Source organism: Manis pentadactyla, chromosome 10, assembly GCF_030020395.1.
Source record: "Manis pentadactyla isolate mManPen7 chromosome 10, mManPen7.hap1, whole genome shotgun sequence".
Lineage (NCBI taxonomy): Eukaryota > Metazoa > Chordata > Mammalia > Pholidota > Manidae > Manis > Manis pentadactyla.
The window spans coordinates 63,420,412-63,563,064 of record NC_080028.1 but is presented as its reverse complement, the minus strand read 5'-3'; the positions used below and the strand labels follow the sequence as shown (position 1 = coordinate 63,563,064).

General features: G+C 37.2%; 3 protein-coding genes across 3 annotated transcripts; 1 reads left to right on the top strand and 2 right to left on the bottom strand.

The window, feature by feature from the left end:
* Positions 1–28,687: 28,687 nt before the first annotated feature.
* On the bottom strand, positions 28,688–84,367 carry TMEM19 (transmembrane protein 19). Its single transcript, XM_036917627.2, has 7 exons — positions 84,239–84,367; positions 62,749–63,659; positions 60,859–60,972; positions 47,167–47,304; positions 46,693–46,947; positions 32,575–32,784; positions 28,688–31,202 (listed from the first exon to the last, which is right to left on the bottom strand). Exons 2-7 carry the CDS (start codon positions 62,876–62,878, stop codon positions 31,039–31,041), a joined length of 1,011 nt encoding a protein of 336 aa, XP_036773522.1. The 5' UTR covers positions 62,879–63,659; positions 84,239–84,367; the 3' UTR covers positions 28,688–31,038.
* Positions 68,991–84,369, bottom strand: THAP2 (THAP domain containing 2). The gene is made up of 3 exons (XM_036917628.2): positions 84,239–84,369; positions 72,900–73,095; positions 68,991–71,182 (listed from the first exon to the last, which is right to left on the bottom strand). The coding sequence occupies exons 1-3, from the start codon at positions 84,307–84,309 to the stop codon at positions 70,793–70,795; spliced, it is 657 nt and encodes a 218-aa protein (XP_036773523.2). The 5' UTR covers positions 84,310–84,369; the 3' UTR covers positions 68,991–70,792.
* A 639-nt stretch (positions 84,370–85,008) lies between these two features.
* ZFC3H1 (zinc finger C3H1-type containing) lies at positions 85,009–131,297 on the top strand. Its single transcript, XM_036917625.2, has 35 exons — positions 85,009–85,781; positions 90,063–90,476; positions 98,003–98,064; positions 99,229–99,427; positions 99,682–99,905; positions 101,131–101,251; positions 103,154–103,251; positions 104,617–104,826; positions 105,019–105,183; positions 106,124–106,261; positions 106,844–106,965; positions 107,368–107,517; positions 108,896–109,070; positions 109,335–109,466; positions 109,827–110,369; positions 110,452–110,561; positions 111,380–111,511; positions 111,623–111,744; positions 112,698–112,799; positions 113,027–113,146; positions 115,108–115,291; positions 116,625–116,811; positions 118,158–118,346; positions 118,984–119,221; positions 121,530–121,635; positions 121,721–121,919; positions 122,357–122,451; positions 125,678–125,788; positions 126,056–126,160; positions 126,291–126,456; positions 127,578–127,678; positions 129,178–129,279; positions 129,896–129,935; positions 130,223–130,285; positions 130,414–131,297. Exons 1-35 carry the CDS (start codon positions 85,190–85,192, stop codon positions 130,549–130,551), a joined length of 5,955 nt encoding a protein of 1,984 aa, XP_036773520.2. The 5' UTR covers positions 85,009–85,189; the 3' UTR covers positions 130,552–131,297.
* Positions 131,298–142,653: the final 11,356 nt, after the last annotated feature.

The window sequence follows — 142,653 nt, the reverse complement described above, 5'->3', positions numbered from 1 at the left end:
AACCAGGTTAAGAAAATAATTAACAGCTGGCTTGATTATTTGCACAAGTGCAGCAAGAAGAGCAATTGATTACACAGGCTCTTTTAAATAGGCTTTGCTGGAACTTTTTGCAAGGAACCTCAGATTGAACCTTTAAAGGCCTCTTGAGGCTAGACAGCCAAGCCAGACCTGCCATCAGGCTTTGCCTGCAGTACCTGTAGATTTGGATGAATTCCTCTCTTCTCGAGGTCTCTGCACCTGCCAGGAAGCGACCTTCTTTACTCACCTGGTAAGGCTGCTGGGAACTCTGCAAGCAAGGTACTAGGCTAGTTCTTCCAAGGGGCTTTGTTGGCTCTATAAAGTCAATCTTAGTTCCTTAAAGTTGTTCACATCTGAGTCCATGCACATGTCTCCCAGGTGTGACATTTCAGCCAAAGCCCTGGCAGTATAACCAGTGTTCTTAATTAGTCTTCTCACAAGGAAAGCAGATTCTTACTAAACTCGTGCAAATAAACATACTGCCATGGAATACAAAAAGAGTCACCGAAAGTTTTTAAACTCTGTATTGATCAGGTAGAGAGAAGGATGTCTCAATTCTGCTTATAAAGACAGCCATCTACTAAACTGTTGTCAGCTTAAGAGAACAAGCTCAAAACACTCTATCAGCAACATTCGAAACAAAAAGACACAAAACCATTTTCTTTAGTTTATGTAATCTTATGTAACTAATACCTGTTCTGCTGAAATCCAGTTCTTTACCAGTCCAGGAACAACAAAACAGTGACTATAAATGACAAAAAACTTACAAATGACAATGGTCAAAGATCCGACGAGAGCTCACTGTAAGACAGTTGACATAAGGAAATTCTGATATTTCTGTAATACAAAACATTCAGTAACAAAGTTTAGCATTATTCTCTTTGACAGTGCTTTCTTGGTAAATATATATATATATCAGATAAATAAGCCAAATTAGTCAAATACTTTCTCTAATAAGAAAAAATTCTTCTGACATGTTCCAGGGGCCCTCTGGAAAATATCAGAGTTAACTAGAGGTAAAAGCACTTTTTTGCATTTAATTCTTTTAGAACTGTCTATCATTACACATTTATTGTCTATATACCCAGCACAGTAAACGAGATATCTTAAAAAGGTGGGGCAGCAGGGGAGACTGCTGCTGTCAGTTTTTAAAGACAATATATACAAAGTCAAAATAATCTAGGTTACCAAGCATTCTTGAGAGAATGGTAGCAGATGGTAGATTTTTCTGCTTTCATCTTCAGGAGGGGAAAAAAGCTACAATAAGAATTCACATTTAGCTGAAAGAACTGTCCAAACTCAAGGCAGATTATAATATCACCAGGCATACAAAAGACCTGTTAGAGATACATACAAAGAATGAATATGGCTATAGTCAAATTCAACTTAAAAGTTTAAGCAGAATCTCAAATTTAAATGTCTCTTCCTTTCACACAGATATTCAGATTTGACCAGAAATATGCTTTGAGATGAAAGAGATCAGGCATTTTACCTCTTCATTTAGGGATTGAGAAATGATGACCTTTGGCTTTCTAACCAGCTATTTCATTCATGGCGTCAATAGTGGGTTGTGGTGACATGGAAATGTATGCTGGATATTTGGATGGTTTAAAGATTATATACAATCAATAGCTTACAAACAGTGAAAATAATAAGAACATAACTCAGCATAAGTGTCAAAGACCAGATACAAAAAAGCAGAGAAAGTGCTTAAGTCTACAGGTCTTCCCTGAAAGCTTCAAGAATGTTTTACTCTTTAATAGTAGATAGAGCTTTTAATAGAATTTGCATAGCAGCTTATAAGAACATTTGCATTAAAAAATATGGAGAGTCCTCCATGTTTTTTAAAACATACAAACATATCTACAGCATATAAATTAAACAAGAAGACCTGGTGGTTCTCAAAAAAATCTATTACAACCTTTCTCAAAAGTGGTCACACGTTTGTCCATCTAAACCTTTACAGTGAAACCTGTTTTTCTGGGAGAAACATAATCCTGTCCAGATTCTACACAATTTAATTTTTAAGAATAAATTTTGGTTTGTTAACTAAGTGCATATAATCAGCTAAAAAAAAGCTTTGTTACTATTCTGCTTAGGAGGATGAATTAAGAAAACAAATAATCAGTAACAACTTTAATCATTTGTTGGTTAGAGAGATTTTTCTACTTGTAAAAATATAAGGAATAAATAATTCAATTTCTCATGCCATGCAATCGTTTTCAATAACAAAATATTTCAAAGGCAAATAAAGGTTACACAGTTGTTAACAAACTTTAGCTTTTAGTCTTTTTAATATTAAGATTTCATTAAAAAATATTCTGGCAACTCACTGAGACTTTAAGCATGAGAAACTGCTTTGATAAAACAATTAGAGAACTCTTTGCAATCTTTCAACATTAAGAGCAGACTAACAGTTAAAGAAAACTGTTTTTTATTGTTTTTTTTTACCTGGAAACAAAATTCTAATTTTGCTGTGCACTTGATATCAAGACTCACTTGCTTTAATTTCACATAGCATGACTATATCTGTAAGAATATAGTAATTTATTCTTCATTTGCCCCATGGTCTCAAGCACATAAACGGGTGAGAATTATGCCTGGGCTTGCCTGGGTTTGTCCCGCCTTATCTCTAAACATCTTGACCTTCCTCCAAAGCAACAGGCTGAGCGGATCCGCTACAACAAAAGGCACCACGCTGCTGCACCACACTGCTCTCTCTTTGTCTCTGTCTCTCTGTCTCTCTCTAACAAACAGCTGCACTTTAGAACAAAGCCACTTTCTTTTCTCAAAAAACACATTCTTTAGCATGCAGACGAGTTTCCATTCTTTATACCTTCTCTTATTAAAACATACATCTTTTAGCATAGAGAAATGTTTTCCTTATTTAAGTAGTTTTCATTAGAACTTAAAATCATTTGATACTTTAACTTTCAGTGAACACTGAAAAACAGGCCACTGTAAACTGTTACACTAGCATTCTTCATCTATGAACATATATTATCATTTTTGGAAATGTGCTTTACAACACAATTTCTCATTAGGCACAAAATATGTCTATATAACTTAGCAAACTTTAAAAATGTTACCACAAAAATTCTCAAGCTGTTTGCATACATACACACTGTTATACATTAATACAGTATTATTATTAAGATGTTTATTTGCTACACTTGTTTACTTATTTTTAGCAACTATGCCAGATTACTTAGAAAACTTTTACTAAACATTAGACGAAGTCAAGCTTTTCTTCAAGCATTTTCTTGAAATGTTTAACTGGTAACATCAACTTAAATGACTTTAAGTAAACTTTGGCAGCTGATAACCACAATGACATGCCCTCCTCATGCAAACCCAAATTAGCATTAATGCTTAACATTTTCCATCAGATTTTCTGGAAGTTTTAGAATGCCCAATTTTCACAAGCGCTTGTCTTTAAATCAATTTCATTAATACCATCCGGAGGTAGAAAGATATTTTCATTTACACACTTAGACACACAAACATACAGACTGAGACATAATGATAAGGTTCCCTCCGGCAGCCAGCCAACATTAAAGGATGGCCACTTGAGGTGCAGAAAACACGAAATTTTCTCTTCCTGATGTCCGTGCTCAAATTGTGAGCTCTCTCCCTAACGTCTGAGAAAAATGGTCTGTCATGAGAGACAAGGGGGTCGTCTGCGTTTGTCCCATTTCTTCTGTCAAAAAGACTAAGACAAACAAACATGACAAACAACAGCCAGGCGCCTACAGAGAAGAATCTGCCGCGGCCGCGGAGACAAACCTGAAAGTTAAGTTGAGGGCCTGTCGGACTGCAGCGGCAGCCGACTTTCCTCACAGATGAGGACCTCATCCTCCAGACGGGGGCAAGGGACGTCTCCCAAGACCCCTGGTCAGAGACCTGCCAGCGCGTCCGCCTAAGTCAATGCCGACCCAGACACAGATTGGAGCTCCCACAGGTTGAGGGCTGTTCAGACTGTAGCGGCAGCCGACTTTCCTCACAGATGAGGACCTCATCCTCCGGACGAGGGCAAGGGACATCTCCCAAGACCCCTGGTCGGCGACCTGCCAGCGCGTCCGCCTAAGTCTATGCCGACCCAGACACAGATTAGAGCTCTCACAGGCTTTATACAGGTTTCAAGCTTGTTCGTGAACAAAAACACTGGGTGCACTCACTAGCCGGCAAGGCACTTTCTGATTAAACACAGAACGTTCTTACAGGTTTGACAAGAGACACACGGACACAAACACAGTAATACCTGCCCAGGGCAAGCCTCCGATCCTTGGCTTGTCGTTCCTCTGGGGGGGGGCACGCGATCCCGGACGAGCCCCCAAATGTAAGACCCAACAGCCTTATTCCAGTCTGTGCTTCCACCCCAGTGAGGAGACTGAAGGCCACGGCAGATCGATGCAACAAGCAAGAGGTTTATTGTTATTCCAGCTAGCTGGGGTCCAAGTGTCTGCCCTACACAGCGGGTTTCAACAAGGACCCCGAGCACTCAGAACCAAGGGTTTATATAGCATTTTCAAAACACTTAACTCTTAGTAATTTTCTACAGCTGCACATTATCTTTGCAAGACATACATCCTGGGGTTAAGCAAGAGCAAGATAAGACCACTCCTCAATTGTTAGGGAGGTTCTGCACGATAAGCTTGGTATGTAGGATTAACTGACCAAGGTTAGCTGACCGAAGGCCACAGCTGCCCCCATCCCGGTGTTCATGATTAACTTGTTTTCCAAGGCCTTACCCAGTTCCAGTTTTTTTTCTTTTAAGTCACAACTTCAGAAAACTGCTTCTAGGCCCTTAAGATGGCTACTCTTATGCTAACTTATTCTCATTCTTACAATCCAACAAATTTCCAGGACACATTTTCATCTGACAGATCAAGGATCCAGCTTGGAGTTGAAGAACCAAGGAGAGCCACCGCAGGGAGCGCAGGAGTGGACATCCGTGCCACCACCAGACTCGTATTGACACCCGAGATGGGGGTCCAGTTAGTAGAGTCAGATTTTAAAAGTCCATTACCTAAGGATACGGCCCTATTGGGCCGGAGTTCCACAACCAAAGCAGGATTGATAGTACACCCAGGAGTTATTGACCCAGATTATGAGGGAGTAGTAAAGATTATGGTCTCCTCCCCAAGAGGCGTTACAGCCATCAATTCTGGAGACTGCATTGCTCAAATTCTTATGCTTCCTAGTAAGCATAGACAATATGGACATAAAAACATGAAAAGAGGTCAATCAGGATTTGGATCATCTGGGGCCCCTCTGACCTGTTTCACAATGGAGCTGGGAGACAGGCCTATGCTTGTCCTGAAGATTAGAGATAGGAACTTAGGAGTATTAGACACAGGAGCAGATCGCAGCATTATAAGGGAAGATGAGTGGCTGAAAGATTGGCCTCTAAACCGAGCTGCTCAGACTCTAAGAGGGCTGGGCATAGCTCAAGCCCCATTATGTAGTGCTGCCATACTCCCCTGGAAAGATCCGGAAGGGCATGAGGGAGTAGTTCAACCTTATGTGCTGAGCATACCGGTGTCTCTCTGGGGAAGAGACATACTGACCCAGATGAATCTTAAACTAACAACAGAAACCTTCTATAGTAATCAGGCAAAGTCCATTATGAGGAAGCAGGGCCATACAGGGACCGGAGGCATAGGAAAAAACTTGACTGGCAGAGAGACACCCATCCCGCTCTCAGGAGTGGTACCCAGTAGGATGGAGGCCCAGGACTGGGTTTTTCCTCGGGGCCATTGAGGACAGACAAGAACTAAAAATACAATGACGATCAGAGGAGCCCGTGTGGGTTCCTCAGTGGCCCCTTACTAAAGAGAAAAGGGAAGCAGCCCACACATTAGTGCAAGAGCAAATTGCCGCAGGGCATCTTCAAAGTTCTACTTCCCCATGGAATACACCCATATTTGTCATAAGAAAGAAATCAGGAAAATAGAGATTGCTGCATGATCTAAGAACTGTAAATAATCAGATGATTCTCATGGGATCAGTACAATTAGGTTTACCATTGCCTATGGCCCTGCCAAAAGATTGGAAGGCCATTGTAATAGATATCAAAGATTGTTTCTTTTCCATCCCTCTTCATCCTGAGGATTGTAAAAGGTTCGCCTTCACGGTACCAACCGTCAATCATGGTCACCCAGATGAGCGGTATGAATGGAAGGTGTTGCCACAAGGCATGGTGAATAGCCCTACTATGTGCCAATTGTTTGTACATAAGGCCCTGGCAGAAGTTAGAAAAAGGTTCCCTGAAGTGATTATCTATCATTATATGGATGATATTCTCTTATGTCATGAAAGGAACAGTGTAGTAGAAGAAGGCCTCTGCTTCTTGCAAGAACATTTTAAACAATGGGGCTTAGAACTAGCACCAGAAAAGGTACAGGTAACTTGTACCAAACAGTATTTAGGAATAAAATTGGAAGATACTATTGTTAGACCATTAAAAGTGATCATAAGAACAGATCATCTAAGCACCCTCAATGATTTTCAAAAACTCCTTGGAGATATAAATTGGGTAAGGCCATTCCTAAAGCTTACAGATGAAGAGCTCCGTCCATTATATGAGACACTGAAGGGCGATTCTGATTTATCATCTCTGCGCTCTCTCAGTAAGCAAGCCAAGGAAGCCTTGAGCCTAGTCCAATCCCACTTGCAGCTTGCCCAGGTAGATAGAATAGACTATGGCAAATTGCTATTCCTTATAGTGATACCCAGAAATAATAGCCCAACAGGGGTACTTTGGCAGGAAGGGCCAATTCTCTGGGTATATCTGGCCCACTCTCCAGGAAAAACATTAAGATGGTATCCTCAGAGTATAGCTGATTTGATCATCAAGGGAATCAGGACAGCTATAAAAACATTTGGGATTCCCCCAAACATAATAATACCTTATACTGCTGAGCAGACTGAATGTCTTACTGCATGCTGTGATGCATGGGCTGTTGCTTACACCATCACCAATGCTTCCTTTGACAACCACTACCCAAAACATCCTTGGCTACAGTTCTGCCTCTCTAATCCCGTCATCTTTCCTAAAAAAACAAGATGTAATCCCATACCCAAGGCTAAGGTGGTGTTCACTGATAGGTCAAAGAATGGCATCGGGACTGTGGTCACTGGTGACCAATCTTGGACATTCAGTTTTCCAACCGCTTCAGCCCAACAAACAGAGCTGTTGGCTGTAGCACAAGCCTTTACACTTTTCTCACAGGAACCTTTTAACCTTTTAGCAGATAGTATGTAGTGAATGCTGTGTCCATCTTAGAGAACGTAAGTTATATTAGCCAGTCTTCCCCCGTTGCCAGTATTTTTAGAAAGCTACAACAACTGATCTGGGATCGATCAACACCTTTCTTTATTGGACATGTAAGAGCCCACACTTCCCTCCCAGGACCCATTGCTGAGGGAAACAGACGTGCCGATGCCCTGACCCGTGAGTCTAACATCTCAGTGATATTTGACCATGTAGAACAAGCCACACAATTTCACAAACAATTTCATGTGAATTCAAACACCCTTCGCTTGAAATATAATATTACTAGAGACCAAGCTAGAGCCATAGTAAGTTGTAAATGGTGTGTTACACTCTTACCCACCGTTTCAGAGGGAGTCAATCCAAAGGGACTACTACCCAATCACATTTGGCAAATGGATGTCACTCATATTCCAGAGTTTGGCAAGATGAAATATATTCATGTGTCTGTTGACACCTGCTCAGGCATCATTTTCGCCTCTTGCCATACAGGAGAAAAAACTAGAGATGTCATAACTCACTGCCTTCAGGCATTTTCGGCCTGGGGAAGCCCAAGCATGTAAAAACTGATAATGGACCAGCATATACATCCCAATCCTTTCTTAGATTTTTAAGGGTAATGGATATCACCCATACCACAGGTATTCCCTACAACCCTTAAGGGCAAGGCGTGGTAGAGCGCACCAACCTGACCCTTAAAAATGCTCTCTATAAACAAAAAGGGGGAATAGGGACAGACTTCAGATCCCCCAGAGACAAACTTAACATCATATTATTCATTTTAAATTTTTTGACATTGGACAAAGATGGCCACAGTGCAGCAGAGTGGCATAATCGCCGTTCCAGGCCTAAAGACATGCCCGCAGTTATGTGGAAGGATGTATTGGAAGGATCATGGAAAGGCCCGGATCCAGTGTTAATCTGGAACCGAGGCTCTGTTTGTGTTTTCCCACAGGACCGAAACAATCCCATCTGGGTGCCTGAACGCCTGACATGGAGAGTGGCAAGACCAGAACCGGAAGTGCGAGATGCCGACCCCACTGATGCTGATCCTGCTACTGATCCTTCAGCAGGCGATAGCGGAACCCAGAGAACTATGGGGTCTGGTGAAGGCTTGGCCTCTACCACTCCCAGTGACTGAAACTGCACATACCTTTCCCGCCTTTTTCTCTACCAATAGTACACTTAATCTCCCATATCTGCCCTTTGACAGCTCTATGTGTTACTGGCATTCCTTTTCATAACCTCTCTAAAGCTGCCAATCTGTACGTGCTCACCACTCAGCTACGGCTAGAAATATTGAATGTTAGTTCCCAAAAGGTAGAGGTGCTGTCTGTAGCTCAGTTTGCTGAAGCCGTGCTAAATGCCACCAAAGCCTGGTCAGGCATGGGTGTTATGGGTATATTACTCCTTGTAGGTCTTCTCCTACTTGGGAGAAAAGTCTGTTCCATGCAACGACAGCATCGGGAAGTGTGGATGGCTCTGGTGCAGGCCATGGCAGCTATAGAGGAAGGCATCTCCCCTAGGGTGTGGCTCAATATGTTGGACCAGTAGTCAAAGATGGGTAAGATCAGGAGGTACACATACCAACCTAAGACAGGGCGCAGACCTTAGCTGTCTGTTGCCCTATGACGGGTAAGGATGCTGCGCCTCCCTGACAACCTAAGACAGGCATGGTCCCTGAGCCTCATTGTGTTAAAAAACAAAAAAGGGGGAGATGTAGGGGCCAGCCTATGGCTGAGGCTGAGTCCCACTATGGCTGAACACCGCCCTTCCACTGTAGCTGACCAACGCCCTAAGATGGCGCCCGCTTCCTGGGCGCCACCCTTCCTGGTTTGGTGGCATTAGCATAAGGAAGTTGCTCCTATAGGCTTGCCCCATGCTCGTGCTCAACTCATGCAGAAGGCATGCTACCAATCAGCTTAAAGGTCACGCATGATCTTGATCACCATAGGCCAGCTTCCTTTATATAAGGCATAAGCAGGAAAGAGAAGGACTCTCTGTCTCTCTCTCCTCTCATTCTTCCTCTCACTCGCTCCCTCCGGCTGTTGCTTCTTCTCACTCACCTTCTCCCGACCTTCTGAGCAACAATAAAGAACTGAAGTGAACCAGGTCTGTGTACGTATCGCTGTCGTCACCGCCACAAGGAGCGAACGCGATAGGGTGGGAAGGGAGGGAGAAGGGGAATAAGGGGCATTAGGATCAGCATACATCATGATGTAGGGGGATGGGCACGGGGAGGGCAGTGTAGAACACAGAGAAGACAAGTAGTGACTCTATAGCATCTTATTATGCTGATGGACAGTGACCGTAATGGGGTATGTAAGGGCAGACTTGACGATGGGGGAAGCCTGGTAACCACAATGTTCCTCATGAAACTGTACACTAATGATACAAAAAAAGTTAAAAAGTAAAAATAAAAGGAATAGAAAAATGACCCAAAAAAAAAAGAACTGAAAGAAGGGAACATTTCTGGCAGCACATCTCATAGCAAAGGTTAAAGGGAGGCAGAACACGGTGGACACGCACCAAGGTGTTTGAAGAGGTGAAAAGGGCACAGAACCCACTTAGAACTTAAGAAAAAAAAACTTTCAGTCAAGTTCTCGGTCTGGGGAGGGTCAGCGTGTCTTACCGGAGGGAAGGCCTCCTACTGGGACCCGAGGAAACCAGTGGGGACTGAGGGCTGAATGGGATCACGGCGGGCCGATTGGGCCGGCGGGGCGGGGCTTGAGGGGGGGGCGCGGCTTGCGAGGAAGGCCGGGCGCCCGGGTGGGCGTCGGCTCCTGGCTTCCGGATCGGGGGCGGGCTGCGGGGGGCGGAGCTTGCTCAAAACTCCTCCCATTTGGAGCGACGAGCGAGCGCTGTCCGGCGGGCGAGCTGCTTCCGCGGCTCTCTCCTCCAGACTGTCTGCCTTCACTAGCGCGCTGGGGCTAGAGGCGGGCGGGCATTGTGCGCTGGCGGCCGCGCTCCCGTTGCCAGGAGATGGCGCGGGAATGGCAGGCAGCTCGGGGCTCCGGCTCAGGGCCCCCCCACGCCGCGGTGACCCCCCCGCCCAGCCAGCTCAGCCAGCGCGGCCGCCGCGGGCACCAGGTACTCAGCACGAGACAGCAAAAAAGGAAAAAGAAAAGGAAAAGAAAAGCATTGAAGTCTTTCATAAAAGTCAATTAGTATAATGTCAACTTTTTTTTTCTTTTTCATTAAGGTATCATTGATATACACTGCTCTGAAGGTTTCACAAGAGAAGCAATGTGGGTACTACATTCACCCATATTATCGAGTCCCCCCATACCCCACTGCCGCCACTGTCCATCAGCGTAGCAAGATGCCATGGAGTCCCTACTTGTCTTCTCTGAGCTACATTGTCTTCCCCGTGACCCCATACACACCGTGTGCACCAATCATAATACCCCTGAATCCTCTTCTCCCTCTCAGATCCCTCCCCTTTGGTAACCGCTAGTCGCTTCTTGGAGTCTGTGGGCTGCTGCTGTCTTGTTCCTTCAGATTTGCTTTGATTTAATAATACTCCACAAATGAGGGAAATCATTTGGTACTTGTCTTTTTCCGCCTTGCTTATTTCACTGAGCATAATACCCTCTAGCTCCATTCATGTTGTTGCAAATGGTAGGAATTTTTTTCTTCTTATGGCTGAATAGTGTAACATTTTGTATATGTGTCCCCTCTTCTCTATCCATTCATCTACTGATGGACACTTCGGTTGCTTCCATATCTTGGCTTTTGTAAATAGTGCCTCAATAAATATAGGGGTGCATATGTCTTTTTGAACCTGGGATCTTGTTTTCTTTCGGTAAATTCCTAGGAGACGAATTCCAGGGTCAAATGGTATTTCTATTTTAATGAGGAACCTCCATACTGCTTTCCACAATGGTTGAACTCATTTACATACCCACTAGCAGTGTAGGAGGGTTCCCTTTCTCCACATCCTCTCCAGAATGTGTTGTTTGTCTTTTGGATGGTGGCGTCCTAACTGGTGTGAGGTGATATCTCACTGTGGTTTTAATTTGCAGTTCTCTGATGATTAGCCATGTGGAGGATCTTTTCATGGGCCTGTTGGCCATCTGAGTTTCTTCTTTGGAGAAGTGTCTGTTCAGTTCCTCTGCCCATTTTTTAATTGGATTATTTGCTTTTTGTTTGTTGAGGTGCATGAGCTCTATGTATTTTGGATGTCAACCCCTTATTGGATATGTCATTTGTGAATATATCCTCCCATACTGTAGGATGCCTTTTTGTTCTATTGATGATGTCCTTTGCTGTACAGAAGCGTTTCAGATTGATATAGTTTCATTTGTTCATTTTTGCTTTTCTTTCCCCTGCCCAGGGAGATATGTTCATGAAGAAGTTGCTCATGTTTATGTCCAAGAGATTTTTGCCTATGTTTTTTTCTAAGAGTTTTATGGTTTCATGACTTACATTCAGGTCTTTGATCCATTTCGAGTTTACTTTTGTGTGTGGGGTTAGACAATGATCCAGTTTCATTCCCTTACATATAGCTGTCCAGTTTTGTCAACACCATCTTGCTCTCTTCTTTTGTGGTTTGATGAGTTTCTTTAGTTGTACACTTTTATTCCTTTCTCTTTCTCTTTTATGTCTTTACCAAATTTTTTACTTCATAGTTACCATGAGGCTTACATGTAACAACTTACCTCTATAACCACCTATCTGAAATTGATAACCACTTGAGTTTGGTCCCATTGTAAAACATTTTTACTCTCCTTCCCCCAACATTTTATATTTTTTTATATCACAGTTTATGTCTTTATATCTTGTATATCCTTTAACTAATTATTGTGATAATTATTTTTACTACTTTTGTCTTTTAACCTTCATAGTAGCTTTATAAGTAATTAATCCAGTATCTCTGCTATATATTTACTTTTCCAGTGAAATGTATTTTTCATATGTGTCCTTGTTAGTAATTATTGCCCATTCTTTTCACATTAAAGAGGACTCTTTAGTATTTCTTGTAAGGCAGTTTACCATGATAAACTCCTTTAGTTTTTGCTTGTCTGGAAAAAATCTTTCTCTCCCCTTCAATTCTGAATGATAACTTTACTGGGTAGAGTATTGTTGCTTGAAATTTTTTTTCTTTCAGCTCTTTGAATATATCATGTCACTTCCACCTGGCCTACAAAATTGCACTGAAAAATCTTGATAGTCTTTTGAGGGTTCCCTTGTATATAACATGTTGCTCTTCTCCTGATGCTTTTAATATTCTCTTCTTGTCTTTAAGTTTTGACATTTTAATTAATGTGTCCTTGGTTGGATCTCTTTAGGTTCACCTTTTTTGGAACTCTTTGGGATTCCTGGATCTTGATGTCTGTTTCCTTCACCATGTTAGGGAAGCTTTCAACCATTATTTCATCAAATGGACATATCCTATATGTCCCTGAAGCTATCTTCCCCTTTTTTCATTCTTCTTCTCTGACTGAATTCCACTGTTGTGACTTGCTTTTGATCAAGGAAATGTTAACAGAAGGGGCATGTGCCTTGTGAAGGCAGAGGCCAGTGCTTAGCTGAAAATATTCTCTTTCCCTCTGCTCTGCTGAATGGCAGTGTCCCAGATGGTTATGGCTCTATGGGCCTGGGTTGCAATGGGAGAATGATCAGAGCATAGCCCCAGGTGACCAAGGAGGGGCACTGTTACAGGCTGAATGTTTGTGTCCCCTCAAAATGCACTGTGATATTTGGAGGTGAGGCCTTTGGGATGTGATTAAGTTTATACTGGTTCATGAAGGATTTGTGTGTTTATAAGGAAAGACACCAGATAACTTATTCTCTTGAATGCTATCATGCCATGGGAAGGACGCATTAAAAAGTTGGCCACTGAAAGCTAGTAAGAGAGCTCTCAGCAGCCACCAAATCTGCTGGCCCCTTGACCTTGGACTTCCTAGCCTCCAAAACTGTCAGAAATAAGTTTCTGTTGTTTAATCCACTCAGCCTCCGATATTTTGTTCTAGCAGCCTGAGCAGCCTACGACCACCAAATTGCATGAATGGAATTTGGGTGGTGTTTGTTACTGCACCTGACCTTGTCTATCTTGACCAATATAGCGTCCAAAACCATGGATTGATCACTGTGCAATACTGCCTCTTCACTGCCACCAGAAACCTCTTTATGAGACTTAATATTACTGAACAAGCCCTTTATAGTGTATTGCATTCCAAAACGAAAGAAACCTAAAAGAACACAAAATTAACAACACAAAGGAAGAGCAAAGACCAAACCAGGTACATTGGCCCTTAAGCTCACCCATAAGCTGCAGACAGTTTCATTTCTTCTTTCACTTAAACCAGAGCGTGGGGAAGTTGGCCTTGTGCTAAAGGTGTTGGAGGAGATAAAACAGCTCAGAGACAGGATCTGAAGAAGTACAGAGCTTGGAAACCCTGCTGAGTGAGTCCTGCAATGGCAGATTCCAAGGCAAAGATGTTCTTCCTGTCTTCTCTCCCTCTAACTTAGATTTCTGAATGTCCCTCAGAAGCCTTGTTTGCTTGCAGGCATGAAAAGGCTAATTTGACTGGGGCCAGGTCTTAGGGTCCTCTGCTAGTTTCCCATGAAGATTCCCTTTGAAAATCAGCTCCTCTGAACACCTGCTTTCTCTCAGTGAAGCTGGGGTTCTTGTTTGCAAAGGCAAAGAATGAACTTAGCAAACACCCAGGGTAGGAGAGCCAGGGAGAGGCTTTTATTGAGAAATAAAGTGAGAGGAAAGAGCTCCTGCCTCACACCAGGAGGGGACAAGAGAGCCCAGGGTGGTGTGTTGTCTAGGGGATTTATAGTTTTTTGAGGATTTTCAGGAATGTGGGTAAAGGGCTAGGGGTGCAGACTTGTACCACGTGCCCTGCCCCCAAGGTGGGCTGGGTTATTGTCTGTTTGCTAGGGCTGTTTACAGTTGAGATACAGTGAAGTCACAGGTTATGCTGAGGTACCCTTGCAGAATACTCAGACATTCCAGACCAAGTTGCTCCTGGCCTTTTGACCTTTAACTGATCTCAATGAAGATGTCTATATTCCTAGTCTGGTATCATTTATATTGTTACATTGCCTTGACTGTAAATATCCTGCTTTACTTTTTCCAGAGGGCCTCACCCTACTTTTACTACACCCAAGGCCCCTGTTTCATCAGCACTGTCCAAAGTGTCACAGTCTGTCAGGTGTTAAGAATTTTTAAAGTGGCTCCACTCTGATTTCCAGGGTGTCCTGATTATTTGTGATTTTAAGGCTCACCATGTCTTTTCAGGGAAGTTTGATTTCTTGCTTTCAAATCATTTACTTCCACCAACAATCACAAGACACAAAGCATGCTGACAGTGGTATCTGCATCATTAGATGATTTGAGAGGCAAAAAATATCCTCCCATTCAATAAATATTGGTCACATGCCCACTCCATACCAGGCACTATGCCAGGCATCAAGGCATAACAGTGAATTCATTTTATCTGTGGTTCTTACCCTAATGCAGTTCTCCATCAGGTAGGGGAAACAGAAAAAAAAAATGTAATAAATTAAGTACATACAATTGTGGAAGTGCTATTAAGGAAAAGGGATGGTGTTAATATATAGAATGAAAGGTGAGTGTGGGTTTGGGGGAAGAGAGTCTGATGTTAGTTTGAGGTCTTCCAAGAAGCAGTCACCAAGGAAGATGTGAGGTAATGCAAATAATGAGTATTGTGGGCTGAGGTGTTCCCCACCCCACCTGAAATTCATATATTCAAGCTTCTAACCCTAGACACCATACCTCAGATTGTGACTGTATTTGGAGGTGGGGTCATTAAAAAGGTGGTTTAGTTAAAATGAGGGCATTAGGGTGGGCCTAATCCAACCTGAATGATGTCCATATAAGAAGAGATGCCATGTAAGGGATGGGCATGCCCAGAGGAAAGGCCCTATGAGGAGGCAGTGAGAAGGCAGCCATCTGCAAGCCAAGGAGAGAGGCCTCAGGAGACCCAAACCTGGGATCCCTTAGGCTTGCGCTTGCAGCCTACAGAACTGTGAGAAACAAATGTCTGTTGTCTAGGCACCCCGGTCTATGGTCTTTGATTATGGCAGCCCTAGAACACTAATGCAGTGAGTTACCTCAACAGCTACTGATGCAGGATGAGCTGGGAAGGGGCAAAGCAGGTGCTGCCTGTTCCCCATGCAGCACTTGTCCAGGTGGGTTGTATAACTGATTGAACAGTGTCCCCCAGAATTCTTGTCCACCTGAAAATAGGGTCCTTGCAAATGTAATTAGTGGATGATCTCAGTCTAAACATCATCCTGTATTTAGAGGGGGCTGTAAGTTTCATGACTGGTGTCTTCCTAAGAGAAAGAAGAGGACAATTTGGACAGACACACAGAGAAGAGGCCACATCAAGATAGAGGCAGAGATTGGAGGGATGCAGCCACAGGCTGAGGAATGTCTGGGACCACCAGAAGCTGGAAGAGGGAAGGAAGATTTCTCCCCTAGAGCCTTCAGAGGGAGTACATCCCTAGCAGCACCTTGATTTAAGACTGAAGACCAGCAGAACAATGGGAGAGTAAGTTCCTCTTGTTTTAAGCAACTCCATCTGTGGTACTTTGTTACATCAGCCACAGGAAACTAATACAGGGGAAGATGTGCCTCTGAACAGCCCATAGGACCATGAGGGAGGAAAGATAGGGACTTTGCCCAGCTTCCTCCTATATCCTGTTTCCCCCTAGGAGATCGCTGCCCTGAATCCATTTGCCTCCTGCTGTCACTTTGGCAACTATGTGTGATAGTGGTGTTTCATCCAGGTCTGAAAATTATAAGAGGAGCCAGACCCAGATCCAGGTAGGGGGAGTGGCTGAAGGCCTAGGACAAGGGCACTGAGGTCATCTGAGCAGGAGATACTATGTGTCCAGTATAGATACCTGACTCTTGTGGCTGTGATGAGAATTAAATAAATTAAATAAAAGAATATCTGCAATGGGTAAACACACAATGTGGTCTGTCCATACAATGGAATACTGTTTAACCTTGAAAAGGATGGAAATTCTCATACATGTTTCAGTATGTCTTGTAGATCAATCTTGAGGATGTTATGCTAAGTGAAAGAAGCCTGTCCCAAAAAGATAAATACTGTATGATTCTACTTGTATGAGGTTCCTAAAGTAATCAAGTTTATAGAGTCAGAAAGTAGAATGGTGGTTGCCAGGAGCTAGCAGGAGGGGAGATTGGGGAGTGAGGGTTTAATGGGCATAGAGTTTCAGTTTGGAAAGATGGAGAATTTAGAGATGGATGGTGGTGATGGCTGCTCAACAATGTGAATATACTGAATACCACTCAACTGTACATTTAAAAATGGCTAAGATGTTAAATTTTACATTATGCTTTTTTTTACCACAATTAAAAAAATTTTTTTTAAGTTAATGTCTGCAACGCATTTAGCACAATATCTGGCATTTAGTAAACATAGGAGGAGATGGTGCATTTTATTATTTTTGTTTTTATGAAAGTACCTCACACAATATCTAGCACATGGACCACATGAAATAAATATTTGTGGAATTGAATTAAAGCATATCAGGTACCAAAAAAAATAGAACCTACTATTCTTCTCATATTCCAAGTTAGAATACAGAATCCCTTTGTTTGGATGACTGGTGCCTTTTGGATGAGGAACTAACCATTATTCATCTTTGTATCTCCCTCTTCTTCATCACCAGCAAATGCTTTGAACATGGTGGGCCTCTTACAGTTGCTTCTTAAATAAGTATATAACCTGCTGGAGGGTATTAATCTGAAACCCTACAATGTAGTAGACATTACAGCTGGTTTTCTCCTGCCCTCTCCCTACCCTTAGCATCCTTGCACACTTCTTATAGCAGCTCTGTGGAATCCATCATCCCATTCGATCTTGAAATTTCTATTGAATACCAGCTCTCTGCCAGACACTGGGCAAGGCTCTGGAAAATGAAGAGTGAACAAATGGTTATAGTCCTTGTCCCCTTGGAGCTCCCTGTTGCTGGGAAGAAGGGCATTGAACAAGTCATTAACTGCAAATAGTTCTTTATAGATAATGTATGGAACTATCTTTATAGATATTCTGGAATTGTGGCAGAAGGGTTCTCCATCTACTGTCGACCCAGGAGTGAAGAGATGCATTAACATGCTCTTAATATTGGAAATACTACTGTTCTCACACTGTAATTTTTAGGTATATTTAACCATCTCAGATCTGTGGTTATTCCTTTTTAGTCCATATTAGATTAAGCAGATATCCATTAAAATGTGATTTAGAGACATAAAGTTCATTAGGAAGATAATTATACATCAGAATGCCGAGAGGAATGATTTAATTTCCTCTCTACATCATCCCATTGAGGATCTTTTTAATTCAATAGAATCAGTATTTGATACAACTTTTGAAAAATGAATGCAGACATTGTGTCTGAATATAATTTAAGATTGTCAAAACATTCTCTAAAATTGCAGGAGGGGTTCCAGTTTCCAGGTAAGATGAAGTAAGCACCCTTCTCCTTGTCTCTCCCACTGATTATTGCCATAAAACAGGGCAGAATGCATAAAGTCTCTAATTGAGGACTCTGAAAAGTAAGTGTCAATAAACAAAGATGAGAATATTAAGTACTGGCAAACCAGAGATGAGTTTTCCTCCGGTTCTCTCCCTGCTTGGCCCAGGATGTGGGCACAGCCCTGGAAGTGTAAAACAGGGGTCCTCAGAGAACTAGAACATGCCTGGGATCTTGTAGAAAGGGAGAAGCTTGAGAAAATGACCCCATGAAGTCAAGTATGACCTCCTGGGCTTTTCCACCTAGAAAAGACTTTGAGAACCTTGAGACAGACTGCTGCCTAATCCACAGCCCAGGCTGGCCATTTGGTGGCACACATACGAGGTGGATGTGACTAACACCACAGAGCTTTTGAAGACTAAATTGACATTGGCCCCTAGCAGCAGTGGTGTTCTGTGATAGGAAATTCAGTACCATTTTATCACAAGCATCTTCCATAAAGTTTCCTGTCTGGTGGAATTAAATGTGCCGCTGATTCAAGGCGAACAGTGAACTCTATCTGACATGACTCAAGGCGACTGTCCCTCTGTCTGGGTCACAGAATGCAAAGCTGCATGTCATGCTCCTTTTGCTTCGCCTCCTACTATGTTTCTTTTCCTGGTCTTTGCTCTCACTTCAATGCAAGTGCAACTTCAAACCACAGGGAATGCTGTGCATGGAGGCACCATGTCCCGGGGTCAGCCAGCCTGATTTGGAATCCTGGCAAAGCGCCTGTTACTAGTCTTGTATCTCTGATCAAATTTCTTTAAGTTGTCAGAGCTCAGGGCACTTACTCTGGAAATGGAAACAGTCATGGATTGTTGTGAGCTGTCTAACCTTAGATGAGGTAATACTTAGGAGCGTAGTGAGGAGGCTGTGAGGTGGAAGTAGCCCACCCAGAGGGAAAGCTACCCCATCACTAATGTTGTTTGGAATTGCTTTGGAACACTGTTGTGACTCAGTACCTGCCACTCAGTAAGGACTCAATAGATGGTGTTCTTCATAAAGGTCTCCGATAATGATTTGATCCTTAAACTATGAGCATGTGTAACTTAGAATTTTAAAAGCTGTTAGTTAGAAGTCACACACTAACAGTGTACATTTCTGTAAGTTTCCTGTCTGGTGGAATTAAATGTGCCGCTGATTCAAGGCGAACAGTGAACTCCATCTGACATGACTCAAGGTACGTGTGTTTGCCAATGCATAGCAAATATCTGGAAGGGCACCCATCGAAATAATGACACCAATGTCTATTGACCTTGGAATGAGAGGAGCTTAGGGTCCCAGGTGAACAGGGGAGGGGAAGAGTAGGGAGCCAAAGAATATTAACATTTTATCTGCGTTATTTTTATTGTGTAACACAAGAAGGTATACTAGTATAAAGAACTTTTTTTTTTTACTAAATAAACCCCAGTGGAGATAATTCTCCTCTCCTCCTGGGTATAGACTGGGTTGTTCAATTCTCATGGCCTAGTATGATCCCCAGAGTCTGTAACATCTCCCGAGAGTCTTCCTGTCAAACAGTGCCCTCTCAGAGTGATTCTCCAAGTTATTCTAGAAACCCAAGGACCCACAACTACCGCAGGAGTGGGTCCAAAAATAGATATATCACGAGGTGGGAAGGTCATTATATACATGCACCACACACATACACTGGAGGGAAGAATGGCAGGCAGAGACTGCTGCTTGGGGAGGTAGATGCCTGGGTCATCAGTTCTACCCTCCTGGGTTGTAGCACTTTAGGCCAAAAGCCTCTCTGTTTCTCCTGCTAACTTTTTTGCGAATGTCTAATTTTAATGAATAATAAATAACAACATGCTCATTTGGCTGGGAGCTGTCTGGGGCTAGGTATCCTGGCAAGGCATGTTCGTAATTCCATTTTCCATCATTTACTTCTTTCCCTGCCGGCACTATTTTTAAAACTTTCCAAATTAAACAAAAACAGCCTCAGAAAAGCAGCTGATCACATCCCAGTTTGGTTCAATTCTAGTTGATTTTTTTGAAAGCAAACTTTTTAAAAACGAAAGGTTGTCACCAGTTTAGCCCTACAAATCATAGAGAATTTCCACTCTTATTAAATGGTTCATGCTTTGGTTAGAGCTCTGAGTCCATAGAAAGGTAGTTACAGTATTTAAATTCATTTCACTTACGGGCCTTTGTTAGCAGCTAATGGAGATTCCTTTTACTCTGTGCCTGATTCCCCAGATCCAATGTGCTGTAATAAAATTATGAACATAGGAATAATGTGCACACATTAAATTTGGAATTGCTATGAAATGTGCTACCATGCATTTTAAACTTTTTAAAAAATTTCCTGATTAAGAGGTTTTCAGAAATGTAGAACATCAATTCTGAGACATGGTTAAAATGTATTCCTTCATTTCTACATTTAAGATTATGTTTATGGTGCAAATGATATGATTTTAATATAAATGCTAGCCTACTTGAAGTTTTTCAGTTAATGTATTTTCATTGTGTGTATAATGATATAAAAACTCATTATTTCAAAATAGCTGTCTTTTTCAAACTTTACCAGGCCAAAATGGCAGACTAACTCTGATTTTTCATCCTTTTAACAGTTGTTGGGCAAGCCAGCTCTGAACATAGGATTAAAAAAATTTTTTTTTATTAAGGTATTATTGATATACACTCTTATGAAGGTTTCGCATGAAAAAACAATGTGGTTGCTACATTCAACATTCAACCATATTATCAAGTCCCCACCCACACCCCAAAGCAGTCACTGTCCATCAGTGCAGCAAGATGCCACAGATCCACTATGTGCCTTCTCTGTGCTACACTGTTCTCCCCATGACCCCCCACACCATGTGTACTAAACATAATACCCCTCAACCCCTTTCTCCCTCCCTCCCTACCGGCCCTCCCACATCCCTCCCTTTTGGTAACCACTAGTCCTTTCTTGGAGTCTCTGAGTCTAATGCTATTTTTGAACATAGGATTTTTCAAATGCTTCCCCCTCCATCTCACCAAACAACTCATTTTATTTAGCCTCGGGTCTCTAGACTCAACTCAGAACAAATGCTGACTTCAGCAGGGAAAGCCAGCATTCACAGAGCTCTTGTGACAGGCTGGGCATTGTGCTATGTAATTTGCTTTGATTCTCAGTTAATCTTCACATCAAGCCAGTAAGGTAGGTGCAACTGTTGCTCCCATTCCACAGATGAGACAGAGGCCAAGGCTGAGAGTCCATTGAGCATGATCAAGGTCCCACAGCTAATGTAGGGCAACGGGGGAAGAAGAAAGGGTTTGAAGTGGAAAAGTGTCAGGTTTGCGTTGAACAGAGGAGATAGAGTGAAGCAGCAAGAAGACCAGATGGAAGGTTCTTGCAGTCATTCAGAGGGAAATGATGGATGAAACAGGAGCAGCAGACCTGAAGGAGAATGATGCACATGACACAAGCTGAAGCTGTTAAGATGTTATGGCTGACTGTGTGGGGGAATAGATTCATCCAAAAATATTTGGTGAGAAATTACTGTGTGTTTGACACACTGTGGGCACCGGGAATACAAAAGGAAACAAGGAAATAAAAGCTCAGGCAAGTGGAAGAAAAATCATAAACATATAAGCAAACAAAATAAACAACTGCACTGGTGTCCTTGATAACAAAGTACCACACTCAGTGGCTTAAAACAACAGAAGTTTGTTTTCTCACAATTCTGGAGGCTGTAGAGAATACTTTCTTGCTGCTTCTAGCTTCTGGAGGCTGCCAGCAACCCTTGGCATTCCTCAGCTTGCAGACACATCGCTCCAGTCTCTGCCTCTGACTTACAGGACATTCTTCCTGGCATCTATCTATGTGCAAACTTCCCTCTTCTTGTAAAGACAGCAGCCAGTGGATTCGTGCTCACCCTAATCCAGTATGATGTCATCTTAACTTGATATCTGCAAAAACCCTATTTCCAAATAAGGTCACATTCACAGGTACCAGTGGGTAGACTTGGACATATCTTGTTAGGGGACATAATTCAGCCCAGTGATAAGTTACAGGAAGGAAATGAAAGGAATGTTATCACTTAAAAGGGAGGATACCTGCTTAGGTGATCAGGGAAGGCCTCTTTGAAAGACCGTCCCTTCCACAGAGCCCTGAAAAGTAAGAAGGACCAGGCTCACAGTAGTCCCAGCAGAGAAAACTGCAAGTGCAAATGCCCAGGGGCTGGGTAGGGCGTGCTAACCAATGACAGCTGAAAGAAAGCTAGCGTGCCTGCAACAAATCCAGCTGAGAGAGGGATGGGGAGGGATGGGCCAAGAGGGAGCTTTCCCTGCGGATCTTGGAAGTCAAGAGGAGTGTGGATTTTTCCTACATGTGATAGAGAGACAGCCATTGAAGGACTTTCAGCAGAACTGTGAGATCTGATTTGCATTTTTCAAAGCTTGCTCTGCCTGCATTGTGAGACTAGCCTGCAGTGGAGAAGGAGGGCGAGCAGAGGAGTCAAAGCATGTGAGATGTGTTTGGAGGATTTACTGAAAGTTTTAAAAGGATATAGAGAATAAATTAGAGAGGGCCATGATGAATGAATTGCAAGATGAGCCTGAGCTTTTATTTGAGAGCCCAGATGAAGGGTGATATCCTAAAATCACAGAGGGGTTTGGGCATCCCTAGAAAGCAACCATCGCAGTGTTCTTATTACTATATTACTTATATTTGGCTAATATAGCTTGGTGTTAAAAAATACATAAATATATTACATATATGTAATATTTACCTATGTAATATATATGCTATCTATCTTACCTCTTACAAAATGAATTACATGAACACCATTCATATAATATTGGAAGTTATCTTTCTCATAGACTAAGAATAATAATAATAAATATTTAAAAGCAGGAGCACCTTGAAGCTGCATGGAACTTTAGACATGTCAAGTAGTAATAACACTTACTGACTGCTGAGTATATACTAGAGAATGTGCTAGGTGTGTTAGATCACTTAATTCCCTTGATCCTCACAGCAGCTTCATGAACCAGATGCCCTTAATGCAGGCAGACCTCAGAGATATTGTGGGTTTGGTTTGAGACCACTGCAATAAAGTGAGTATCATAATAAAAGTGGGTCACATCAAATTCTGTTTTCCCAGCACCTATAAACTTTGTTTATACTATACTGTAGTCTTTTAAGTGTGCAATAGCACTATGCCTAAAAAACAACATACATACCTTAATTTAAAAATATTTTATTGCTAGAAAATACCAGCTACCAGTGAGTCATATCTTTTTGCTGGTGGAGGCTGCTGACTTATCAGAGTGGTGGGTGCCGAAGATTTGGGTGGCTGTTGCAGTTTCTTAAAATAAGACAATAATGAAGTTTTTGCACTGATTCTTCCTATCAAGAACGATTTCTCTGTAGCACCTGATGCTGTTTGATAGCATTTTACCAACAGAACTTCCTTCAAAACTGGAGTCAACCCTCTCAAACCGTGCTATTTCTTTTATCAACCAAGTGTATATAATATTCTGAATTCTTTGTTATTTCAACAACCTTCAAAGCACCTTTATCAGGAGATTCCCTCTCAAGAAGCCACTTACTACTGACCACCACAATAAATAACAAAGAAGTTTGGAATACTGCAGGAATTACCAACATGTGGCACAGAGACATGAAGTGAGCACATGCCCTTGGAAAAATGGTGCTCATAGACTTGCTGGATGTAGGATTGCCACAGACCTTCAATTTGCAAAAAACAGTTATCTGCAAAGCATAATAAAGTGAAGTGCAACACAACAAGGTATGCTTGTAGCTCCATTTTATGGTGAGGAACCTGAGGCACAGAGAAGCTGAGGGGACAGGGTCATTCAGCTAATGACTGGCAGAGCTAGGATTTGAACCTAGCAGTCTAGCTCCAGAGCCTATGTTGCATTATGCTGCCTCTCAAAGCTGACATGGTTTATTTGTTTTTTGAGGCTGCTGAAACAAATTATCACTAACTTAATGCTTAATGGCTTAATGTGGATTTCTTGCTTTAGAGATCTGTAACTCAGAAGTCCTAAAATCAAGGTGTAAGCAGGGCTACATTCCTTTCTGGAGGCTCTAGGGAAAAACATGTTTCCTTGCTTTTCCCAGCCTCTAGAGGCTGCCCACATTCCTTGGCTTATGGCCCCTTCCTCCAAATTCAAATCCAGTGACTCTTCTGTTGCCAGATTTCATTCTTTGTTCACAGCTAGGGAAGGTTTTCCACTTTTAAGGGTTTGTGTGAATAGGTTGGATCCATCCAACCTAATTAACCAGGATAATCTCCCCATTTTCAAGGTTCTTAACCTTACTAACATCTGCAAGTTCTGTTTGCCATGTAAGGTACACAGTTCCAGGTTCTGAGGACTGGGACCTAGAGATCTTCTTGGGAATACCACACATGGTTTCTCCAAAGGCTTTTTACATACATTGATTTATTTGATATCAACAATATAGTAGAATAGAAAGTTTACATATTAACCCTATTTTCCATACAGGGAGACAGATTGTTTTGCCTCAAGTTCACACAGCTATTGTTAGGGTCCTTTATAAGTAGATCTCAATGTGCCCAACTTACTTCATTTCATACAACTTCCCTCCATCTAATTTCTAGCCACAGTGAACTTGTTTCCCCCCTAAAAAATGTCATATCCCTTCACAACTCAGTCTTAGGATGTGTTGTTATACCCTGTGGGGAGTCCCCACCATCTTGACTTGCTGAACTTTTTCTCATCTTTTAATCTCAATGTCCTCTGACAGGTCTTCCCAGATCACCCATGCAGCTAGGAGCAGAGTTCTCACTGTACTTTGTCGCACTCTTCCTCTACACTAGCCGCATGCCATAACACATGAATACAGGTGTTAGGAAGGGAATGAACCTGACTGCCTAGCTTTGATGGAGATGCTAGCATGATAGACATCAGGGGACTGAGTGAGGACGATACACACACCCTTCCGTGGAGAATGTGATGTGTTGTGCAAATCCTGGACTCCTCAGCCAGACCAGAGTGGAGAACACCTCAGCAAGGAAAGTAGTGAAGAGTTTCTTTACAGTGAGTGGTAGCCAGGCTTTGAGTCCCCAACCTGGGGAGGGCATTTAGATTGTACCTTTGGAGTGTTTCCTTTAGTTGAGACAAACATGACTGGGGTCTGACTCATGTCTGAGAATTTAAAGCTATCATCCTGGGACTCCTGCTCAGGGTTTCTGGAGGGCAAGAAAATGCCTGCCTCTGATGATAAGCCAGAGAGGTGCTGCAGCACAGAAACTGGCTGGCGCTTCCAGGGGCTGTCAAGGCAAAAGGGCTTTTTTTCCCCATGGAGCCTGTGTAGACCACATGGCGAAACACTATAGTGGTGTTGTCTTAAATCCTGTCCACTAGGGTTGCCTGAGGGGTGAGATTATTTCAGTAGGAAGAGGCTAGATGCCCAGGAACCAAGAAGTAACAGAGTGGTAAATAGTTAAAACAACAGCCTCCAAAGTGTCATATCTCCCTGTCACCTGTCTCCTTTACAATGTTAACTCTGCTACTTCTTCGGTGAATAGGTAGGGTACATTTCCCCATCCTCCGAAACACACTGGCCGTTCGAATTTTTTTGCTTCTACTAATTGTAGCAGAAATGGAATCATGAGACTTCTGAGGCTAGGCCTTAAGTGAAATTGTAGCTGTCACACATTTGCTTTCTTGGAACACATGTAATCAGGTAAAGAAGACTACTGGAAAAATATAAAAAAATAAATAAATAAATAAATAAAAAAGAAGACTACTGGAGGATGAGACAGATCATGCAGAGCTCAGCCAAGAGTCAGCAACAAATGCCAGACATACAAATGAGGCCACTCTCCACTAGCCTCTACCGCAACTCTGCTGACTGGTCAACTAACTGCAAACATGAGTGAGCCCAGCTGACATCCTGTGGGACAGAACTGCCCAGCGGAGCTCAGATTGCCAGCTGTAAAAGCTGTGACCAAATAAATTTTTTTGTTTTAAGCTATTAAGTTTTGGAGTAATTAATCTTGTTAAGTACAATCTTATTAGTTCCTTCTAAAGATCAACTTTAGGATAAAATTATATTAGAACTACAACTGAGTTATTACATGCAACATTCCATAGATGATCACAACAGAGATGTGGGGACCTGTAACCACAACATCCAGTTTCTAATGAGTTTATTCTCTAGTAATCCTACATGATATCACTATTTTAAAAAACTGTAGCTTGATGAGATCAATAGAAAATAACAGAATCATTATTCTGGCACCACAAATGGACTAGAAAACCGTATTTACTCCCAAAGAAATGTTTAGAGCCCTTTCTACACTTGCTAGTTCTCAGCAAAAGGGAGATAGGTTGTTTGAAGAAAAAGGTTAAGTACTATTACAGTGAGTCAATAAATATTCATTGTATAATTGCTATTATACAATTGTTAAGTGTTAAGTGTAGAATGATATGGGGATACCTAATTCAGCCTGAAGCAGCTTCTTAGAAGTGCCACTGAACTGGTTTTTGAAAAATAAGGGAGGAGAGGAAGAAGGAATTCCAGGCAGAAAGGATAGTGTATACAAAGGCAGGGAGACATTAAATAATGTTAGAAAAGATTATACTCATTCATGAGATGATATATGTATTTTTTACCTTCAAGTCTAGGCAATGTGCTGAGAAGATTCCTTAAGGTTCTTTTTTCTAGCATTCTATGACAACGTGTTGAGATTTCTGTTGTGCAGTAAGATGTTTGTCATGTATACTGCCAAATGAAAATAGGTAAGATCAGAACTTGAAAATTTGCAAACCAGTCTCAAACAAAATATACTAACAAAGATATGCAATACTTATATTAATTTCTGCAACAATTCAAAAATGAAGGTATTAAAGACTCCTTTGAGTATTCACTATTACTTTTCATTGTTTTACTAGAATCCCATTTTACTCTTTTAGGTTTTTTGAGTTGCATTTCCCTAATGACTTGCGATGCTGAGCATATTTTCATATGCTTATTGGCTATTTGCATTTCTTTTATGGAAAAATGCCTATTCAAGTCTTTTGTGTACTTTTACATTGGTCATTGTTAACTTGCAGCAGTTCTTTACATATTCTAGATATCTAAGTCATTAGAAGATAAATAACTTGCAAATGTTTTCTCCCATTTTGTGGGTTGCCACCAGAGAACTGTGCCCTTTGAAGCACAGAAGTTTTGTGTTTTTAAAAATGTATTTATTCAAAACATTTAAAAAGAATAATACAGCTTAAGTATCCTTGTATCCACTATCCATAAAATTTAACATTACTAAATTAGTTGAAGTCCCGAGCTCCCCTTTTGCTTTTTTAGTTTGTTAATATGGTAGCTTATAAAGAGAAGGAATACCATTTAAAATAATGATGGGGAGGGACAGATGGGAAAGAGGGGTAATTTCCAGAGATTATTTTGTTTACATTGAAGATTTTTTTGATTTATGGAAGAAAAACATTTGATTGTGGACTTTTTAGAAAAGCACTTAAGATTACTTTTGTATATGTATTTCTGTAGGAGCTTTATCAAGCTATAATTCATATACCACAACTTTAAATTATTTAAACACAAATAAAAATCATCTGTATTCTTACCAGGTTAGCACATTAACATTTTGGTATACATTCTTCTTTTTTCCTTAACAGACTTTTTCTTGAATGTAGCACACAGTTTGAAGCAGCAAAATGATAGTACTAATCATTACAAAATTTCAGTGATTAAAAAGAATGTGTTAAAATGCACACAAAACAATTATTATGTAGAAAGTATATCAAATTTCTAACACTAGTTATACTGGGGGAGGTGGGGTGGGAGCGCTGGTTTGTTGAGGGGGTAGTGGAGGCAAAAGGATATTTTAGCTTTATCTCTAATGTTCTAACTTTTTTAAAAAGAATAGATTCAGTGTATTACTTTACTTAAGTAACTAAAAAAGAAAAAAATCCAAACAAACAAAAGCATTATGTGTATAAAATAAATTTTGAAGGGGGCAGTTATGAGAACTGAAAGAGAATTAACATGTGTGGTTTTGGCAGAGACAATAATTTTAGGAGCCCTGCCTTGCCAGCATGGCCTCACCCTCATTTCTTCTAAAATCATTTGCTAACTCATTTGGTTCCAAAACCACTAATATTGTGTCACATGACTGAGAAATAGTGGAATCATCACAATCCTCAGAAATTCAGGTAGCCAACCTGTTTTTTCCTCCAGAAATATGTTCCTGATTATCAACTTTCAGTGACTCTTAAAGAAACACTGATTAGTCGAATAACTTAACAAACATATTGAACACCCTAAGTATTTAAAAAATGCTCAGGGCCATTTGGAGTTATAGAACCAGATATCCATTAAGAGATTAATTAAGCTGCATAATTGTGTTTTCATCTTCAAAGCTGCAGTTCATCTGGGATGTGGTGGCTCATACAATTTTCTCTCACTGTGATGGCATCAAGAACAGCAGATAAAATACCAGGGACAGCAGATGACTGGGCTGTACTACAGTCACTGTCCTTAACAGCCAGCATCCTCTCACTTTGCAAAGGCAAGAGTTTACAATATCTCAACTAGCATGACTTTTATCTATACTAGGTATATATCTCATTGGGAGGAGGTTGGCATTTCTGAAGCAACATCCTACATACATAGTAGGCTAGAAACAAGAAGTAGATATATGCATCTCAGCTGAGGCATACATAACCCAAGTAATGAGAAAAGCTAAGAATACAATGGTTTGTATGAATTCCTTGTTCTCCTGGCGGCTCCATTTGATGAGTTTTCAAATGCCTCTTCTGGAAGTCTTCAGGTCTCCTTCAGAAGTTGTCCTGAGCTACACACGCCTTGCTCTCCCCTACTATAAACAGTATAAGAAATAGCATGTTACCTTTAGGCTGCCTAGGTAAGCAGTAAATATTGTTTTATTATACTGTTACATGAAGCTCTTTCCATGAAGTGTCTTTTTTTAACGCATAACCTGTTCACTCAGTAAAGAGGAATTGGCTGAATTATATATCCAATTACAAACAATGTTACAGTACAATGAATCAAAGAAAAAAAAAAGAGCCACAATTCCTTATTTACAAGCCTCATATCCAAAAAAGCTCTGAAAACACAAAGTTTCTTTCTAAGTTTGTTAAAAAAACTGACCTGGCCTGACATAGGCTCTTATAGTCTTTATCATACTTTGTGTCATTCACACAATGGCCACAGAAATATTAGTGTGCTTGAAAATGGGTGCCACCCTAGTCTCTCCTAGGAGTTCTAAGTATTTTATATGTACCTACTTTTCCAAAATCTGAAGAATTTTGATTCCAAACACAACTAGTCTTAGGTTTTCAAATAAAGGATTGTGAAGTGGTATTTCCCTAAACTGTTTAGGATAGAGTATTTCTACCAAACCCAAACAGGGTACCACTAAATATTTTTGTCCCATGTACGTCACCAGAATGAATCTCTGGGAGAAAAGAAAAGGCATTTTAGAACAGCTGCAGAAATTAATAGGCTGCATGAAAAACTGTCTCAGGAATAATGTGGTAAGTGATGTAGCTATAAAACACAGCATAATTTACCAGAAGCTATTAATGCGTAAAGACAGCATAAAACAGCACTACTGCTAAGAGTTGTTTGCATAAGAATGAAAAGGCCCACTCTTCTGAGGCTTCTTTTAGATACAGTGCTTTCGGACATTTTCCTTTAGTAGGTCTTAACCTGTTTAAACATTAGAATCTCCTTGGAGAGCTTTCTAAAAACAACTGATGCATGAGCATCACCTTCAGACATTTTTATCTACTTGGTCTAGAAAGGGCTTTGCCAAGAGTGTTTTAAAAAATCCTCTACATTCTAATGTGCAACCAGAGCTCTTTAAACTCCCAATACCCAGGCTGTACCCCAGAGCAGGTCAACTAGAATATTGATGGTGAAGTCCAGACACAAGGACTTTTTTTAAAGATGGTCAGGTGATTCCAATCAGTTGGGCATTCCAATGCCCAAAAAGTTGACAACCAATGGTTGAGACCCACTGAGTTGCTTGGCATAAGGATTAAAGATGTTGACTGTTTTGTGTTTTTTTTCCTGTCCTGAACCAAGTTAGTTCTAGATCATCACTCTAGAAGGGTCACAGTAAAGAATTCTAAGCTTTATCCACTCTGATATGGTGATTTATTTATGGGCTTGTTCTCCAATTTCTCTTAAGAATGCAAAAGGAGCAAAGGGGAGAAAAGTATGGAAATCACATGAGAAATATTTAAAAATACTTTTAGCAAAATAATCCATGGCATATCAAACTCCTTTATCACAGAAATCATAGTAAAGAACAAAATAGAATTCACTTTGTGTCTATGATCTATAGGACAGCACAACTTAAAAGGAACATAATAGGAAATTATAGCCTCTTTCAGCGACTTCTGGATCGCAAACAAACAAAAAAATTAAAAATAACTTTCCAGTTATTCTTTTAACTGTTCACGATGCCAATGTAAATCAGATTCCTATACAAATTTCAAAGAAAGCTAGAAAATACAATAAAAATGTTAATTCAAGATAACTTCTGCTGAGATCAACTGAAATATATATTAAGGGGCACGTTTTTAAGATACAAGATAAGTATCTTTTACTTAAAAATAACTTTTTTCATGCATTCGAATGGTCATATGAAAAAGACATTTACTTTTTTTTCTTGCTAACCCTGAGGAAGGAAGAATAAATGTGGAGTAAGTCTCACAGCTGACTAGGAACCAAACTCCACACTTTTCACAACTGTAAATGGCAAGTAATAGAAGTCCAGGACTACCTCGATTCAGGATTCCACACACATAAGTTTAAACCACTTAAAACAGATCTAACATTTGGGCAAATGGCACAGTGAACATTTCTCTGCCACAACTGAGAATCATGTTTAAATTTCTTTGTTGTTAGTCCCTACACTGTTTTAAACCAACAAAACAAAATTTCTGTCTACCACATAGGAACTTCCAGTTCAATATATAGGGATATTATTAACTTCATTGCTCAGAAGCTTCATTCCGTAGAAGAAAAATATGAATAAGTCCTATGCACACTTGTCTTTCAGTACAAAGGTGTTAGTATTACAAAGGAGCTGATGGGAGGAAAGATGTGGCATTCCATCACCATGGAATAGGGGAAGAGCTGGCATTTCTCCTTTGCCATTACAATTATTCTTCTTAGGATGAACTTGGGATTGCAAATTTAGCTGAACTTCCCACAGTCATAACCTTTATAAATGAAATAAAGTTCATTCCATGGGCCAAAAACCCCAAGCAGCCGTCGGGAGTAAGAGGGCAATAAGAACAGAAGAAAACAGGTTCACTGCATTATTATCAAGAATGGGTTTCCCTGCTATGTACTTGACTTCATTCGTTGGGCTGTTGACCACCATGCCGGTGCTTTCATCCAAACCTGGAGTGGAAAAGAAACAAGTAAGGTGGAAAATCCACGACTTGATTTAAAACAAATTAAGTCTTCTCTGAAAAAAGGAGATCATCTTTGAAAGACTCTCAGCCACTTGTAAAATGACTGTAGTGGATAATCCATATGGTGAGAGATGTGGAACCTGATTACAAAAGACCTCTTTGAAACATGAGTTTCAGGGCACCTCAGTACTGTTCTCAATACTGCTGGAGTTCCTTCAAAAGTAGAAGGGAGAACATGAAAGGCAGAGATGGCATGAAACTGGCAGACCGGGCCAGTGGTTCCCCTCCAAGACCATCCTGTGAGGCCCCTGAGAACATGGATCATGTCAGCGGCCTCTGCAATGGATACCCAGGACCCAGCATGGTGCGGACGCCAAGGGGGCAAAGATTACAGAACAAATTCATCTGTCCCACAGCCCACATTTACCGTCAACATATTCAACACCATCACATACCTACCTGGTCAGTGCCCAGTTTAGAATAAAACCTAGGCTCTTTGAAAGCACATGTGTAATATTTGTGTGTGAGTGTGCATATACAGTTACTGACCCTTTACTGTTAATTAAAATCAGATTGCTTCCTCCTTAGCATCTAGATGAGCCTAACGAAATCAAGAGAACAAACATATGGATTGGTGGGGAGGGGAGAGGAAGGGCAAGTAGATTATTTTAGAGCATGAAGAGAATTCGGAGGACTACTTAGGGAACCTTTCTCTCAGGATCTCAGCTTCACTGTATGAATCAAAAGAGAAAATATGGTTGATTAGAGTGTGGAGCAATACATACCTAACAGGGTATTAATTAATATATAGAATAGTAACAGTTAGTACACTTATATGACAAGAGAGCCTCAGAAGTAAACACAGAACACTGGGGAGAGAACTGCTCTCCCATATATCTTGAGTGAGGCTAAAAAGTCAGTGGGGAGGACAGCAAGCATAATGTCACAGCAGAAAAGTAATGACATATGTGTATAGTTAGAGTACTGCAGTAATTATCTCTCAAATGGACTTGGAAAACAAACAGAAGGAGGACTATTCAAATGATCTGATCCCAAATATCCTGCTTTCCTGGGATTAGGTGGAATCCCATAAGCAAAAGCATCTGTTTCCTACACTATCATATCCCCCGACATAGCTTCTATTCAATGCTCTGCAGGACAAATTCTCTTTCAATTAATTTAACATAAAAGAAAAAGAAAATTAAAATTGTAGAAGAGACTTTACCCTATCACTCCTGGTTCCCCAACTACTGGTGTCTTTGGGATTGTTTTCATCGCCACATCCTTTTTTCTTTTCCATACTCTTTCCTATTTCTTTAACACACAGGCAAGTTGCAATAGTAAGGTGATGTTCTTACCAGTAAACTGCATTGTAGCTCCTAAATATGAGTCCACAATTGATCCTAGTAGTCCAGCCAGACCCCCAAATGCAATAATTGGCCACTGGGGAGCAGAAATGTCCAAATCATTAACAAAAACCAACTGTGTGAGGAAATACGCAACGCCCACAGAGGCACCACCAAGGAGACTGGAGGCAAGGCCCACTATTGTAACCCCTCCATTGGTCCCTGAAGAAGAAACATGGAGAAAGCCATCTGGTTAACAATCAGCAAACACATAAAGTCAAGGAAAACAAAAACACTTGGTACTTATCTAATCAAGACTAATTTAAAGAAAGGATTCTTTTTGATGAAATCCAAAGACCATCTCCTATTTAGAATACAGTCTTCTTCCTTCAGTTACTCCTGACATTCTACACACTGAAGTAGAATAGTTCAGTGGAGCCAGACTGCCTGGTTCCAGTCTGGTTCTGCCATTTCCAAGCTATGTGACTGTGGTGAAGTTACCTAACTTTTCAACGATGTAATTTCCTTATTTGTAAGATGGAAATAATAAGAGAACCAACTCACATGACGATTAAGAGTACCAAATGGTATTCTATGGAAAGCAGTTAGAACAGTGCTCTGCACACAGTAGATACTCAAATGTTAGTTGTTATGGTGATGATGATGATGATGAGGAGGAAGATGACGAAGTTAAAAAGGAGAAGGAGAAGAAGAAGAGGAAAAGGAAATGGAGGGAAAAGAGGAGGAGAAGGAAGAGGAAGGGGGAGGTCAGCATGATGACATGACCAAGATAAAGAAGTACTAGCAGTAATAGTTGATGACAATGGTGATGGGAAACTGAGATACACGTTAAAGCACTAACCACATCAGACCCTCAAGAAATACTCTATTGTTTCCCTCCTTTTCCCTTCCCACTGACATGTCAGTGAGTCAGTCTCTGCCTCCGTATTGCTTATCTAGAACATGCTATTATTTCTGTGACTATTACTATCACCAACCTGATAGCCTATAGCAGTTTTCCAATTAAGGAAAATATTCTTAAAAGGCTCTTCAATAAAAAACATTATAAATCAAGGTTTTTTAGATCATTTTTTATTTTTTTTTAAGAACTGAAATCAAGGAGGGGCAGAAGATGGCGGCGTGAGTAGAGCAGCGGAAATCTCCCAAAACCACATATATCTATGAAAATATAACAAAGACAACCCCTCTTAGAATAAAGACCAGAGGACACAGGACAATATCCAGACCACATCCGCACCTGAGAGAACCCAGCGCCTCGTGAAGGGCGTAAGATACAAGCCCCGGCCCCGCGGGAGCCGAGCGCCCATCCCCCCAACTCCCGGTGGGAGAAGAATAGGCAGAGCGGGAGGGATACGGAGCCCAGGACTGCCGAACACCCAGACCCAGCCATCCGGGCCCAGACACAGTACGTGCCCAGGGGGCCCTGGATACTAGGAAAACAGGGCAGCAAGAACAGTGAGCGGGCACCGGAGGCCGGGCGCTGAAGGACATAAGAAAAGCGCGAGACCAATTTTTTTTTTTTGCTGCTTTGTTTTGGCGAGCGCTTTTTGGAAGACTTAAAGGGATAGGGACCCCAATACTAGGGAAACAGGGCAGCAAGACCAGTGAGCAGAGGCCGGAGGCTGGCGCCGGAGAATAAAGAAAAACGAGTGGCCACCTTTTTTTTTTTTTTTTTAATTAAAAAAAAATTTTTTTTTTTTTGGTGGTCATTGTTTTGTTTTGGCGGGTGCTTTTTGGAAGTCTTAAAGGGGCAGGGCGGGACAATTAATCCAGAGGTAGGGAATCCGGGATCTCTGGGCACCCTAACCCCTGGGCTGCAGGGAGCAGGGAGGCCCCTTACGGAGATAAATAGCCTCCCAGCAGCTCCTGCTCCAACGCGACTCCACCACTTTGGAGTAGCTGCCCGAGCCAGGCCACGCCCACAGCAACAGCGGAGATTAACTCCATAGCAGCCGGGCAGGAAGCAGAAACCCTGTCTGCACGCAGCTGCGCAGCACAAGCCAGTAGAGGCCGCTGTTCTCCCAGGACAGGAGGGCCACAAACCAACAAGAAAGGAAGTCCTTCCAGCCGTCACTCGTCCCAGCTCTGCAAACTATTCCTATCACCATGAAAAGGCAAAGCTACAGGCAGACAAAGATCACAGAGACAACACCAGAGAAGGAGACAGACCTAACCAGTCTTCCTGAAAAAGAATTCAAAATAAGAATCACAAACATGCTGACAGAGATGCAGAGAAATACGCAAGAGAAATGGGATGAAGTCCGGAGGGAGATCACAGATGCCAGAAAGCAGATCACAGAAATGAAACAAACTCTGGAAGGGTATATAAGCAGAATGGATAGGATGCAAGAGGCCATTGATGGAATTGAAACCAGAGAACAGGAACGCATAGAAGCTGACATAGAGAGAGACAAAAGGATCTCCAGGAATGAAACAATATTGAGAGCTGTGTGACCAATCCAAAAGGAACAATATCCGTATTATAGGGGTTCCAGAAGAAGAGAGAGGAAAAGAGATGGAAAGTATCTTAGAAGAAATAATTGCTGAAAACTTCCCCAAACTGGGGGAGGAAATAATCGAACAGACCACGGAAATACACAGAACCCCCAACAGAAAGGATCCAAGGAGGACAACACCAAGACACATAATGATTAAAATGGCAAAGATCAAGGACAAGGAAAGAGTTTTAAAGGCAGCTAGAGAGAAAAAGTTCACCTATAAAGGAAAACCCATCAGGCTAACATCAGATTTCTCGACAGAAACCCTACAGGCCAGAAAAGAATGGCATGATATATTTAATACAATGAAACAGAAGGGCCTTGAACCAAGGATACTGTATCCAGCACAACTATCATTCAAATATGACGGTGGGATTAAACAATTCCCAGACAAAGAAAAGCTGAGGGAATTTGCTTTCCACAAACCACCTCTACAGAACATCTTACAGTGACTGCTCTAGATGGGAGCACTCCTAGAAAGAGCACAGCACAAAACACCCAACATATGAAGAATCGAGGAGGAGGAATAAGAAGGGAGAGAAGAAAAGAATCTCCAGACAGTGTATAAAACAGCTCAATAAGCGACCTAAGTTAGGCAGTAAGATACTAAAGAGGCTAACCTTGAACCTATGGTAACCACGAATTTAAAGGCTGCAATGGCAATAAGTACATATCTTTCAATAGTCACCCTAAATGTTAATGGGCTGAATGCACCAATCAAAAGACACAGAGTAACAGAATGGATAAAAAAGCAAGACCCATCTATATGCTGCTTACAAGAAACTCACCTCAAACCCAAAGACATGTACAGACTAAAAGTCAAGGGATGAAAAACATATTTCAAGCAAACAACAGCGAGAAGAAAGCAGGGGTTGCAGTACTAATATCAGACAAAATAGACTTCAAAACAAAGAAAGTAACAAGAGATAAAGAAGGACACTACATAATGATAAAGGGCTCAGTCCAACAAGAGGATATAACCATTCTAAATATATATGTACCCAACACAGGAGCACCAGCATATGTGAAACAAATACTAACAGAACTAAAGGGGGAAATAGACTGCAATGCCTTCATTCTAGGAGAATTCAACACACCACTCACCCCAAAGGATAGATCCACCGGGCAGAAAATAAGTAAGGACATGGAAGCACTGAACAACACAGTAGAGCAGATGGACCTAATAGACATCTATAGAACTATACATCCAAAAGCAGCGGGATATACATTCTTCTCAAGTGACATTGGAACATTCTCCAGAATAGACCACATACTAGGCCACAAAAAGAGCCTCAGAAAATTCCAAAAGATTGAAATCCTACCAACCAACTTTTCAGACCACAAAGGCATAAAACTAGAAATAAACTGTACAAAGAAAGGAAAGAGGCTCACAAACACATGGAGGCTTAACAACACGCTCCTAAATAATCAATGGATCAATGACCAAATCAAAATGGAGATCCAGCAATATATGGAAACAAATGACAACAACAACACTAAGCCCCAACTTCTGTGGGACACAGCAAAAGCAGTCTTAAGAGGAAAGTATATAGCAATCCAAGCATATTTAAAAAAGGAAGAGCAATCCCAAATGAATGGTCTAATGTCACAAATATCGAAATTGGAAAAAGATGAACAGATGAGGCCTAAGGTCAGCAGAAGGAGGGACATAATAAAGATTAGAGAAGAAATAAATAAAATTGAGAAGAATAAAACAATAGCAAAAATCAATGAAACCAAGAGCTGGTTCTTCGAGAAAATAAACAAAATAGATAAGCCTCTAGCCAGAATTATTAAGAGAAAAGGAGAGTCAACACAAACCAACAGTATCAGAAATGAGAAAGGAAAAACCACGACGGACCCCACAGAAATACAAAGAATTATTAGAGAATACTATGAAAACCTATATGCTAACAAGCTGGGAAACCTAGGAGAAATGGACCAAATTCCTAGAAAAATACAACCTTCCATGACTGACTCAGAAAGAAACAGAAAATCTAAACAGACGAATTACCAGCAACGAAATTGAAGCGGTAATCAAAAAACTACCAAAGAACAAAACCCCCGGGCCAGATGGATTTACCTAGGAATTTTATCAGACATACAGGGAAGACATAATACCCATTCTCCTTAAAGTTTTCCAAAAAATAGAGGAGGAGGGGATACTCCCAAACTCATTCTATGAAGCTAACATCACCCTAATACCAAAACCAGGCAAAGACCCCACCAAAAAGAAAAGTACAGACCAATATCCCTGATGAACGTAGATGCAAAAATACTCAACAAAATATTAGCAAACAGAATTCAAAAATACATCAAAAGGATCATACACCATGACCAAGTGGGATTCATCCCAGGGTTGCAAGGATGGTACAACATTCTAAAGTCCATCAACATCATCCACCACATCAACAAAAAGAAAGACAAAAACCACATGATCATCTCCATAGATGCTGAAAAAGCATTTGACAAAGTTCAACATCCATTCATGATAAAAACTCTCAGCAAAATGGGAATAGAGGCCCATTTATTATGTTGAGAGGCCTCAACATAATAAAGGCCATCTATGATAAACCCACAGCCAACATTATATTGAACAGCGAGAAGCTGAAAGCATTTCCTCTGAGATCGGGAACTAGACAGGGATGCCCACTCTCTCCACTGTTATTTAACATAGTACTGGAGGTCCTAGCCACGGCAATCAGACAAAATAAAGAAATACAAGGAATCCAGATTGGTAAAGAAGAAGTTAAACTGTCACTATTTGCAGATGACATGATACTGTACATAAAAAACCCTAAAGACTCCACCCCAAAACTACTAGAACTGATATCGGAATACAGCAAAGTTGCAGGATACAAAATCAACACACAGAAATCTGTGGCTTTCCTATATACTAACAATGAACCAACAGAGAGAGAAATCAGGAAAACAACTCCATTCACAATTGCATCAAAAAAAATAAAATACCTAGGAATAAACCTAACCAAAGAAGTGAAAGACTTATACTCTGAAAACTACAAGTCACTCTTAAGAGAAATTAAAGGGGACACTAACAGATGGAAACTCATCCCATGCTCGTGGCTAGGAAGAATTAATATCGTCAAAATGGCCATCCTGCCCAAAGCAATATACAGATTTGATGCAATCCCTATGAGACTACCAGCAACATTCTTCAATGAACTGGAACAAATAATTCAAAAATTCATATGGAAACACCAAAGACCCCGAATAGCCAAAGCAATCCTGAGAAAGAAGAATAAAGTAGGGGGGATCTCACTCCCCAACTTCAAGCTCTACTATAAAGCCATAGTAAGCAAGACAATTTGGTACTGGCACAAGAGCAGAGCCACAGACCAATGGAACAGACTAGAGAATCCAGACATTAACCCAGACATATATGGTCAATTAATATTTGATAAAGGAGCCATGGACATACAATGGCGAAATGACAGTCTCTTCAACAGGTGGTGCTGGCAAAACTGGACAGCTACATGTAGGAGAATGAAACTGGACCATTGTCTAACCCCATATACAAAAGTAAACTCAAAATGGATCAAAGACCTGAATGTAAGCCATGAAACCATTAAACTCTTGGAAGAAAACATAGGCGAAAACCTCTTAGACATAAACATGAGTGACCTCTTCTTGAACATATCTCCCCGGGCAAGGAAAACAACAGCAAAAATGAGTAAGTGGGACTATATTAAGCTGAAAAGCTTCTGTACAGCAAAAGACACCATCAATAGAACAAGAAGGATCCCTACAGTATGGGAGAATATATTTGAAAATGACACATCCGATAAAGGCTTGACGTCCAGAATATATAAGGAACTCTCACGCCTCAACAAACAAAAAACAAATAACCCAATTAAAAAATGGGCAGAGGAACTGAACAGACAGTTCTCCAAAAAAGAAATACAGATGGCCAACAGACACATGAAAAGATGCTCCACATCGCTAATTATCAGAGAAATGCAAATTAAAACTACAATGAGGTATCACCTCACACCAGTAAGGATGGCTGCCATCCAAAAGACAAACAACAACAAATGTTGGCGAGGCTGTGGAGAAAGGGGAACCCTCCTACACTGCTGGTGGGAATGTAAGTTAGTTCAACCATTGTGGAAAGCAGTATGGAGGTACATCAAAATGCTCAAAACAGACTTACCATTTGACCCAGGAATTGCACTCCTAGGAATTTACCCTAAGAATGCAGCAATCAAGTTTGAGAAAGACAGATGCACCCCTATGTTTATTGCAGCACTATTTACAATAGCCAAGAATTGGAAGCAACCTAAATGTCCATCAATAGATGAATGGATAAAGAAGATGTGGTACATATACACAATGGAATACTACTCAGCTATAAGAAAAGGGCAAATCCAATCATTTGCAGCAACATGGATGGAGCTGGAGGGTATTATGCTCAGTGAAACAAGCCAAGCGGAGAAAGAGAAATACCAAATGATTTCACTTATCTGTGGAATATAAGAACAAAGGAAAAACTGAAGGAACAAAACAGCAGCAGAATCACAGAACTCAAGAATGGACTAACAGGTACCAAAGGGAAAGGGACTGGGAAGGATGGGTGGGTAGGGAGGGATAAGGGGGGGAGAAGTAGGGGGGTATTAAGATTAACATGCATGGGGGGGTAGGAGAAAAGGGAGGGCTGTACAACACAGAGAAGGCAAGTAGTGATTCTACAACATTTTGCTATGCTGATGGACAGTGACTGTAAAGGGGTTTATAGGGGAGACCTGGTATAGGGGAGAGCCTAGTAAACATAATATTCGTCATGTAAGTGTAGATTAGTGATAGCAAAAAAAAAAAAAAAAAAAAAAAGGGCAGTTCCTGTGTGGTAACCTCCAACGAGTTCTACACAAGGGTATAAAGGGCATATAAAAGTGTAGGCAAAGGGTCTGTTTGTGTTTATACAGAGGATCAAAGCCTAATTGGGCTACCCCGAAAATGAACTAAGATACGATATGAAAAAGAACTTCCAACATCTGCACCCTCTGGAAGACTCATGCCAGAAGATGATCATCAAAAAACCCCAACAAAGATCCACGCACTGCTACAGCTGTAGATGCACTCATCCCACCAGTTCCTGGACCTGCCATGGGAATGAGGAAGGAGATATCTAAGCTGGCCTGTGCATACAGTAAAACAACAAATTTGACTGGATCTATACTGTTGGAACTCAACCAAGAATTAGGAGAAGTGCAAATTGTAGTGCTCCAAACTCTTACAACTACAGACTATTTACTGTTAAAAGAACATAAGGGATGTGAACATTCCCCAGGAATGGGTTGTTTTAATTTGTCTGATTTCTCTCAGACTGTTCAAGTTCAGTTGGACAATATCCACCATATCATAGATAAGTTTTCACAAATGCCTAAGGTGCCTAACTGGTTTTCTTGGTTTCACTGCAGATGGCTGGTAATTACAGATATGCTTTGGTTATGTAACTATACTCCTATTATGTTAATGTGTGTGCGCAATTTAAGTAGTAGCTTAAAACCTATATATGCTGAAGTTACTCTACAAGAAGATTTGTCAAAGAAATAATCAATCTTCCCATGTTTTCTTCCGCCTGCTACTTCTATAGCTTTTCTTTTTCCTTCCTAATTACAACCCTTCAATAGAATTCGTGCCTCATATCAAATTTACCGAGTATCATAATTCTTCCAAGTGGTAAAGATACCTCAAGACAAATGCTGGGCATAGAAGCCACAGGGCATAAATATGCAAAGAAGTAAAAAGCTAACCTTTTCAAACAGTAAGGCTTCCCTCTCACTTACCAACTTCACATTTCCCTGTATGGCCCCGGAAGATGACTGGTTAGCCAGAGACGGGTAAGATTCCTCAAGGGAGGAACAACCTAAGACAGGCACAGTCGCAGGGGGGCCATCAGGTGAGAAATGGGGGATCAACAGAGGTGAGGCTTAGAACCTCACAGCCCCTGTTCTGAGAGAAATCTTCTGCATACGTGGATGTTTTATTGCCCTTGTCTAGCTTGGATTAACACATAGTCTACAGGCACACACCTGATCATCTACATGTGCTCTCTTACAACACTAAACTATGTTTTCTACCTTTATCTTGTATCTACCTACCACTTCAGCATTTTATTAAAAATAATAATAATAAAGAGAGAAATGTGGTATCCACATATAAATCAAGTATAAAAACCAAATGAGTATTCATATTTGAACTGACTGTTATAGTTCATAATGCATGAGCAAAACCGAAAGTTTCTGTGATGACTGCCCTTGTACTGTTCACTATGTAACTTATTCATTATGTAAGAATTTGTTCTACATGTAAAAACTTGTTTGTTATGCCTCAGAAGATTGGAGACTGACAAAAATTAGGCTTGGGGTGGAATAATGATTGTGCATTGAGCATTGACTCCCCTATACAGAATCTTATTGTCGTTAACAACCATTTGATCAATAAATATGAGAGATGCCCTCACAAAAAAAAAAAAAAAGGACAGACTTCCAATGGTAAAATAAATTAGTAACCGGGATGTAAGGTATAGCATAAGGAATATAGTCAAGATATTGTAACAGCCTGGTAGGGTGATAGCTGGAACCTAGAATTATGTATATAAATGTTCTACCACTGTGTTGTACACTTGAAACTCATGTAATGTAATACTGTGTGTCAACTACCCTTCAATAAAAAATAATTATTAAAAAAATAAAAAAAATAAAAATAAAATAAAATAAAATAAAAAAAAAAAAAAAAAACAGAACATAAGGGATGTGAACATTCCCCAGGAATGGGTTGTTTTAATTTGTCTGATTCCTCTCAGACTGTTCAAGTTCAGTTGGACAATATCCACCATATCATAGATCAGTTTTCACAAATGCCTAAGGTGCCTAACTGGTTTTCTTGGTTTCACTGGAGATGGCTGGTAATTACAGATACGCTTTGGTTATGTAACTATACTCCTATTATGTTAATGTGTGTGCGCAATTTAAGTAGTAGCTTAAAACCTATACATGCTGAAGTTACTCTACAAGAAGATATGTCAAAGAAATAATCAATCTTCCCATGTTTTCTTCTGCCTGCTACTTCTATAGCTTTTCTTCTCCCTTCCTAATTACAACCCTTAAATAGAATTCGTGCCTCATATCAAATTTACTGAGTATCATAATTCTTCCAAGTGGTAAAGATACCTCAAGACAAATGCTGGGCATAGAAGCTACAGGGCATAAATATGCAAAGAAGTAAAAAGCTAACCTTTTCAAACAATAAGGCTTCTCTCTCACCTACCAACTTTACATTTCCCTGTATGGCCCCGGAAGATGACTGGTTAGCCAGAGACGGGTAAGATTCCTCAAGGGAGGAACAACCTAAGATAGGCACAGTCGCAGGGGGGTCATCAGGTGAGAAATTGGGGATCAACAGAGGTGGGGCTTAGAACCTCACCCCCCCTGTTCTGAGAGAAATCTTCTGCATACCTGGATGTTTTATTGCCCTTGTCTAGCTTGGATTAACACATAGTCTACAGGCACACACCTGATCATCTACATTTGCTCTCTTACAACACTGAACTATGTTTTCTACCTTTATCTTGTATCTACCTACCACTTCAGCATTTTATTAAAAATAATAATAATAAAGAGAGAAATGTGGTATCCACATATAAATTAAGTATAAAAACCAAATGAGTATTCATATTGGAACTGACTGTTTATAGTTCATAATGCATGAGCAAAACCGAAAGTTTCTGTGATGACTGCCCTTGTACTATTCACTATGTAACTTATTCATTATGTAAGAATTTGTTCTCCATGTAAGAACTTGTTTGTTATGCCTCAGAAGATTGGAGACTGACGGAAATTAGGCTTGGGGTGGATTAATGATTGTGCATTGAGCATTGACTCCCCTATACAGAATTTTATTGTCGTTAACAACCATTTGATCAATAAATATGAGAGATGCCCTCACAAAAAAAAAAAAAGAGGACAGACTTACAACGGTAAAATAAATAAGTAACCGGGATGAAATGTATAGCATAAGGAATATAGTCAAGATATTGTAACAGCTTGGTAGGGCAATAGCTGGAACCTAGAATTATGTATATAAATGTTTTATCACTGTGTTGTACACTTGAAACTAATGTAATGTAATACTGTTCGTCAACTACCCTTCAATAAAAAATAATTATCTAAAAAAATAAAATAAAATAAAATAAAATACCTAGGAATAAACCTAACCAAAGAAGTGAAAGACTTATACTCTGAAAACTACAAGTCACTCTTAAGAGAAATTAAAGGGGACACTAACAGATGGAAACTCATCCCATGCTCGTGGCTAGGAAGAATTAATATCGTCAAAATGGCCATCCTGCCCAAAGCAATATACAGATTTGATGCAATCCCTATGAAACTACCAGCAACATTCTTCAATGAACTGGAACAAATAATTCAAAAATTCATATGGAAACACCAAAGACCCCGAATAGCCAAAGCAATCCTGAGAAAGAAGAATAAAGTAGGGGGGATCTCACTCCCCAACTTCAAGCTCTACTATAAAGCCATAGTAAGCAAGACAATTTGGTACTGGCACAAGAGCAGAGCCACAGACCAATGGAACAGACTAGAGAATCCAGACATTAACCCAGACATATATGGTCAATTAATATTTGATAAAGGAGCCATGGACATACAATGGCGAAATGACAGTCTCTTCAACAGATGGTGCTGGCAAAACTGGACAGCTACATGTAGGAGAATGAAACTGGACCATTGTCTAACCCCATATACAAAAGTAAACTCAAAATGGATCAAAGACCTGAATGTAAGTCATGAAACCATTAAACTCTTGGAAGAAAACATAGGCGAAAACCTCTTAGACATAAACATGAGTGACCTCTTCTTGAACATATCTCCCCGGGCAAGGAAAACAACAGCAAAAATGAGTAAGTGGGACTATATTAAGCTGAAAAGCTTCTGTACAGCAAAAGGCACCATCAATAGAACAAAAAGGAACCCTACAGTATGGGAGAATATATTTGAAAATGACACATCCGATAAAGGCTTGACGTCCAGAATATATAAAGAGCTCACACGCCTCAACAAACAAAAAACAAATAACCCAATTAAAAAATGGGCAGAGGAACTGAACAGACAGTTCTCCAAAAAAGAAATACAGATGGCCAACAGACACATGAAAAGATGCTCCACATCGCTAATAATCAGAGAAATGCAAATTAAAACTACAATGAGGTATCACCTCACACCAGTAAGGATGGCTGCCATCCAAAAGACAAACAACAAATGTTGGCGAGGCTGTGGAGAAAGGGGAACCCTCCTACACTGCTGGTGGGAATGTAAGTTAGTTCAACCATTGTGGAAAGCAGTATGGAGGTACATCAAAATGCTCAAAACAGACTTACCATTTGACCCAGGAATTCCACTCCTAGGAATTTACCCTAAGAATGCAGCAATCAAGTATGAGAAAGATCAGTGCACCCCTATGTTTATCGCAGCACTATTTACAATAGGCAAGAATTAACCAACCTAAATGTCCATCGATAGATGAATGGATAAAGAAGATGTGGTACATATACACAATGGAATACTACTCAGCCATAAGAAAAGGGCAAATCCAACCATTTTCAGCAACATGGATGGAGCTGGAGGGTATTATGCTCAGTGAAACAAGCCAAGCGGAGAAAGAGAAATACTAAATGATTTCACTTATCTGTGGAATATAAGAACAAAGGAAAAACTGAAGGAACAAAACAGCAGCACAATCACAGAACTCAAGAATGGACTAACAGAGGATCAAAGCCTAATTGGGCTACCCCGAAAATGAACTAAGATACGATATGAAAAAGAACTTCCAACATCAGCACTCTCTGGAAGACTCATGCCAGAAGATGATCATCAAAAACCCCAACAAAGATCCACGCACTGCTACAGCTGTAGATGCGCTCATCCCACCAGCTCCTGGACTTGCCATGGGAATGAAGGAGATATCTAAGCTGGCCTGTGCATACAGTAAAACAACAAATTTGACTGAATCTATACTGTTGGAATTCAACCAAGAATTAGGAGAAGTGCAAATTGTAGTGCTCCAAAATCTTACAACTACAGACTATTTACTGTTAAAAGAACATAAGGGATGTGAACATTCCCCAGGAATGGGTTGTTTTAATTTGTCTGATTTCTCTCAGACTGTTCAAGTTCAGTTGGACAATATCCACCATATCATAGATAAGTTTTCACAAATGCCTAAGGTGCCTAACTGGTTTTCTTGGTTTCACTGGAGATGGCTGGTAATTACAGGTATGCTTTGGTTATGTAACTATACCCCTATTATGTTAATGTGTGTGCGCAATTTAAGTAGTAGCTTAAAACCTATACATGCTGAAGTTACTCTACAAGAAGATAGGTCAAAAAAATAATCAATCTTCCCAGGTTTTCTGCCGCCTGCTACTTCTATAGCTTTTCTTCTTCCTTCCTAATTACAAACCTTAAATAGAATTTGTGCCTCATATCAAATTTACCGAGTATCATAATTCTTCCAAGTGGTAAAGATACCTCAAGACAAATGCTGGGCATAGAAGCTACAGGGCATAAATATGCAAAGAAATAAAAAGCTAACCATTTCAAACAATAAGGCTTCTCTCTCACTTACCAACTTTACATTTCCCTGTATGGCCCCGCAAGATGATTGGTTAACCAGAGAGGGGTAAGATTCCTCAAGGGAGGAACAACCTAAGACAGGCACAGTCGCAGGGGGGTCATCAGGTGAGAAATTTGGGGATCAATAGAGGTGAGGCTTAGAACCTCACCCCCCCTGTTCTGAGAGAAATCTTCTGCATACGTGGATGTTTTATTGCCCTTGTCTAGCTTGGATTAACACATAGTCTACAGGCACACACCTGATCATCTACATTTGCTCCCTTACAACACTAAACTATGTTTTCTACCTTTATCTTGTATCTATCTACCACTTCAGCATTTTATTAAAAATAATAATAATAAAGAGAGAAATGTGGTATCCACATATAAATCAAGTATAAAAACCAAATGAGTATTCATATTTGAACTGACTGTTTATAGTTCATAATGCATGAGCAAAACCGAAAGTTTCTGTGATGACTGCCCTTGTACTATTCACTATGGAACTTATTCACTATGTAAGAATTTGTTCTCCATGTAAGAACTTGTTTGTTATGCCTCAGAAGATTGGAGACTGATGAAAATTAGGCTTGGGGTGGATTAATGATTGTGCATTGACTCCCCTATACAGAATTTTATTGTTGTTAACAACCATTTGATCAATAAATATGAGAGATGCCCTCACAAAATAAATAAATAAATAAATAAATAAATAAAAGTACACACTTCCAATGGTAAAATAAATAAGTAACCGGGATGTAATGTATAGCATAAGGAATATTGTCAAGATATTGTAACAGCTTGGTAGGGTGATAGCTGGTACCTAGAATTGTCATGTATATAAGTGTTGAATCACTATGTTGCACACCTGAAACTAATGTAATGTAATACTGTGTGTCAACTACCCTTCAATAAAAAATAATTATCTACAAGAAAAAAAAAAAACTGAAATCAAGACTCACCAACTGGAACTTTCTCCCAGGTTGTTATTAGTCTTGGTGGGCTTTTACTCAGCACAGTGCCAACTTCTGAGGCCCACGTGTCTCCAGCAGAGCAGGCCAGTGCAGCCAAGAGAGACAAACACATCCAGGAAGCAGTGTACTGCTTGGAAAAATCTATTGGGATCTCCCCAGGGCCATTTTCTATCATGTACAGCAAGGCCAGTTCTGTGGGCACAGCTCCATTACAGAACACCTGAACCCAATTCCTCTGCCCGCCTAGAAACAAACAAGTAGAAGAAAAGGACAAGAAATGTTTTCTGCTCAGAGGAGAATCATACAGTTACAGGAACTTACAATCTCAAGTTTAAGAAAAGAAAAAAATGACTAGAAGTCTAAAAATGACTGAAAGTGGAATGGTAACTTTGCTTACATTCTATATTGTAGGAATATATAAAGGTTACTCTCTGAAGTAATATCAAACATATTTCATTTTACCTTCCTTGTATTCTGAATCTAGACGCTTCTTTGCTTCTCCCTTCCATTTAGTAAGTTTTGAAGAAGAAAGGAAAAACATCAGCAAAGATGTAAAAAAGCTGAAATTTGCAATGGTTAAGATAAATCCAACCACGAGCCCTGAAAGGAACACATATATACACAGAATTATACTTAGTCCATACATTAATGCTGTGAAAAAAGAATGGAAAATTTTTCAGTTATTTTCATATTAGAACCTGAAATGCACATTTCCAATACATTTACATTTTTACCAACTAAGGTGTTATTACCTAACAGTAAACTGAACGACAGTTTGATTAAATTGAGATGCCCTTCTTTAACCATATTCTGACCTCCTTTCACACAAACTATGTTATATGAATGTATTATATTATTTTAGGCACATTTTTTATAATAAAATTTCAGAATACAATGAATAGTAGCAAATTTACTATTAAACAATATGTACATACATATATTATATATAATATTTTGATAGCTAGTTTGAAGAATTTCCAAATTAACTGTGGTTCTCTCAGGAAAGAGTAAGATTGAAGAGTCTTTCAAGTTTCTAATTTTCACACTTCTCTCCATAGTCTAGGATTTTTTTCTACTTTATAAAGGGAAGCTTTTATCCTTTTTAAGTAATTTTCACGTGCTCTCTTGTTGAGCCTCACAATTTATGTGAGGAAAACAAAGTGTTTTGGAGCTAAGTTTTTCCTATGTAAATCTATGAAAATAATCCTGGATTTTATATGGAACTAAAAATCGAGTATGTTCTGTGAATGAGATTTAGCTTTTATTTGGGCAAAGTAGAAAGATAACATCCTTCATTTTTCTATGAGTGACCAATTTCAAGGAAGGCTTATAATACCTATACTTTAATCAGTAAACAAAAAAGAGGGAAGCTTACATTTCATGACAGAGAAGAGAAAAAAAAAAAGGGAAGGTATATGCTTGATATCACAGCAATATAGAGAGGCCACTAAAATGAACTGCTAAATGTCAGACATGCTTGAGACTTAAAGAGCTTGCTGTGGGTTGCTTTAATAAGACATTATGTTGGCCTTTTAAATTACCCAGATAATCCTTAAAGGCCTTTTGTTACAAAACTTGAAATTGTTCTTCTGAGTAAAACTTGGTAACTGAAGTAGCAAGTAAGTACCTTTACTTTTATATTCACAATGATTTAGTTAGTCCTACAAAAATGAACTAGAGGAGGAGCCAAGACGCCGGCATGAAGAGGGCAGCGGAAATCTCCCAAAACCATGTGTATTTTTGAAAATACAACAAATACAACTAATCCTAAAAGAGAGACCAGAAGATACAGTACAACAGCCAGGCTACATCTACATCTGTGAGAACTCAGCACCTCACGAAGGGGGTAAGATACAAGCCATGGCCCCCACCCCAGCTTCCCGGTGGGAGGAAAGGAGTTGGAGCAGGGAGGGAGAGGGAGCTCAGGACTGCTAATACCCAGCCCTAGTGATCTGTACTGGGAGTACAGACACACATTGCATGGTGCTCTGGATATTAAGAGAAATGGAAAAGTAAAATCTGTGAGTGGGTCCCTGCAGCCAGTTCCCCTGGGACAAAAGAACAGCGAGTGCTTTTTGAAAGTCTTAAAGGGACAGGGGTCTCACAACCGGATGGCAGCGTCCCGGCACACTCAGCCCAGCAGCTGGGAATCCCGGGGAACTCCAGGTGCCCTAAACCCCTGGACGACAGCGCAGCTCTTAAGCCCCTCACGGCGATAAACAGCCTCCCGTCCATTCCCCCTCCGGCACGGCCCATCCATAGCAGTGGAGCGGTGGCACCCACAGCAACTGCCCAGGGCCTCCTCCACAGCAGTCTGGGCAAGACTCAGAGGCCCCACCAGTGTGCGGCACCCCAGCACAGACAGAGGAAGCCAGGACAGGGTGCGAAAGGTTGCTGTTCTCACAGGAGAGCACACCTGGCGTGCCTACCTCCCCCCGCAGGGCTCTGGGCTGCCCCGACGGCTGCCCTGCCTGCTGTGGCTCAGAGAATAAAACTGGAAGCTGCTCCCCATGTGCGGGATGTTGTTCTCCTAGATGACAAATGTACCAACTGCCTACGACTACCTCTATCACCATGAAAAAGCAGAAGAATTTGATCCAGTTCAGAATTACCCAGACAACCCCTGAGAGGGTGCCTGGGGAGATAGATTTAACCAATCTTCCTGAAAAAAAATTCAAAATATAGGTCATAACCATGCTGATGGACCTGCAGAGAAATATGCAAGAGCTAAAGGATCAAGTTAGGAGGGAGAATACAGAAATAAAACAATCTCTGGAAGGATTTAAGAGTAGACTGGATGAGGCGCAGGAGGCCATTAATGGAACAGGAATCAGAGAACAGGAATGCAGAGAAGCTGAGGCAGAGAGAGATAAAAGGATCTCCAGGAATGGACGAATATTAAGAGAACTGTGTGACCAATCCAAATGGAACAATATTTGCATTACAGGGGTACCAGAAGAAGAGAGAAAAAGGGATAGAAAGTGTCTTTGAAGAAATAATTGCTGAAAACTTTCCCAAACTGGGGGAGGAAATAAGTCTCTCAAACCATGGAGGCCCACAGAACTCCCTACACAAGGGACCCAAGGAAGACAACACCAAGACATATAATAATTAAAATGGCCAAGATGAAGGACAAGGACAGCGTATTAAAGGTAGCAGAGAGAAAAAGGTCACCTACAAAGGAAAACCCATCAGGCTATCATCAGACTTCTCAACAGAAACCTTACAGGCCAGAAGAGAATGGCATGATGTATTTAATGCAATGAAACAGAAGGGCCTAGAACCAAGAATACTGTATCCAGCACGATTATCATTTAAATATGAAGGAGGGATTAAACAATTTCCAGACAAGGAAAAGTTAAGGGAATTTGCCTCCCATAAACCACCTCCACAGGGTATTTTAAAGGGACTGCTCTAGATGGGAGCACTCCTAAGGCTAAATAGATGTCACCAAAGAAAATAAAATCACAGCAAAGAAAGCAGACCAACCAAATACTAACTAAAGGCAAAAAATAAAATCAACTACTCATAAAAGCAGCCAAAGGAAACACAAAAGAGTACAGAATAAAACACCCAACATATAAAGAATGGAGGAGGAGGAATACAAAGAGAGAGAAATAAAGAATCATCAGACTGTGTTTATAATAGCTTCATAAGCAAGTTAAGTTAGACAGTTAGATAGTAAAGGAGCTACCCTTGAACCTCTGGTAACCACGAATCTAAAGCCTGCAATGGCAATAAGTACATATCTTTCAATAATCACCCTAAATGGAAATGGACTGAATGCACCAATCAACAGACACAGAGTAATAGAATGGATAGAAAAGCAAGACCCATCTATATGCTGCTTACAAGAGACTCACCTCAAACCCAAAGATATACACAGACTAAAAGTCAGGGATGGAAAAAGATATTTCATGAGAACAATAGGGAGAAAAAAGCATATGTTGTAGTACTAGTATCAGACAAAATAGACTTCAAACAAAGAAAGTAACAAGAGATAAAGAAGGACATTACACAATGATAAAGGGTCAGTCCAACAAGAGGATATAACCACTATAAATATATATGCACCCAATACAGGAGCACTAACATATGTAAAAGAAATACTAACAGAATTAAAGGAAGAAATAAAATGCAATGCATTCACTTTAGGAGACTTCAACACACCACTCAACTCCAAAGGACAGATCCACCAGATAGAAAATAAGTAAGGACACAGAGGCACTGAACAACACACTAGAACAGATGGACCAAATAGACATCTATAGAACTCTACACCCAAAAGCAGCAGGATACACATTCTTCTCAAGTGCATATGGAACATTTTTCAGAATAGATCACATACTAGGCCACAAAAAGAGCCTCAGTAAATTAAAAAAGACTGAAATTCTACCAACCAACTTCTCAGACCACAAAGGCATAAAACTAGAAATAAACTGTACAAAGAAAACAAAAAGGCTCACAAACACATGAAGGCTTAACAACATGCTCCTAAATAATCAATGGATCAATGACCAAATTAAAATAGAGATCAAGCAGTATATGGAAACAAATGACAACAAGAGCACAAAGCCCCAACTTCTGTGGGACGCAGCAAAGGCAGTTCTAAGAGGAAAGTATATAGCAATCCAGGCCTATTTAAAGAAGGAAGAACAATCCCAAATGAATAGTCTAAAGTCACAATTATTGAAATTGGAAAAAGAAGAACAAATGAGGTCCAAAGTAAGCAGAAGGAGGGACATAATAAAGATCAGAGAAGAAATAAATAAAATTGAGAAGAATAAAACAATAGAAAAAAATCAATGAAACCAAGAGCTGGTTCTTTGAGAAAATAAACAAAATAGATAAGCCTCTACCCAGACTTCTGATTAAGAGAAAAAGAGAATCAACACACATCAACAGAATCAGAAATGAGAAAGGAAAAATCACGACGATCCCACAGAAATACAAAGAATTGTTAGAGAATACTATGAGAATCTATATGCTAACAAGCTGGAAAACCTAGAAGAAATGGACAACTTCCTAGAAAAATACAACCTTCCAAAACTGACCAAGGAAGAAACAGAAAATCTAAACAGACCAATTACCAGCAACGAAATTGAAGCGGTAATCAAAAAACTACCCAAGAACAAAACCCCCAGGTCAGATGGATTTACCTCAGAATTTTATAAGACACATAGAGAAGACATATATCCATTCTCCTTAAAGTTTTCCAAAAGACAGAAGAGGAGGGAAAACTTCCAAACTCATTCTATGAAGCCACCAGCATCATCCTAATACCAAAACCAGGCAAAGACCCCACCAAAAAAGAAAATTACAGACCAATATCCCTGATGAATGTAGATGTAAAAATACTCAACAAAATATTAGCAAACCAAATTCAAAAATACATCAAGAGGATCATACACCATGACCAAGTGGGATTCATCTCAGGGATGGAAAGATGGTACAATACTCGGAAATCCATCAACATCATCCACCACATAAACAAAAAGAAGGACAAAAAACACATGATTATCTCCATAGATGCTGAAAAAGCATTCAACAAAATTCAACATCCATTCATGATAAAAACTCTCAACAAAATGAGTATAGAGGGCAAGTATCTCAACATAATAAAGGCCATATATGATAAACCCAGAGCCAACATCATACTCAACAGTGAGAAGCTGCAAGCTTTTCCTCTGAGATCAGGAACAAGACAGGGATACCAACTCTCTTCACTGTTATTCAACATAGTACTGGAGGTCCTAGCCATGGCAATTAGACTAAACAAAGAAATACAAGGAATCCAGATCGGTAAAGAAGTCAAACTGTCACTATTTGCAGATGACATGATATTGTACATAAAAACCCCTAAAGACTCCACTCCAAAACTATTAGAACAAATATCGGAATTCAGCAAAGTTGCAGGATACAAAATTAATACACAGAAATCTGTGGCTTTCCTATACATTAACAATGAACTAACAGAAAGAGAAATCAGGAAAACAATTTCATTCACAATTGCATCAAAAAGAATAAAATACCTAGGAATAAACCTCACCAAGGAAGTGAAAGACCTATACCGAAAACTATAAGACACCCTTAAGAGAAATTAAAGAGGACACTAACAAATGGAAACTCATCCCATGCTCATGGCTAAGAAGAATTAATACCATCAAAATGGCCATCCTGCCCAAAACAATCTACAGATTCAATGCAATCCCTATCAAATTACCAAAAGCATTTTTCAATGAACTGGAACAAATAGGTCAAAAATTCATATGGAAACACCAAAGACCCCAAATAGCCAAAGCAATCCTGAGAAGGAAGAATAAAGTGGGGGGGGATCTCACTCCCCAACTTCAAGCTCTACTAGAAAGGCACAGTAATCAAGACAATTTGGTACTGGCACAAGAACAGAGCCACAGACCAGTGGAACAGAATAGAGAGTCCAGACATTAACCCAAACATATAAGGTCAATTAATATATGATAAAGGAGCCATGGACATACAATTGGGAAAAGGCAGCCTCTTCAACAGTTGGTGCTGGCAAAACTGGACAGCTACATGTAAGAGAATGAAACTGGATCATTGTCTAACCCCATACACAAAAGTAAATTTGAAATGGATCCAAGACCTGAACGTAAGTCATGAAACCATAAAACTCTTAGAAAAAAACATAGGCAAAAATCTCTTGGACATAAACATGAGCGACTTCTTCATGAACATATCTCCCCGGACAAGGGAAACAAAAGCAAAAATGAACAAATGGGACTGTATCAAGCTGAAAAGCTTCTGTACAGCAAAGGACACCATCAATAGAACAAAAAGGCATCCTACAGTATGGGAGAATATATTCATAAATGACAGATCCAATAAAGGGTTCACATCCAAAATATAAAGAGCTTACGCACCTCAACAAACAAAAAGCAAATAATCCAGTTAAAAAGTGGTCAGAGGAGCTAAACAGACAGTTCTCCAAAAAAGAAATTCAGATTGCCAACAGACACATGAAAAGATGCTCCACATCACTAATCATCAGAGAAATGCAAATTAAACCCACAATGAGATATCACCTCACACCAGTAAGGATCGCCTCCATCCAAAAGACAAACAATAACAAGTGTTGGTGAGATTGTGGAGAAAGAGAAACCCTCCTACACTGCTGGTGGGAATGTAAATTAGTTCAACCATTGTGGAAAGCAGGATGGAGGTTCCTCAAAAAGCTCAAAGTAGAAATACCATTTGACCCAGAATTCCACTTCCAGGAATTTACCCTAAGAATGCAGCAGCCCAGTCTGAAAAAGACAGATGCACCCCTATGTTTATCGCAGCACTATTTACAATAGCCAAGAAATGGAAGAAACCTAATGTCCATCAGTAGATAAATGGATAAAGAAAATGTGGCACATATACACAATGGAATATTATTCAGCCATAAGAAGAAAACAAATCCTACCATTTGCAACAACATGGATGGAGCTAGAGGGTATTATGCTCAGTGAAATAAGCCAGGCGGAGAAAACAAGTACCAAATGATTTCACTCATATGTGGAGTATAAGAACAAAGAAAAACTAAAAGGAACAAAACAGCAGCAGAATCACAGAACCCAAGAATGGACTAACAGTTACTAAAGGGAAAGGAACTGGGAAGGATGGGTGGGCAGGAAGGGATAAGGGGGTGGGGGAAGAAAGGGGGCATTATGATTCACATGTATAATGGGGGGGCATGGGGAGGGCTGAGCAACACAGAGAAGACAAGTAGTGATTCTACAGTATCTTACTATGCTGATGGATAGTGACTGTAATGAGATTGTGGGGAGGACTTGGTGAAGGGGGGAGTCTTGTAAATGTAATGTTCCTCATGTAATTGTAGATTAATGATACAAAAAAAAATGAACTTGAGAGGATTGTGGAAAGATGGAGGAGTATGAAGCACCAGGAATCTGTCTTCCCATGTAGACAACAATTACACTGAGAGAATCTGTCTGCTAAAACTAGTTTAGAACTCTGAAGTCTACTGAAGCCTTTATTAACTTCCAGGGGAGAGCTCGAAAGGGAAACTGCAGTTAATTTTACTCAATTTCAGCTCTTAACTGGGCAGCAGCTACCCATCCACCATCCCCAGCCCCACAGCAGGAAGTGTAGGACTTGCAGGAGTTGCCTGAGCACAGATTGTCGGAGCCAGGTTGGGCTATAATAAGGACTTGTCTTCCATTTTATTAGGATTTGTTTTCTAATCACTGATTGCTGCTTCTGATCACTGAGGTATGGGCACAGAGGCTGGCAGCGTTGCACTCCACCCCCACTGTTGCAAGCCTCTCCCTGTCTAGCTGAGGTGACTTCCAGGAGATTTAAAGGTCCAATGCTGACTCCTCTTCATCTTTCCTTCTCTTGGTAGCCAGACATTAAAGATTAGGAATTTCAAAAGCAACTGCAATTATAGGGATAATTAGGAGGTCACAGTACATACCCTGGGAAAGGCGTACACTCAGGAAAGACTAAGAAGACCTGAGCCTTACACTTCAGGCTGATCCTTGGCACAGAGACAGCAAGCAACAATCAAAAGCAAAATCAGACAAAAACAAAAAAGAGTAAACCCTAGGAGGAGATTCTGATGTCCAGAGTTACCACATTGTTAGACTTAAATGTGCAGTTTTCAACAAAAATATCACAAAGCATACAAAGAAACAGGAAACTATGCCCATTCTGAGGAAAGAAATCAATAGAGATGTCACTAAGATAGGCCAGATGGTGGACCTAGAAAGAAAGACTTAATACAATTGTCCTAAAGATGCTTAAAGAAGGAAGATATGGTGAAAGCCAAGAAAACAATGTATGAACAATCTGGAATTATCAATAAAGCAACAGACAACCTAAAACGAAACCAAAACAAGTACTGGAGCTGAAAAGTGCAATAACAGAGATGACAAATTCACTAGAGAGTCAAAAAAGGCACATGTGAGCAGGTAGAAGAAAGAACCAGCAAATTTGAAGACAGGACAATGGAAATTATTGAGTCTGAAGAACAGAAAGATAAAAGATTAAAGAAAATTGAACAGAGTCTGAGGGACCTGTGGGACACCATCAAGTGAACCAACGAACATGTGGGAATCTCAGAAGGAAAACAGAGAGGGAGAAGGGGGCACAGAAATTACTTGAAGTAGTAATGGATGAAAAGTTCCTAAACTTGATGAAAGACATGAATACAAACATGCAAGAAGCTTAGCAAAACTCCAAGCAGAATGAATTCAGAGACGTCACTGAGATCCATTATCATCAAAGTGTTTAATGACAAAGACAAAGATAGAGTATTGAAAACAGCAAGGGGTTAAGCAATTCATCTTATACAAGGGATCCTTGGCTTGCTGTGAAAAGTGAAACAAGATGGTTTTTATAATATGCTTATTATATTACCCAACATGTAGGAGGCCATTAATAAATGTTAACTGATATCATTGGTAATAGTAGCAGTTATAGTAGTAAAAACCATATTATTTTTGTAATTATGTATTATTATTGTAACAATAATGATGGATATTATTGTTAACCAACCTTTAAGTTTTTTCAATTGGTTTTTAAAATATTACAAAAGTATTACATGACTATTGGAGGGGAAGGCCAAAATATAAGGAAGTAACTTCTTCACTTCTCTACCTCCATTCCTTCTCTACAGATAGTCAGTTAACAATTTGTTTCACTGTCTTTAAACAAAACTAGAGTAAGATGGTCCTAAAACAACCTACACTAAAATGCTACAGAAGTCATCTATATCCTTTCTACTTCAACCATCTTAAAATACTATGGGAAGTGATCAGTGTTTATGTTGATGACAGGTTCAGAAAGAGGAAACAAATTGAAGGCAACATGCTCTGAAGAAATTATTTCTTTCATGTAGTTTGAAAGTACCTTGGAATTTTTGGCAACTTCCACCTATGTCTGAACTTTCTGCTCTTTCAGTTCCTATCTATTCCACTCCTCACCGCACAATCCACATATGGAATTTCTAATTTAAAATGCATAACAATAGGGTGTTCCCAAAGCACTTGAAGACACAAGGGTTATAGCTGCTTTTTGAGTTAAAACAGGTAAGTTCTGTATCTAACAGAGGCCATCTGGTAATGTAAACAACACTGTCTACAAATGTCTCCGATGGTAGGAGTAGAGTTACATTCAAAATTCCAACTAAGGTGACCTTGGTATAATCACTGGGAGGCAGAAACAAGAAAGGCAGGACTGGAATTTTATAGTTTAATAAACTCAAATCTAATCAACTGTATCATACATAATCTGCCCAGAGAAAAACTGAGAATCAAAGGACAGCTGGTTAACCCAAAATACATAACATGAAGACCAAAAGAACTAGAGGTTGGTCGACTTGTCAAACACTATACAACGGAAGACATGTTTTGACCTGTGGATTTGCATTACTGTTTCTCAAACTTTGTACTCACCAAAGCAATCTTCTAATTATAGCCTGACTTCTCAAGTGGCCTGATTACAAGAATGGGGCATACTTGAACAATGACGTTTATATTTCAGTCTGCCTGGCTACATTTTGTCAGATTAATAAAGTGGCATTCTGGCTCATATGTCAGTCCCTTGGCAATGAGAAACATAAACCAGTCTTCTTGGCTCTGATCAATTCTGGGTACCTGACAGAGAGGTTTCTATTTCAGAAAGCCTGAACATGACCTGAACTATGGTGACCATAAAAGAAGGCCACCCTTGTAAAACCACATGGAGCACAAGCACTGGCCTTTATTGACAAAGCCCCATTTGCTGTGCACTTGTATTACACTTATGGTATTTCCTTTTGGCAATTAAATGCCTCAAACCCATCTTATTTATCATCTGTTTCCCCTGACGAGAAATGTAAGCTCTCTGGCAAGTGGTATTTTTATCCATTTGGTGGGACTTTTATCCATTTTGTTCACTGTCAAATCCTACGTGCTCAGAACAGGCACTCAAAAGTGCCTGGCATATAGGGGACCCTCACTAAATATCTGCTGAATGAATGAATGAAAATGATAAGCCACTAGCCTAAAAGATTTGGCAGGTGAAATTAAATTTAAACTTCTCAAGTGAAAAGCGTGAAGATGAACTGTTCACACTGAATTCAAAGGAACATACTGAAACACTACACTAGACAATACTTCCTTGGAGCGAATCACCTGCACAGTACTTCACAGTTGATAAACACTTCCTCACATATCCCCTCATGTGATCCTTTCCTTATTCTAGAAATACTCTCTCTCAAAGAGCCCAGACCCCTTCAGTTCAGTGTCTACCTTAAGTACTGCGTCAACCCCCTTCCTTTTCCGTTTTTTTGATTTATGTGTCCCAATGTCATGGAAGACTCTGAGTACCTAGTTCCTGAGGAAGTTCTGAACCTCTCGGCAGTATCGCAAGCACACTTTGCAATCCCAAGGCATGATACAGTAAACCTCAGGACAACTCCTATGACTGTGAATAGTAGTAGCAGAATGAAAACAGTAATAATAACATTTATAAAATACTTTTTATGTGTGCCAGGTACTGTGCAAGGCCTTTTAAGATGAATGTTTTCTCATGATAAGTCAATGCTACAGATAGTATTATTCCTTTTTGTTTTATAGATGAGAATATTACAATACTGACACTTTAAGGGACTTGCAGTCATACTCCAAGATAGTATTCCCAAGTACTATGATACTTTGAATCAGCCTTACAAAATTTACAGTTTTTTATCCTTAAGGGGAAAAAAGCTCCCAACAAAAAAGATACCAACATTCCATAGAATGAAATGATTAGGAAAAGAGCAATGGTTTTAAAATCATCTACGCATATTTCCTAAGCACCTATGTGTATGGCACTATTTCAAGAAGCGTGGGACAATGACAGATGAGACAGAGTCTCTGTCTTCAGGAAGCTTATAATATGGTTGAAAGCAGATAATAAATCACTAACAGTGAATATCTGTATAATGCTTTATAGTTAAAAAAGATGTGTTGTCCTGTCCATTATCTTATTTCAGTCTTACCAAAAAGCCCATAAAAACCTATTTCATTAGAGATGAACAAAGTGAGGCTCTGAGGAGTCAGGTGATATGACAAAGTTCAGAGATAGCAGATGGTGATGTTAGGATTAAAGTACATATTTCTAATTCTGAATCTAGCTAGATAGGGAGAGGAATAGAGATGCAAGGGCCAGAAGACAGAAATGGAAACAGTAGCAGAAAAGAAACAGAAGTAGAGATAAAAAGAGGAGAAGCAGAACAATATACATGAAAGCAAAAGGAAGACAGTTTGAATGCATATTTCACCAGACATGGTAAAAAATAAAAACTGAGACAAGGTTACCTGAGAAAGGACACTTTTAGCAAAGCATAACTCAATGTTACTCAAGAAGAGATGGCTCAAATTACATGTTATAAATGAGTTAATACTTCCAAAGTGCTAACAGCAGTGACTGGTACATGGTAGGCATAAAATAACCATTTGCTAAATAAATAAAACATCGACATTCCTAATACATGTATCAACTATATGGCAAGGCAAAATTCATACAAAAATGTCAATGTCAGTTAACTGTAATTCTCAACTACCTGACAAAAGGAAAAAATCTCTCAACAGAAGTTGAGCACTGTTCTCCATTATGAAGAAAGCAAATCACCACGACTGCAGGACCATGAGAACACACTGCTAGGGCTCTTCCCAGAGCCATGGAATACACCACTGCAAGTGAGACACTGTTAGGTTTAAGCTTCACAAGCTTCACGCTATATCCTTCTCTAGCTTAGATACAAAAACTTCATTTCTCTGAAAAGAAAACTAAGGTACAGAGAGGTTAAGTGACTCTCCAAAGCCGTAACTATTCAAACGCATTCAAAGGGCTTGTTCACTGACCCATCATGCATTCTCCTCTCCAAGAAGGCCTGTTTCAGTGTTTAAAGCTTTATGAGAAATATCTGCTGCATGCAAATTACACAGAGCAGGACATATTTACAGGGCATTAGGGGATAATGATCAACAACATTTTGAAGGTTGGGTAGGTGGCTTCAATACCTGCCTGTAAATAATAATCCTCACCATGTAGGGATCTCATCCTACAAGAAGTAGTTGGGGGAATCCTCATGTCTTGGTGCTTATAATACTTGGTAGCATATGAAAGTCCCAGTATCATTTCAGATCATGCCACTCCCCTGATTTGAGGCAGGGAAGAATCCACCTAGTTTGGAATAAAATCTTTACTGCATTTCACAAGTCCCCATATCTTGCCTATTTCTTCACTTTCATCTCTCAGAGCTTATCCTTTTTTTTACTATTTTCCAGTCCAATGAACCTTATTGTAAGGTTTGTATATGTCAGGGCCTTTGCACCTGTTATTCTGTCAGGTTGGAAAAATAGTTCCTCATCTTCTCACTGCTAGCTTCTTCAGTCCCAGTTCAAAACTACCTCCTTAGAAAAAAGGGTTATGTCCGACCTTATCTACAGAAGAATGTCGCATATCCCCTAACATACACACTTTATCTTTAATTTTTCTCATAAAGTTTATCATTATATGAAAAATTTAATGTATTTTATTTATCTAACTGGCCAAAAGAATAAAATTTCCATAAGAACTGAAACCATGTCTTTGTTCACAGCTACCCCCAGTTTCTAAAAGAGTGGCATATGTGTTTCTAAAACAATTAATTGCTCAATAAATATTTAAATTTATTAAAAGAATAAATAAATTGCCAGTCCCTAACTCAGTTCTGAAAAATGAATCTAGAACACTCAGTTTGGACTGCTCTCCTTAATACTACCAACAGCAGTTTCCAAGAGCTATTTTTTCCAACAGCTCTTCTACTTTACACCTAGGAGTAGTACTCCAATGTTTCTGCTAGCATATAATTTTATCCAGCTAAAGGAACAGAATAATCAAGGTCCTCAAAAGTCTATCCTACTAATCTACTTGATATCAATTAAGAAGCTAAATTTGTACATGACACTAAAAGGGTATGTTAATATCAGCAATTTTGACGATAGTAATGCTGAACAATGCATAACTTCATCATTGTCTAAAACATATTAACATTGTGATTTATATATAGTCTCATATATTCAGAATTTAGAAAACATGAGTTTTAATTATCTAAGCAAGCACTTATTACATGGTTAAACATTCAAAAGAAAAATGTACCTCCTAAAGCCCCACTGTGATCTAGACTTTTCTTCTTAAAGCCATTAGAGACGATCACAACAGGAACAACAACAGAAAACAGCCAACGCCAAGGAGAAATAGGCTGTAAGTTACCTGAAAAATTACAAAAGTAAAGCACAAATTGAGTGAAGACTGTACAGGTTAGTTGTGGCTTTAAGCTTTGATAAACTGCATTCTGGATTAAAATACTGTCATGAGAACTGAAATGTAGCCACCAAAGTAAAATACGTAAGTTAATACATTATTTTCATAAAGACAATCCTACTGGGAAATGACCAAGTCCTGTCCAAATTTTGAGACCTATTAGAATAAACAGTTATAAGTGGTTATTTTCATGCAATTTAGAGATTTGAAGTGAATCTCTGATTCCTTATTTTTTTGGAAAGGAGGCACATATTAAATCTCAAGAACTGCAGAGTGAACTCCTCTCTTAACCGGATCCAATTATTCTTCTCTCTGCCTTTCAGAGAGATTTTTGTAAACAGTAACATTCTCACATTTATACACCTCAGGATTTAATGGTTACCAATGGATTTTTCCAAAGGTTGCATCCAGCTCACAGACGTTTTGTTTGGCTAGCATAATGGTTTCAACCAACTTGAGTCAATATTTAAAGATTAGGAGATTTCATATAAAAATCCAGATCCTTGTCTTCTGCTGTAAAGACTGGAAGTCAGGCCCATGTGGCACAGTTGAACGCAGGTGTAACTAAAGACCACCTCCTTTAGTCAGGTCTTGGCCTTTCCCTTTAAATTCCTCACCATTCCTGACAGACTCCTGAACACCAAGGCTGAGTGGTTATAGTAAAGAAAAATGTGAACTATTGCTTGTATTCATGTTTGTATCAAAAATGGGAAAATGAAAGACAAAGGGCCAAATGTTCAACAGCAAGTGGGAAAATTCTATTTCTGGAAGTGAAAACTATTCCCATGTGTTTAACATGCATAAACCTGTACAGCTTGACTGATTTAGATCAGCTGCCTAGTCACAGGGGGACACTTCAGTTTACAATCCTTGGTTAATTCTATTTAGTTCAAGTCATAGTTAATTCTGGTATTAATGAGAATCTCTTCCCCAACCCTTATATCCTACTATGGATAGTTACGAACAGCACTGAAACCTTTTGTACCCTGCAGAACACTCATTTGAATCACGTCTCTTTGCAAAAGGACTACAGTCTGAAATGACAACCACTTAAGATATAACCATCTGCAGAGTTGTTCTCACTGTACTTTTCACTTTTTCCTTTGAACTGAACAGTATTCTGTTTTTATAGAGGTACCAGGGAAGTCTGTGTAAAGATACACTTTTGCTCTAAGTTGGTCTGAAAACCCCAAAGATTTGAGTCCCTAGCACCTTTTATTTATGCAAAGCAGCCTCAGATTTTACAAGGAATCTTTTGAAGTGACCAAACAGCAGACAAATCCTCCCCGTCTCCAAATGTAAACACTATACTTTTATTTTTCATTGTTATGTTTACAGGACACATGAAACTATTAACTCAGTTAATAATCTCCACTATTAATATTCTTATTAAAAATAACTCCATTATTATTCTTATAAAAATATCACTGCAAATCCTCTACAAAACTTTCACTTCCCTTATTTCTCTCCAAAACAGATGTAATAAGAATTACATAACACATATTTTGAAATAGACTTAATTAGTATGATCACAAGCAGCATTTATTAAAGGCTTTAGCTTTTTCAAGGCACCGTTTATATTTTCATATTAGTAAATTAAATTCAGACTGGACGTTAAATAAACAATTGCTAATCATTCAGAGGATGTGAGTTTTGTATTTCACAATGGTACATTTTTAAATTTCACTGAACCATAGAAAAACAACTTAGAATATTCATACTTACCATAATAGGTGCTTGCAGTCATAGACATAATCCAGAAAGCTAAAGAAATGCTAATGATCAGGCTCAATATAACTATATTAACTATCATCTTTATGTATTTTTTGCATATATTGTCGTCAAGATCTGTCATGGAAAATAAAGATATAAGCACTTGGCGGTGAAAATATAAGGCGTTTCTGAGAAATGTGAAGTCATTTAAGCCAGCAAAACACTCGTATACAGGAGAATATAAATGCCAACACCTTCCACCGATCAAAAAATTAATAAATATCCAAACTATTTCCGGAAGCTGCTGCGGGCGGAGAGCTCAAACTTGTCCGTGAGAGGAAAACGCCTCACTGGAAAAGCAGAGCGCATACCCCGTGGGGGCTGGCGCCTGGACAGCGGTCACCTCACATCTGAGCTCCGCGAACGAGAAGGCAAGGTCCAAGGAAAGCGAAAGCAGCCAATCTGCAGTCCCGGGGATGACGAGCTGCATCCACCGGCCCAAGCCCGCGCCGAGACCGGCGCGCCTGTGGCTCTACAGCAAGCGGGTAAGGCGCTGGAACCCCGGCGAGTCCCCGCGTGGAGCTCTGCGCGACGCGGCGCGGTTACGTCCCGACGTCCACCCGCACAACCCAGGAGACCAGTGCCAGCGGGGCCAACGCCCAGCTCCTCGGACCTCAGCCGGCGCCTAGCCGAGTCTCCGCCTCCTGCGCGCAGGCGCAGCGGCCGCCCGAGGACGTTGCCTCGCTCACGGGAGCCTTTAAAGCGCGGCTCTGCCGGCAGGCTGGGCGACTCGCGCAGGGACCGCAGCTCTTACGCTGGTTGGGGGTTTGTAGTACTCGTAGGGTTTTAGCTGTGTGGAACCTCAGGTATTCGCGTTTGAGGACGTCCAAACGCCGAAGAGTGAAATCACCGCCAAGGTAGTACTAGAATAAAGGAATGAGTGAATTTAGATGTGGTAGGTCCATTTCAAGCATAATATTCGATTACTTTTTCATCTCTGAAGAATTCATGCCATATATTACGGATTTTTTCCGGCGGGATATATACTATGTTGTAGAAACGGAATTTTACTACTGAGGAAATCATTTAAAACAATGACACCATTTGTTACCTGTAATGTGCTGGACACTGCTGAATGTAAAGATAAAGTTAGGACAGTTCCTGCTACTGAGCTTTCAAATACTGTCATGACACCACGTACATTGTGGAAATCTGTTCCCACTTTCTCAAATTTCAAGTGTGCTCAGTCAATTCATGTAGAAAGTAGAACGTCTGTTACCATTAAAAACGTGAACCTTGTGGCCGATTTCGCATTTTATTTGAAACTTTTGTTAGCCTGAGTTAACAGTAACTAATTGATACACTGTATTTCTGAACTTTTTCAATGAATGGCTGACAATGCAAGAAGACAAGGCAAGTCAGTTTGAGATGTAGTACACCCAAATGTGCTTTAACCCACTAATACTTTTTAAAAGCACTACTTTAAAATTGAAAATGCATGCCAGAACAATGTAATGCCCTTTCCTTTGGTAAGGCATCTGATTAGCTAGTTAACTTAAGAACCAAATCTGTGAAGTAGAACTAAATAGTTATGGCCTTCTCTTACTAGACTACATGTACCAATGGGCTTTATGAGAAATTTATTATGTGCCCACTTAATTTTTGTCTCAATCTGTTCAGCCCAGGTAAAATTGGGTTACCTTTGAAAGCTTGCCAATATCAGCCATACCAAACAAGTGGGTAAAGTTATTACAAATGGTAATAATATGGCATACTGACCTTGTTTTTGTCTCTGCTTAGACTAGATTATGAACTAGTCTTGCTTTTTGTCCCCCATTCACTTCATCACAGTCACAGGGCAGCCTTGTCTGATGGTGTTCTGTGAGATTTTTGTATGTCCAACAGAAAACCATGGCAAGGCTGCGTCATGCATCCTCTAAACAACACTGAAATCTACATGTGTCAGGCTAGTTCCTGGATGTCAGGGGTGATTTTCTTTCTCATTCTGTGTAAAATGGCATACTAAATAAATAGTAGTACTAGTGACTGACCCTGCAAATGATACTTCTCTTCCATTTCTTTGGAGTATCCAATTATTGCTGTTATTCTCCATAAAACTTTACTCTAGCTTATGGCTGCAACAGTTTGGGGAAATTAATGTAGTTAAGATACACTTATTTGCAGAACAAAAAATAAAAAACCCTGATGTTAGGTTCACTAATTTTTATAGGCTTTGACAATCTTAAAAATTTCAATAGTCTTTTTCTATTTATCTTAAAAGCCTTTTTCTAGCAACAGAATTTGTGGCTAACCATTTCCTAAACTGTATTCCTCAAGATAGTAAGTAGTTAGCTATGTTACCCTCCACCACCGCCTCAAATACCTCTGATCGAATTTAAAGTTGAGAAATTTTATATCCTCATAGGACTGTGAGTCTGTTATTAAAGACTCTGAGAAGTTAAACACCTTTAACTCTTTCAACAGAATTGTTTCACCAGATTTCTTTTCCTCAGAAAACACAAGTTTGGTAATTTCAATAGTAATCAGAGTAACAGACTGAAGTTCATTGTTACACTACTAATCTTTAAATGTCATAATACCTATTTATGTTTAAGTGTTTGATATAAAAATGTTGGATTTTTCTGTGATAGATAAAATTAGCTACTTAACACCAATTGGAAAAATCATCCCTATGGCAAAAGGCACTTACACTAGCAAAGTATCAGTGGATTTTATGTACAATCCCTTTGAATCTAAAGCAAAGAACTGATACAGATTTTTCTGAAATCTACTAACATTTGAATGCCTACTATATACACGTCACACCTCTGAGGCCCAAAAAGAAAAAACGACACTCACACACTGCCTTGAAGGAACATAGAAAATGAAAATACGTATGAGACAATTACATTATGATGACTTTATCCAAGTCATGTATAAAACAAGTCTCAAGGAGTAAAGCACTTAAATGTCACTTTGATACTTTAAGGGATCAGAGAGGAGTGTCAAAAGCTGACTTGAAAAATGACAAGTTAAGTGACCAAGCTAAGGGGAGAGAAATTTGTACAGGTTTGGTGGTTAAGAAGAGCATGAAAATTGGAAGTTCAAGAGAATAGAGAAAAGTTAAGAAATATGGCTCGAAATATCTAAATAATTAACTTGAAAATTCATCTGAGGAATAGGCACATATCTGCTGTTATTTTTAAATTTTTGGAGCACACATTAAAAAAATAACTAGGTAGCAGTTTGAAGATTTGTTGTACTAGATTTAACTCATTATGAAAGGACATTAGGAAGAAGGTGGGCAACAGTAAGGGCAGGAATAAACAAATGGAAATATATTCTTCCAGTAGCCTTAAGGACATGCTTGTCTGGTTCATCCTAGTTTTCACTCAATGTCTTAGTAAATGTTAGGACAGTAGTTTTTGAATTAAAACTATTTAACAATACTCTAGTAAAAGAAAAAACAAGAAAAAAAATCAACTTATTTCCTTTTTTGTTACTAAAGTAATGCTTTGGCAATCATACTACAAATAAATCTTTGTGTGAGCTCCCAATTGTCAGGATAGACAAAAGATAATTATTATAGTCCTTTATATATCTGGTTTAAATTATATAACCAGTATTTAAAACAATGCAAATAAACTATAATGCATGTTTAGATATAACATGGGTAACAAAAATAATTCCTTTCCCAGGCTTTACATATCTTTATTTTGTCTACAGTTTGCTTCAATTTAAGAAGGACTTCTGTGAGAAAATGGGGATCAACAGAGGTGAGGCTTAGAACCTCCCCCCGCTCTGTTCTGAGAGAAATCTTCGCATACGTGGATGTTTTATTGCCCGTGTCTAGCTGGGATTAACACATAGTCTACAGGCACACACCTGATCATCTACATTTGCTCTCTTACAACACTAAACTATGTTTTCTACCTTTATCTTGTATCTACCTACCACTTCAGCATTTTATTGAAAATAATAATAATAAAGAGAGAAATGTGGTATCCACATATAAATCAAGTATAAAAATCAAATGAATATTCATATTTGAACTGTTTATAGTTCATAATGCATGAGCAAAACCGAAAACTTCTGTGATGACTGCCCTTGTAATGTTCACCATGTAACTTATTCACTATGTAAGAATTTGTACTCCATGTCAGAATTTGTTCGTTATGCTTCAGAAGATTCTGGAGACTGATGAAAATTAGGCTTGGGGTGGATTAATGATTGTGCATTGAGTATTGACCCCCCTACACAGAATTTTATTGTTGTTAACAACCATTTGATCAATAAATATGAGAGATGCCCTCACACACACACACACACACAAAATATATATATATATATGTGTATATATATATATATATATATATATATACACACACGCACTTCCAATTGTAAAATAAATAAGTAACCGGGATGTAATGCATAGCATAACGAATATAGTCAAAATATTGTAACAACTTGGTATGGTGATAGCTGGTACCTAGAATTATCATGTATATAAATGTTGAATCACTGTGTTGTACACCTGAAACTAATGTAATACTGTGTGTCAACTACCCTTCAATAAAAAATAATTATCAAAAAAAAAAAAAAAAAAAAGAAGGACTTCTACAAAACTCTTTTAGGGGGCTAATCTAGGGGAAGGACTTCCACAGAACTGTTCATGTACATTTTTGGAAATAACAGGCATAAGAGTAATTTCCTTGGAAAAAAGTTTTAATATCAATATAGTGAGAATACATTTTTTATGAATATGCAATTAATATACATTATTTTTCAAAAGTTTCCAACTGTCTAAATACCAAAAGAATCCATATTCTGATGAACCATTTAATATACAAATTAAAATTTACCCGTATTCTAACATTCAGAAACGATAAAATACCAACATTATAAAGTCTACCTTGACATATGTGTGTGTATATATATATATAAATGTTTTATTTTAGCTTTTTAGACATGACTTGTTCTATTTTAATAATAGATTCATATGTTTAATAGATAATTATAATGTGGAGGGCAGAGAAGAGGATTTTGAGGCTTAAGACCCGTGTTCAATCTAGAATTTCCTAGATGACTAGCATTTTTATCCCTGTACCAGTTGGCACATAGTAAATGTTTTAATAAATTAACAAGGATATCTTCATTTGTAAATTGGAGGTAATGCCACTTACTACACAGAATTATTTGTAAAGAACAAGAGAACTAGTGGGTGCCATAGTGTTTTATTAACTTTAAGACTGAGCTAAATTATTTTTTAAAAAATTTTGTTAATTGGGTTTGTTATTTTATAAAAATATCAAATGTCAAATAAATTCCACTACTTGGCTTTGATGTTGTATTTTATTTAGTTATATTTTCCTGTTAAAGAACATACCACTAACAACACATTTGTTCAGTGTTTATTTTAAAGTGAAAAAAAAAATCTTACAACTCATTAAGAAAACACTGTAATTCAGGTCAACAGCAATGTCCTCCTACCTCCTTTGGTAATTGATAAGAAATGTTTTGTTTCAAAAGAATTTTATATAAAAAGGTCTAAGTTTATGTTCTCATTAAATTCCAATTCAACAGTATTTACCAAAGCACTTCACACATCTTTTATAGCATTTATCATATATTACAAATAAATATATATTTTTCCTTTCAGGAAACTTTGAGCAACTTAAGTGCAGAAAAGCATGTCATACTTATCTTATGCCAAGTCACTAGACTTTGTCTGATTCTTTGTTAGAGGCTAGTGCCTAACAGACATAGAATGAATAAGACTTAGAAGGAATGAACAAGAGGATATATGTTATATCTAGCAGAGGACAAAGAGCGATCATAATTCTAATTAGTTTTATGGTATATGGTCAAAGTGATAAGTATATCACAAAAGTTTAGAAGTTTCCTTTTAGATATTTCTTTGAATGAGACTAGTTTTAAGGTAGACAGATGTATGTTAATGAAACAATTTAATGTAGGGAGAGTATGGAGCATGTTATCAGAGTAACACAAAGATGACAGGAAGAAAACAGCAAAAAGTTTTCGAGTGGTAGTTTTTCAGTGGTCTCAAATAATAATGAAGACTAGGTAACATTGCCAAAAGCTTGTATTTCATGTTTTGTTTCTGTGATTTTCAAAATGTTGTATTATTAAGATACCAAGGTATTATTATAGATGGGAACTAACCTGCACTAATTAGTGTTTTATATTGGGGAGGGGTGGTGAACCATATGAGAGATTATACTTGGAAAACACAGTTGATGTTTAAATGATTATTTGCCCAATTTATTTTGAGGTATAATGTAGATATGGTCAGTAAGTACTTGCTGATGATTATACATCAGTGAAAAGACATTTGAAGCCATACAGGTAAAAGAATGTAATGATAAGTCTAAGAGCTAATCCAAAATTTAAGATTAAGATAAAATGACTAATAAGGTTTACAATATACATAAAAGGGTTTTCATAAATATTTGTTGCAAGTTGCAAGTGCCTCATGATAACTAAACCAGATTATTCTTACCTTTGCCTTTGTGAAATCTAGTTGCTTAAGAGACATTCCTTATTAAAAGGGCAGACACTGATACTGTAAAAACTTGCTAAAGCCTAAGTAAATGTCATTAAAAAAAAAAAAAAAGCAATCCAAACAGCTGGCAACTCTGGCCTCCCAGCCCCATTCCCCTAAAAAACCATCTTCAAATCATGAAGTAGCCATTATCTTACAGGAATCATTTATAGCCATTTTTGATTAGGTATATAGTACTTTCATATGGTGGTATCTGAAGCTCTAATTTTTACATGACCAAACTGAAGGAAAGGTTCCTGTTAGACATTTAACTAGTGAAATAAGGCAAACCCTTTACTTGTTAAGTGACAACTATGGAATAGTTCTGATACTTTACTTTGTAAAATTAACACTTGCATAGCTTTATCAGACACGCATTTTTATAGAGAACTGCATTTCATTTCCTTATGGAGGACAGTTGTTCTATTTGACTCTCACTAAAGGAGGAGATGAAAAGCAAGACGTATAAGATAAATTGATCCTATTTTAAGTTACAAGTTGTGAAGATAATTATGATGTACTTTTCTAGATTAAATTCTACTGTGAGTTTATGGAAAAAAACTTGAGGTTTGGTACCAACATACATGGGGGCAGGGGGTTATTCCTGACATGGAACTTTGTAGCATACTTGCTTATTAATGCATCAATTTTTAAACTGTAAATGTAGTATTTTTATTATGACAGAATTGTACACATTTATCTTGTTGTTTAACTAAGGTAAAAGCTAGATCCTGATCTCTACGTTATTTCACAACATATTTTCTTAGAAAATGAAAATAATCAACTACCAGTTTTTACCAGTCTGAGGTACTTGAGGCCTTTCCTAGCTTGGATGAATCAATGATACTTTACATTCAAAAATACTATTTTCAAAATATTTTACAATCTATTTTAAAAGCTAGTATTTTTAGGGGAGAGGCCATGATTACTTTTTACTGGTAAACAGATATGGAAGGTTTAAATAAAAGAACTTGCCCTGTACCTCAGGTGTTTTTTCTATAAATTTTCCAAATCACAGTGCTAATAATAATTTACAACAAAATCCAGCTGTTTAAAAATCATATTTAAATGCTGGCTAATTCCCATTTTGCATCTCATTTAGAATGTAATATCCCAACTTTGGCACAGGAAAAAAATTTTCTAATATAAATTAAACACCTCACTTGTCATAGACCATTCTTTAAAGTAGTTCAAAAACCAAAAACACAAAATACCTTGCAAACATACAATTTCCTAGCAAAAATTTTTAAGTAGTTAATTCTCATGTAAGGCACTTCCATTCTTTTTCAAATAAAAGTTTCATGGAAAGTTTTCCATTTTTTTATAATCAAGTCTTCATAAATTATATAGTAATAGTGCTGCTTCAAGTAAAACTTAAATACCCAATTCTGGCATAATTTCCTTACATATCTTTATCTTTGAACAAAATTAAAGATGGGCATCAAGATCTATGCAGATTAACTTTAAATGAAGGTGCTTTTGGTCTGCTTAGGTTTAGAGAATTGGTAATGTTTTATCTTGCTGATCTTGTTCAAGAATCTTGAAATCTTCCAAATGAAGACTGCTTAAGGCAGTTGGTAAAATGTGTTCTGATGTGCCCTTAGGTAATATGTTATTTGCTTCTAGATTCTTCACCAAGCACGCGGCTTTGATCCATCTTCGAGTTGCTCTGCGTTCTTTTTGTAGGCAAGTTTTCATTTTCCTTCTTAAGCTTGCTATTTCTTTTTCCAGTTTAATTATCCTCTTTTTTGCCTCCATAGGATTCCTAAAGGCATAACTGTGTTCAAGCAGGACTTGCTGACTACTAATGTTTGATTTTAAATTAGATGGTCCGGTTGGAGTACAACTGTTGTTTCTCTTCAAAAGATTCCTTGACTTGAGTTTCTGAGTCAAATAAAATTGGGGGATTGAACATAAATTATGTAGTATTACAATAAGTGAATTTTATCCAGTATTATATAACAGTATTTAAACTTCTCTTTTAAAAACTGATTTCAAAAGTTTGACAGGAAATATCAGAAGCCCGTCTCATATAATCATGGATTTAAGTTTTTCAATTGGCTGAATTAACTCCAGCTACCTATTTATTTTTATTTTCTCTCTCCATAAATATGCAAACATTGGTTTGGAAACAGGCAATGGACTTCCAAGGTCTTTTCCAAGTTACTGAGTATGATTCTAAGGAGACTTTAAAAAGCCTTTACAATTTTCTCACTAAGGCCAATTTAATGTATTTAGACATTTGGTTTATCTGTGATACTTATTTTTTAGGTAAATATTATTCTTTCAATTTGATTAATACTTCAGACCTAGGGTTCTACTTGGTAAAACATATTCCCAAGTATGAAGTTCCTGAATAAATTTACTTATTAATTACTTAATAACACATACAAATGTATCTTCTTTCTATTCAAGGATTTAAAAATCTGGCCATAAAACTTTTGCCCTAATCAGAAACCTTAAGGGCCCTTTTTCCCCTTTATCTTTCATTCAGTTATCAAGTCCTATTAATTCTACCTCCTAAATATCTCCATCATGAATCCTCTGTTCTTCATTATTAATGCTACTGTCCACAGCAGACCCCTTATCATATCTGACTTAAATATATTAAAAACTTCTTTATTAATCTCTGCTTCGCTTTGATCCTCACTAATCCATATTCTGCCACTAGAATTACGTTTCTAACAGACTTGATTTTTCAATACTGGCTAAATTACTCTTTGCCTCACCATTACCTAAAGGAAAAAAAAAATCTTTACATGGCATACTATACCATTTAGGATTTCACCTCCTTCTGCCATTCACCATTTTGACATATCCTTCAGCAGTACTAAACCACTTAATTGTTGCCAGATTATACCATAACCTTGTAACTTTTCATTCATTCAACAAAATTCATTGAAACACAAGGTTATTCATTTACGAACAAATGAATTTTCCTCTGATCAGATATTCCATTAACATTCAATTATTTTCCACTCAGATCTCAACACATTGGCTTTTGTTCTAATCCTCCTATTGGAATTGTCCTGCGCAAGAATCCTCTCCTAAATTCCAAACTCCAAGCTTAAGACCCACCTAAATGCCTGAGCTCTATGAAGTTTTCTGTTTATCTTCCTCTGAACTTAACATTCTCTGGTATAACTCCAGTATTTTTTTTTTGACTTAAAAAAAAATCCTTGGTATCATTAATCTACAATTACATGAGGAACATTATGTTCACTATAACTCCAGTATTTTTTGGGTGCACTGCTGTTAAAGCACTTAGGCACGCATTTTCTATGCCATCTTAAAATCAGAGCAGAGTGATCCTGGAGCTTTCATTACTCATGATTTCTCAGTTTTACCAATGGTTTGATTATTGATAATAATTGGCAGTAATGTATAATTCCATTCTAATAAAACAACTTCGACTGGGGAAAGAATGTTGAGAAGACCTGAGCTCTAATTCTAGCTGGCACCTTTATTGCACAGTTTTACAACTTTCTTGAGGCATATCATTATATATTAATTTCAATATATCCTGAATTGTTCCATTTCACAAACAAAAAGGGGTTCTAAAAATGGTAAAAATGGGGTAAAAGAAAAGTAAATTACCTACCATAGACTTTATATGGGTACAAAAATCAAAAATGGTTGGAACAGCATCCATTTTAAGTCGTCGAGTTTGTCCTGTTAGGTCAAAACAGGAGGCTTCAAAGTGCTTTGAACAAAGAAAAGTATGTTTTCCTGGCACAAAATTTTTGCGCCTAACCAGGCGAACCCATTCTTTTCTTCTTTTAGGATCCAAAGGAAACCTTAAAAAAAAAGAAAGGCAACTAAAATTCCAACTGTCATACTCCTGGTTGCACCCAAATGATAAACAAAATTTTAAAAGGTAATGATAGAAAGTGTCTTTCATTTGCATAAAAAATGTTTAATTCTCAATGTCCAGACACTGGAATAGAAGTCAATTCATGATAATCTTTTGTAAGTTGTAAAAAAATTTAAGAAACTGACATGAGTGGCTTTATTTTTCAGGGTTTTAAAAACAGACTTTTCTTCCCAACCTAGTTTTTATAATGGGCAGTAAAAATAAGACTATACTGATTTAGATCAAGTTTATATACAATCATTATAAGCAGGAAAAATTTAATAATGCTTTGATCTGCTGATTTACAGTCAAGACAATGAGATTATCTACAGATTAAATTTGTCAAGGAACACCTAGACAGATTCTGGCATTCCTTCCTGTGTGTTCCTTCTTTATGATACTTACCACATTGTTTTGTAATTTTTCCACTTTAATAAATTTCCAGAGAAAAAAAGTAGATCGTACATTTCCTGAGGACAGGGATCATTATATCTTTTCATCTCTTTAACACTTAGTGTAGTGCCTTGCAAACAGTAGGGACTCAACAAAAATTTGCTTAATATGGAATGATATATAAATAATTCACTGTATTACTTCCACGTAAACTGCATGTTTCTAAAAAACTGAACTCTAAGCTATGCACTACAATAGAAAACATACTTATTACAAAAAGTAAAATGCTGTTGACAAGTCCAGCAACAATCTTTTTTTTCATATATATTTCAAATACAAAGTATACTGATATATACCCAGTGTATACCTATTAAGAGAAAAATTTAAGGGACTATATGAAAATTCTAGTGGTAACTTGGGGAAGGCAGTATAGCACAGAGAATTCAAGTAGCGACTCTATAGCATCTTACTATGCTGATAGACAGTGACTGTAATGGGATATGTGGTGGGGACTTGATAATGGGGGGGGAATGTAGTAACCACAATGTTGCTCATGTAAAACCTGAGCATAAGATTGTATATCAATGATACCTTAACAAAAAATAAAAAAAAGTAAGTGAAAAAAAAAATTCTAGTGGTAACCGTGTTGCTGACTTGGAAACATAAGAATCAACATTCATCAGTAATAAGTTTCAGTTGAATTCTTCTTTAGTTTGATGATATTATCCTTTAAGTATTAATTATGAACTGACTAGTATTTAAAAAGAACCATTAAATTCCTGGTAAAATATCTTGTGGCTCAGAAGCTCCCAACTGAAACTTCACTAGGTAACAGCTTTGGCTGTACAGGTATATTAGGTTTGCTCAAATTACCAGTAGTGAGGGGCACAAAGAGATGAGAGCCCAGATGTACTGGTGAACACCCTCCCATCTCCTGTCCCTATCCCCCCAAGCTCAAACATACCCTGATTTGAAGATACTAACATTTATGTACCTTTCTAGAGTTCATTTATTTTCATGTATGTATTTTTTTTTCTATTTCACTAGAAATCTCTAATGAATTTCTCTGCCCAGCCCTTATGTCTTAATAATAATGTATTCTCATTTCAAAGATTCCTGCTTCAATATTTAATGGCTTGGAAATGTTTCCTGTGTCCTAAGCTAAAAACCAAGCTTTAGTATACAAGCACATTTCTTTTCGTTGGGGCCTCAGTAAAGATTCATAACAAATAAGTACTATTACTGTTTTATCATTTATATTAGACTCCTTGGATATATGAAGACTGCCTTTCAGACAACCTATTTTTATTTTCAGCTCTTTTTAAAACTAGCCCCCCAATTATGAAATCAATATCTTAAATTGAACCTTAACTTAACCAAATTCTACTTCCTTAGGATTCAGTTTAGGAATTCTATTTTTCAGTGAAACTTATCATCATCAGAAGACTGGGTTAGGTGTTCCTGTAACTAACATGACTGTATCTAAGTGCTTATTGTTCTACATCTACCACTGGATTGTAAGCTTCTCCTGACTGGGAGCTATGCTTTTCACTACTTTATCCAGTTCAGTAAGCACTTAATCAACTTCTCTGAGGGAATTATTGAATGAATGAGCTAATGGGGTTAATTTGGCATTAGTGAATAATCTTTAGTTACCTGAGTTGAAAGAGTAGAATAACCAACAGCTTTGTATTTGATTTTGGATGTTTTCATACATCAGTAACCTTAATCATGTTTTACATGTGTTTAAGTTTTTCTTAGAATAATCAAAGAGCAGGAGATGTAGCCCATAAGCTAAATATATGTAATAATAAATCATCCTGTAAATATTAAAAAATTAACATGGTGATAATAGATGGATATATTCTTGTCTATGTAATAATAGAACCAGGCTTTCAGAAACATTAGATGTCTTGAAAATTGTTTAGTATTTTAAACAATGCTGTTTTGCTTGGGTATTTAATAAATAGCTGAATGCATCTTACAATCCAAGCACTGTCCTAGGCACTAAAGAATACAGTGATAAACAAAACTGACCTATCTTCATGGTGTATACCTTCTTTGAGGGTATACTGTAATGAGTAAGGCAGAAAATCTAATAACTTGCTGCACTAGAAAACAGTGGCTGAGGACATTGTGGAGTCAAACTAGAGTGCCAATCCTGGCTCTTTACATAATAACCAGACGACCTTAGGCAAGTTATTAGGCTTTTTAGGCCTCAGTATTATCATCTATCAAGTGGAGTAGCAATGGTGCCTAGTGTGGTTCTAGGAATTGGGATACTAAGAATAAATGCTTAGTCCATGCACAGTACATAGGAAATACAAAATAAATGCTACTTATTATTATAATTGTAATTACAAGTGCCATGAGTGTTATAAAATGTTAAGTACAGGATCACATGGAACCATAAAACAGTAAGTGCATTTCCAGTCAGGAGGCCTTAAGAGAATAGGAATTAATTAGGGAACTTAGGGTGGGGGGTCATGAAGAGAGTTAAGAGTATCTTGGGACACACAAAAAGAGCCTCAGTAAATTCCAAAATATTGAAATTCTACCAACCAATTTTTCAGACCACAAAGGTATAAAACTAGAAATAAATTCTACAAAGAAAACAAAAAGGCTCACAAACACATGGAGGCTTAACAACATGCTCCTAAATAATCAATGGATCAATGAACAAATTAAAATAGAGATCAAGGAATATAAAGAAACAAATGACAACAACAACACAAAGCCCCAACTTCTGTGGGGCACAGCGAAAGCAGTCTTAAGAGGAAAGTATATAGTGATCCAGGCACACTTGAAGAAGGAAGAACAATCCCAAATGAATAGTCTAATACCACAATTATCGAAACTGAAAAAAGAAGAACAAATGAGGCCTAAAGTCAGCAGAAGGAGGGACATAATAAAGATCAGAGAAGAAATAAACAAAATTGAGAAGAATAAAACAATAGCAAAAATCAACGAAACCAAGAGCTGGGTCTTTGAGAAAATAAACAAAATAGATAAGCCTCTAGCCAAACTTATTAAGAGAAAAAGAGAATCAACACAAATCAACAGAATCAGAAATGAGAACGTAAAAATCATGACAGACTCCACAGAAATACAAAGAATTATTAAAGACTACTATGAAAACCTATATGCCAACAAGCTGGAAAACCTAGAAGAAATGGACAACATCCTAGAAAAATACAACCTTCCAAGACTGACCAAGGAAGAAACACAAAAGTTAAACAAACCAATTACGAGCAAAGAAATTGAAATGGTAATCAAAAAACTACCCAAGAACAAAACCCCCGGGCTGGACAGATTTACCTCGGAATTTTATCAGACACACAGAGAAGACATAATACCCATTCTCCTTAAAGTTTTCCAAAAAATAGAAGAGGAGGGAATACTCCCAAACTCATTCTATGAAGCCAACATCACCCTAATACCAAAACCAGGCAAAGACCCCACCAAAAAAGAAAATTACAGACCAATATCCCTGATGAATGTAGATGCAAAAATACTCAATAAAATATTAGCAAACTGAATTCAAAAGTATAACAAAAGTATCATACACCATGACCAAGTGGGATTCATCCCAGGGATGCAAGGATGGTACAACATTCGAAAATCCATCAGCATCATCCACCACATCAACAAAAAGAAAGACAAAAACCACATGATCATCTCCATAGACACTGAAAAAGCATTCGACAAAATTCAACATCCATTCATGATAAAAACTCTCAGCAAAATGGGAATAGAGGGCAAGTACCTCAACATAATAAAGGCCATATATGATAAACCCACAGCCAACATTATACTGAACAGCAAGAAGTTGAAAGCTTTTCCTCTGAGATCGGGAACAAGACAGGTATGCCCACTATCCCCACTGTTATTTAACATAGTACTGGAGGTCCTAGCCACGGCAATCAGACAAAACAAAGAAATACAAGGAATCCAGATTGGTAAAGAAGAAGTTAAACTGTCACTATTTGCAGATGACATGATATTGTACATAAAAAACCCTAAAGACTCCACCCCAAAACTACTAGAACTGATATTGGAATACAGCAGTTGCAGGATACAAAATTAACACACAGAAATCTGTAGCTTTCCTATACACTAACAATTAACCAATAGAAAGAGAAATCAGGAAAACAATCCCATTCACAATTGCATCCAAAAGAATAAAATACCTAGGAATAAACCTAACCAACGAAGTGAAAGACCTATACCCTGAAAACTATAAGTCACTCTTAAGAGAAATTAAAGGGGACACTAACAAATGGAAACTCATCCCATGCTCGTGGCTAGGAAGAATTAATATCGTCAAAATGGCCATCCTGCCCAAAGCAATATACAGATTTGATGCAATCCCTATCAAATTACCAGGAACATTCTGCAATGAACTGGAACAAATAATTCAAAAATTCATATGGAAACACCAAAGACCCCGAATAGCCAAAGCAATCCTGAGAAAGAAGAATAAAGTAGGGGGGATCTCACTGTCCAACCTCAAGCTCTACTACAAAGCCATAGTAATCAAGACAATTTGGTACTGGCACAAGAACAGAGCCACAGACCAGTGGAACAGATTAGAGGCTCCAGACATTAACCCAGACATATATGGTCAATTAATATTTGATAAAGGAGCCATGGATATACAACAGCGAAATGACAGTCTCTTCAACAGATGGTGCTGGCAAAACTGGACAGCTACATGTAGGAGAATGAAACTGGACCATTGTCTAACCCCATACACAAAAGTAAACTCAAAATGGATCAAAGAACTGAATGTAAGTCATGAAACCATAAAACTCTTAGAAAAAAACATAGGCAAAAACCTATTAGACATAAACATGAGTGACCTCTTCTTGAACATATCTCCCCGGGCAAGGAAAACAACAGCAAAAATGAACAAGTGGGACTATATTAAGCTGAAAAGCTTTTGTACAGCAAAAGACACCATCAATAAAACAAAAAGGAACCCTACAGTATGGGAGAATATATTTGAAAATGACAGATCCGATAAAGGCCTGACATCCAAAATATATAAGGAGCTCACCCACCACAACAAACAAAAAACAAACAGTCCACTTAAAAAATGGGCAGAAGAACTGAACAGACAGTTCTCCAAAAAAGAAATACAGATGGCCAACAGACACATGAAAAGATGTTCCACATCGCTAATTATCAGAGAAATGCAAATTAAAACTACAATGAGATACCACCTCACACCAGTAAGGATGGCTACCATCCAAAATACAAACAACAACAAATGTTGGCGAGGTTGTGGAGAAAGGGGAACCCTTCTCCACTGCTGGTGGGAATGTAAATTAGTTCAACCATTGTGGAAAGCAGTATGGAGGTTCCTCAAAATGCTCAAAATAAACTTACCATTTGACCCAGGAATTCCACTCCTAGGAATTTACCCTAAGAACGCAGCACTCCAGTTTGAAAAAGACAGATGCACCCCTATGTTTATTGCAGCACTATTTACAATAGCCAAGAATTGGAAGCAACCTAAGTGTCCATCAGTAGATGATTGGATAAAGAAGATGTGGTACATATACACAATGGAATATTACTCAGCCATAAGAAGAAAACAAATCCTACCATTTGCAACAACATGGATGGAGCTAGACGGTATTATGCTCAGTGAAACAAGCCAAGCAGAGAAAGAGAAATATCAAATGATTTCACTTATCTGTGGAATATAAGAACAAAGGAAAAACTGAAGGAACAAAACAGCAGCAGAATCACAGAACTCAAGAATGGACTAACAGGTACCAAAGGGAAAGGGACTGGGGAGGATGGGTGGGTGGGGAGGATGGGTGGGTAGGGAGGGATAAGGGGGGTGAAGACGAAGGGGGGTATTAAGATTAGCATGCATAAAGGGGGGGGTGGGAGAAAGGGGAGGGCTGTACAGCACAGAAAAGACAAGTAGTGATTCTACAGCATTCTGCTATGCTGATGGACAGTGACTGTAAAGGGGTTTATAGGGGGGACCTGGTATAGGCGAGAGCCTAGTAAACATAATATTCTTCATGTAATTGTAGATTAATGATAAAAAAAAATGCAGTTCCTGTTTGGTGACCTCCAATAAGTTCTTCACAATGGTATAAAGGGCATATCAAAGTGTGGGCAAAGGGTCTGTTTGTGTTTATACAGAGGATCAAAGCCTAATTTGGCTACCCAGAAAACGAACTAAGATACAACATGAAGAAGAAGTTCCAACATCAACATACTCTGGAAGAGTCATTCCAGAAGATGATCATCAAAAAATGTCAACAAAGATCCTGGCGCTGTTGCAGTTGTAGCTGCATTCATCCCACTGGTTCCTGGAATTGCCATTGGAATGAAGAAGGAGATATCTAAGCTGGCGTGTGCATACAGTAAAATAACAAATTTGACTGGATCTATACTGTTGGAACTCAACCAAGAATTAGGAGAAGTGCAAGTTGTAGCGCTCCAAAATCTTACAACTACAGACTATCTACTGTTAAAAGAACATATGGGATGTGAACAGTTAGCAGGAATGGGTTGTTTTAATTTGTCTGATTTCTCTCAGACTGTTCAAGTTCAGTTGGACAATATCCACCATATCATAGATAAGTTTTCACAAATGCCTAGGGTGCCTAACTGTTTTTCTTGGCTTCACTGGAGATGGCTGGTAATCATAGGTCTGCTTTGGTTATGTAACTGTACTCCTATTATGTTAATGTGCATGCACAATTTAATTAGTAGTTTAAAACCTATACATGCTTATGTTACTCTACAAGAAGATATGTCAAATAAATAATCAATCTTCCCATGTTTTCTTCCGCCTGCTACGTCTATAGCTTTTCTTCTTCCTTCCTAATTACAACCCTTAAATAGAATTCGTGCCTCATATCGAATTTACCGAGTATCATAATTCTTCCAAGTGGTAAAGATACCTCAAGACAAATGTTGGGCATAAAACCCACAGGGCATAAATCTGCAAAGAAGTAAAAAGCCAACCTTTCCAAACAGTATTGCTTCTCTCTCACTTACCAACTTTACATTTCCCTGTGTGGCCCCGGAAAATGACTGGTTAGCCAGAGACGGGTAAGATTCCTCAAGGGAGGAACAACCTAAGACAGGCACAGTCGTAGGGGGGCCATCAGGTGAGAAATTGGGGATCAACAGAGGTGAGGCTTAGAACCTCACACCCCTGTTTTGAGAGAAATCATCTGCATCCGTGGATGTTTTGTTGCCCTTGTCTAGCTTGGATTAATACTTAGCCTATAGGCACACACCTGATCATCTACATTTGCTTTCTTACAGCACTAAACTATGTTTTCTACCTTTATCTTGCATCTACCTACCACTTCATCATTTTATTAAAAATAATAATAATAATAATAGAGAAATGTGGGATTCACATATAAATCAAGTATAAAAATCAAACTAATACTCATATTTGACCTGATTGTTTATAGTTCATAATGCGTGATCAAAACCGAAAGTTTCTGTGATGACTGCCCTTGTACTGTTCACCATGTAAGAACTTATTCACTTTGTAAGAATTTGTTCACCATGTAAGAACTTGTTCGTTGTGCTTCAGAAGATCGGAGACTGATGAGAATTAGGCTTGGGTTGGATTAATGATTGTGCATCGAGTCCCCTGTACAGAATTTTATTGTTGTTAACTGTTAACAACCATTTGATCAATAAATATGAGAGATGCCCTCTTAAAAAAAAAAAGAGTATCTTGGGACAGGGAAGAGTGTAACAACATGAAAAGATGCTGAAGGGCCTTATAATTTAAAGAGCTATTCTGAATTTTATCCAAAATGGTATTGGTAAGCCATTAAAAGCCCTAATTTAGAGAACTCATTATTAACAGAAAATGTTTTAACCGGCTATTAAAGAGCCATTATTAAAAACTAAGTTGTGTAAGTTTGCAATTAGATTAAAAACAAAGGTAATAAATACTAAAACCCATTGCATTCTAATTATTTTACTATATTTATACTCTTAGAGCCATTTATGTCTTTTACAGCTATATGGTATTAATGCTATCCAACAGTGTGATACTATGTATTTCTTCGCAACTCCATGATCACTGATATTATGTTGATGGTTTGAAACCAGCCATGGTAGAAGCATTTATATCATAGAAACTGAGCAAACTCTACAAATCAGGGCTTTTCCCCTTCCCCGCAGATCCTTTTCTTAAACATTTAGCAATATACCATTGACTTTATACAAGAGCAGGTAGGAATGCATGAATGGAAGCAGTGGACCTGTTAAGAGGCTGCTGTAATAATCCAATCAAGAGGGAATGGTGAGAAGTCAAGGGAGGATGACCTCTCAGTTTCGTGTGGATGGTATTTTCATTCACTGAGAAAGAGAATATGGGAAGTGGCACAGGTATGGGGGAAGGGCAAGTTCATTAGTACAGTTTTGGTATGCTGAATCTGAGAAACTGAAGAGAGATTGGGGACTGAGGAAATGCTGATACTATATAGACGGGAGCTCCTTCGAGAGCTTTGACTGGAGATACTGATTTCGGACGTATCAACAAGTAACTGTTAGCTGCGACCACAGGAACAGATGAAATCATTTTGGTGGGAGTGGGAAGTCCTAGGTGAGGGGGTGGAGCATGGGACTGGCAGAGACAGGCCAAAGTACGATGAGAATCACAAAATTAGTGCCAAATAATTAAAAAATAGTATTTCAAGGAGGAAATGATCCCATGCCATTAAATAGGAATGTAAGAGTGATAACTCATTTTAGCAAGAGCAGTTTCAGAATAAACGGGAAAATTCGATTGGAGTGGGTTGAGCAAGAGATAGGAGAAATAGAGATGGTTAAGTTTAGGCAAGAGAAATTGTACATGGGGATAAGAAGTCTACCAATGTCCTAGAAGTGTTAATTAAATATTGTTTGTATTTATGGAATAGGAATGTATTTTTATTATAAATAATGTTACTTTAAGACAAAAATTTCTGGGGTTACACATGTGTATGTTAATTTCATAGATAGCAAACAGTCAAATATGGGAGGTATGCAGGTTACTCTATCATAGTGCAACTCTTAAACATTCAATATTGGTGTCTTGACACTTCCTTTTCCCTCATCTTCCAATTCAAATTACCAAATACAGTAGTTTCTCCTCAAATATTTCTCAAATCTGTCCACTTCTTTTCACCCCTACTGTCAGTACCACTCTAGTCCAGGCCAATGCGTGGACTCTGCTTTGTTTTACTACCAGTTCCTGTTTTTTTCTCTATCAACTCTCTGTTCTAGTGCTGGTTGTGCCCACAAATACATTGTTTAGCTCATCTGACACCTGCAGCAGGATCTCCCTGTGAGAAAAACTGTAGGTAAATTAAACATTCTGTAATAAGCTCTTTTCTCATCAAATTCATCTCTAGATGATGCTTGATTGGCACTTTAAGTAACACTGTAATTCTCCATATGGCAACAGAGGGCTTTTTAACATTCAAATTTAATCATGCCATTCTTTTAAAACCCTCCATAACTTCTCAAGTACTGATTAGATAAAATAGAAAATCCTTAAAGTGCATACAGGACCACATGTCATCCTTTGGTCCCATTTGAAATTTCACATCCTTTGAACACTGTTCTTTGACTTTCTAAGGCTAAGTTCGGTCTCCCTGAATGTCTCTTCTGTGGCACTTAACCGAATTATTTGTCTATCTTTCTCATTACACCGTAAACTCCAGGAATATAATAAGATCCCTAGCCAATAAGTTAGGCAAATAAGTACTCAGTACACATTTCATGGATGAGTGAATACAGCACTATATTTGCACGCAGTCGTTGAAAAACAGAAACATCACAAGGATTTAAGTGGTAACTTTTAATAATGGGGTACATTTAGTCATAATGAAGTAGGGAAAAGACAAGGATAACATTTTCTACTAAGATCGTATTAAGTTATGAAGTGTCTAAAATCAGAACAATTGCACTTAACTTTTTTCCATGCTTCTTTTCTTCAGGCACATGGCATGCACTTGCAGGGAAGGTAAACATTTACCTAGTACTTACTATATTTCACTTAATGTTCAAAGTGCTTTCAATAGTTCTGACCTGACCAGAACTAAAGAATTTTGATTGCTCTTCCGGCAAACGAAGGAAAAGCACAACTAGGTTCTTTTTATTACTGTTCCAGTAAGAATAGGAAACTCATCTTTATTACGTTCATAACATCACTTAATTACACGGCTACCGATGACGACTCAATTTCTCTGTATTTACAGTATGTAACTAGAAATCTTCACGCTTCTCATGTCAATTCAGCTAGCGAGAATTTCCTAATTTAATGGGAACACAGCACGCTTTTAAGGTCACTGCTGACTTGAACAGGAAGATCTCGTTTTCCTCTGATGGAGTCATTAATGTCAAGACCCTATATATTATATAGGAGTGAATGAGAAATTAAAGTATCCTCTCCTGTCACTTTCTAAGGAGCAATCACCGTTACAGGGCTTGGATTTCTTTTAAAGTGAATAAACATTCTCGGAAGGGAGAAAAAGACTGGACAGATGCGAGAAACACAGAAAAGGCAAAAACGATGCTTCCTTGGTACTAGCTAGGCAGTGAAGTAATTAGAATTGGTAGAATCCTCCTTCTGTTCCTTCCACACCAGCGATACCCAATCTAGAGTTCCCCCGTTCCTGGCACCCTCACTCCCCGCCCCAGGTTACCTGTGGAAGCTGATGTTAATGTGCTTGTTGTAGGTAGTAGCACAGCCCGCCGCGGCGCAATTGGTCGGCATTTCCCGTTCCCCCTCATTCGGCGTTGTCTTAAGCGTGTTCTGGGGCGCTGGCTTTTTGCTACTATTCTTTCGGGCAGAGGATGGGCAAGCGAGGCAGGGGAAGGGTCCACCGAGCTGAGTGGTGTGGCGGGGACAGGGTGGGAAAAAGGGGTGTCTGTGTGTGCGCGTGTGGTGTTGGGGCTCAGCCTTCCTTTCTCTTTATTAATATGGCGGGCTTGAGCCAGCGGAGCTGACAGCCGCGGAGCGCCAGTCGCCTTCTTTTGCCTTCACCAACATGGCGGACACATCCTGGCCCCCTCCTCGGCCCCGAAAAGGGAGCGGGCCTACTGCATCCCTTCAGCAGCGGTCCACGCCATCAGAGGGTTTCTCCCCACTCCCACCCTCATCCCACTAAGAAACTGACTGGAGGCCGAGACTGAGGAGACCGGCCCACCCTGCCACGCACTCAGATACCCCAGCGCAGAGTCTGGTATCGGGGTGAGCCACACACCGAAGGGACAGACTCGACAGCTAAGAGACGTGTGGGTCTCACTCGTAAATCAAACTGAGAATTCCGTTGTCCTAATTTTTATCGCGTGAACTGGGAGCCTTGTTTCCTGCGTTCCCCAAGGAAGTGACGTCACGGACGGAGCCTCTTCCAGAGCCCCTTTCTCGCGAGGCGGAAGAACCTCGATCGCGGAGGAGCAAGGGGGCGCCAGGGAAGGGAACTGGGTTGCGACGGTCCGGCGAGAAAGAGCTAGGGTGCCGGGAAGTTGGGGAGCAGAGCCCGCTAGGTGTGGGGTAAGGCCCGTTAGTAACGAAGGGAACCGAGGAGCAGGGCAGTTGTCGGGCAGATCCCCGGACGGAGGGCTGAGGCGGTGTGGACGGCGCTGCTCCCGGGATGGCGACCGCAGATCCTTCGGCCCCGGCCTCCAGCGGCCTGTCGCCCAAGGAAGAAGGGGAGCTGGAAGACGGGGAAATTAGCGACGACGACAACAACAGCCGGGGACGGAGCCGCAGCAGCAGCAGCAGCAGCGGCGGCGGGCTGTTACAGTACCCGCGGCGGCGGCCTCCTCACTCCGCCCGCGGCGGCGGGGCTGGCGCGGGCGGAGGCTCCTCGTCGTCCACCTCTTCTCAACAGCAGATGAGGAATTTCTCACGCCCACGGTACACGTCGGAGCGGGGCCACCTCAGGGGACACAGCAGCTACCGACCCAAAGAGCCGTTCCGGTCTCACCCGCCCTCGGTGCGGATGCCTTCGAGCTCGCTGTCCGAAAGCAGTCCCCGGCCGTCCTTCTGGGAGAGGAGCCACATCGCCTTGGACCGTTTCCGCTTTCGAAGCAGGCCTTACCGGGGTGGGAGTCGCTGGAGTCGGGGGCGAGGAGGGGGTGAACGAGGAGGCAAGCCGGGGGGCAGACCTCTGGGAGGCGGAGCGGGATCCGGATTCGGCAGCAGTCAGAGCTGGCGAGAGCCCTCTCCGCCTCGGAAGAGTTGTATCCTTAACGTGGCGCCCTGCCTTGGGTGTGTCACTACTTAAGTTCCCTTTCGCGGCATTACACGGTCTGTGAGATGACTAACTTCTCAGAACCATCAGAACCGCTTACTTGTCACTGTGTCAATATGCTTAAAGTAAGTTGTTCTTTGGTATTCTCCGTGGGTCGTGCTATAGTGTTGGTTTTTAAGGTTGCTTTATTGAACGTACTGCTTTTTAAGATTAACGTGTTATGGACTGGGGCCAAGCTGGTGGAATCTAAGTCTAAAAATAAGATTTATGAAAGTACATCAGAAACCCATGTTTCATTAGCATTTTTTTTTTTTTTGCTGGTCCAGGAACTTTGTTTTTATGTGAAGTTGGCTTAGATTATTAGAGGGAGAAAAGAAAAATCATACACAGTGTGGGGGATACTGTTGCTTCTATTATATTGCACTTGGACATTGAAAATTGTTAAGTTTAATTCTGCATAATCCTATCGTTTTTGTGGTTGTTTACCTCTCTTGATTTACTCTTACATATTGCTGCCTTTTAAAGTGGGGGAGAAAAAAGACCCCGGGTTTTCACCAACTCTGTTGATTCAGAGCTTTTAAATTCATGTATCTTTTTGGAAAACTACCTCCTCAACTTGTTTATTTTTTATGGTCATTTTTTGGACATTTTATAACTTGGTGCTGACAAATGTAGGCCAGAGAGAGAAAGATAAACTTAAAAACTTAACAGCATTTTTATACCTTGGGATGTGGAGATTAGCGAGAGGTTGAGAAGAAGCAAAATACTTTTTTTTTTGTTCCCTCTAATCTCATTCTTAGTTGTCTTTAACATTCCTGAGCTTACTCTGGATTTATACTGAACTAAACCATCTGAAGGTTTGCAGTTTTATCATGGTTCACGGAACTGTTCTAATTGCATGATAACTTCAAGAAACTTACACAGTGAAGGCACTCAACACTGTTCTTACATAATACTGAGGGCCAAATGGTCTTTCCCAGATGCCAGCATATGAAGGGAGCAAGAAATGTAAGTTTAGGTAAGTAGCAGCCTCTGCTGTTATGCCCTGAAAAAACTTATTTCTGCAACCACAAATTGGATTAGGAATGTCAGGATTGCTTGAGAGAAAATCATGTAGATATTTAATGTTTGAAAAGACAAGAGTATGTTCTTTCAATCAGGTTAGAAAACCTCTGCCCAAAATGATTTTTAACTAAGGATTTGTTAGTTATTCTTAATCTAAAAGCAGGTTATTCAGCACATATATCTAAATTTTGTAAGAATATAGAAGGTGAAACTTGTAGTTTATGTTGGAGAGACAAATGTAAAGAAGTATTACAGTTTAACGTAGAAAGTCCAAATTGAAGTGTGTAGAAAGTACTATGGGAGCTCAGAGTTTTTTCTTAATTGTATATTAGAGAAGGGGTGATGAGTGGGTGGGCATCCCTGTCTCCTGCCTTTGCCTTCTTTTTGTTTATTTAATGCCAGTTAGATTTCTGCCATATCTCTTTATTGTTAAATTTAAATGTCTTTATTAATAAATAGGCATATGAACTTGTGAAAAAAGTACAGGAAAATATCCAGTCTGATTTCTGTAACAACTTAATCAGAAATGAGCTGTTCTGCTGTTTTTCTTTTCACAGATGCTGCACTTAAGCAAAGGTTGCTTGTTTTGATCCCTCTGCTCATAGTTTTCCTCATGAAGTATCATTAATCCATCCTAGAGGTGGTATTCTTTATAAGAATTTGTGAAGGAAAACAGTTTCCAGTCACTTGTATAATGTGAGCAAACAAAATTTGTCATAAAAATTTTATTTATTCAAATTCTTTTATTACCAAGGTTGTACTCAGTTAAATTCATATTTCCACTGTGTAATTATAATAATGATTTTAATCAATATTTCGATAAGAAAGAATAAGGGTTATACTGTGGCTCATTTCCATAATTTAGAAGTGAAGTAGGATGAGAATAGGTGGTGTTTTTTTTTTTTTAACTTCTTTGTAATGATTAATGTATGCTAGATGCAACTTTGAAGAAATAGAAGAAACCAGATCCTATTGCTGTATTTTCATTTTCATTCATTTTAAATTTGTCTTAGTGATAGACACTTTGTTAATCAATCTAAGCATATGTATCTCTTGGATGACTACTGTGTTAAACTTTCATATCTGATGAGAGCTGACATAATTAGGCCAGTATCTCTCTTCCATAGAAAGTCATTCTATTTTCACTTGCACTTGTAAAGGTTGAATAGCAGTTATTTTTTAAAACCAGGTTTCAGATACAAGTTGTATCTGGACCAGCTTAAAATTAAGTGTTTTTTTCATCCTAGCTGTTCTGTATAAATAGAAGTAGGAGATTTCATTTACATTGAAGACAATTAGTTAAAATCATAACTCAATTGTTCTTATTTTTCTGTCCTTCAGTTATTTCTTGTGTATTGAATCATTTCCCTTCCAGGTGTTTCCAAGGCCCGCAGTCTTATTTTTTTAATCACTATGATTGTTCCTCTAGGTGGCTCCACTGAAAAGTGAGATGTAAATGCAGATAATTATAGAAATTGTGTATAAAGAGTACATAATGGTGGGGTGGGGAGCAAGTAATTCTCTGGCTTCACATAGGAGGTGAAATTTGAATTGGGTCTCTTTGAGGGACAACAAAACCTAGACTCAAAGCTATGCATAAATTGTGATGAACAGGGGAAAGGTGAGATTGGAAAGGAAGTACAGGTCAATTCATAAAGGCTTTATGTACTATTATAAGGATTTTGGATTCTGAGATTTAAACGTAAGAGATCTGATCATATTTGTATTTTAGAAAGGTTAGTCTAGGAGCAATTTGGGAGCGTGGCTTGTGGAAGATAGAAACCCAAATGTCTTATCACCAGGCCTTACTTCTCTTCTATTGGAGAGAAAGAGGCTAAGTAGAGCTCATAGGAGAGCACTGTTATTGTAGGAATTGGAGAGAAAGGAGGATGAAAACTTAAGCTGGGGGTGCCCGGGTGGGGACAGTAGGGAAATGAGAGAGTGGATTTATGGAAGCCAAGAGAGAAGTGGCTCATAGTGTCCAGTGCTGCAGGGAGGTCAGGGAAAATAAGGTTTGAAAACGTGGATAAGCTCAGCCAGCAGAAGCCAGATTCCACGTGGTTGAAAAGACAGATAATAAGAAACAAGTACTCTTTCAAGAGGAGAGATCAGAAAACCAAAGATTTATTAGAACAGTTATGCTGCAGAACTGTTAAGATTTTAATTTGGGATGCTAATTTAGTTTCTCAAATACTTGGTTGTGATCACTATTCTTGCATTGCTCATTGGGGAAAATCTTTCACAGGTTGCTTTTCTTGTAAGTTGTTAAACAGAAGAACCATGTTTAGGGAGCTGTAATGTTACATCTTAGCCAATTTAAATGACCTGTAAATAACATGTATTAAAACCACCTAAAATACTTAACTTTTCTCATGCTAATTTCTAGGCTTATAGAAATGAGGTGTAACAATTTTCATATGTATGAATTATTTTGAATAAAAACTTTAGTTTCAGACACTGTAGCCATTTCCAAGGAAGAAGTTATGTTCTGTGTATCACTATGTTATGGAAGAAAAATAAATTGGTGTAGATATCTTTATTTTTAGGGGAAAATTAGTTTAGAAGATGCATTTTGAATTCTAGTAAAATTTTATTTTTTTACATAACTGCCTTAATTGTCTTGTGCATATATTAGATATTAGTATGTTGATGAGCTGAGATTGCTATATATTAGGTTTTTAAGGAAATGTTTCCTATTTAATAAATTAATCTTAGCTATTGTCATTGTTCATTTTTATCTCTATTTTTTAAAATTTGAGACATGAGAAGAAACTAATTAAAAAGAAGAAATATTACCTCCTAATTATCTGTAATACAAATTATCCACATCTGTGACAAACCATTCAGTTTCTCCCCTCTTTCTTCAGAAAGGAATCTTTAACCTCTAGCTCATTATGGGCTTTCCTGATATCTACAGAAGGAAGGATGCTATAACCCAGCTACATGGTATACCTGTGGATACTATGGGTAATAACTGATACTAGTGATTTTGTAAGTGGACTGTTTATTTGGATACTCGTTAAATTTGAAATAGGGGCACATAATGAAAGTGGGTATTAGCACATATATTAAATGGAATTTAGTAATTTAAAAATAGCAATTCATCTTTCTTGAAAAACAAAAAGGGAGACAATTTATAACAATGTGTTTTTGTTAAATTAACTGGAAAATTTTTGGAGATTGGTTTCCTTAATATGCCGTTCAGCCAAAAGTTTTGGAAGATCTCCATCAAGAAAAAATTATTCATCAAAAAGTGAAAACTGTGGTGAAGAAACTTTTGAAGATTTACTTTTGAAGTATAAACAAATACAGTTGGAACTAGAGTGCATCAATAAAGATGAAAAATTAGCTTTGAGTAGCAAAGAAGAAAATGTGCAGGAAGATCCTAAAACATTGAACTTTGAGGACCAAGCAAGCACTGATAATGTCAGTATTACAAAAGACACAAATAAAGAAGTAGCTCCTGAGGAGAAAACACAGGTCAAAACTTTTAAGGCATTTGAATTAAAACCACTTAGGCAAAAATTGACTTTACCAGGAGATAAGAACCGGTTGAAAAAAGTTAAAGATGGAACAAAACAGCTTTCTGTGAAATCTGGCACTACTGAATCTAGTCAAGGTAATGGAATTAAAAATTTCAATTAGTAATAGGATTCTTTTTCTCTAAAGGGGTAACTAATTATTTTGGTAGTGGGCATCACTGAAATGATTTTAGTATTTGTGAATTCGTTTTGCACTTTCTACATAGACAGTCATATTACTGAATAATAACAAGTTATAATCTTTTTTGGCCTTACATGCTGATCAGGACTAACAGTATACTTTTTAACATAAGTGACAATAGTGGGCACTTTTGTTCCCTAACCTAAAGGGTATGCTTTTGACATTTACCTTTAAACATGTTAAGTTTTTTGTAGGTACCCTTTATTGTAAAGGAATTTCTTGGTATTTTTTCTTCTATTGTTTGTTTGAGATCTTTATCATGAAAGGATGTTGAAGTTAATCATCTTTTTTTTCATTATTGAGAACATCTAATTTTTCTCCTTTATTTTGTAGTGTTAAATCACCTTGTATGCTTGGAATAAACCCGGCCAGTTCATGATATATCATTTTTATATATCACAGGTTTGGTTTGTTAATGTTTTTTCCCCTTTTTTTAGGAAGGTGTAATTTATATACAATAATATTTATCCTTTTTAGTGTATAGTTCTTTTGATAAATGCAGGCAGTTGGGTAACCACTGCCAGTCACTACAATTAAGGAACAGTTCCATTCATTAACTCCTGCCGACTCCCTTTTTGTAGTCTGCCTTCCCTCAATCCTTAGGTCACACTGGGGTGTAACCACTGATCTGTTTTCTATCTCTAGTTTTGCCTTTTCCAGAATGTCATATAAGCAGAATCATAGAGTACATTGCCTTTTGATTCTAGCTTCTTTAACTTAATATAGTGTATTTGAGATTAAACCATGTAGTTGTATGTATCAGTAGTTTCTCCTTTTTTTTTTTTTTTGGCCGCATACTCCACTGTATGGCTGTACTGCCGTTGCTTACCCATTTTTCACTTACGAGACAGTTGGGTTCTTCCAGTTTTGGGGAATTATAAAACCTTCATGAATGAAGGTTTGCTAGTATTTTGTTTAGAATTTTTCACCAGGGTTCATAGTTTTAGTTTTAATATAAGGTTATGATGTTCAAAATGAGTTGGAGAGTCGTTTCCTCTTTTTCTCTGGAGTAGTTTAAGATTGGAATCGTTATGGAGATATTTGGTAGATCTTGCTGGTAAAGGTGTCTGAACCTGGATGGAATTTTTTCTGTGAAGGTTTTAAACTACTGACTGTTCATGTTTTCTACTTTTGGTTAAGGCAGTTTTCTAGTAATGTGCCTATTTCCTGAAAGTTGTAAAGTTTATAAAAAGTTATTCGTAAGAATCTCACCTTTTTTATTATATGTAGCATTTGTAAGTTGTATTGCCCACCTTTGAAAAAATTTCCCCAGAAATAAGTCCATAGCTTCAAAAACTGATTAGTTTTTTCGTGTCTCTACTATTGAGATCATTTTGGGCTATGGATTTCTGCTTTAGTTGCATCTGTTTGTAATATGTAAATTTTTTGCATTCATTTCTAAATATCTTCTAATTTTTATTTTTCTTTGACCTTTAGCCCATTTGAAAGTGTTTCTTAACTTCCAAACATAAAGGTTTTCTAGCTGTATATTTTGATGCTGATGTCTAAGTCAATCATATTGTCAGAGAATAATATCTAAATGATACCAATCTTTTGAAATATTGTAGAGACTTGCTTTATTGTCTAGTATGTGATTGATTTTTATAACTGGCCTGTGTGTATTTGAAAGGAATGTATGGATTTAGATAAACCTTTTTATATTTACATCTTTCTCCATTTTTATCTATTTTTTATTTTAATTAATTAATTTTATTAAGTCTTTCTCCATTTTTAAATCTGTTTAATCTGTCAGTTACTGAGAGGCTGGTTAAAATCTGCCACTGTGGTGGTGGATTTGTGGTTTTAACTTTTAATGTATTTTACATTAATTTTTTTTTTTTTTTTTTTGCTTTCTTTTGAGGCTGGGGAATTGATATTATCATTATTATGTAATGGTCCTCTTTATCTCCAGTAATGTTTTTCCCTAAAAGACTGTCGTATTAATAGCTACACCATCTTTCTCTTGATAAGTGTATAGGCTTTGTATATCATTTTCCATCCTTTCAGTCTTTTTATTCATGTCTCAAATGTCACATCCATAGTGTAGAGCTGAGTTTAATTTGTAATTTAGTGGTAAAGACAATCTTTCTCTTTAAAGTAGAACATACAGTCCATTCACATTTTTTCATGATTACCAATATTTGGGTTTATTTGCATTTGTTCCTTTTTCTTGCTGCTCGATTATTTTTTTTTCATACAATTTTTTTTCTTTTTTAGTTTGGAAGTTAGATACTAAGTTTCTGGTCTTATATTGGTTTCTGTAGGAATTGTAACAGGAATTCTTATAAATATTTAAAGTTAATCAAGGTCTTTATCCTCTCTCTGATACAAGGATCAATATTTGCCTAGTTTTGCCCATATAATTAATACTTTTTTTGGTTCACTCTTCCTTCTTTGTCTGGAATTACCTATGCTTGCGTTTTTTTGGAATTTCCCCCTGTGTCTGCTGAATGTAAAACTTTTTTTTTTTTGCCATCTTTTAAAGATAGTTTTCCTAGGTTTAGAATTCAAGACTGGTTAATTATATCTTCAACATATTAAGATGTTTTCTGACTTCTGTTGTTAATTTTGTGAAATCAGGTGTCAGTCTTTATAGTTTTAATAGAAAGTCAGTAAAATAATAGTTTTAATAGAAAGTACTCTCTTTTCTTTATTTGATATTCTGTAGGTTAACTAGATTTGTTGATTATAGATTTCTTTTTATTTAATTCAGCTTGGGTTTTGTTGTGCTGCTTTTTTATATTGATTGTGAAAAATTGTCATTATCACTTAAAATATTGTCCCTTTATATTCTGGAACTCTATATAGATATATGCTGTATTGAATCATTTCACTTTATCTTCCATTTCTCTTAATCCATCACTTTGTAATTCTGTGCTACATTCTGCAAAATTTCCTCTGCTGTATGTATCTTTCAGTTCACTTATTCTCCCTTGTTAACTGTCTGGTTGGTCTTTAGCCCATCTATTGAGTTTTAAATTTCAGTTAGAGTTTTTAGTGTTTTATTTTAGTTTGTTTTTCAAATCATTTTAGTTGTTCTTTTTAGTTTTCTTCCCTCTGCTTATTTTTTCAAGTTTATAAACATATTAACCATACGTTTGTTTTTATTTCGGTACTTTGCCTGCTAATTTCCAATATCAGAGGTTTTGTGAGTCACATTTCCGATGTTTGTCATCTGTACTTGTTCTCATTTTTTGGTACTTATTTTTCTTAGATATTTAGTGGGGTTTTTTTTGTTTTGAGTGAGGTGCTCACCTTCCTTTAAATTGTTTGAAGACTGGGACAAAGGTGGATACCCCAGAGAGGATCTACTTTTGCCACTGCCAGACACCTGAGTAGACTTGTGCTCTGGGACTGCTTAATATTTGAAGTTTTCAAGGTCAGATATGATTGATGATAATATAAATGGTATAAATTTGGTTGCAAACCTGAATGGTGACTGACTTTGGTTACACATTCTGAGGTACATGTTTTTCGCTCTTCAATTTAGCACCATGATTCCAGACGGGCAGTTTGGAGGAGTATAACAGTGGGATAGAAAAGACGCACAAATAACCATCATAGAGTATAATGAAAGTTATGTATGAAAGCCTGCAGTAACACATAGGAATGATCAAATATCCTCATCTGGATTTTAGGAAAAATATCAAATATTTTTAAAAAGGAAAATGATGTGATCAGATGCCTGGTTTTGAAAAATAACTGGCAGCAGAGGGACTGGAGGAAAACCAAAAAAGTAAAATTTACCTCAGACAATAAATTATATTGATTAGTGTTTCTACATATCCACATATCCATCATTCATTTCCCCCTAATCCCCATTAAGCAAGACTCTCAGCTCTGCCATCAAACTTTAAGTTGTCGGCTTTTTTTCCATTTATCTCAACAATTCTTCTAGACCTTTTTTTCTTTCCAGGCCTTTACTCAACTTTTATTCCTATCTTCAGCCTGTGAATTTGCCTCCTATTTTACGTGGTCTCAGTCAGCTTCCAGCTTTTCACTTTCGGACCATGAACTTATATGCAAATATGTTTTCACTTCTGTTCTTCCACTCTGAGGAACTGGTGACCCTCTCTTTGTTTATGGCCACTTTGTTTTAACCTGTATTTGTGGCTGTAAATTCTCCCACCTTCTCTGGGACATTGCTCCATCAATTGTTTATTATTACTCATCTTTAACCACTTTCTCTTAAACGATTATTTTAAACATATTTGAGTTTTTCATCCCCAAATTTAAACACTCCTTTCTCCCCATTCTGCATTCTCCCTTAACTTCTGTCTTTTCAACCAGACTTCTGGAAAGGCTAGTCTGCACTGACTTTCTTCACTTTACTTCTTATTCCCTCTCAACCCAGTGCAGTCTGCTTTTCTCCCCCTACCAGAATTCTGGAACTACTTGTAAAAAGGTTATTTTGACCTAATTGCAAACTTCATTTTTTATTTTCATTAATTTTCCATTTATTCAAAAATTAGTTAGTACTTTATTCCAGGCTCTTGGAAATGCATCAGTGAACAAAGTAGACATTTTTACCTTCATGGCCTTGCATTTTAGCAGGAGAGATAGTAAATATGAAGAGTAAGTAAGCGTTATGGAAAGAGAAGAACTATAGCATGGTTAGTAGGATGGGGATAGTGGGTGTGAGTTACAGTATTGAGTGATCAAAAGAGACCTGAATGTGAAGGTGAGATTTAAAGAGGCTCTGAAGACAGTGAGGGAGTAGCTAAATGAGTATCTGGAGGAGGTTTCTAGGCTAAGAGAATCAAGAGGTGGAGCAATGATTTTTTTTTAACTGTGGTCCTTAGACCAGCATTACCTGGGAATTTGATAGAAATGCAAATTCTCAGGCCCTAGCCCACATCTGCTAGGGGAAATTTTGGAAATGGGGCCCAGCGATCTATATCTGCAAGCCCTTCTGTTAATTCTAATACCTGCTAAAGTTTGAGTCACCAAACTAGAGTAATGACCCTAAGGCAAAAGGGTGCCTGGCATATTTGGGTACCCTTTTGCCTTAGCAAAAGAGGGTGCCCTGGCATAAGAGGGAGGCCTGTGCCACTAAAGAAGAGAGAGTGAGGGGGAGGTGTAAGGGGGAGAAGAGGTTAGAGGTAATGGGTTGGGACAGATCATGTAGATCCTTACAAGAATTTTAGGTTTTATTCTGAGTGAAATGGAGGGCTTGGCAAAGGGCTAGCGTAATTTGCTTTATATTCACAAAGAATCAGTTCGGCCCCAGTGTTGAGAATATTCTGTAGGGCGTAGACACATGTACCATAGTCTATTATGTTTTTCTTGCTAATCTTGGAATTTTGGGGTTTCTGTGATAGACGCATCTGGAATTTCTTCTAACTTTCTGATTTTCCTTTTGTTTATTTTGTTTGAAAATTAATTTTCCTTTATAACTTTCTAACTGTTGATGTCCTTCCTCAACGTCCCATTCTCCTGGGGTGGAACATCCTATATCCGGATGACCGTCTCTAGCTCAGTTTAGAATTCCAGGTAATAAGTTTAAAAATATTTCATGACTGCCCAAGACCAGTTTTTACTTTGTATTGAGTAAGACTAGAAATAATTTCATTGTAGAGACCCATGACAGTGGTAGGACAGTGCCTGTAAAACATGGCCAGTTAATCCATAACTTGCTTTTATAATCTTTATGTAAAGTTAAATTTATAGACTGAAATTTATGGTTTGTGCTTGTTTTTAAGGTAGCATTGTATTCTCGAGGTACCTGCTGGCTTAATGGATACTTGCCTCTCTGCTACCTTAGTGGGAGGTGCTGCCACCTTTTTAGATAAGAGAAATCCTCATCAACTAATAGATTTCTCATGACCTAAAGGCACTTACAGGTTTCTCATGTAGAAGAAAAGTTAGTGCTTTCTATGTTTATTATTGGAAGTCTGTTCATGTCTTTATTTTTTCCTTTTTTTTTTGTCTAATAGGTATTACTGTTCCTAAGATTCTTTGAAGTAAGATCAATTTTGCTGTAACATGACATGCATTCCTAAAAATCACTACCCTGCAAAATTGCACAATAAAAACCATGGGGCTTATGGGCAAAATGGCATTAGGGAAACAACACTCCCAACTTTTTCAGTGGCACATGAAAAAGGATAGGAACCTAAGAACAATGGTAGGACAAATTTACATGTTAAATGGGTAAAAGAAATGCTTGAAATACTACAGTAAAAGTATCACTTTACCTTGAAAAAGACCTTGTGGAAGTGGAAGTGCTTGTGGAAGTGGAAGATTTGCAGCTTTTGAGTTACTATGAAGTGGAACCAGAAAGGTTATCTGAAAACAGTAAATTGTAACAACAGGTGTGGATGGGTGTGGCTTCATACCATACATAGCAAACTGAAGTAGTTGGCAGATCAAAGTGTGTGGGATTTGTGTATTCATGCATGGTTTAGATCACCTGGGTGCAGTTTCAAAGACAGATTTGCATGTAAGCAAACATGAAATTTGTATATGCTTAAGTCATTTTCTAATAAATAATCTATTACAACAAATTTGTATTTCCAAACAAAACCTTATAGCAGAACTGACCTAGTTCAAAATTTGGTGGTTGCCTTCTATTTACTTTGTCTAGGGGTACTTGATTAGCAATTTCTTTATTTGTTGAATAAGTTGCCTGTTCTTTAATCATTAGGCCCTCTTGGGCAATCAGATTAGGATGTTTGGAACACTGACAGATGGTTTTAGGAAAAAAAGTAGGCTTCAAGTGTAAGGCTTAGTTTAAATCCTAGCTTTGCAACTTCAGTTGTACCATCTTGAAGAAAGATTCTTTTAGTTTTTAAAGTCTTCAGTTTTGGCTACATTAGTGTCTATCTCAATACCCTTATAATGGTACTATAACTTCATTGTAAGATTTGTAGGGCTGTTGTAGATTATACAAAATAAGATTTTGTAAAACTTCATCAGAAATATGGGATCAAGACCACAATTCTGGAAGAATGTGTGGATGGACTTAATTTTGTTGATAATTAACATACTTCTGCTGATGCTTTTCTAGATAGAGGACTGTTTCTTCAATGTAAAAATTAAATACAATCTCTAAATATTGAACCGTGGAGATGTGAATTAATCATCATAGTGTATCTGTGTACCATCTATTTGGTAATGAAGGTTTGCTTCTTGTCTGTTGGATAAATTCTTATTTGAAATAATTATTTTTAGTTTGGAACTTATTTTCTCTAAAGTATAATTTTATTATTTCATATTTTGAACCATTTTGCCTTTTAACTTTCAGAAATAAGGCTGATAATGAAAAGGGCAGTTAGATTTTCATTCTAACAGCATTCTTTCCTTTTGGTTGAGAGGTTTAAGAAAATGAAAGCCTTTAGAATATTTATGTATTACATAGCATTTTATTTTAAATTGTAGTCATCTTCTAGAGTATTCAAAGTATGCTGTTTTATTTTAAAGGATTAGAAGATAAAGAACAAAATTTAAGAAGAATTAGTGCCTCAGATATTCTATCTGAAAAGGTAAGATACTGCCTTGTGGGATAAGAAAATCTGGAGAGATGTCTTAGAGTATCTTTCCTTTGGGTTCAGTTAAATTGTATTTAATTCAAGATATATACATACATACATAGGTGATTTTTGTTTGTTTGTTTTGTGAACTCGTAATTTTCATCCTGAGATTGCCTTCTCCTATTTCCTTTGGATGATCCTTTATGGGAAAGCTTGGAAGTTAGACCCTAACCCGGCATCCATTTCTAGCTCCTCTTAGCGGAGTGGTCTTGTGTAAGCTATTTAGCCTTTGCTTGACTCTTTTCTTTTCTACAAATTAGTTTAATGTCATCTGTTCTCTGGGTTGCTGTGAGGTTCAGCAGAATAAAGTATAGAGACATCAACCTCTGTTTAGCTTGCCTGTCATCTTCAGTTATGTTTTAGCTAAAATGTAGAGAATAGATTAATTTTTAAAATTACCTTTAAAAAAGTAGAATGGCAAAATTAAGAGGTTATTTCAATCAGAAAAAAGTTCTGAAACATTTTCTCTTACTCTTTCTTCCTGTTTTAGCTTCCCTGAAGAAAAGTCTTAGTAGTTCAGAATATTTTAAATAGATAAATGTCTGTAGCTCTTGTACATGTAGTGTTCAAATATAAGCAAACCTTACATATTTTTTCCTTTAACACTAATTTGAGGAATTATCAAATATAGAAAAAGTTGGAAATTTGAATTTTGACATTCAGTGTGCCTATTTCTCTGTATTACCTGTAAGGCTAGTAAATCAGCTGATCATGGAACCACGTCATTGTTCATTCCTTACCTCTTCTGGGTTGATTTCTTTCATTTGCCGCCATCATATTTCTATTTTCTCTTTTGGGAGGCTTAGTTAAATGCTAATCTCTGACCTTTAACTTTCCTTTTTTTGCATTCTGTTCCATCATTTGTATCCTCTTCCAACCTTTCACACTTACACACCCCCTCCACAGATCAATCTGCTGTTTATATTATAGGGATGGAATTAGGGAATAATAGGGTTATGGCAAGTAATTTAGTTTCCTTATTTTATGTGTGTTTGCCACTTAAGTATTTGCCTTGAAACTAACTCTAAATTTTGATCTTACTAAAGATTTGACTTTGTGAAATTATTTAAGGCCAAATAATAGAATTTAAAAATTGCAACTATTTCTTTTTTAAAGAAACTTGGGGAAGATGAAGAGGAGCTATCTGAGCTGCAACTTCGTCTTTTGGCTCTTCAGTCAGCCAGTAAAAAATGGCAACTAAAAGAACAGCAGGTGATGAAAGAAAGCAAAGAGAAGTTGACTAAGACGAAAACAGTACAACAGAAAGTTAAAACCAGTACAAAAACACATTCGGCCAAAAAAGTTAGCACTACAGGTGATCATTTTTGTTAAGTTCTTTTAATTGATTTCATATATCAATATGGTTTATAGATTTTAATTCAGAAAGTTTTTTGAGTTTGGGTAATTATAGGACCCTGAGCAGAGGGCAATCCTATAAAACCAGAAGTTAGAGAAGCAGCTGTATGTATGACTTAATAATGTGCATAATTTTTAAAGTTCTGTTTTTCTTTATCCTCTGGAAAATTTTAATTCAACAGACATTGATATTACTGTATTTTTTGTTTGAAGCTAAACAAGCACTACGGAAGCAGCAAACAAAGGCATGGAAGAAACTACAACAACAAAAAGAACAGGAAAGACAGAAGGAAGAGGATCAGCGGAAGCAAGCTGAAGAAGAAGAGAGAAGGAAGAGAGAAGAAGAAATCAGAAAAATTCGTGATCTCTCAAATCAGGAAGAGCAGTACAATCGATTCATGAAATTGGTTGGTGGAAAGAGGAGGTCAAGGAGTAAAGTAAGGAATGCAAAAATAGAAAAGCAAAATGTTACTCAAATTTAAGTGTCCTCATAGTCTTAGTTCATAAATTCATCAACTAAGAAAAAGTATAAACTCTTGTGTTCGATAGTGCTTGGGGAAATTGATTATAATTTGAGAATAAGTCTTTAATATAGGTGTTAGAAGTAGAAGATATTAATGAAAGACTCACGTGATTAGCAGAGCCACCTTTTGGCTTTTTTATCATTTTCTATTTAGAAGACAGTAGGATAATTACAGTGAGGACTTACTCTAAAATGGCTGTTCTCTAAATGGAGAGGTAGAATTTCATTAGTTTTTCATTGTTTAGTAATACAGAAGAATTAATTGGTGTGAACTATTTTAAAGAAAGTTAAATCATATAGGAATAGTCTTAGTGCCTGTGGCTACTTTATTTAGTTATCAAACATTTGTGAGCCTCTACTCTGTATATAAGTCATTGGTAATGACTGGGTCATTGCCTTTTATGGATGATGTCAGGAAGTAAACTGGAGGTTTACTACTGATCTAGAGCTATTACCTGTGACAAAATTTCAGAATTTGAGCTATGAAACTGTAATTGTCAATGTAGTAGTGAAGAATGGAGGGGTTAGTAAGAACTCTCGTTATAAGGGATCTGAGTTAGGTTTGATAAGTGAAGAATGTATAAATATTCATATTTTGAACTTCTAAACACTTTGATAGAATCTTATTTTAGAGAATATTTTATTTGCACGTTACTCATATCTGGGTAGATTTTGCTAGTTTTTTATTAAGGATTGTCTTTGTGAATAAAACACTGTATAAAAGTAAAAAAAACTACATAGGAACAGGAGTTTCTATTCAGCTATCAGTTTATGCTTAACTGATATGTTACTGTATTCTTTTGAAATATCCTAAATATAGTCTTGATGACATAAAACTTGAATTTATTCATCTAGTTTCTTAGTGGAGAGAATCCATAAGTGTTCAAGACGAACGGACAGTTTCATCTCTATGGATAGTATTTGATAGTATTTTCTGACAGTTAAAAATGTCAACCCCAGTGTACCTGTACTATAGATTGAATTTTCCATATCAGATGTGTTGGGCAGGTCTCCCTGGGACACCTTGATTTTTTATACTGTTCCCTGAAATATAGCTATCAATTGTTTTATAATTCCTGACTTAAGAGTAGACTAGACAGAAAATGTTTTGAAACTAAAAAAATATCTTGTGTATTTAGTCTTCAGATCCTGACCTGAAACGATCCTTAGATAAGCAACCTGATAGTGGAGGAGGCATTTATCAGTATGATAACTATGAAGAAGTTGCAATGGATACAGATAGTGAAACCAATTCACCAGGTATGAGCCAAAACCTAAAACATTGTCATATTCAGAAATTTTCCTAAGTAGAAAATGGTCATGAAACCACCCAAAACCTTGAAAGAAATGTATAATGAAAGTAAGATATGCTGGTGACTTGTACAACTGTAGACATTATTTGGTGGTGTAAATACTTGAAGAGCAATACACAGATGTGTAACGTTAAATTTATTTCCAAATGTTTTTTTCTAGTTAGCATTTAAATAAAAAGGTAGTGTGTAAACTCTACTATTAATTATTTGTTTTGTCTAAAAAGTGAAGATTGTGGAAGAGATGAGAACACTGTTTTGAAAAAAAACATGAAAAATCTTTGATCTCTTCAGTATCTTTATATTCAAGGTACTTTCTGCATTAGTAGAAAAAAAGAGATCTTTTTGCTTTTAAGGTTTCCTTCCTCTTCCCAGAGATGGTAATTTGTAGGAATTTGGAGATGGAAAGTGACATTAGTGATGTCTTGGGAAGGTTGATTAGAACTGGTCAAGGTTGTACCTTAGATTGCAAATTTAGGATGTGACTTGGGGCTAGGGACTTGTTAGGGTGATTGACTGTAGGAGACTTATTCTCTCACTAATGAAAATGAGTAAGACTGAGCCAGAAAACTGAATGCAGTTGGCATGCCAAGAACTGGAACACTTACTTGAAAACTGTGATCAGTGTATTGTTCCTGATGGTCATATTATGAGACCAAATTAAAACTAAAGTCTTACTTTAGTGTGTCTAAGCTAGAGACAAGAAAAACCTATGTGATTTGGGTAATATTAACCAAAGTTCTCATTTTCAGGTTGTTTTTAGGCTGATGTTTGATAATTGTACATTATATTTTGTTTTGATTTCATAACTTAACTCTCTTTGGTCAGTCTCTAATTTTATTTCCAGGTTCTTGGAGATGGTTAATTGCAGTCCCCAAGTACTGACAGTATTGTTAAGTACTCCTCATTTTGTAGCTTTATGATCTATTATACTTTAAAAGAATTTTGTGAAGAATTATTATACAGAGAAGGTACTGTCTACTCAGCATTGTCACATTTGCACTTTTGCCATATTCACTATAGATATTTGTATTTTTAAGAAGTAAAATCTTCTGAAGACCAAGTAGTATCATTTTGGCCACAAATCAACCATATAAGGCATGTGGGTAATACCCATGTTGACTTGTAAGACAATTGGGATAAAGAAGAGTTAATTTTTCCTTAAAGTTATATAGTTGTTGGGTAGCAAGAGTAGTTTTTGAATCTGTCTTATTTCTTTGAGTCTCAAGAAATCACTGAAGGTAAAATGAAGGTAAAATTATTTTTATCTGCTACAAGGAAGAAAAAATGGTGACAGCTTAATTGAGATGCTTTGATTCTAACTATTTCATAATTATTAAAAAAGATCCACTATTGGTTAAATATAGTAGATAGTTCCTTTCATTCCTAGTCCTATTTGCTTTCTGTACAGCTTATAGTCCTTTCCCTCACTTTGCTCCACATGGAGGGAAGAATGGAGTTACCACATCACTGTTTTGTTTTGGTTATGGCGCTTGAGCAGATTCAGGGAAAGTTTTTATTCTAGTATTCCTTTAAAAGTAAGATTGCAAAAAAGAGTATGTTTCCAGCCTTTCCTGCTCTATTCCTTGTTACCATCATTAGGTGAGACAAAATGGAGAGTTTAGAGAGACTAAATGTCAACTTTGAAAGGCAGACTTTATGATGGACAATTTTAAATAGGTGGAGTCTCTATATATATGACTCATGGATGGTACAGATTTTATTAGAGATTAATAAAATGTAATGTGTACTCTGCCTAGAGGTGTGTCTGTATCAAAGATACCATAAATTTAGTTTATTCCTGTTGAAGTATTTCTGTTATTAACTTCTTAAATTTTTTTTTTTTTTACAGTTGCTTCACCTGTGCAACCACCATTCTTCTCTGAATGTCCACTGGGATATTTTTCTGCAGCACCATCTGTTTCTTTGCCTCCACCACCTCAGGTTTCTGTAAGTGAGGACTAATATTTCTTAGAAAATTATTTTGTTTCTTTGTGTCCTTTCTGTTTTGAAAAACTAGCATATAGTTAGTGAATAGTTAGGTTTGAAGAGACCTTAACAATTCAGAATTGTTTACCAAAATTAATAGCTATGAAATACGGAATAAATAGTGGATTACTTATTAGCAGGCTATCCATTTGGTAGATCTTTTTCATAGCTAATTGTTAATCTCATGTTGACTTTTGTCCAGACTTAGAGTGTTTCCTTCTTTCTTCTCCTTGGTTCTTAGCTGGTAGCTGCTAAGAAAATTTATTCTAAAGCAGAATAATCATTATTTACTGTTTGGAGTTACCTTCTTTGGAAATTTGGATTTAAGTGCATTGGGATGCTTCTAGAAATTAATTATCTTTTTTTCATGAATACAGTTATTATTAGTTTGAAGATTCAGCAAAAGAGAGCATTATCTATGGAATTTCTTTTTTCCTGTATTCCTTTTAAAGTAACTGCCTGCCCCTCATTAAAAAAATGATGGAAAAAAATGAAATGGAATCATAAGAGTTCTGAAGTTATTTCTAGATTTAGGGAACCTACAGTCCAAACTATCTCTCAGCGAGTTAGAGGGAACCTTCCCATTTCACAGTTCCTAGGTAGGTAGATGTCTGCTATGTTCCTAGGAAGCTTAAGGTAAGGGAATTTTTAGAGCAGATAGTGAGAAAGTAGACATTTTTTCCTTTCTTCCTTTAAATGTTTTGGGATATGGAGAAGAGATGAGCTAAATAACAAGACTGGAAGGTCTTTGAGGCAAAAATCTGTCTAAACTCAAGGACCTGTGTAAAATTAGTGTTGTTTATAGATAATTTCTGGGAAGCTGCTTCACAGGACTAAAGAGAATAGTAGTGATTTCTTCTTGACACTTAATTCTTAAGATACTTTGAACTATTCCCAGAATTCCTTTGGTTCCCAATTTTTGTTTTTTACCTAAGTATCGTATATTCTTGACTTTGAATATGTCTACTTGTTTCAGGTAGTCATCTAGAGGGAAAGACCCAGTACTAAAATTTGATTTCTGTATCTTGTAGAATGCTAAATGAAGATAAGAATGGGAATAGAGAAGTTTGTGTAGTACTTGGGAGTTCATAAGTTAAATGTTTTAAATACTGTTGAATTTTTTTATTGCAAAAATTGGGCTTTTTCATGACTGAATACTGAATTCTGGATTCGTTTTGAGCTTTACAGTATAGTTAACTTATGCTTGCAGCTAAAAATAACCTAAGCTTTACCCTTTTGTAATTTGCTGTTGCTCCAGAGATAAACATTTTGAATTGGCAAACTTTGCATTGTAATTATTATTTCTTCTTTTTTAAAAACAACTAGTCTGTGCCACCTTTGAGCCAGCCTTATGCGGAAGGCTTATGTGTTTCTCTTGAACCTCTACCTCCTCTACCACCTTTACCACCTCTCCCACCTGAAGATCCAGAGCAGCCTCCGAAACCACCTTTTGCAGATGAGGAAGAGGAGGAAGAAATGCTGCTTCGAGAAGAGCTACTTAAATCTCTAGCGAACAAAAGAGCTTTTAAGCCAGAGGTAATTTAGGTGCCTGACCCTCCAGGTGGTGCTCTTGAGCTTGGTTTTAGGGAGTCTTTTCTTTGCTTATTTGGTATTCATTGGGCTTTTAAATAGAGTAAGAATTGTGATACTAATTGCCCAAGATATTTAAAGATGACAGAAGATTCTTTTTATTTAAAAATGTTTCATATCAGTCTTTTCCTTATTTAGGAAACATCCAGTAACAGTGACCCACCTTCACCTCCAGTTCTGAACAATTCACAGCCTGTGCCAAGAAGCAATCTATCGATAGTCAGTATTAATACAGTATCTCAGCCTAGGATACAGAATCCAAAGTTTCACAGAGGACCTCGGCTTCCACGAACTGTGATCTCGGTAAAATAAAGAAAATATTTAATCTGTTTGTTATTCAAACAGCTTATGAGTATGTATGACATTTTGCTTGTCTTATTCCCTACCTCCTAGTTTATTTATATACACACATTGATATAAATATATGCTTATTTATTTTTAATTTATTAATAATGAAATGGGAGCAGTTTCTTCATTGAAAACTGATGAAGTTTTTGGGGAAGCATTTCTCTCATCAGACTTGCATGCTTTCCTTTGCCATTTCCTTAATTTTTTTTTTTCCCATATAAATTGTTCCATTCAGATTTTCTGTTTATTCCAGAGTCAATTTTAGCAAATTTTATGCTTTTTATTTCTCCCATCTTTGATTATACTTTGCTCATATTTTTCCACTTAATGACTATATTGTAATGGAATAATTTAATTATGTTTATTTAAGGAAATCAAAATAACAGTTTCTTTGTACCTTGTTTTCTTAATGGCTTCAAAGTAAAGCAAATCAATCAAAGCTAAATTGAAATCTTGCATCTGTTAGGTAAATCAGCTTTGGCCTTTTAACCTTCATATATAACCACAAGAGCCAAAAAGTTTTGTTAATAGTTATGTAGAATTATTTTTTCTTTGGTTGTGAGAGAATTAATTTAGATGGCATTATGGTTCTTAATAGAAAGTTGGAGAAAATAAAACTTAATGAGGAAGGTGACTATAGTAGTTTCTAGAAAGATTGAAAATATAGAGAATATTATGTTTTTGGGATAACCAGTATTGATGGAATGGTACAAAGTCAGTATATAAAATAACCCTAAGGGAACAATAGACTGTCTACTTGGAGCCCTTTATTTTTATGGATCGAAATTCAAAGACTTTAAGTAACTTCTCTGAGGCCACACAGGTAATTATAGTAGGGCCAAGGAAAAAATAGATATTTTTGTCATGAAGAGTAACAAATATATTATCTTTGAAGCTTCCAAAGCATAAATCAGTGGTTGTAACACTAAATGATTCAGATGACAGTGAATCTGATGGAGAGGCTTCCAAGTCAACAAATAGTGTTTTCGGTGGATTGGAGTCCATGATTAAAGAAGCAAGACGAACTGCTGAAGTAAGTCCAATAAAGAAAAATGAAAAGAAAGATAATTTATTGGCAATCATTGTAATGTTTATTTTTTCCTGGAAAGTAGAACTTGGTATATATTTTTAATATATTGAATTGTGGAAATATTTTAACTATTTGTTATTATTATAGATTTAACTATTAAAAATCCCCTTTATTTTTGTTGTGATTGACTAATCCCTTTTTCAAAATAGTAAAATTTAGTGGATAAATTGTTCTCTGTACTAAAGAAATTTACTGTTTTAGAATTGTGCTGTGTTATCAGAAAACAGTTTTTATTAAAGTGTATAATCTAAGTTCAACTTTTATCCCTATTCCTAGTGTAACAGCTGTTTAGATATGATTTAGTTCACTTATTTTCAAACTGTTTCTGGACTACTTAGTGGATTGTACAATCGATTTGGTGGTTAACAACCAGCATTGCTTTAAAGAAAGGAACAGAAAATAATGAAGATATTCAGTTATTTCTAGATATATAAATGTACACTGGGTTGCAATGTAAAATATAAATAAATCTTAATGTGATTTTATTGAAAAATGTTGATCTGGTTGACTTCAAATGTTTTCTAGCAAGCTTCAAAACCAAAAGTACCTCCAAAATCTGAAAAAGAAAATGATCCCATGCGAACACCTGAAGCTTTGCCTGAAGAAAAGAAGATTGAATATAGATTGTTAAAGGAAGAGATTGCCAAGTAGGTGGCATTTTTTGTAATTAGCTTTAAAGGTATATGTTATTTTCAATACTTAATTTAGTTTGTGTGCAGCTCATTGGCATTGGGAAATGAGCAATGATGATTTTATCCCAGATGCAAAACTAATGTTTTTATAACACACAGGAGGGGAGCCAGATTATCCTCTGTAGAATTGAAAAGAGTGATACTCAGATATAAACAGCTAAGAAAAAGATAAAAGCTGTTATAAAGAACTACACTGTCAACTTTGAATGCCAGCTTTGATTATGCATATTGGCCACTGTCATTATTATTAGTCAATATGATTAATACTTGATTTTATAAAATAGAATACATCTTTAAAGAAAAATAATTTCAGTTTATTCTTTAGTATAATTCACCTATCTTTATTGATTATTTTAGTCGTGAGAAACAGCGTTTGATTAAATCAGATCAGCTGAAGATAGGTTCTTCATCTCCAGCAAACTCTGATGTGGAAATTGATGGGATTGGCAGAATAGCAATGGTTACTAAGCAGGTTACAGATGCAGAAGCAAAACTTAAAAAACATAGGTGAGTCTCACTATATGATTAAATACTGGCATGTATCGGAGTGTTATTAGAGGGATATATTCTGTGGTATATGTTGATAGTAAGTGCACTATATGATGACAAATTCTTTTATACTTGTAGAAACCAAAGAAGGCTATCGTTTTGTTGAATTAAACATGTACTGAAAGTAATAGTATTAATGTTAAATAAAAATACCAAGAATTGAAAGGGAAAATTTCACCTTCATATTTATACATGGCTTTTCATTGAAACATTTATGAAAATCCATGTTTTGGAATTTTCTTTAAAACCTAGTGTATATTTTGAAATACCTTCATTGGAAGAATGTTTTTATTGTTAAAAAGTGGCTTTGATTATTAGATACAGTCATTACCTAAACTGTTCAGTAAGACACATGGTCAAATACATTGTTATTATAAAGTTTAAGTGTTAAGGTATGATTATAAGCTTATATGTTCTATGAAATTACTCTTGAGCTCAAGTGATGTTTCAAATTCCTGAGAATGTGTGAAACCTCACAAGATGAACATGATGAATGACAGTTCATTAGCATATTGTGGGATGTTATTGTGGTACAATATAAGTTACATATAACATGTGCATTATTTTTTGCACTACTAAGAAAGAAAACATATTGCTAGCTAAACTGTGATATGCAATAATAGATACAGCCTGATGTTAGAGATCTGAAAAATGTGCTTTGTCTCTCTACTCCCCATCTTCTGTCTTTATGATCCATTCTAGGTGTCAGTTCAGCAACTATCAAAATGTGGTATATTTCTGGGAAAGGTGCAGTATCTGTAGTTGAAAAGATGAAAGTCTGTATCTATAAATTTGTCTTTTGGGCCAGTTTTTACTTCTCAGTTCCAAACTTTACATCTTTGTATTTTTTTTAAATTAGACTTCTTTTTTTCCCTTTCCTTGCCTTGTTTTAGATAAAATGAGTTAGAGGTTTGTAAGTGTTCTTGATTATGTTTATGGGATGTTTTTTAGTGTGTATATTTAGGAGCATTGTAAGTGAAGCTGAACTTAACAATTTTCTGTCACAAATCTTCATTTTTCAGGAGTCATTAAGGGTCTGATTCAGCCAACCTTGAGCATTTACTATTAATAATTCTTCAGCTGTAATTCACATTGCCTTGATTTACATGATTTTTTTTTGAAAAGGTCAGACCCATGGATGCTTTCCTAAATACAGTAGCATCTATTTGAATATGTATGTGATTGATGAATATGAAGATATTCATCCTTATAAATTCTTACCTTCCTATCATAAATGTATTTTTTTTTAATGAGCTGCTGCTTTGTGTATTATTCTGATGGTGTTAGTCCACTCGTTCAGAAACCATCAATAAGAATTCTGTTATTTCTCAATTAGGATTCTCTTAATGAAAGATGAATCAGTTTTAAAGAATCTAGTACAGCAAGAAGCTAAGAAGAAGGAATCTGTTCGAAATGCTGAAACAAAGATTACAAAACTTACAGAACAACTTCAGGCAACACAGAAAATTCTCAGTGTCAACAGGATGTTTTTAAAGAAACTTCAAGAACAAGTAATGTTCTTAATTTTTTAAATTAAAATACTGTAGCCTCATGTTTACTACATATTTTTATGGGCCATATTTTTATAAATTGTAAAGCCAAAACCGTCAAAATGTGCAGCATAATACTGTTCAATGTAATGTATTATATCAAGATACAATATTAGAATATTTTTATTTTCATTTGAATGCTCTAAAGCTGGCAGTGTTTAAGAAGAAGCAATTTCTTCTCTTAAGGTTTACATTTACAGATTCAGAATTATCCTGTATTTTCAGATTCACAAAGTTCAACAACGTGTTACAATTAAAAAAGCTTTGACGCTAAAGTATGGAGAGGAGCTTGCTCGAGCAAAGGCAGTGGCCAGTAAGGAAATAGGAAAACGTAAACTGGAACAAGATCGCCTTGGAGTAAGTTGTTTGTAGTGATATTTTTGGAAAGGAGGTTTTTATGATCCTTTTGAGGGTAAAGATTTATCAAATAACTTGAAGCTTTTTTTCTGTATATTCAAAGAGAATAATATTAAGCTTTGTTTTTAAATGACATCCACATTTTTGAAAGCTTTTTTTTTTTTCACTTATTTTGTCTTAATTTTTTTCATAGATCATAGATTAGCAAAACTTCAGGGATTTTTGTAAAACTTTTTATTTTCATTATTGATTTAGTTTTGTAATGTTGACATTGTATTATAAGGATAGCACAATTATCTTACCAAAATTGTTTATAAAATCATAGCAATATAAAATACTTGTATCATTTTCTTCCCCCAGCCAAACAAAATGATGAGACTGGACAATTCTCCAATGTCAAGTCCAAGAAAGCATTCAGCAGAATTAATTGCTATGGAAAAAAGACGGTTACAAAAGTTAGAATATGAATATGCCTTGAAAATTCAGAAACTAAAAGAAGCCCGGGCCCTTAAAGCAAAGGAACAACAAAATACTGCCCCAGTTGTGGAAGAGGAACCAGAATTTTCTTTACCTCAACCCTCACTTCATGATCTGACTCAAGATAAATTAAGTTTGGACACTGAGGAAAATGATGTTGATGATGAGATTTTGTCGGGTTCGAACAGAGAACGAAGAAGATCCTTCTTAGAAGCCAATTCTTTTACTAAACCCAACCTTAAGTACACTGATACACCTAACAAAGAATGCATAAACAAACCTAGTAAGAATATGGTAGAAAAACCAGAACTTTTTCTAGGGTTAAAAATTGGTGAATTGCAAAAATTGTATTCAAAAGCTGACAGCTTAAAACAGCTGATTCTGAAAACTACCACAGGCATTACAGAAAAAGCTTTGCATGGCCAGGTAACTGAACATTTCATTTTCTTTATAAAATCTAGACTTTTAACCTTTTTCTACCTTATAAAGTAATTGTTTTCTTTTACAGGAGATTTCTGTGGATGTGGATTTTGTGACAGCACAGAGTAAAACAACAGAAGTGAAGCCATGTCCTTTTAGACCCTACCATAGTCCTCTTCTAGTTTTTAAATCCTACAGGTATAAAGGAAAGATTGGATAAGCTTAAATTTCAGGGTTGTTCCTTGTTCTTGATGATACTTTAACCTTGGGTTTGATGATAATGAAAAAAATTGAATCATGGTTACTGAAAAATGAACCTGTTCTGTGAGGGAAAATAAAAATTGTGTTATTGTCCAATTTGAATCATACCAGAAAGTAAGGTTTAACTCACACTTGGGTTTATTAATTCTTACCAAATTTTAATTTCTGGCTACTGCTAGAATTTTGGAGAATTCTAGATTATTGTCTGTTATGGACTTTAGGAAAAGTAACTGGAATCTTACAAGAATTTTTAAGTTTTGTGTTTTAATTTTACTATTGCATTGACCAACTTTCGTAAAATTGATTTAGACATTTTTAGATTAACGTTTTGGGAGTTTGTCTTTTTTTAAAAAGACTATTTCTAGAGTTTGTGAGATGAGACTGTTAAGTGGGTATGATTTAATCATTAAATTGTAAAGCACCAACCAATTAGTAGTTTGTTGGCTGGTAATATGCACAAGAAATACCAGTATTATGTGGCATTTTATCATGTGATGAGAAAATTGCCATTTTAAAATACAGGTTTTTTTTTTTCCTGTTTCAGATCTTTAATGTTTGCATATAGGAGTAGCTTATTCCTGTCACTTGATATTATGGTTGTTTTCTAGAGTTAATATTGGTTCTAAGTAATTTGATAAATAGTAAGCTTTAAAGTATAGAAATTTTAATTAGGAAAGAAAAACGAAAACTTCCTTAATTTTCTGGGAAATGTTTATGGAGCATAATGGGCCTATCCATTTCTCTTTTCTTTTTAGATTTAGTCCATACTATCGAACCAAGGAAAAACTTCCCCTAAGCTCAGTATCATACAGTAATATGATTGAACCAGATCAGTGTTTCTGCCGTTTTGATTTAACAGGAACATGTAATGATGATGATTGTCAGTGGTGAGTAGTTTTTTATTTGTGAATATTTATTTTATAATTTAAAAGACAGTCTTGATTATTCAGCTTTGCTATGTTTGTGATTATCTTTTTTCTGTTGTCATTTTATTGTAGGCAGCATACACAGGACTACACGCTTAGCCGAAAACAGCTATTCCAGGACATTCTGTCATATAATTTATCTTTGATTGGTTGTTCAGAGACAAGCACTCATGAAGAGATTGCTGCTGCAGCAGGTTTTGAAACCTCTTATTTCCTAAGTGAAAATTTAATTTAGGCAGTTTAAAAATTTTGTATTCAGTTATTGTTGACGTCTTTAAATAGCTTAAATAACTCAATACTCATCTATGACACTTTGTCTACATCTGCTCTGATCAGTCAACAGCCATATGTTGCTATTCAAATGTATATTTATTAAAATTAAAACTTCCTCATTCACACTAGCCACATTTCAAGTTCTCAGTAGCTCAGTAGTGGTTAAGTTCCTACCAGTAGGATAGTGCAGATATAAGACATTTCCATCATTGCAGAAAGTTCTGTGGACAGAGCTCATATAAATAGTCTGGTTTATTTAGAAGACTATATTAGCGTACTTCTATAGAGATTTTACTAATGATTTTTAAATAGACCTCTATTTTTTTAATTATTATTTTCAGAAATAAAAGAGGGTTAGAAGATGATTAGTTTCAGTTTCTACAATGAAATAAAAGAGACTTTATATACTTTGACGTTGAAGAAAGAAAGTATAGATTACTGTCAGACATTGTGTATAAATACTTGTTAATCTTTTCCCCAGATTTAGTGCCAAATGTTAAACCTTAAACTACGAGTCTGGAAATAAGGAAATTGGTGTTGAATAAATTTAGTGTTATCACAACCTGGAATGACTGTGAAGTCGCTGAATCTATTTAATCATTCCCAATTTGGATCTTTAATTTTCACTTAGTTTTTAGTTCATTCCTGGAAATACTTTTATTTTTTCAAATTGAGTACATGACGGGATAAGAATTGCCATAGTCGTTAAGACAGTATAGGTCTTGCCCTCTAGAAGGCCATAGGTGTTTCTGAGTAGTACCATATACATCCTTTTAATTCTTAAACTGTTCTTCACTTTGTACTCTTTAATTAGCTTCATCTGTGTAATACATGTTTTTGTATACTTATGAAAATAGCATTGCTCTAATTCCAGAAAAATATGTTGAGAAACTTTTTGGAGTAAACAAAGATCGTATGTCAATGGACCAGATGGCTGTTCTCCTTGTTAGCAATATCAATGAAAGTAAAGGCCATAGTGAGTATATTTGTCTGTTTCTCTCTCTCTCTCTTTCTCACACACACATCAGGACCTTGTAGTTTAGTTTCTTTATGACAGCAAACTTCCTGGCATTTTGTTCTCAATATAAAAATACATGTCATTTCTAACAGAATAAATTTAGCTCTCTTTGAATATTGTTTGGGCAGCCTTCAAAACTATAAAATACTAGTTAATATCAACTAACAATCTTTTGTCTACTTTAGCACCTCCATTTACAACCTATAAAGATAAAAGAAAGTGGAAGCCAAAGTTTTGGAGAAAACCTGTTTCAGAGAATAGCTTCAGTAGTGATGAGGAACAGTCTACAGGACCAATTAAGTATGGTAAGAAGTAATTTAAAATCCAGAATCATTAAATTGTGGCATTCCATCTTTGTCTAACACCTTAGTAAGCTTTGGTGTATCTACTAGCCTAGTTTTTTTAAACAGTGATCCCTTTTGGCATTTAAGGTAATTAGTTCTTCATAATGCAGGACTGCCCTGTATGTTGCAGGATGTTTTGTAGTCATGGCCCCTGCCCAGTAAATGCAACCTTACAAATGTGACAGTTTCAAGTATTACTAAACATACATGAATCGGGAGAGGGGAGCTGTACTGCTCCCGTTGGAGATCCACTGACTGACCTGTGTCCTTGAGGACAGATGTTCTATTTTATTTTGTCTTTGAGTCTTAACGTTTTCTGACATGCAGTAAGAACAAAGTAATGTCGGAATGAGTGCCTTGCTGTCAAGTATTTCTTGCATTATATTCTCACATTTGTATAATTTATTTACTATTTGTGGATTAGCAAATATCTAATAAATACATGTTCTCATGTGCTTATTTACATGAATGTAACACTTTTCCTCTAATTTAGATGTAGTTGAATATATCCTTTCATAAATTATAACTTTCTTTTAGAATTTAATGAATGAAATATCTCAGATGATACAGGGAGACCATATTTTTTTTTCTTTAATTTTTTTATTAAGGTATTATTATTATTTTGGTATCATTAATCTACAGTTACATGGGTAACATTATGTTTACTAGGCTCTTCCCTTCACCAGGTCCCCCCCACAAACCCCATTACAGTCACTGTCCATCAGCGTAATAAGATGCTGCAGAATCACTACTTGTGTTTGTGTTGCACAGCCCTCCCTGTGCCTCCCCCCACATTATACATGCTAATCATAATGCCCCCTTTCTCCCCCACCCCCGCCTTATCCCTCCCTTCCCACCCATCCTCCCCAGTCCCTTTCCCTTTGGTAACTGTTAGTCCATTCTTGGTTTCTGTGATTCTGCTGCTGTTTTGTTCCTTCAATTTTTGCTTTGTTCTTATACTCCAGAGATGGGTGAAATCATTTGGTACTTGTCTTTCTCTGCCTGGCTTATTGCACTGATCATAATACCCTCTAGCTCCATCCATGTTGTTGCAAATGGTAGGATTTGTTTTATTCTGATGGCTGAATAATATTCCATTGTGTGTATGTACCACATCTTCTTTGTCCATTCATCTACTGATGGACACTTAGGTTGCTTCCATTTCTTGGCTATTGTAAATAGTGCAGCGATAAACATAGGGGTGCATCTGTCTTTTTCAAACAGGGCTGCTGTATTCTTAGGGTAAATTCCTAGAAGTGGAATTCCTGGGTCAAATGGTATTTCTATTTTGAGCTTTTTGAGGAACCTCCATACTGCTTTCCACAATGGTTGAACCACTTTACATTCCCACCAGCAGTGTAGGAGGGTTCCCCTTTCTCCACAATCTTGCCAACATTTGTTATTGTTTGTCTTTTGGATGCTGCCGATCCTTACTTGAGTGAGGTATCTCATTGTGGTTTTAATTTGTATTTCTCTGATGACTAGCGATGTGGAGCATCTTTTCATGTGTCTGTTGGCCATCTGAATTTCTTCTTTGGAGAACTGTCTGTTCAGCTCCTCTGCCCATTTTTTAATTGGATTATTTGCTTTTTGTTTGTTGAGGTGCGTGAGCTCTTTATGTATTTTAGATGTCAACCCTTTATCGGATCTGTCATTTATGAATATATTGGGAGACCATATTTTGATTTGCCTGGTAGAATACTAGTTTATATCTGTTTTCCTGGCATATTTCTAATAACAGCTCTTTCAGTCTTTGATGTGTCCTTGTTTGGACAATAAATTATATGATTGTTCTGCCTTAAAGCTATGAGCTACTGCACATAAGAGTCTTTAGATTTTTTAATTAAAGATAAGACCAATTATTTTTTCCTGGGTCTGTGAAATAAGAGTAAGTGTGAAGCTAATGATGCTTTTCCTTATAGCTTTCCAGCCAGAGAATCGAATAAATGTTCCAGCTTTGGATACAGTTGTCACTCCAGATGACATCAGATACTTTACAAATGAGACTGATGACATTGCTAATTTAGAAGCAAGTGTGCTTGAAAATCCTTCTCATGTACAACTTTGGCTCAAACTTGCATACAAGTACTTGAATCAAAATGAGGGGTAGGTCCAGTTTTCTAATCTTTGTAAACTGTTGCACATTTATATTCTTTTGTTGGAGGTTTATTTCTTCTCTGGTAATCATGTTTTCTTCCTAGTCTAGATGGGTCTTTGTTTTGTTTTTTAACAAGGTTAGAAGCAAGGTACTGTTTAAAAGCTATTAGAAAAGTTTGAGATTAGATCTTGAGTGTATGCACGGCTCAGTGTATGATAATAAATTAGCTAACAGCGTTAACTTCAGTAGGCTCTTATTTCAAAGGAGGATCAGTTAAAACAGTAAATTCTGAGTGGTGCAAGAATTAATTACTGTTTTTTTTTAAAGTTAAGTAGTCATAGTTTCTTAATAGAATTATGATGAAATCACAGTGGAACAGGTTAAATTTTATGTTAATCTTCATTTGGACATGTAAAGCTTCTCTAAGAACCTCTGAATTCTGGTGAAATGTCTTTCTGTGTGTCGTGTTATATGTATTCAAATAAGGTAAATAGTTACTTATCTCAAGACAGCTCCTGTTGCATAATTGCATTTCTAACTCCTACTTTTTGATAAGATTTCCAGGAATAATATTTTGTTACCAGGAATAATCTCTTACAATTTTATTGTATTTCTGTTAAAACCTATTATTTATTATAAAAAAGACAACAATTCACATTTTTTCCACAAGCAATTCCGAATGTCTATCTAAAACATGATACAAAAGCTTTCTTCATAAGGCAGCACTAAAAAATGCTAATACATTCTGTGAATATGGTACTCATTTACTTGCCTTGTGTGTCAATTCCATGTTAATGGGCTAAGTAAGAGTGTTTTCTTTTCTGACTCATTTACTGAATGAAGGCCAAAAGAACTGTACATTATTTTATGAATAGGATCATGAGAGACAATTATCTTCTCCAAGAGATAGCAAGCCCTTGGTCGTTGAAAAGAACTATTATATTGAAAGCTTTGATATTTTGTGCTGGCAGTAGCTGGCCTTGAGGGAGAATTGCTTAACTTTTCCTATTCCTGGACCCAGAGTAAATAATAAAAGGTATTGCTGAATATGGACATAAAGCATACTTGAAGTCAATAATCTAGTGGTTTTATAACACTGTTTTTATCTGATAAATGCTTACTAAACATCCTTTTAAGGAATTGTTGGGTCTATGGGAAGTCAGATCATTTTTGGACAAATGTGGTTCAGAATTCTAATCTACTTCCCTTTGTCATGGGTAATTCTAGCTGCTTGGTAGGTTCTAATAGAAAAAGACTTAAAAATTGATTCATTAAATTAGTCCTTTTAAGAAGTATTTTCAAGCATTAAAAAAAAAAGCTCATTTTCTTTTAAACATCAAGACTGTGTTCAGAGTCCTTGGATTCTGCTTTAAATGTTCTGGCTCGAGCTTTGGAAAACAACAAAGACAATCCAGAAGTTTGGTGCCATTACCTCAGACTGTTCTCAAAAAGAGGAACCAAGGAGGAGGTGCAGGAAATGTGTGAAACAGCTGTTGAATATGCTCCTGATTATCGAAGTTTTTGGACTGTGAGTAGAAAAGATAAAATAGTCGTGTGTGTGTGTGTGTGTGTGTGTGTGTGTATTTTGATAATCTTTTGGGTCATCCTAAATATTGATGTGTAACTTAATAGAACATACTCTATTTGCCTATAGATACAATAACCTTACTTGCAGTGTCCGTTAACTTCAAAACCATTTCTCTGAGTCAGGATTAATTTAGACTAAAGAGGAAAGTATTTAGTGAAGTGATTTTTTGTGGTTAATTTTACTGGTTAGGAAAAAATATAAACATTAAAAACATTTTACACTTACCTATTCTTAGGCGGTTTAGCTTGGGCAAAATTAAGTCAATCTTTTGCAAAGCATCTGAAAAAAAAATTTTTTAAATTTCTTATGCTTACATAATATTTTCATGAATGCCAGGGAAGATTTTGGCCTTTTTATTATCTGTCCTCATTACGTATGGAAAAAATATTAATCTGTAATTCATACTAAGAGTGAACGTTACCAAGATACAAGATTTGGTGAAAAAATGGATTTCTTCCTCATCGTCTGAGAGAATGGGATGTTTCCTACTCAGGCTTAAACTTAAAATTATAATAAATCTACTTGTAAAACAAAACTCATTTATATCTGAACTTTTATCAGCTGAACCCAGATTCAGATAAATTTCCAGCTAAATCTGTTACTGTAAGATCTGTCATTTACTTGCTAACTGAAATTCAGAACAAGTAGATTTGGATCACGTTGTATTTCTTAACGAACTTGCCACCATAACTTCCACTCTCCTAACTCAGGTACTGAATAGATTGGACAGTGAAAAACGCTTGATTTTGGACCTGGGGCCTTGTACTAAAGTTAATGCTCTTGATTACCACATGATTTTATAGGGTGTAATGTTTTTCCTTTAAGTTGTTTGGTCTTTAAAAGGGCCTCTTAATTGCTTGATTAAGTCTTTTAAATTATTTTGGCACATATTTCTAATATGAATGTTATTCTCAGGATTTTTATAGTCACACAGGTAAGCAATGAAAATTGTATCTGATCATAAATGGGAACTTTTGGACCTACATCATGGTCTTGCTATCATTTACCTGTTGATCCAAGGAAAGGAGAGATGAAAATGCTTCAGTAGTAATTCTGAGTATATCTGTATTGTTTTAGTTTTTATCTAATGCCACTTTCCAACTTGTAGAAGTGGAAATCTAAGTTATAGAACTGGAAGATGGATTTGTACATATTATAATTAACAAGTATATATATATATTATAATTGCAGAAATTAATCTGAGACAGTTTCTTAATGTGAAAAATCTGTGGTTTTGGAGTTTATTCTTATGAAGCAGCATTAATTGTATGACACCCTTTGGGTAGTTTCTGCACTTAGAAAGCACCTTTGAAGAAAAGGATTACGTATGTGAAAGAATGGTGGAGTTTCTGATGGGAGCAGCCAAGCAGGAAACATCAGATATTCTATCCTTTCAGCTTTTAGAGGCTCTTTTGTTTAGAGTTCAGCTGCACATATTTACTGGAAGATGCCAAAGTGCACTTGCAATTTTACAGGTAAACATTGTAACATTTAATTACATCTTGTAGAGAAAATTTGAAAGGTCTAAAACATGATAAGGTAGCATTGTTTAATGATAACATAGGCTTTAGATTTGAATCCTTGTTTTGCTGCTCACTAGTAAGTTGTGTTAAGTTGGGTACATTTGTAACTGTTTCCTCATTTGATTAGTGGGGATAATGCTTTCTTGAGAGTGTTTATGAGGTTTAAATGAAAGTAATATATGTTAAGTACCCACCAGAATAAACTTTAATATTTAAACTATAAGGGGCAAAAAATAAGAGTCCACAGTGAAAATCTTCTATATAGGTGTGGTGTTTTTTTTTTAATTGTTTTCTCCTTATTGTACTAGATTTTTAACATCAAGACATTTATTATGTACAAATAAATTTAATCTTTTTCATTCAGTTTTAAACCTTAGCATAATAAAAATTATGCTAATCTGGCACTGCCATCTCTTAAGAGGTTTTCCATTAAAAAAATTGTTGACTATCACAATTTTTATTTAGGTAATTAAGAACCACTCCAAAGAAGTATAACACATTTATTTCTCTTTGCTTTTACATTTGAAATCTTAGTATGAATAAGAGTCATTATTATTAAAAACACAGATAATTTTTTCATTTTTTTTAGACTACATTGAAGTCAGCTAATGATGGAACAGTAGCTGAATACCTTAAAGCAAGTGACCGATGTTTAGCATGGCTGGCCTACATACATCTTACTGAATTCAACGTTCTCCCCTCAAAATTCTATGATCCATCTAATGCCAATCCCTCAAGAATTGTTAACACAGAACCATTTGTAATGCCATGGCAAGCATTTCAAGATTTAAAGACTAATCCTGACATGTTGTTAGCAGTTTTTGAAGGTAAGTATAAGTGTTCACAAATTATTTAGAATATCAGCTGATCCCTTTTTATGATTCCTCATTAGGTAAGTGGAATAAATTTATATATTGAAAGTTGTAGTTTCATACTTCACTACATAAATGATTAGAAGATTAAGGATTGAATTTGAAAAGGTGGACCTCGGCATCTGTGAAAGCCAGGACCTGTTCTATGTTACATAATTAGTTTTTCTGATTATAGCAAAGGAAATCAGCTAAATAAGTAATATGGATTATATAGGTTAAATGGGTTGATTGAGTAATGGTACCAGGTAAATTTTTTTTTTAAGCAGTCCATCAAAGTAGAGACTAAAAGATTTTATTTTTTAATTAATGTTTTCTCCATCAGTGGTGTGATTGCTGCTATATGTACTATAAGATGTATCTGCTGTGGAACACATACAAGGTATAGATTATTACTTTCTGGAAGAAGTACATAGCCTAGTCAGAAGATAAAATATGTACACTTAGTATAATTGTTAAACATGAGGCCATATAAACTGAGTATTAGTATGTAGTCTAAATTCTGTGTTTACAGAAGAGACTAGGGTCTGTTATTTATAGAATTACGTGGTTTAGGCTATCAACCCAAAGGGAAGAGATTATTGTAGGTTTGCATGATCAAGGAAATCTTTATAGAATTAGAACTTGGAAGCTCAACTGTGATGTGACAGAGTGGGCCTTCTCAAAGATGGGACCCTTATCTTATTTATCTCTGTATTTCCCAAGGGCCTGTATAATGTCTGGCTGCGTACTGAGTGCTTAGTACATGTTTGTTGAATAAAGTAGTGAAGAAAGGAAGGAAAAGAAAGAAGGGTATTCCTGTTAGGGGAATTAAGTAAAAAAAAGTAATGAGTAGGAATTGGTACAGTGGATTTGAAGGAAAAGTACTTATAAAAGGAGAGTTTTGTGCTGGAAAATAATAGGAATTAAGCTTGTTAAATGGAATGACACCAGATTTTCAAGAACTTTCCTAAGTGTTGGTAGACTTGATGACAGTTAGAAGTTTAAACGAGAAAAAATGTGCTGAGGAGAAATGATACTAAAGGTATGAAAACCAACAGGAAGCTGCTGGCCATAACTGAGGCACAAAAATGTCACCTGGGAAAGAAAGCGTTTTTGTTGGAAACATTTGAAATTATCATGTAGAGATGTGGGGGACAGATTACATGTTAGGGAAGAAGAGAAAAAATAGTCAAAGATGATCTCAGGGTTTGGAGCCTGGGAAAAGGAAAGTGTTATTAATAGAAAACTGATAAACTGGGAAGACAGGTTTTGGTAGGAAGAGTGTTATTTGTGAATAGTGGTTGGTCATCCAAGAGGAAATGCTTGTTGGCAGAAGGAAATAAGGAAGTGGATCTTAAGTAGATGATTATGGATAGAGAAATGGATTTGGCAGTTATTGACCGAGAAATTACTGTACTATGAAGTGCTTTACATACAGTTATTAGTGTGTTCTCACAGTAAATTATTCAGTAGTTGAAGCTATGAGATATTTTCTGAGAGAGTGGAGATTTAAGAGAAATGCAATAAAGGGAAAGAAGGAGAACAGAGTTAGTGAATGAGATCAAGAGGAAATACAAATAATCTCTTGGAAGCAGAGGTAAGAAGAAATTACGAAGAAGAGAAAGAACATTATCAAATACTAATCAAATAAAATGAATGTAGAGATGAACTTTTAGGTTTGTTTAGATGTGATCCTTCTAAGTGAACTTCGAAAGTGTAGTTTCAGAATTATATTCACTTTTAAACTCCACAGAACTGTGAAGTCACACTGCCATTGGACAAGGTGGAAGTGGTAACAGTTGTGTGTAGTAAAACAGTGTACTATTCTCTAAGAAGCAGCAAGATAATGGACTATTTACAGGGGGAAAAGTATGTATTGAAGGAGTCAGGAAAGGATCTAGTTTAGGGGGAGACATTTAAATGGCTATAGAACAGCAGAGCAAAGAAAAAGATAATTCATTCTTTGATTTTTTTCTTAATTGAGATCAGTTTTAGGGAATTCAGGATAAATGCAGAGGCACTTGTTCAAGCGAAAACATTGATAGATGTAAGAGCTCATATGGAATGGTTTATCTTACCAGGGAAGTGAGGCTAAGACATTGACCTTTAGGAGTTTGGGAATACCTGAAATATCTCCTTTAGGTAAAAGCCAGGAGTTGAGGAAAGATGAATAAGATGATGCCCAAGCAAAGGGACAGACCACCATTTCCCTTTAGAATTTAAGTAACAGAGTCAGATTATTCATTTTATGTTTGATTCATGTTGTTGTTATGTTTTTGGATAGATGCAGTGAAAGCTTGTACAGATGAGAGCCTTACTGTTGAGGAAAGAGTAGAAGTCTGTGTCCCGCTTTACACAAACATGATTGCTTTGCACCAGCTTCTAGAGAGGTAAAACTTAATTGACAAGCAATTAACATTATATTAAGAGTTGATTTTTTTATGTGTTTAGACATGTGATTTTTTTCTTGTTAAGGTATGAGCCTGCAGTGGAGCTTTGCAAATGTTTACTGGAATCATGTCCCATGAACTGCCAATTGTTGGAAGCACTTGTTACTTTATATTTACAAACAAATCAACATGACAAAGCCAGGACAGTGTGGTTTACTGCATTCGAAAAAAATCCTCAGAATGCAGAGGTTTTTTACCATATGTGCAAATTCTTCATCTTGCAGGTAAAAAAAAAAAAGATACACAATTCTTAAATACAATGTATTTATGTTTCACATTTTCTTATTCATCCTTTAAGATGTTTTGGGATCAGTCTCTCCAGGAAGCTTTTCATGGTCCTTATGCCCTGTGTAAACTGAGTTGATATTCTTTCTCTCTCTGCCATAAGTACCAGGTGCATAATTCTACCGTTGCATTTATTACATTGCCTTGTAATTTTATTTATAGCTGCTTTATATGCTATACTAAGAGTGGTATTTTGGGTGTTAAGCTGCTTAATGGTTAGTTGAATTTCATTTGAAGATGAGAATATAGAACTTATCTCTACCTTACCTACTCAGAAAACTTAGTGATTCTTTTTATAGTGCTTTTTCCTCCCTTGAAATATATCATTTAATCATGTAAGCCTAATGTATATTTTCCCTTCCTCTTTTTAAAATAGAATCAAGGAGATAATCTTCTTCCATTTTTACGGAAATTTATCGCATCCTTCTTTAAACCTGGGTTTGAGAAGTATAGTAACTTGGATCTCTTTCGGTAAGTTTGTAGATCTCTTGATTTGTAGATGAATGAGAGATAATATAGTTCAATGGAAAGATAACAGATTTTTTTGTAGGATTTACTACATTTTAGAATGATTAAAAAATACTTGAATGCCCTCCTACAGAGCTGTTACAAGGGCAGTAGAACTTAGTAAAAATAGTGACAAGATGTAAAATTTTTACATTCTTTGGATTAAAGATAGTAACAAAAGAAGGCTTATAATAACACCATGGTGACTCTGCTTTTAATTTATTGCTATTGTTAATTTTAGCACTTAGTACTATAGGAACGAATTATCCTGACAATCTCAGTGATTTTGAAAAAAATGAGTTTTAATTTATTGGATTGGTGATCTAAAGTGCATGTAAATAATACGCCTTTCATTTTTCTTAATTCTAAGAAGAACTGCTGTAGCCTCTGAAATGTTGAGTAAGAATCTTTAAAGGACTTTTTCAGCCATCACTTTGTCAGTAACTTACATAGAGCTCTATATTTACTGTCTTTCTGCTTTGCTGTGAGTTCTTGTTCTAACGAGGCCACAGAAGATCCATAAAGAATTATTTTTGGGGAGGCTTTTAGAGTTCTCATTCCTTCTTCCTCATTTCTCTGTAGGAGTTAACAGACTTTTTTTCTTAAGGGCCAGATAAGTAAATATTTTAGCTTGCAAGCCATATGGTCTATTATGACTAGTCACCTATGGTGTTGTAGCAAGAAAACAGCCACAGAAAATATATAAAGGAATGAGTGTGACTGGGTTCCAGTAAAACCTTATTTACAGAAGTAGTCAAGAGTTTGCTGATCCTAAGTAAAACAGCATTAAAAGGAAAATGTTTTATCATGGCATACTCTTGTTTTTTCACATTAGGAAGAACTGAGAAAAGGAAAGACTAAGCTGAGTATCTCCTAAAAAATTCCTTGTGGAAATACGGATAAGTGAAGATAAAAGCTTGGTTTTATATGTGCAGGTTTAATGCTTGTAAATATTTTTCTTAGGTGCTTCCTCCATCCCCTCCTCAATATAGCAGTGTTATATAAAAACACATTTTAAAAAATGACCCAGATTTTGTTAAGTTGGTGGTCCATATGCCCTAGGATATTTGTAAAAATGCAGTTTTGAGATTGGCAAAGATGATAGGGGTTGCTGTTCTTTCCCAGACTTGAGTCTTTACATCCATCCTCTGTAGCCAGTTTATTGACATAGTGATTTTAGTATTCTTCCATGAAATTTGTTCTGCTCTTCTACATCTCGATTAATAGTTTATAATTGATTACAAAAGAACAACTTAAAATGCACATTAATAGAGAATTAAGTAAGGAATTTAGAGATAAGTTTAGCTTCCCCACATTGACTTTCTGTCTGTTTAAATTAGATTGTTTTAATGTCTCAGACCTCAGGCATAGGACAAATCCAAGGTTGAACCAAAATTTTTACAGATTTGCTGGTTCTGGTCTTCCCTTGGGCATATAGGTAATTAGTTTAGCTTAAAAGAGGGTGCTGTCATTGCTGCTGTGGTAGCTAATCAAAGATCTTCAGATCATCCTGATGTCAGCTTATGGAAGCAGAATAAGTTAACAGTGTCAATAAAAATTTGAAAATAGGTTGCTTTATTGTTTACTAAGTCATCTTGCTTGGTAAGATTTTTCATAGGAATAGTCTAATTCAAGAGTTACAAGAAAAAGTTACCCTATGCTTAGTTTATTTAGACAATACTGAAGTCCTTATTTACACAGTGGCATTTTTGTTAATTTAGGAAAATTTTTGAGTTAATTGTTAGGAGATAATAGGTGAGTTTAGTTTTGGTATTGTCATAATTATTGATGAATTTAAAAAAATTTATAGTTATAGTCAAGGTTTATTGTCAGTGCCCTTAATAGGTTCAACATACTTTTTTTTTTGTTACATGAGTAGAAATTATAAAGCAAAATACTTGACACTGTAATATTTACCTAGAGTTGGATTCTATCATTTCACTTTCTATGTAACATTTAGTAAAAAAATAGACAAAAACAGCTATATGAGGTAATAACTTCATGTGTTTCAAATCTGCTTGAAGATTAGTAGATAGTCATAAAAGTAAACTTGGGGATTTCATTCACTTTACTGAAGTTAACCTAGGGATAGAGTCTTAACATAGATTAGATTTGAAGTCATCTCTTCTTACCTCAGTTTTCAGTTGAGGAAGCTAATTTCCTTACACGTTAAATGATTAACTCATGGTAGTAGAGATAGTTATGGCCAAGTCAGGATGATAACCTGACTTAAAAATGTCCCATTTCTTCCCTTTCTTATGGTTCCTCCCTACCCCCTAGACCCCATACAGCCTCTTTAATCCATGAAAATTTAATCCCTTAAAATAATTTTTATAATAATTGTCATTGTTAGATCAGTGTATTTCTTTTAAAAACATCATTCTTGAAGATGCTGGTGAGTGTTATACACATGGGTTCAGATATTTTGGGGGGAAAACTGAATTGGTCAAAGTCAAATATATTTCTTTACCATCAACTTCTTAGATCCTTTAATACCCTAATATGTATTGTGGTATTTCAAGAGGGAGCTATAATTTGCAGTATTTCCTTATATTACTTGATCATGGACCTCTCTGACAAGTGCCTTATAAATCAAGATGTTACAGGATACCTTTTTATTTCATGTCTAAAATTAAACCTATAATGTTGTGTGTGTATGTATGTATATGAGAGACTATTTTCAGATATCAAGGTTTGTAACTTAATTTTCTTTTATTAAGGTATCATTGATACACACTCTTATGAAGATTTTACAAGAAAAACAATGTGATTATTTCATTCACCCTTATTTATCAAGTCCCCTCCCATACCCCATTGCAGTCACTGTCCAACAGTGTAGTAATTGTAACTTAATTTTTTATAAGAAATTACAGATTTTGTAGAAAAATTTTGGATACTTGATAGTCTCATTTGTTCTCTGTTTTATTAGGTTTAATTAAATCAGTATGGTAGTTTCTAAAATTTTGGAGATATAATAAATTCATTTTAGGAAAAGGGTTATTTATGTATGTATAAAACAGCAAATAATATGTTGCTAGAGAAGTGTCCAAAGTGGTATAGACATGTGAAAACAAAGTCTCACTACTGTATAAAAACATTTCAAGAAAATTAGGTTTGAAACTGAGAATTTTTAAGTATTAGTAATCCATGCATGTATAAGCATGATTTCCAGTGGTATTTCTTTTTCCAGGTATCTCTTAAATATCCCAGGACCACTTGACATTCCAGCCCATTTATGTAAAGGGAATTTTGATGATGATATGTTTAACCACCAAATTCCTTATTTGTGGCTGATTTACTGGTGAGACATTATCTGCTGTGGAGAGAAATGTTGTATACTAGACTTGAATATGTTATTACTGAATTACACTGCTAAAATTAATCTGATACTAAAATCATTGAACCAGAATTGAAGGGATGCTAAGGTTTATATGTTATTAAAGGAGAAAGATCAAAAGAAGGATTCCATTGTAATAATAATTGTAATGTTTAAAATATACATTGTCTTTCCTTTACCTAATAGAATTGAGCTGTAGACCTACAATGTTTTCCTTCATTTTTTAAACAGCCTTTGTCATCCTCTTCAATCAAGTATTAAAGAGACAGTGGAGGCATATGAGGCAGCATTAGGGGTGGCCATGAGATCTGATATAGTGCAGAAGATTTGGATGGAGTAAGTTTAGTTCCTCTTAATAAGAATGGGATTTGGAATAAAGGCATATGGTGGGGAAAGTGGTGGTTGGCTTTCTGTAAAGAATTATTGACTTAATATTTTCTTAATTCAACTATTTTTCTTTTGGCAGTTATCTTGTCTTTGCCAATAATAGAGCTGCTGGATCCAGAAACAAAGTCCAAGAATTCAAATTTTTTACTGACTTAGTGAATAGATGTTTGGTTACAGTCCCTGCCCGATACCCCATTCCTTTTAGCAGTGCTGATTACTGGTCCAACTATGAATTTCATAATAGGGTAAGAATTTAAAACTTTTTATTGAGATGTTTATACAAAAGAAGGGGACTTAAAGTAAATAACAGCAAAACTCCTGTTTAATATCAAAGGGCTTTTCCTAGGATCACTTTCAGCATTTACTATTATTCTTGGCCATGTTTCCTACTTAACCTCTTCAAACTCTAGGAAAAGAGCTCTTTATAGTTCAGTTAAGAGAAAATGTGCATTTTGATTATGTTATATTTAAGAAAGTATAACAGTGAAGCAAAATTGAAGAGAGGTTAAGGCTTGATATATATTAAAAAAGAAAAATCAAAAGAAGTAATCATAATAGTATCTAATGTTTTGAGTAGTTGGAAATTTAGCTCCATATGGAATGAAAATTCCATAACTTCAGAGTAATTAAGAATGGGCTTATACAGTATAGAAGTTCTTTCCAATCATATTTTGTCAACCAAATAGCTATACATAGTATATAAGGAAGCTGAAATCAGATGCTGTTTAGGACTTTGAGAGTAGAATCTGCCTAATGGTACATTTATAAGGCTACCCTTGTAGGCCATGAAGCAAAGTTTTTTGTTCTTTTTTTTAAAAATTATTACCAGAAACCTCTTTCAGTTTAGTGTGGGCTAAAAACTGCTATTAAAGTTCAATGTGGATTAAAACATGTATGTATTTATTTTTTTAGTGGGGTGTTTTTCTTGCTAATCGGGATAACCAATTACTCTGCTTTGTACTTTTATGCCATTCTTTATCCCAGGATCTCAAACCACATTATGGACATTAAGTCATTTACACATGGGCATTCCATGAGCAAGATGTGGCAGGTATTATTAGCCCTATGACTTGCCCAGCTATACAGCAAGTAAAGGTAGACTCAGGAATGAAAACACGGACTCCTGGCTTCTTGTCAGTTTCTCAGTCCATGGCTCTCATCACTAGACCATACTTCCTAATTCATATTTGGAAAGACACTAATATAATTAATGGTAGGAACTATGACTCACAGCATCATACATTATTATAATTTATGCATTCATGTCTTAAAGACCATTTTGGTTTTCTCATTAAAACACATAGGTAATTGGACTTAACATTTTCTCAATTCATTTTTTGCACCTCCCCCCCCCCAACCTTTACAGGTTATTTTCTTTTATTTGAGCTGTGTTCCAAAGACCCAGCATTCCAAAACCTTGGAACGGTTTTGCTCAGTTATGCCGACTAATTCTGGACTTGCACTGAGGTAAGAAAAAATAAAGTTCTTTGGTTCTTTCCTCAATAGAATAGGCTATTCATATAAAATTATTCTTGAAAACTTCAAAAAATAGTCTGTTCTTCCACTATTTCCTCACTAATATGATACTTTAATTTAATAGTTGTTAAGCGGTCTATAGCTGTTTGTGTAAAAAGTCAGTATAATCATCTGTGCAGGTTATAAGGGGGCATATAATTCAAGTAAAGTTCATCTGTGTTCCCTAAACACATACATTATAAGCAGTAAGCATGTTTTGCATGCAAAGGAATATTGCTGAAGAGGTTTTTAAAGTTTTAGAGAGCAGCCAACTACGTATGTTTTGGTTACTATGACTTGACTTGTTTTCATATAGGTCAGTCACTCAAATGCATGCATCGAGTCTTCTTGGCATACTCATTTATAATGCAGATGCCTGAGCTGGAGCCCTTAAACCAGTTGAGAAGTACTTATCTACAGATCTCATACATTCAATTTGAAGGAGATTTCTGCGCATTTCTCTGTAGTTTCTCTACTCTGATAGGGTAAACCTATTTTCCCCTTCAAAAATTATGCTTTCTTTTAATTCAGAAAGATACTCAGCATGCTAATGCTTTGACTTCTACTGTGTAGCCAAATGCATTCCCACTGCATCAGTTGTGTCTTACATATCTGAGTTTGTTTTATGGACCATAAGATAGCTAAAATATTTATCAAATATTCTCTTATGTTTTAAAGTATTTATGTTCTACTTAGCATGTATGTGGGAAAATGATATGAGGTTGAAAAAATTCCAAAACCTAAGGCCTGATAAAAATGGCCATAGTGTTGTATAATGAAGATTTTTAATAAGCATGCTAATCTGCAGAAGCTAATTACAGAAAATTATATTACAGAACATCGCTTTTGGTAAAACTCATGAAATAGAAACTGTGGTTATATTTTAGCTAGTGTTTATTATGACCGGTGTTTTGGAATAAAGGTAGTTTAACTTGGTATGTTGGTAAAGATCCACTTCTGTGTTTGGATACTTATTTCCTTGTGGACATCCTTTTCTTTTTTTTTTTTTTTTTTTTTTTTTTTCAGAATAGAGAATGTAATACTTAGACACTGTACTTAAGATGTAGCTCACGAAACATTCACAATTAAATATATTCTCTTTCTATAAAGAGAGAAAGATATCAGGAAAATTACATGAATATATCAAGTCATTATTTTAGAAAATCTTGGGAAAGAAGGCACCTGGAGTGTAATTTGGAGAGAATATGTTGGTATAGAAATACGTAGGCCTTACTGTAGCTTGTTGAAGATGTCATGGGTCTTGACTGGACCTCTTGTTAGTTTGCTCCAAGGTAATTTTTCTAAGAGGCATTCTGCAAGTGCTTGCCTAATAGCCTTGATGGAATTTAAGTGACTAAAATTGTACCTCATCAGACATTCTGCTTGTAGAGCACATTTGGGGTTCCCTGCACTTGCAATGCTTTGTTCATTTTCCTGAATGTACTTTACAGGCTACTTCAACATGAATGGGAAGAAAGCAATGTTCAGATTCTGAAACTTCAAGCCAAGATGTTTACATATAATATCCCAACATGCCTGGCCACCTGGAAAATGTAATGCAACAATCATGTACATGTCTTTATAGCTATTGCTTTTATTTATAAGGTTTGCTCCAGACAGGTAAATCTGAAACGACATTTTAATTTTTTTCCTGGATAGATCTCTATTCTAAATTTGTTTTTGGCACTTGCTGAGGTTTTATGCCAAGAATGACATACAGTGTTCATTAACATTTGCTTCTAAAAGCAAAGTGAAAAGTTTAAATTTTCCTTGGAGAACATTTAGATAATAATACTGTTAAATGAATCTATTATATACATTTTAAGACCATCTCTTTTGAAATGCGGGGTTTTCCTCGTGTTATGGTCTGATGCTATCTTTTAAAGGTCTTGATGCCAGGTATTTTTTAGTAGTAATTATGAGCATTTTTCATGAACTTTATTTATGTTCAAAACACTGGTCTGCTTCATTCTTGTAAAGTTGATAAAAATTCTTGAATTTTTCTTTTCACTATAGGTTACCCTCCTTGGAAGTTTAGCCTGTTACTTTCAGGAAGTTTTGTACTCAGATTCCCACAGTCAGTATTCTGCCAGTGGTAGTATCTCATTTTGTTCAAAGATATATAAATTTTTCTTTTCCCTTTTCTATATTCCTTTTTTTTTTTCTTAGAGCCATTGCTGCTGAGATTGTTCTAAAGGGACAAAGAGAGGTAAGCCATAATTGATTATCACATGGGTCACTTTTTAAAAGCTATTCTGCCTCTGTTATTGACTTCTCAATTTAAAAGGATTAAAGCATAGAAACGTTAACATTCTAAGGATTCTAAATGTTTGGAAACTCCAAAATCCAATGTGATCATTTTGTCCTGAATGGTCTTATATTATGAAATACCATTCAAATAGGATTATGATGGTGTTTTACCGTTCAAATAGTTAGGATTATGAAGGCGTTTTCATCATGTTTCCTGATAGAACTGTGTGTATATCTATCTTATAGGTTCACCGTTTATATCAGAGAGCCTTACAGAAGTTACCTCTTTGTGCATCACTGTGGAAAGATGTAATGCTTTTTTTCTTTTATTTCATCTTGAAGTTATCCTACATTTTTCTGCATGTGCCATATCCATTGATGTGGTAATGCTCAAAATCTGGCTAAGTCTTACTTCTGTGCTTCCCTGTCTTTTACAGCAACTCTTGTTTGAAGCATCAGAAGGAGGTAAAACTGATAACCTGAGAAAACTAGTTTCCAAGTGCCAAGAGATTGGAGTCAGCCTAAATGAGCTCTTAAATTTAAGCAGTTACAAAACAGAAAGCAAGAATCATTGAACACTGGGTACAGTCAGTTCTAAGCCCTTATAATAATTGCCAAAATTATTTGAATGATCCTTCAAGATTAGGCTGATCCCTGGCTAAGGTCTGTGTAAAGCAGACAAGCATTACTATCTTACCAAGTCCCCTACAATATCCTATCCTCAAAACCGGAAGCAATGAACATGACTCTCTTCAGTTGGATAAATGAACTTCCTGTTTGGCCTGCTTCTAGGCCCTGCCAGATTCTCATAACATCATGTACGTAAGTATAGTTCCTCAAAGTGACTGACATTTATTTTAATTTTGCTTTGTTTTTGTTTTTATTTTATTTTTTACCTTTCCCCCTTCCTTTATGTTGTGCTATTCCTGATTCACTTGACACTCTCTGATGCCTGAGAGATTTCTTGTTTGGGATTTAATTTCCAGGGCTGTGTTTACAGTAAAAAGCAGGCAGTCCCTTTTAGTTCTTCCTCTTAAACCTTTTGAGATTCTTCATTTCAGGATTTAAAACTTAAGCAGTCCATCTTAAGGGAAGTGTAACTGCCATGCCACAAGTCTGCTAGTTGCACTGGAATGCTCTAACAGGGTTGTCTATTGCCCTTTTCTACGTTCTGGACTCCTTGCCGAGACTGTTTAACTTGAAGATTAAAGAAACTATTGCAAATGCCAGTGCATCAGAACCTAAGAGTGATCAAATATTATGTGCAATTTTTTTGTAAAGAAATTTTAATTTATAATAAAGTTTAACAGTTTAAAGAACAGTTAATATTTGAACTGCTTTGTATTGAAATACTACTTTGTAGTATTAAAATTGTTTATACACAAAATATTTTTAATATAAGTTAACTTTTTAAAAAATGTTGCTGTCTTTATTCACTTTTCACACTCTGGTGGGAAAAGGGATGAAGTAGGAGATATGGATATTCACCATAATTATGTCAATACTTTTTTATCTTGAACTTGCTTTCCCATAAAAACATTCCAGTGGCTCTGATTCATGAGAAGACGGGTCCATGGGTCCTGTTCTGCTTGAGGACATTGAACAGATAGGTTTGCACTACCATTAAACTCCTTGTTAAGACTACAGTGTTTAGAAAGTACCTCCCAAATGTAGTCTGAATGATTTGCTTAGTGACATTCTGTCTTATTTGATTATCAATATGATCATATAGAAAGAAGACCTGGCTTTATGTTCAGTGTGTTTTCAGTCTACATTGGGTTGTAAGCACCCGCTAGAAAAGTTAATGAAACAAACTGTCAGAAATCTTGTCTTAGAGCTTTAGTGCTGTCTACTCATGGAAGGCAGAGTGGGGCCCCGTGAAATACTAGGCACTTTGTACATCTCTGTACATGTACATTGGTTTAATGTTTACTTGAAATAAAACTATGTTTTGAGGCCCTAGTATGGGCCTGCCAGGTAGTGCCTATTTGGCTAGTAAGTGCTGCCTGGTGAGGTCAAGAAGGAAACCCATCTTCCTAGTGTCTTTCATGAAGCTGAATAGAGATTATTTTTTTCCTAAAACCAAAGAAATTTGCATGGCAGATAGTAATCCCAGAGGTGTATCCCTTCATTTGACTATTTAACCTTGAAAACTTTTCCTGCTCTGATTATTTGAAAATCATTGTCAGGTGCTTGGAAAAATATTTCCAGTCTGTACCCCCTCCTCCCCCTTGGTGTAATGGTTTTGGTGTTAACTGAAATGTCTCAGTAATTTTTTGGAGACAGTGCTAAGTTTTGGACTTCTGTATATTCTAAAACCTATGATTTGTTGCATTAGCAATTCCATCAGTAGTAGCTTTTGCCGTTTTTACATTTGCTTTACATTTTACAGTTGTTTTGGTACATGCAACTCCAAGGTCCAGCCATACAGGCTATACTCCAACAACTCCAGGGGTCGCCACTCTCACGCTGTAGTAGGCATGCAGGCAGAGGCCTAGCCTGTATTATGCAGCTGCTTCCTTTTTGATCAGTTGTTATACTGCTTTTTAAAATCATGAAGCTATCTTACAGAAATTATACTGTCTTGTTTCACCTCTTCTTTCGGTCATTTTACAAACTCACTTTAACCTAAACAAAAATAGAGCAAAAACTGCTTACAGGTGAGGTATATGTACCTGTCATCCTTCCATATTCAGTTTTACTTGTTTCTAATGAAATGCTTTCATTAAAAATTAGAATTAGAATATTAAACAAAATTTGCGGTTAAAGTTGATAGAATTACTGTAACATGAATGTAATATTTAACGTACTGTATGACTAAAGTCTTTCTTTGGGCATAGAAATGTCATGCAGTGAGAAAAGATTACTCATTGAGAACTGTAGTCTCTGCTCTCTCCCACTCCCGCCAGGGGAGAAAAACACAAAAGAGGCATTTTAGGCTGTGGGGTTTTATCTCTGGAAGTGGTGTAGCAGATTGCGGTGTATTTTTATGTGTTTTTCTTCATTTTAGAGAACAACCTAATATTTCTATTTGTCTTTTAACGGAAAGTGGACCTTGTAATGTTGTCACTGGATTATCTAAGGCGGTTTGCTTTCAATTAAAGGGCATATAAACTTACATCATAAAGCAAGCAGGAATCTCCAGGTGCAACATCTAAGAGCTAAAGGCACTAAGCAGACAAGCAAAAGGTGATTAAGACTGACAACAAATGTAGGACTTTATTGAAGATTGTAGTTCAAATATTTATTTTTCAAGGTTGTTTAAAAAGTAGGAACTTGTGGCTGTAATACAAAGCAGGGCCAATGTTCTTGCTTGAAGCTGTCATACATTCACGGAAAAGTCATAATTTTCCCTAAGTTGACTTACATATGTGTGTTTACATTAGTGTGAGGGAAGAGTGGGGAAATACAGTGTTAGTGACCTTTCAGGTTTTGGGATTATGCCTGCAAGTGTGTCATTGCCTCTCAGTATAAATTAACAGTAATTTTTTGGAACATTTTGGACAAGAGCTTTTAAAGAGAAGGCAGACTTCTAGGGAACATTTTTGATACTGTTTCTTTTCTGTCTCTTTCACAATTGGGTTCTTACCTTTCCAAGCTGTGGTACTGTAGCTTAGGTAGCTGAGTTGAAAAAGAGTTTTCTATTTATGGAGGGCTTTATTCCATATACCACCAAAAGTCCCCTCACTTTCTGTTCTTTAGTTATGTGTTTACTATTTGGGGGGCCCATGAACCAGCCACCTAAGGACATGCTTCCCCACTTGGTCCTCATTTCCATCTCCCACCACCACTCACGTAATGCCTTCTGTAATAGTTGTGCAGGACTTTTTGAGTACTACTTGACTGAGATGTCTGAAATAAATGTGAAAGGAGTTTTCGATTTTTCTTTCTGACATCTTTGAGGTAGATAATAGAGAGCTATATCTGTCTTTCATAAATGGTAAAATGGATATAGAATTTGTCTCCACTTTTCATATCACAAGGACCCCACAACATATTTTCAGAGGCTTTGCAGTGAACAATCAGGCATCTTTTCATTTTAGAATCAATTTGAGCTAGATACTCTCAATACAAAGATGAAAAAAGAGGTCTCTGACTCTTAATAGGTATATGCCAAAGAAGCATCTCCAAAGGGGTTCCAAATTTGGATTGGACATTAAGAAGGTCTCCCTGCATGGAAATTGTTAGCTAAGTCAGAAAGTAAGAGGAGGAAAATTGAGGTCAGTAATAATATCTTTAAAAATTAGGTGGTACTTACATCTGAATATTGTAGAATATTCATAGGTGGTAATTACATCTGAATATTCCATTTTGTATATGTACCACATCTTCTTTATCCATTCATCTACTGATGGACACTTAGGTTGTTTCCATTTCTTGGCTATTGTAAATAGTGCTGTGATAAACATAGGGGTTCATCTGTTTTTTTTTAAACTGGGCTGCTGCATTCTTAGGGTAAATTCCTAGAAGTGGAATTCCTGGGTCAAATGGTATTTTCTATTTTGAGCTTTTTGAGGAACCTCCATACTGCTTTCCACAATGGTTGAACTAATTTACATTCCCACCAGCAGTGTAGGAGGATTCCCCTTTCTCCACAACGTCACCAACATTTGTGTATTTTTTAAAACTTCCTAATAAGTGTTGGCGAGGATGTGGAGAAAAGGGAACCCTCCTATATTGTTGGTGGGGATGTCAATTGGTGCAGCCACTGTGGAAAGCAGTATGGAGGTTCTCAGAACTAAAAACAGAAATACCATTTGACCCAGTAATTCCACTCCTAGAAATTTACCCTAAGAAAACAAAATACCTGATTCAGAAAGATGCATGCGCCCCTCTGTTTATTGCTGCATTATTTACAATAGCCAATAGATGGAAGCAACTTGTGTCCATCAATAGGTGATTGGATGAAGAAGAGTTGGTACATACACACAATGGAATATTATTCAGCCATTTAAAAAATCCTGCCATTTGCAACAACATGGATGGATCTAGAGGGTATTATATGCTCAGTGAAATAAGCCAGGTGGAGAAAGATAAATACCACATGGTTTCACTTACTTGTCGAATATAAATACAAAGCAAAAGAGGAAGAACAAAACAGCATTAGGCTCGTAGACACCAAGAAGGGACTAGTGGCTACCAAGGGGAAGGGGTTGGGGTGGATGGATGGGGAAGGGTGAGGGGAATAGAGGGGCACAAAAGTTCTCAATCATAATGTAAGTTGGTCATGGGGATGGTACAGCATGGGTATGGAGAACATAGCCAATGATTCTGTAGCATCTTCCTATGTTGACAGACAGTGGCTGTCATAGTGGGGGCAAGGATTTAACATGGGTAACTGTTGAACCAATATGTGTATACTTAAACCTAATACAAGATTATATATATTTTTTAAAGTACCCATAACATTTAAAAAAAAGCTTCCTAAAATACTTGTTTGGCATTGTGCTAATTCATTCATAACTGACAGTTTGTTAGGATGACAGGTAAGACACGTAAAACTCCATAGCAGCCACATATGTCCAAAAGAGTAACTTTTTGGGGCTCATTGTGTTTCAAAATCCACGTGAACCTGGCTGAGTGGCTTACTAGGCCCAATTTAAACAGTTGATGTGGAGGGTCTGATTGGAAGTACAACTACTACTAGTTCTTTTTTTCCTTCTTTCTTTGTTTTCACTTAATGCCTTGGGTGACATAGGAATCAAATTCTACTTTGAGTATTTGCTAGTATTATCCATAACTTGCAGAACCTTGTTTCATTTCCAGTTAAGGCTACAAAGTTATATTCCATTACTCTCTTTAAAAGAGTCATCGTTATTTTTCTCTAAATATAGAACTATCTGGAGATTGCCCAGTCTCCAGTGTTTTAAACTGATTTTTCTGAATGACACATTTAAAAAATTTTGGTATTATTAATCTACAATTACATGAGGAACATTATGTTTACTAGACTCCCCCCATCACCAAGTCCCCCCCACAAACCCCATTACAGTCACTGTCCATCAGCGTAGTAAGATGCTGTAGAATCATTACTTGTCTTCTCTATGTTGTACAGCACTCCCCATGCCCCATCCCACATTATACATGCTAATCATAAGGCCCCCTTTATTCTCCTCCCCCTTATCCCTCCCTTTCCACCCATTCTCCCCAGTACCTTTCCCTTTGGTAACTGTTAGTCCATACTTGGGTTCTGTGAGTCTGCTGCTGTTTTGCTCCTTCAGTTTTTTCTATGTTCTTATACTCCATGGATGAGTGAAATCATTTGGTACTTGTCTTTCTCCACCTGGCTTATTTCACTGAGCATAATACCCTCTAGCTCCATCCATGTTGTTGCAAATGGTAGGATTTGTTTTCTTCTTATGGCTGAATAATATTCCATTTTGTATATGTACCACATTTTCTTTATCCATTCATCTACTGATGGACACTTAGGTTGCTTCCATTTCTTGGCTATTGTAAATAGTGCTGCAATAAACATAGGGATGCATCTGTCTTTTTCAAACTGGGCTGCTGCATTCTTAGGGTAAATTCCTAGAAGTGGAATTCCTGGGTCAAATGGTATTTCTATTTTCAGCTTTTTGAGGAACCTCCATACTGCTTTCCACAATGGTTGAACTAATTTACATTCCCACCAGCAGTGTAGGAGGGTTCCCCTTTCTCCACAACCTCACCAACATTTGTTGTCTTTGATTGGTGGTGATCCTTACTGGTGTGAGGTGATATCTCACTGTGGTTTTAATTTGCATTTCTCTGATGACTAGTGATGTGGAGTGAATGACACATTTTTAGCCCAATATCAAATGTTTCATTCAGTGGAAGGAACTCAGTAATACCAGGAATAAAATAGTTCAGTTGGAAACGAAAATCATGAGCTGAGAAGGAATATGTGCTTTCTGGTTTCATCAATAAAGCAGAAGATCCACAATATCTGAGGTCAATTTGGCCTTAAGTGTTATGACTTGTGTGTACTGCTGAGTCTGACTTTTTTCCTCTAGTTTAAAGATACAACTTAACTGCATAGAAGACAGTGAATAAACGCTATGTGTGAGTCAGTTGTATCACAAATACCATAGAATAACGAGTACTTTTATGCAAGACAAATCATTATATTTTGTACTCACCGTATAAATGAGTATGACTCTTGGAAGGCCATCTTCTGTGCATTAAAACCTAAATCCAAGCATGAAAAACATTGCTCTTTTAAGCTGTTTTAAGAATACACCACACTTGCCTTTTACTTAGTAATTTGAAAGCGTAAAGATTACCACTCAGTCAAAATCAAAGGAGGGTTTAGAGTATTGCTTGATTGATGAAGCAAATTAAGTCTTGCAAATATTCTTTCCTAGTGATGTAAGCTTTATGAAAAGAACTGGCAGCCGGCAGCCTATGGAAGCTGAACCAGTTAGAGTGATGGAATGCTGGTGAGCTGTTTGCAGTAGTGGAGGCAATTGGCATCTGCTGCCAAGGCCAAAACAGCTTGGCACAACATAGTCACAATTAGGAGACTGCCTGTGGACAGATTTGGCACTTCATGCTCATTGAAATGGAGCTACAAAGAAATAGTTTCAGGAAATAGAGGAGTGTGAATGAATGTGAGTAATGAAAAAAGCTCCTATCTAAAAGGTCTGGATATTAAATTTAGCTCCATTGCTAACTGTGATGCTGACAGGCCATTTCATTTCTCCTTGGCTCTGTTTCCATATGTACAAAATATGGGAATATGTGCACTTACCTCAGGGGTGTTGAGAGATCACATAATAGAAATTATCTTTAAAAAATAATACTTTGAGTTTGGGATCATTTTCCAAAAATTTGAGGACAAAGAGATGCTGCAAAATAATTTGTTTTTGCACAATTTCATTACCATCAGTTGGAGCACTGCCAACAGAAAAACACTGCCTTCTAAATTCATTGGCTCATTCCCGGTGTTGTTAATGCCCAAAATAACAGATGAAACTATCCATTAGCAGATGATCTTAACTTGAGGTTAAGTCAGAAGGGATCAGTGTGAAGATCTTGCCTGCTTCTATTTTCAATTCTGAGGATTCTCAACATGCTAGCTGTGCTACTTTTGTTGTGTAATGGAAGATACAGTCTAAAACTTTATTCAGGACTCAGTTTTCACTTACAGATAGGTCTAGAAAGAGCATCCATTGCTAATTTAAGTGCAGACAGCAGCCAATAATCTAAGCCACTTCCCACATTTTTTTATCAGAGTTCCTTATGAAGGATGTGGCAATATTAAAGTGTACTTACTCTTTCAGGCAGAAGTAATGACCTAATCAGGCAAGAGGACTTTCATAAAGTTTGCATGATCCCCAAACTGGAAGACAATCCTCAGGAAGCATACTTTTTAAGAGAAGGGATTGCTTTTTTCCTTTTAACTATGATTTTACTTTGCTGTAATGAGGCCAAACCTGGTGGGAGCTCTGGTCCCAGTGATGGAAAGATTAAAAACCACAGGATGTAGAGCAAAGGGTAATTGGTAACATTTGCTTCTGGTGATTGGTTTATACACTACTAAATAAAACCAATGTGATTGTGTCGGGGGTGGGGGAATAAAGAGGATGAGTCAAAATAACTAAGAGTTAAAATTCAGAGCTTCCGGTATGTTGCAAATGAGTCTGCTGTGTTAGTATTGACAAAAAGGAAAAGAGTAGTGGCTTAAACAAGATAGAAGTTTCTCTCAAGTAGGTTGACCAGGGCCGACTTATATAGCATCTATTATGATAGAGACCCAGGAAGCTTCTGTCTTACTCTATCCTGTATGACCTCCATTCTCAATGGAGGCTGCCCCATATGGTTCTGCTGGCCTTTTCCTGAACATGTCCAGAGGCTGAAATAGTAGGGGCTGAAATTAAGCCCAGGATCTGCTTATTCCTAGGACACTTAAGTTGGCCTGGAGGAAGGCGTGTGTTTTCTAATTCTAATTTTCTTCTAACAAAGTCTCCAAGTTATATGAGAAGGGTGGGCCTTTTTCTAAATAGCACAACATGGGCAGTGGTCCTGATGATTCCAAATGGCTTTTCCAGTCCCCGCCCTTTGTTCACACACCATTTACTAGGAAGTTAAAAAAAACAAACTTACTCTCTTAAGAGTACTTCCTAGAAGCTGAATATAACCACATCTGCTTTTGTCACATTGTTCAGAACATAGCCACTTGGCCACAGCAAGGGAGGCTGGGAATTGTAGTCTTCATTTTGGGTGGCTATGTGGACAGCAAAGACTCAAAGATGAAGGACAAAATACCTATTTTAGAACAGCTAAACATATTTGCCACACCACCATCACAGTAACCAGACTAGGCATCCCTCATTTTATTGTACTTCACTTTATTGTGTTTTGCAGATACCGCATTATGTTTTACAAATCGCGTTATGGCAACCCTGTGGTGAGCTGGTCTATTGGCACCCTTTTTTCCAGCAGTGTTTGCTCTCTTCAGGTCTCTGTCACATTTCAGTAATTCTTGCAAATATTTTCAGTATTTTTATATTTGTTATGGAGATCGGTGATCTCTGATGTGATGTTACTATTGTAATTGTTTTGGGGCATCACAAATTGCACCCATTTAAGATATGAACTTAATCGACAAATGTATGTGTCCTGATTGTTCTGCTGACTGGCCATTCCCCCATCTCCCTCTCAAGCCTCCCTACTCCCTGAGACACAACAATAATGAAATTAGGCCAATTAATAACTCTACAGTGCCCCCTAAAGTGTTCAAGTGAAAGGAAGAGTGTCGTCTCACTAAGACAAAAGCTAGAAATGAGTAAGCTTAGGGAGGAAGGCATGCCAAAAGCTGAGGTAGGCTGAAAGCTAGTCCTCTTGCACCAAAAGCCAAGTTGTGAATGCAGACAAAAAGTTCTTGAAATTTTAAGTACTACAGTGAACACATGCATGATAAGAGTGTAGTGCTGATAGCAGAAAGTTTGAGTAGTCCAGAGGGAAGATCAAATCAGCCCCAACAGTACCTTGAGCCAAAGCCTAACCCAGAGCAAGGCTCTAACTCTTCAGTTCTATGAGGATGAAAGGGATGAGGAAGCAGCAGAAGACAAGTTTGAAATTAGCAGAGGCTGTTTCATGAGGCTTAAGGAAAGAAGCCATCTTCATAATGTTGAGGTGATGAGTTTCTATTCCTTGATTGTTTGTGTGGCAACAAAGAACTAAAGGGAAAAGACACAGTAGTAAAGCAGAATGAGTTTTATTTGAATATTCTCTAATGAGTCAAGGTAGATAACGGCAGGCTTACTTGCTCTAGGACATAGAGAGTGAAGACTTATGCTTACAGTCTGGAAAATGGGATGGAACAGCAAAGTGCCAAAGACAACATTGAAATTGGCTTAACAGTAAGGAGTCTTTAAAGATAACCACTCCAAGAAAGGGAAGTGTGGGCAACCTTGGAGAAGAGGAGGCTCACCTAAAGGCTGGGACTCTGTCTTTAAAGGCTTTCAAGAAGTGGGCAAAGGTAATAAGGAATAGAGCAGAAATGAATAAAATAGAGAAGAATAAAACAATAGAATCAATGAAAGCAGGAGCTGGTTCTTCGAGAAAATAAAATAGATAAGCCTCTAGCCAGACTTACTAATAGAAAAAGAAACTTTATGCACATAGAATCAGAAATGAGAAAGGAAAAATCACTACGGACACCACAGCAATACAAAGAATTATGAGAGAATACTATGAAAAATTATATGCCAACAAACTGGATAACCTAGAAGAAATGGACAAGTTTCTAGAAAAATAAAACCTCCAAGGCTGACCCAGAAAGAAAAAGAAAATATGAACAGACCAATTACCAACAACGAAATTGAATTGGTAATCAAAAAACTAAGAACAAAACTCCTGAACCATATGGTTTCACAGCTGAATTTTATCAAACATGTAGTAAAGACCTAATACCCATCCTCCTTAAAGTTTTCCAAAAAGTTGAAGAGGCAGGAATACTCCCAAACTTATTCTATGAGGCCATCATCACTCTAATACCAAAACCAGACAAAGACACCACAAAAAAAGAAAATTACAGACCAATATCCCTGATGAACGTAGATGCAAAAATACTCAACAAAATATTAGCAAACCGAATTCGAAAATACATCAAGAGGGTCATACACCATGACCAGGTGGGATTCATCCCAGGGATGCAAGGACGGTACAACATTCAAAAATCCATCAACATCATCCACCACATCAACAAAAAGGACAAAAACCACATGATCATCTCCATAGATGCTGAAAAAGCATTTGACAAAATTCAACATCCATTCATGATAAAAACTCTCAACAAAATGGGCATACAGGGCAAGTACCTCAACATAATAAAGGCCATATATGATAAACCCACAGCTAACATCATACTGAACAGCGAGAGGCTGAAAGCTTTTCCTCTCAGATCGGGAACAAGACAGGGATGCCCACTCTCCCCACTGTTATTCAACGTGGTACTGGAGGTCCTAGCCACGGCAATCAGACAAAACAAAGAAATACAAGGAATCCAGATCGGTAAAGAAGAAGTCAAACTGTCACTATTTGCAGATGACATGATATTGTACATAAAAAACCCTAAAGACTCCACTGCAAAACTACTAGAACTAATATCAGAATTCAGCAAAGTTGCAGGATACAAAATTAACACACAGAAATCTGTAGCTTTCCTATACACTAACAATGAACTAATAGAAAGAGAAATCAAGAAAACAATTCCATTCACAATAGCATCAAAAAGAATAAAACACCTAGGAATAAACCGAATGAAGGAAGTGAAAGACCTATACCCTGAAAACTCCAAGACACTCTTAAGAGAAATTAAAGAGGTCACTAACAAATGGAAACTCATTCCATACTCCTGGCTAGGAAGAATTAATATCGTCAAAATGGCCATCCTGCCCAAAGCAATATACAGATTCGATGCAGTCCCTATCAAATTACCAACAGCATTCTTCAATGAACTGGAACAAATAGTTCAAAAATTCATATGGAACTGTCAAAGACCCCGAATAGCCAACGCAATCCTGAGAAGGAAGAATAAAGTGGGGGGGGGGGATCTCACTCCCCAACTTCAAGCTCTACTAGAAAGGCACAGTAATCAAGACAATTTGGTACTGGCACAAGAACAGAGCCACAGACCAGTGGAACAGAATAGAGACTCTAGACATTAACCCAAACATATATGGCCAATTAATATTTGATAAAGGAGCCATGGACATACAATGGGGAAATGACAGTCTCTTCAACAGATGGTGCTGGCAAAACTGGACAGCTACATGTAAGAGAATGAAACTGGATCACTGTCTAACCCCATACACAAAAGTAAACTCCAAATGGATCAAAGACCTGAATGTAAGTCATGAAACCATAAAACTCTTAGAAAAAAACATAGGCAAAAATCTTATGGACATAAACATGAGTGACTTCTTCATGAACATATCTCCCCGGGCAAGGGAAACAAAGGCAAAAATGAACAAATGGGACTATATCAAGCTGAAAAGCTGTACAGCAAAGGACACCATCAATAGAACAAAAAGGTATCCTACAGTATGGGAGAACATATTCATAAATGACAGATCTGATAAAGGATTGACATCCAAAATATATAAAGAGCTCACACACCTCAACAAACAAAAAGCAAATAATCCAATTAAAAAATGGGCAGAGGAGCTGAATAGACAGTTCTCTAAAGA

What these genes read in the sequence shown, in the direction of transcription:
- TMEM19 (XM_036917627.2), bottom strand. Translation starts at nt 62,878, where the DNA reads ATGACAGATCTTGACGACAATATATGCAAAAAATACATAAAGATGATA. An exon ending in GACTGCAAGCACCTATTATG is followed by an intron (nt 60,973 to 62,748) that starts GTAAGTATGAAT and finishes GTAATTTTTCAG; the next exon opens with GTAACTTACAGCCTATTTCT. An exon ending in AGATTCAGAATACAAGGAAG is followed by an intron (nt 46,948 to 47,166) that starts GTAAAATGAAAT and finishes GTTTGTTTCTAG; the next exon opens with GCGGGCAGAGGAATTGGGTT.
- THAP2 (XM_036917628.2), bottom strand. Translation starts at nt 84,309, where the DNA reads ATGCCGACCAATTGCGCCGCGGCGGGCTGTGCTACTACCTACAACAAG. An exon ending in ATTAACATCAGCTTCCACAG is followed by an intron (nt 73,096 to 84,238) that starts GTAACCTGGGGC and finishes TTTTTTTTTAAG; the next exon opens with GTTTCCTTTGGATCCTAAAA. An exon ending in GTACCCATATAAAGTCTATG is followed by an intron (nt 71,183 to 72,899) that starts GTAGGTAATTTA and finishes TATTTGACTCAG; the next exon opens with AAACTCAAGTCAAGGAATCT.
- ZFC3H1 (XM_036917625.2), top strand. Translation starts at nt 85,190, where the DNA reads ATGGCGACCGCAGATCCTTCGGCCCCGGCCTCCAGCGGCCTGTCGCCC. An exon ending in CAAAAAAGTTAGCACTACAG is followed by an intron (nt 99,428 to 99,681) that starts GTGATCATTTTT and finishes TTTTGTTTGAAG; the next exon opens with CTAAACAAGCACTACGGAAG. An exon ending in GTTGTTAGCAGTTTTTGAAG is followed by an intron (nt 119,222 to 121,529) that starts GTAAGTATAAGT and finishes GTTTTTGGATAG; the next exon opens with ATGCAGTGAAAGCTTGTACA.